Below are 124878 nucleotides of genomic sequence, written 5' to 3' on the forward strand. Positions count from 1 at the left end.
GACGTGGATTTTTCAAGTTGAGCTTTCACTTTCGGAACCATTTCTGACATTGTTGCGGTTTTTTTGGTCCACCTCCACAGCGTTTTGCAATGCTACCAGTATCTTTGTAACGTTTTATAGTGCGATACACAAACATTTTATTCACTTTGAGCTGACTGAGCTTACGAACAATGGCTGTGATTTTCCAGTCAAATATAATGCAATCATACTATTACTTTTGAATTCCATCACAGAAAAAAAAAATTCAACAAAACTGAGACGCAAATGCTTTTGATGGCTTATAAACAATATATTGAACTGTCATTAGAACAATTTTGACGTTTATGTCATGAGCTGTTTTACAGATACAAGCAATGTAAAGTTGGTAACACTTCATATCGTTCCCCCTGTATATTAGGCGCAGAGCATCGTTAACGTAAAATTGCAGTTCTTTTACGGTTTTAGCGCTGACCTTACCTTACCTTACCTTACCTTACCTTACCTTACCTTACCTTACCTTACCTTACCTTACCTTACCTTACCTTACCTTACCTTACCTTACCTTACCTTACCTTACCTTACCTTACCTTACCTTATCTTACCATACCTTACCTTACCTTACCTTACCTTACCTTACCTTACCTTACCTTACCTTACCTTACCTTACCTTACCTTACCTTACCTTACCTTACCTTACCTTACCTTACCTTACCTTACCTTACCTTACCTTACCTTACCTTACCTTACCTTACCTTACCTTACCTTACCTTACCTTACCTTACCTTACCTTACCTTACCTTACCTTACCTTACCTTACCTTACCTTACCTTACCTTACCTTACCTTACCTTACCTTACCTTACCTTACCTTACCTTACCTTACCTTACCTTACCTTACCTTACCTTACCTTACCTTACCTTACCTTACCTTACCTTACCTTACCTTACCTTACCTTACCTTACCTTACCTTACCTTACCTTACCTTACCTTACCTTACCTTACCTTACCTTACCTTACCTTACCTTACCTTACCTTACCTTACCTTACCTTACCTTACCTTACCTTACCTTACCTTACCTTACCTTACCTTACCTTACCTTACCTTACCTTACCTTACCTTACCTTACCTTACCTTGCCTTACCTTACCATACCTTACCTTACCTTACCTTACCTTACCTTACCTTACCTTACCTTACCTTACCTTACCTTACCTTACCTTACCTTACCTTACCTTACCTTACCTTACCTTACCTTACCTTACCTTACCTTGCCTTACCTTTTTCCTTTGGTGTCCTTTGATTGAAAAGTAATGAGCCTTCCCGCGTGGAGCGTCTGCCAAGCGATCAACCGAATCGGCTGGTGGGGGAAAATGATCGTTGGATCTTCCCCTTCCACTAGAAACCAGTCCCAGTTCGCTGGCAACAGCGCTGCAGTGTGTTAGGATTTTGCAATGGCGAAAATGCAGCGATCGTTGGAGCAACGTTACTCGATCAAATATTGCGTAAAGCTAAACAAAAGTGACGAACAGAGTAATACTTTAGACAATTGTATCACAGGAGATGAAACCTGGTGCTTTGAGTACGATTCTGAGGGCAAGAGAGAGAGTGCGGAGTGGCACACAGCCAGTCGCCACGACCCAAGAAGGCGCGCATGACGAAATCCAAGGTCAAAACCATGCTGATCATCTTCTTCGATTCTCGAGGCATCGCCCCCAAGGAGTTTGTACCTCCAGGAGGCACTGTAAACGCGGCATTTCACAAAGAAGTGCTCCTTCGGCTGAAAAACCGTCAACAATTGGACCCTTCATCACGACAATGTGCCGGCGCACACCGCCTTTCTCTGCACCTCTGCATTGGCCAAGATGGGGGTTCCGGTGCTTCCCCACCCTCCCTACAACCCAGACCTGTCCCCTCCGGACTTCTTCTTGCTCCCGCGTCTGAAAAGAAAGCTGAAGGGGAGGCGTTTCGACTCCATCGAGGCGATCCAAAAAACTGTGACAGCCGAATTGAACGCGATTCCGGTGGTTGAGTTTAAAAAATGTTTCATGCAGTGGAAGGACCTCTACCAGCAGAGTATTGACGCTCAAGGGTCCTATTTTGAAGAATAGAAGTTGTATAAGTTAAAAGGTTTAATAAAACTGCTTAAACAAAATAAGGCTCATTACTTTTCAATCAAACCCTGTTCTTTGATTTTCCTTTCCCTACTTTGCTTCTATGGCAAATCATTTCCCCTACTCCAGCCACTCGAAAATTCTGAAATTGGTTTTTCTTTCCTCTCTATTAAAAATGAAATGAGATGAAAGTAAGCCGTAATTTTCGCACTACTGGGTGCTTTTTAAGTTTTCTGGCCACAATTACTTTGCACACACACCTGCATGCATGTATCTGTACACATTCACTTAACGGATTCTGTTGGTTTTTACGCGCATTATCCTTCATACAATGCAAAAGTTCGTATTTGTATGTGTGTATGTGTCTGTAGGCGTAAGTGGTGCAATACGTGTTTTCTTTTTTACCGTTGATGACATATACAATGGTGTTGATGTCAGTTTTTTTTTTTTTGTTCTTTATTCCCTTTCTTCAGCTACTTTTTTTTAAGCAAACCCTTCTTTAGTCTCTCACGAAAGCCAACTTCCAAAACGGATTCCTTGCTGTGGCTGTGCAGTGAGCGCAGCTGTGCTCACATCTTTCAAGCGTTAATATAACTTTATGCATAAATTCTTTTACATAGATACCATGACGCCAACGCGGCTCTTTTAGCTTTCTATGCGTGCATATGTTGGCTTTTCTTTGATTTTAGTGTCCTTTTCTCTTCTTTGTTTACTTTATTATTATATTTTCTGGCTGTTCTTTTTTCGCAGCTTTTGAAAGTGTCCGTGATGCTTTCCTTTCATTTATTCTTTTTTTTCTTATTTTATTTGTTTACCACAAAAGTTGTTTTTCCATCAACAGAAACTCCCACACAAATGCACACACACACACGCGTATATGTGTATTGTTAGTTTGTTTGTGTTGAGTTTTATTCCAAAGGGTTTGTGTCTGTGCTTTTAATTTTTTGCAATTTTCGTTTATGAAAAACATCTTTTGACTTTACTAAACGATAGTGCGGCAGTTTTGGCAAATTTGATGCTTTATGTTTTGTGTAATTTTTCTTCCTTTTTAGCAAATATCAACAATTTTTTTATGCTTTTGAAAGTTGTCTGCTGCTCCAAAAAGTAAAATAGTTACACGTGGAGGCTGACTTGTAGTTGCAATCCCCTTCCCACCACTCTATGGCCTCCGCACTCGCTCGCTGACCACCCGGCAATCTAACTACTATTTGACTTTAGCCAGCTGGCGGTTGGCTGTTGCCATGTAGCTGAGTATTCGTATATTAATAGCATGGCCTAGTCACTCACTTATCCCACTTGTTAGCTTTTTGAATGCCGCAACTGAGCTTTATGTAGTTGGAATCTGTGCGCCTTGGCTCGCCTCGCTTGGGTTTGACTTTTTCGCGCTGTTTGTCTTGCTACTTTTTAATTCTGCAGCCGCTTTCCACCAAAAAGGCAAATCACAAGGGAGTAATTTGTGTTGAGCTGGTCCGTCGGGCTAAACTTTTTTAATATTTGCACTTTTACTTGGAGTTGTATGAAAAATGCGTTGAATTGCTTCCTCTTCCTTTGCCACAGCTCCGCTGCCATTACTGCCTATTCTATGCTGAACTCTGGCAACGTTGCAAATCTGACTTTTGATTTTCCCCCAATTGCTTTCTACCCATATTTCAATTGCTCAACCTCGGCATATGTATGCCTCTTTGTTGTTGTTGCCGTTACCATTAGATCACTTGTTCCCGTTTGGCAGGCTACGAGGCGTTTTACTTGCACTTTATACCATCTCGGGGTGTTTGAAATGAAAGTCGAGAGTTAACGAAATGATTGTATTAAGCAAAATTGAGTTCAGCAAAAATTTCCTGAAAGCTCGTCTGTCATTTTATGTAGCATCTTCACGAAATACTATTTGGAAAATTTTGACTGTGGTGCTTGATTACAGTATGGAAAAACAAGTTGAAGTTAAAGTAATGTGAGATATAGCAAAGGAGTAGTTTTCGAGCATATCCTTTTATATCACAGAAGTGACTGGCATACATAAAAAAAAAATAAAGACAAATTTTGATATCACAGTTTGGCCAGCTATTCCTGCTTATTGCACTGCACAGTGTTAGATTTCATGAGCTACTTTAAGTCTCCACCCGCCATCTGATTTAGGTCAGCTGGAAAAAGTTATCGCAGACAGCGCAATCTGCGTTAGCAGTGTGCAAAATGTTATATTGAAGGAAATATATGTGTTTTTCTCTTCAAATCCCTTACAGCATCTCTACCTATTAGGTAATACCCCACCCTAGTTCCAAGCTACAAGCCCCAAGCTATTAAATACCCTCCCTCTTCAAAGAGTGCACACCTCGTGTTCGCATCCGATGCCATTTCAGCCACCTCCGCGGAGGTTCATGAAGTCGTTCTTTAATCCTTTCTTTCGCCAGGTAGTGTATAGGTATATTTAAGTTCTCTGAGCAGTACTTTGCTAGTTGCAGAAGAATTACCGAAAAACCCTGTTTTTTTTTTTGGTACCTTACCTTTTAGGCTTATCGGACTAACAGCTTACATCCATGTGACTATGACTTGTGTGCCAAGTGAGGTGGATTCTGTTATATAAAGAACAACCCAAGCCAACGTAATTTTCAGCCAAGCTTTGATTAAAGATAATAGATAATAACTCCTCTAGAACAGGGTACCCTGTAATTCAAGGGTCCAAAAGGACCTTAAGGGCATTAGTAAGACTGTTATAGCAGCAAAAAAAACATATATTTTTTTCTGAGTTGCTTTACAGCAAATAATATGAGATGGGTTTCATGAGAAAATGTAACTTCTTGTCCTCCCATTAAGTTGAAATATGGTAATATCTTTCAACCACTCTCACTTTGGAAGCTTTGCATTGTAGTTATTTTCACAAACCGAGATAAGAACATCGGTCTTTGCTGCTTTGAAAAAAGCTATAATTATTATGTTACCAGGCAACATCCTCACTGGAGCTGTCTCTATGAAATGGAGTGCAGCAAAAGTTAACATCTGGCGTCCTACAAAGTCTAGAGGTATAAGATTGAAAATTGGTTTTCAGTAAAAGTGCAACTTGCTGATGTAACGCTGATACTTTTGAAGTAACTTACAAAATTGATTTCTTCTTCTTCTTTGCCTTAACAAAGCGCACCAGTCGTTTCTTTCTCATACCTACCGGCGCCAGTTGGAACACCAAATGAAGCCAAGTCATTCTCCATCTGATCTGTCCAACGCAATGAAAACCTTCCTTTTCCTTTGCTACCACCAGCTGATACCACTTCGAATACTTTTCGCAGAATCTTTCTCTCAAACACTCCAAGAGACGCCTCATCGGATGTTGTCAAAATTTGTACAAGATTAAATTGCTTTTTAATTATTTCAGTTAGACTACGAAAGTTGAAAATAAAGTTCACAAAGTATTTAAAGACTGCCAATCTCGTGTGTAATAATTGGTAATCACCTAACGATCGTAATGAGCGTAACGATCGCTAGCTGACTTCTTCTTCTTCTTAATGGGCGCGATAACCGCTTACGCGATTTTGGCCGATTTAACAAAGCGCGCCAGTCGTTTCTTTCTCGTGCTAACCGGCGCCAATCCACCTGATCTTTCCAACGCAGAGGAGGCCTTCCTCTTCCTCTTCTACCACCAGCTGGTACCGCATCGAATACTTTCAAAGCCGGAGCGTTTGTATCCATTCGGACGACATGACCCAGCCAACGTAGCCGCTGGATCTTTATTCGCTGCGCTATGTCTATGTCGTCGTAAAGCTCATACAACTCATCGTTCCATCGTCTGCGATATTCGCTGTTGCCAACGTGCAAAGGTCCAAAAATCTTACGCAGAATCTTTCTCTCGAACACTCCAAGCGTCGCTTCATCGGATGTTGTCATCGTCCAAGCTTCTGCGCCATACGTTAGGACGGGCATGATGAGAGTCTTGTAGAGTGTTAGTTTTGTTCGTCGAGAGACGATTTGCTAGTCCAAAGTAGCACTTGTTGGCAAGAGAGATTCTGCGTTGGATTTCAAGGCTGACATTGTTATCGGTGTTAATGCTGGTTCCAAAATAATGCTGGTTCCTTGCTGACTAAACCATTGAAAACGGTGAGGGATAAATTTTAACAAATCGTGGGCAAAAGAAATTGTTTATCAAGTACACTCCGCCCTCCAGCATGGCTTATTATGCTTAGCCCTTCAGTTTATATGTGAATGCTTGCAAACAATTAAAGCACTTCTCTTTATTCGACCTACTTATACTTACATAGATGAAGAATTCAGTATTGAGAGTTCGTGGATATTTTATAGAGTATTTGTGAAAAGGCGGCCGGCGCAGCCAAATGGGTTGGTGCGTGACTACCATTCGGAATCCGAAGAATGTATGTTCGAATTTCCGTGAAACGCCAAGATGAAGAAAGAGTTTTTCCTAAAAGCGGTCGCCTCTCGGCAGGCAATGGCAAACCTCCGAGTGTATTTCTGCAATGAAAAATTCGTCTTCATAAAATATTTGCCGTTCGGAGTCGGCTTAAAACTGTATGTCACTCCATTTGTAAAACAACATCAAGACGCACGCTATGAGTTGGAGGAGGAGCTCGGCCAAAAACCCAAAAAGAGTGTAAGCGCCAATTATATAAATAGGAAGCTGAAGCATCTTATAGAATAACAACGAAATCGAACTACTAATAACGGGCCAAAACATTCTTCGGATTTTGATTACGCGCAGAGGTTACGATGATTTGGGCATCTACTCAGAATGGACGACAGCAGAATAACGAAAAAGACCTCCAACTTTTATATGGTAAGATGGGCGGTAGAAAACGCGAAAGACCTGAATGAATTGATGATATCCAAGAAGACTTACGGTGCATAAATGCTAGAACCAAGACATATGGAGATATATGGTAATGGAAGCGCTGGCTCACCTCGAGTAATTGTCATGATGATGATGATGATGATTATTTGTTAGCACAGTTAAGCAAAAGTTACATCCAGATTTCTTAAGGGCTTGAGATTTAGGTTTATTGCATCCTACATTTTGAATAACTGTGGTTGTGTCACAATTTTTTTATTAAGATCTGTATACAACCCCAAATATTTCCGAGATTTTTCCAGTTAGGATTTTTCCAAAGAAAATGCAGTCTTACTTTAAAGAAAAGCTCCGCGTTTTAAGCAAGTGAGGAAATTTTATATTTATACATAACCCGCGCATAGCTTCATTCTGTGTTGAATTTGAATGTTTATTACTACGAGTATACTTTACTTTTATATGCAGAATACCGCTAAGTTAAGACTAGCATGTGAATGGTATTACTTGCTCAAAGGAAGCAGTGCTTAAGCAAAGTTTTTGCTAGTTTTAATTTATTTTCCTTTTCCTCCAACTGTTGCTGCTGATTATTGATGTTGTTGCCGTAGGCGCATAGTTGCTTGCCTGCTACTGGCATTCGAAATTGGAAAAAAATCTGCAACTTTAGTATTTTTTCCGCGTTAGCAGCTTTTCAACATAATTTTCCATCCATCCTTCCTCCTTTTCGTATGCATCCTTATACCACAGTTTACTATACCATAGTTTTCCACTATTTAAACACATACAAACGCAAACACAAACACTCCTCCGCACGCTTAAACACACAAACGTTTTTAATTTAAGTTCATTAAGTTGGCTACGGTCAGCTAAAAATTGCTTACCATTCAATGCTACCGCACACGGGAGAATTGCATTTTCACAGGCACACAGGCACACATACACATATATACAGCAATGCACGCTCTCAATGAAGGCATGAGAGTATGAAATAGGAAAAACAAAAACAAGAACAAATTTGAGCACCTCTTGACTCGATACTGCGAATACACATAGCTTTGCACAATTTATTCAACGCTTCTTTCTTCGCTGTTCACTCGTTACAGACTCTTTGCGGGTTTTCCATGCGCTTCAATAAACTACTTGAATAATAATAAAAATGTTGCCGCTGTAATAAGTTGCGAAAGTGTCAAACAAAAGGAGCATAAATCAAACAAGCTGAAGGAGGGGTAGTAGAATTATAATAAAAAGAAGAAGAAGAGCAGGCCACACAAAAGTAGACGAAAATGCTAAAGAGAAAATAAGCAGAAGCACCACAAAAGCAGTGCCACCGAATGAAAGACGTTACAATAATACCATTGTAAGAGCACGTAGTTAAAAATCAAAGGACACAAAATTAATTTTTGAAAGATCTATTCAAAATATCATAGATATACATATATGTATTGTACATACATACTTACGTATATATATATATATTATAAGATACAAAAGCGAAAAAGAAACTCTATCAAAGCACCAACCGATTTGTTTTGCACGACTTTCAAAAGCACTTTTTGGTATAGAAAACCGCAATTAGCGCACTTTTGAGGCAAGGCAATAAAATCCCAAAAGGCTTTGGGACACAAACAAAAAGGAAAAACAGAAATTAAAAAGAAAACACGAAACAAGAATTAGAAAGAAAAAAATAACTGTGATCAAAGTTTCCAAATTGAAAAACAAACGAAAAATTCTGCATTCGACCCACACATTAAGCAACAAATAATAACGGCATTAACAACTGCAAATACATAAAGCTTAAGAAAAGCCGAATTAGTCACAAATCGAAAAGCACCAACAATAAAAAAATGCAACAAATCAAGCCATTGCTCGTCGTATTCCTATTCATGGCGACCAAGTGTCCCAATTCATCATCGCAGAATCTTCATGGTAAGTGCATAATTGGTCTCTCAATGTTGAAAATGATATTATAAAAACAGAGCTTAGCAATGTGAGCTACTGATAAATTTTAGTTTACTCTTATATTACAGAGCCCAACTCACAGCTCGACCCGGATCCAGAGTTTTTGGGCACCATCAACAATGTCACATATCCAGCGGGACGGGAGGCAATATTGGCGTGTTCAGTGCGGAATTTGGGTAAAAATAAGGTAAATTGAGGCATTTGACTTTTTCAATTTTGCGTGAGATCGCTTTAAGCTGTACTTACTTTTGAATAGAAATGCCAACTACAATCAAAAATTTTAATTATATAGATTAAATATTATAATAGGGTCTGGGCAAAACGCCAGTTATTTAGCATAAATTTAATTTAGAGACATTTTTTTTTTTTTAAGACATTTTTATTATACTATTTAACTTAACTGTTAAAAAAAAAAGTTGTCTTCAAACGCAATTGCAAATATTGCGATAGTTTGTCACTTTTTTCTAATAAAATATAAAAAACGTTTAAACACTCCTAAGTACTTTGGTCTGGTAACTTTTTTGATGTCAGGTCATTCCTTGTATTCCTATAATTCCAAAAGTCGGACTGTTGCAATTGCAGTAAATTCAACTCCACATTCCAATTTTCCACGGAAAAATAAATATAAATAATATAAGCAAAATAAATATATTCAGATTTGAAAGAAATTCGTTATGTCTGTCGTTGCACACATGAAGTAGACATCTGCCTTTAAGCTGATGTTCAAGCCCATGAAAGAAGACACGGCGACACTGGTTATTACCTCACCCAACTAATCACCGATCACAGCTGTTTTCTGGAATCTCTACATCGCATAAAGCTTACAGACAGCCCCTACTAACACAGCTGTCCCAATTCAAAAGAGAACGCAGAGCATGTGGCCTTTCGTTGTATTCACTTTAACGGAGAACGAACTTTGCTCGCGAGGGTCTTAGAACATACGCCGACAGAGATCGGACTTGTGCAGGACATGTGTTCGTCCAGCGTCAAACGGCACGCAGTAAGAGCATTTGCAGCCTCATTCATGACGAAACTTAAACTCATTGATTGCGAAAGGAAAGCTCAACGGCGACAACAGTAGCAGCGTACCACCGGGGACGAACTGCTGTAAACAAACAGAAAATCGAACAGACGCTTAAGAAAAGCACTCCCTATAGTATCACATAGATGAGAAAAATTCCGATTTACTCCATCACTGAGTAAGAAATGGCGTAAAGTCTCGGCCGCCGAAGCCGAATGAGTTGGTGCGTGACTACCATTCGGAGTTCAGAGCTCTCTCTAGTTCTAGGTTCGAATCTCGGTGAAAAACCAAAATTAAGAAAAAGTTTTTTCTAATAGCGACCGCCCCCCGGTAGGCAATGGCAAACGTTCGAGTGCATTTCTACCATGAAAAAGCTCCCTCCATTTGTGGAGCAACATCAAGACGCACGCCACAAATAGGAGGAGGAACTCGGCCAAACACCTAAAAAGAGTGTACGCGCCAATTATACATATATAGAGTTTCCATACGTCCACAGAAGAGGAACCTTGATGATTATATCATCTCATCTGTGCTAGTCCACATGCCTTGCAGCTATTATCATTATGAGGGGGCTCAGCACTGCGACCTTACAGGTGTCTTGTATCCTCTTCATGGATTTAGAGTATTTCTCAGAGCCCTATTACTCAATAAATTTTAGTATTTTTCTTCTTTTGTTGAGTTTTATTTCCTCCTGTGGTAAAATATGTTTACCCAGGTATTCGGCGGTTTCATCTTCTTTCCTACAGAGCAAATAAGTTGCATTGGAGTATATTCCCAAGTTAGGAAGGTGATAATTCAATGACCTATTAGAATTCCTTTAGCAAGAGCTTTAATCCACCTACCCGACTAGAATTACAGTGAGGCATGCCGAAGAATCAGTTAGGCCCGAATTAGGCAGGCCTTACTAAGGCACGCCTCACTATTACCTTACGAGGCCCACGTTAGGCAAGGCAAAGATTGGCATGACAGTACAATACCAAATTTGATTGTGGTCACGAACATCTGTGACAGTGTCTCACTTAGGCATAAAATGGAATCCCTAACTGATTTGTATAAGGGCATCCGGAGTATTACCGAAGTTCGGGTTTTCGAACCTGCGCCTAATGAGGCAGATGTGTGGCGATACCTTTCGGGACTTGGGCCTAGTTTGGCTACCTTATGAGGCGCAAATTTGGAATGCGGTCTGCCTTAGTTCGCCTAATCACCGCCTTACCAAAATTGCTAGTCGGGTACCTATAATAAACTATCTTCTCTCCACCAGCAAGGTTCCATCCATACTAACATCAGGTTCAAATAAATACGATTTAGAGCCACATCTGATAACAAATAAACTGTAGCAAACGGTGGTATTTTACTTCCCTCCTCTCATATTAACTCACCATTCTCTTTTCTGCAACCAACCGTCACTTTCCATAAGATAGACAAAATGATAGACAGATTTCCCTCCATACTGAAGAAGTGTTGCCAATTGAGTATTGAAACTAAAACACCAACAGATGTAAGAATAACGCCTTCATTTTTAAGTTGTTTGCCACTATTAACGAGATTTTGAACACTGAACTTTTAGTAAGGATGTAAAGTGCTACGGAAGGGGCTTAGACTCCTCTACTCGACTCTCGGTGTTAACTATATTAAATTTGACCAGATGGTATTAAGGGAAATTTAATTATTAGAAAGTGATAGCAGGGAGACTTAATATTGAGCTCTTGTTATAATTGGTTTACCGCGACCTCGGTAAAAACGCTCAAGACTCTACCTTCAAAGCATAATATTAAAAGGTTTAAGTTGGACACCTAATCCAACTCGTGATGTAGGCCCACATTTTGTTTCAACGCACAGAGTCCCACAGAAAGTCAAATCATCTGAATGGCAAATTTTCAATAATAAATAAAATTTTAATTTTTATTAAAAATATCTCTAAGGCAAAACTGCCTTCGAAGATTTTTCATATCTTTTGCCCAAAAGGTTAGCGCCGAATCTGCGACCTATGGTCCAACAGTGGACACGTCATTCACACAGCACAAGTCTGGCGGTCGGTTAGCTCCGACTTCGAATCATTAGAAACTCATATGAACCATCTATAATTTACTAGTTTTAATTTTTTTTAATTTCGCTCATTTCTCTGTGTACCATTTTCTCATCTTTATCTTCTGTCATTCATTCATTTTCTCACTCCATCCCGGCAGGTCGGCTGGTTACGTGCTTCTGATCAAACTGTGCTAGCACTCCAGGGCCGCGTTGTTACACACAATGCTCGGATCAGCGTAATACACGAAGATGCGCATACCTGGAAACTGAAGATCAGCAAATTGCGCGAAAGTGATCGGGGCTGTTATATGTGCCAAATTAATACGAGTCCCATGAAGAAGCAAATCGGTTGCATCGATGTTCAAGGTAAGATAAAGAACCTTCAAGTTTAAATTCTACTCATGCATACATATACAGGGTTACCGGGAAAGGCTACGTGCATTATTATTTAGGTTATTTCTAGTAAATTTGGTTACAAGTGCGGATGTCTAAAACTTAACCGTTTTTGAGATATTCGATTTTAAAGATCATAAAAAAATTATTTTCTTCTTAGTGCAAGCGTTCTAGTTGTTTTCTGTCAAATAAAAAATCATAAATAAAATTTGAACTAACCCGTGACAGTTAAAAATGGATGCTTGATAATGTTTTGAATTTACGATTAAGTGTTTCATACCCCACATCATTGAAAAAAATTATATGGAAAGTATAATGCAAATTGCAATATTTTAAAAATTTGCATTTTTAGTTATTCGCGGGCTCAACTAGTGAAGGGTAAAACTTCATAAGAAGGGGAAAATTCTAATACGTGACTAACACAAAAAACTTAACAATTTAAAATTTTTTATGAATTTTGATTCGTTATCGACATTGTCGCCCTTCTTCTCATTATTTTCCTTACATTTCTATAGATTATTTTCAGTTTTTTTTCCATTTTTAAGTTGTGCAGGTACTCAACAAGTAGTTCCTGGAATCGATGTTTCGTTGTGTTAGACTACTTGTAGAGTCTATTCAATTACATTATTCTCGGAATATTATATTAAGGACGACTTTCCCGGTAACCGGTACATTCACAAATACTTACAAGTACAGTCAGAAAAAAATACTAGTTTACAAAAGTAAAACTTTCGAAGATTTAAAGATATTATATAAAGACGTTTCATACACAATTATTGGTATAATACTGATATATAAAGGAGCTGTATTTATAATTACTACATATATGCTTGTATGGTGAAGAGACCTTATGTCAAACATTTGGAGTAGGAAGGACCAGGGGAAAATACTGGTGGCGTAACTAAGTTGCTTAGTACAACTGGCCTCCAGAAATTAATTGTGCGTTTCGCGTGGACATGGCATGACAGAAAAACTATTGGTCATAAAAATACCCAAAAATTTCGAACTATGATTTTCTCCACCGTTTGTGGCACACAAAACCAAATTTTTTTGTCGTAGTCGTTAATCGAAGTAAACCAGACACAAGCCGATAGTTTCTTGGTTAGAGCAATTAAGTTTATGACATTTAGAGATAGGAACCAATTGCACCCTACCCTAAAAAATGTGAAATGTGTGGCCAGAATACTCTTCCGGGACCTATCGCTCAAGCTAAGAGCGCTATTTAGCGGGATATAATGAGATGGTGCGCCCATATAAAAAGTAACCATTAAAGTGATCAAGGAAAACTTTTTTATTGAGACGAATAAAGGAGCTTTGCTACCAAACTGTCAGAGCCAACAAACAGTTTGAAGTTAATAATCTAAAGGAATGGAGCAAAGCTCTTCTCAAATGCCCTAGGAGAAGGGGAGATGTTTGGCAGTTGCAGCTGGTAGGTGACTACCTTTCGGCAGTGTATGATTTTTTCTAATGGCAGTCTTGTTCAACCAGTTTAATATTAATATTTGTCTCCTTATCTTCATCTTTATCCCATTCTCTATGTCTATCTTGCTCTTATCCCCCATATCTTTATCACTTATATTTTTCTTTATCTTTTTTCTCATCTTTATCTATGTGTTAATCTTCAATTTTTTCTTATCTACATATTCGCCTTTATCTTCATCCCTTAATCTAATTCTCATTTTTAAACCGCTGGCTTGCACGTTTCTTTAACTCAGTGTCAATATCATAGCATACATTTAGGAGGCACACACATATGGTTTAGCATTTATGTGCGTGCAAATTTTGAATTTGTTTAGATTAAATTTATTTGAAATTTGTTTAATTCATACCCCTCAGCATCAAAATGCCTTTCGAATGTTATATAAATCTTAAAAACCTTACAATTGGCCGTAAAAGGGATGTAAAAGAAAAATGCTTGCCTATTTATATACAATTATATATATTTACCATATGTGATTTTCTCTCTATTCCCCGAGAATACACACAACAACGTACATTCATCTAACATTAAGTAACGCTAACTGCTTCCTAACAATTAGACCCGTGTCCAAATTCACTTCAGCATTCATCTTTAAACCCAATTTTTTAAATATGTGGATTTTACTCTGTCGAATGTCCTACTGATTATTTACCAAATTAATGCTCAAGTGCATCAAAAATAAATAATTTTTTAAATTACCTGAAATATTAATTTCATGGTGTCATAAATAAAATAAATTAAAATGCTCATTCACCAATTCGAACCTCATTACGAAGCTGTCCGTTTCATCAAGTCGCCAGCAACCATTTAACTCGAGTCAAAGTACGACAGCTTTATTTAATTATCTGCGAAAAATCGAGTGCCATAATAATTCGTGCACCATGAAAAGTCAGCAACATCACAGCCACTTCACTTTTGCAACGCACTTAAGTCACGTATAATCTTCGACATTTTTTCCAACCAACTTAACCTTCAACGTCACTTTGTACATGCACATACATACATATGTACATATATTTATACATACATACACACATACATATTTTTATATAGCTTTGCTGAATATCATGTACATGTGTGTATGAATTTGTTTGTGCATTTACAGTTCCCCCTGACATCATCAACGAGGAATCGTCTGCCGATTTGGCAGTGCAAGAGGGTGAGGATGCCACATTGACCTGCAAAGCGACTGGTAATCCAATGCCGCGCGTCATCTGGCGTCGAGAAGATGGTGAAATGATTTTAATACGCAAGTCGGGAAGTCGTGAACTGATGAAAGGTATGTCAGTGTAAGAGTAGCGAATACCGAGCACCGTGTACCGCACGCCGAACGCCGAACGCTAAGTTTAAGTGAATACGAGACGTGTGTATATAAACGATTATTTATAGACACTTTGAAGTCAATAAATCATTCAGGTCACACGATGCGAAACTTCTTCAATCACTTTTATTTCAATTTGCATTTATTGTTTTTGTTATTGCATTTTGTTTTTCTTCTCATCGTTTTTCTTTCTTAGTGGAATCCTATAGTGGCTCCTCATTGAAGTTGATTCGTTTGGAGCGTCGACAGATGGGCGCTTATCTGTGCATTGCATCGAATGATGTGCCACCGGCAGTTAGCAAAAGAGTTTCGCTCAGTGTACAATGTGAGTTGGAAAAACTACGAATTTAATATAATAATATATACTTTTTTTATTGTAATGTGTAAGCTATAAACATTGTTACTTACATTTTTTTTAACGACAATTAATTATTTTATGTAATTTTAATTTCCCTCTCTTCCTCAGTTGCTCCTATGGTTCGAGCTCCTAGTCAATTGCTGGGCACTCCACTCGGTTCGGATGTACAACTGGAATGTCACGTCGAAGCATCGCCCTCGCCGGTGTCCTATTGGTTGAAGGGGGCACGCACCTCCAGCGGCTTTGCTAGCATCTCCAGCTCGAATTTGGAATCAGGACAGCCGGGACCAGAAATGCTTTTAGATGGGTAAGTGTATCTATTTATTGTTTGTAAGAAGAAAATATCTGAAAAATTTTAGAACTAAATTGTGAAACTTAAGATTACAAAAAAAGCTTCACACTAAAAATTAAGAGCTAACAATGAAAACTTAAAGATTAAAATTCAAGACTTAAAAATTAGACTACAAAACTTAAAAACGATCTTCGGAAAGCAAAATTTAGAAATTTAGAAAGAAAGAACTAACTACTCTAAATGTTTAAGAAAAAAAACTAAAAACTGAAAGCCAAACTATAAAATAAGAATTATTATTATTAAAAAATGAAAAATTTAAAATTAATAATTAAAAATTAAAAGTCAAAAACTAAAAATTAATAACTTAAAAATTGGTTAAGAATTAAAAATTAAGAACTAAAAATTAAGCATACAAAATTAAAAATGAAAAAATAATAATTAAAAATTAAAAATTAAAAAGAAAAACTGAAAATTAATATTTAAAATATAAAAATTTAAAACTAAAACGTGAAACCATAAAATTTAAAGTTAAAAATTAAAAATAAATAATTAAAAACTAAAAATTTTAAAAATGTTAAATTAAAATCTAAAAAATTAAAAATTAGAAGTTAGAAAATTAAAAACTAAAAATTAAAAACTAAGAGGTGAATACGTAAATTAAAAAGTTATAAATTAAAAATGGAAAATTAAAACTTAAAACTTGGAAATCAGAACTAAAATCTAAAAGCTGAAAATTAAAACTTAAAAAACGCAAGCCCAAAAACCAAAAACTAGAAAATAAAAATTTTAAGAACTAAAAACAAACCCTAAAAAAAATAATATTTGCATAGAGTTCTTTAACCATCACAATTTTTTAACATAAATGCTAAAACTTAAAATTAAAAATTAAGATTTAAAGCTTAACTTTTGAAAATTAAAAAATAAATGTTGAAAATTAAAAAATAAATTAAATAAAAAACTGAAATCTGATGCCCGAAGAACTTAAAACTAAAAAATAAAAACTTAAATACAAAAACTTAAAATTAAAAACTGAAGTCCAAAAACTAGAAAACACCTAAAAACTTGAAGCTATAAAGTCAAAAATTAAAACCTAAAAATAAAATTTAAGATATTAAAATCAAAAGCTTAACTGAAAAAACTGAAAACTGAAAATTAAAAATTAAAAGCCAAAAATCAGAAATTTAAAACTAAAAACTAGAATTAAACAATCTAAGTTTAAAATAAAAACTCTAAATTTCGAAAAACTCGGAAAATTTAAATTAAAAAGGTTAAAATTAAAACCTACTGTGTGGCGTAACTCGAGATCCATTAGCAATTCTTTAGAAGCCTTCAATTATAGGCTCGCAGTAAAGCACAATAGACCACATCAGAAATCGAAATGCCCAATAAAACAAAATAAAATAAATTAATAAAAACCGCAAACTCTACATCAAGTCAAGTTTTCAAGTTGATCAGAAGATACGATGTCACATCATGTGATAGCATAATAAAAACCGCAAACTCTACATCAAGTGAAGTTTTCTGAGTTGATCAGAAGATACGATGTCACATCATGTGATGGCATATCACCTGATGGCATATCATGTGATGGCATATCACGTGATACCATATCACGTGAATCGCATATGCTGCTATTTCAACTATTGTGTGATTTTTTGACGTTGGTGTGATAATTTTATATGGCATCACATGTATCACACTAACTTAACTTGATGTCATATGACGCCACGAGTGAATATGCATTTACATAGTGAATATGCATTTCTTCAAATAAAAATTATATTTATTTATAATAATTATGTTTTTGATTAAGTTGACGAGATTCATTTTTATTAATTTCACCCATTCAATGGGATGTCATATTGTGCAATTTTGATTACACGGTGAAGAAATGTGAAATATGCGATACAAGTGGAAGGAACTACGTGAAATATGTTGACATTAAGGGAGGAATCCGGTTTAGCAAGCCAAAATTTTGGTGTTATTCGTGAATTTTTTAAACAAGGAAGGAATAATCAGAAATTGTTTAAACTTGGAGGGTATTTTAGTCATATTTTTAAGTACACTTTAAAATTCTATCAAGCCATTTTCACTGGAAATAGGGGCGGTAGAGAGTGTTGTCCATGGACGATCGCCATCCTAGTATCTTGCTGGTGGGCATTCCTGAAGTTGCAATTATTCTCCGTAATCAACAACATGTTTCCTAAGAATATGAACCTAATTTTGATAAAATAATATTGGAAATTGCATACCTTTGAGGCGCTTGAACACAATGTAATTTTTTCATACCATATTTTTTCATCTATTTTAAAAAAAAAAATTTTTTTAATAATAATATAATGCCAGAATTAGGTTCATGTGAATTAAGATTGAATAAAGAATTCTCCGAAAAAAAATGTATAACGATTGGTCGATAACTTTTTGAGCTAGAGTGCCCACCAAAAAAAGTACTTTCGAGAAAAACGTCGTTCTAACTAACGCGCGCTACGGTGCGGAACCGACGGGCAGTCACTGAAGTGCTCATAGAATCGGGAATAATGCGTAATTATATTAACAATTTATGTAATAAAAAAAGTCGATTTTTTGATAAGTCTAAACTGGTTTCCCACCTTAAGGATTTGAATGAAATAAAAAAATAGTAGTGAGATGTTTTATCACACGAAAGAAAGAAAGTGTCATAGAATTTAAATTAAAAATCGAACTACGAATGAAAACTTTTCTAATAAAAATCACAATTGCCTTTTATCATTTTTAGTCCCAAATATGGCATAACGGAAAAACGTGACGGCTATCGCGGCGTCATGCTGCTAATCGTGCGCTCATTCTCTCCCTCTGATGTTGGCACATACCACTGTGTGAGCACGAATTCGCTGGGCCGTGCTGAGGGCACCCTAAGACTATACGGTAAGTAATGGCACACCTACATATACAAGTAGAAATAGAGTATTTGACAGTGCAGAAGTCGCTTTGAATATAATTTGATGGTCTCCACGTAGCGGACTAAACCCACCACATTTCATGTGTAAAGTTTCTACCTTAATTTGTTAATTTTTTCTAAAGATTTAGATTTAACATTTATGTTAGGCTCAGTTTATCAATATTGCGAATGTGAACTGAAACAAAAGTTTATGTGCGTGCATTATGGCGGATTCATTTTTTTTTTTTATGAATCATTTCTAGCAGATTTTTAATTGCTTCAGTCTTGAACAAAAACCTTATGTGGAACCATCCAACACTATTTTGAATATTTATAAATTTTATTTTGAAATCTTTAATTTTTGTAATTTGATCGGCTATAAAAAAATTGCGCTGTTTCTATGAGATTCAACTTTTTTCAAGTTATTGCGCTGTGTTATCCGCTACAAACTATTGACATAATTCAACGCTATTTTGATATTTTCCCCGTCTTATGCTCTTAACAACTTTTTCTTCAGATTGGGTTAAACGTTTTTTTTTTTTTTTTGCCTGCTTCATTTATTGTTCCTTAGTCGGAAATTGTTTGCTTACAAGAATTTTCCCAACGGGTTTTTCAGTTATGCAATAACTTCTTCCTTAACCGTTGCACATAAGTCCTTTGCCATACCTAGAAATTGCAAAATAATTACAACAAAAACAGGCAATGCCCCCCTCTTCTAGTTGGGTACTCCATTTAATTTGAAAAGTTTAGTTTTTGATTTCAATTTCCCATAAAAAGTCGTCAGTGCTCGCACGAGTTGGGTATTCCATTTAATTTGAAAAGTTTAGTTTTTGATTTCAATTTCCCATAAAAAGTCGTCAGTGCTCGCACGAGGGTAACAAAATTTATCACTCTGGATTGTGCGAAAATGTTTTCTGAAGCTGAATTAACAAAAGGTATCTGTACTTGGAACACTTCCCACCATGAACCGGTGATCAACTTTATTCTTCACTGCTTTTAGGGACGCAGAATTTAGTAGCGTTACTGTATAAGTACCTTCACAAAATCTTCCACAAGAGCTTTCTCAAATATAGGGTGGGCCATGTAAAATTTGCTTTTTGAATCGGCTATAAAAAAAAATTAAGCAATATTTTTTCAAACTTTTTTTTTTATTTTGAAGATTGAACATTGTCATTTATGAATAAAAAATAATATCGTTCAAATGACTGCCACGACTGGCTTTACAGTAGGCCATTCGATCAACCCAATTTTTAAGCACATTTTCGATTGTTTGGGCTCCAATTTCATGAATGACAACTTCGATTTCGTGTGTTAAAGCATCAACCGTCTCTGAATAGTTCGCATAGCATTTGTCCTTAACGGCTCCCCACAAAAAATTGTCCAACGGGCTTAAACCATAGCTCCGAGGCGGCCAATTGATATCGGAATTCAAAAAGTGGTAGCCAAAAGTTCGAGTGTAACTTTGGTAGTGTGACAAGTTGCACCGTCCTGTTGAAACCAAATGTCGTCAATTTTTGGAAACAAAAACTCGTTGAGCATGTCACGGTAACGCTCGCCATTTATTGTAACCGCGGAAGAAGAATAAAACTCACCACTTTGGAAATAGGTTTTCAATATTTCCCAATTTTGTTCAAGCGTATAGCGTCCCATTTCGTAAATGTCAAACCTTTAAGTAAATTATGAACACATTTGACATGTCATTTGTGTTACCATTCTCAAAAAAATAGGTGGTTCAAAAAGCAAACGGTATATGGCCCACCCTTTAGCTATTAAACTCAGCTTATTTCCTTTTAAAAATTTCATTTTTTATTTATTTTTTTCGCAACATTGTCATCTTTTCTTTGTAAAATGTATAGGGTTATTCAATAGGTGCGCTTCAACTTTTTTCCGATAGGGAGGGCAAACGACGCAATATTTTTTATTTTTCGCTTGTCATTTGTAAACTTCATTAGCAGACATTTCATCATGGAACGCTACACACTTGAGCAACGATTGCAAATCGTGCAAATTTTTTATGAAAATAATCGTTCTGCTGCTACTTTAAGAGCATTACGGCCATTTTACGGTCCATTTAACAAGCCGTCCCGTTTTGGGGTTATGTGAAGTCATTGGTCTACAGTAACAAGCCGGCGACGATTTGTGAGCTCAGAGCCAATATTGAACGCGAAATTGCTGGAATTTCGGTCGATTTATGCAAAAGAGTGGTCGAAAATTGGGTTCAACGATTGGACTCTACTGGGATATTCGAAAGATATTTTCATTTTCAACAGCTATTGGCGCACTGAACCTCATAGATTCACACAAATTTTTCTCTTTTTTGTCTTTTCAGAAATCAAACTACATCCAGGTGCTGCTTCCATAAATGACGATCACCTGAATTTTATAAGTGGTAGGTATTTTATATTTTTATTTTTTACACATACATAAATATGTAGTTGTATTCTATAAAATTCATCGTTCGAATCATTTTCATTCCATCTGCACTCTTTCAGGTATTGAGGAAGCGGCGCGTGGTTGCGTGCATTTCCATTCGCTGACCATATTTCTGAAGATCCATTTGGCGTTCTACATTGTCAAGTTACTATTGTCAACCGTAACCACCGTGGAAGCAGAGTGCCGGCGGGCGTAGTTTATGTTTAAGTTCAAAAACTAATGCATTTATTTACTATTGACATATTTACATAGTGTGTTTGTTTGTTAGTTTGAAAAATATAAAAGCAAACTTTTCCTAAGAAAAATCAGATGACGAAGAAAGAGGTGACAAAGGGCTACTGATCAAAAGTTGACCGAATATTTTATTCACTTTTTATTTAAGTGCTTGCAATCATTTCTAATTTTGTTGAAATACTATATATAATTAAAAAGAATCAGGCAAAGAAATATTTTTCGTAATAGGTATACATATAAAGAATAATCGTACGTGGCTTCAGTGCGAACATAATTACGCACCAACAACCGTTATGTGGCGCAATGACCAAATTCAAGCTGAAAGTAAAAACTCCACAGCTTTTTTAATCATGAAATTTTCGAAAAAGCAGAAAATGCGGTTACACTGCATATCTGAGCGAAGTATCCAACTTGGACACAAATATAAGGCGAGGTCCAAAATAAGCAAGACTGGCGTCATAAAAATTTATTTGATGCCGCCATCTTTTTAATGAGTTAGTGCGTTGGATGTTACAACCCCAACTGACTTTCAGTGAAAGCTTGGTGACATTCGGTTCAGTGGAAGCAAAGTTATTGCGGCTAAAGTGTCAGTAAGTTTATGTCATCGGTACAAAAGTGAGTTTCGAATAAAGAGCAATTTTTTTTAAATCGGTAAAACGTCTATAGTCCGGGAGCCAAGGGTCATTTTAACCTCATCATTTCATGCCGACTGATTTTAATACTGAAGGCAGACGCCATCCAATGAATGACGAAACCAACCGTCAGCTGGTCCAGTAGCGGTGGGTACGTGCGTGAGATGCTGCGAAACGTGCCGAAAAAAAATGTTTAACAACTCATTTAATACCGGCTGAAATTTTGATTTCGCAATGATACATTCTTGCTTCGGCTGACGGTCTTCCCACCGCTATAAACGCAGCTGACCATCATTATTATATTTTCATATGTGTCCAAAATTATGTAAAAAAATTTCAAATGGGCATAAAGTAGTTTTACTTTTCAATTTATTTTACAAGTTCGCCTGTTCAGCTGACGTATTTTCCCCCCTCTACGGCTGACTATTTTTTTTTATTCTACTAAATGTCAACAGTATGTACACAAAAAAAATTTCAGGCGGTATTAAATGAGCTGGTAGAAATTTTTTTCGACACGATTCGTATCCTCCCACAATCACACCCACCGCGGGATCGCCAGCTGACGTTCACTTTCGTTATTCATGAAAGCTAAATCACAAGTATAGTCAAGAATTTAACGGTATAAAAACGCAGTCCAAAATCGAGCCCTGGGTCCCGGGCTATTACCGGAACATTAGAATTGATGAAAAAAGTGTATGACGATGTTTGTCTATCTCGTGGCAGAGTTCATGAGTGGCTGACACGTTTCAGAGATGATTGTGAGGACATAAGGGCTTAGGGGTAGTCAGAGGCCTGAAAAATTATGATTTTCAATATTTTTTTTTTCCAGTCAATTGCTTTATTTTACAAAAATAAAAACATAGCATTAAAACATCATGCTTCGACTTGACTTTAGCCAAATTTAAAAAAAAAAAATTTTTAAAGTTATCGCTGTTTGTGTGGAGCCCGTTTTTCCAGAAGTCCCTTGCGGTGATCATCACAAGTCCTTTCAGATTCATCTAAAATCAAAGGGACAAGCGAAATGAGTTTTATTAATAGATAATCTTGTGCCTGATTAAAGCATTTTTTCAAAATTAACAATATGGCGGCCTCAGGAAATATTTATTAGATTTTCGAGGAAAAACCCGACGATTAATTGTTTAAAACAAAATTTAATTTTTGAAAAAAAAACATCCTTCGATCAGGCAAGAGTTTTTTTATGTTTTTCAAAAGCAGTATAAATTTTATTGAAATCTACCAAGTTACAGTGGTCACCTGTTCAAAAAACATAGTTCTGAGAAAAAGGCATTTAAAGTTTTGCCATCGATTTATGTAGAGTTATACGAATTATTTGACTGTGTCATCTATTCTTGGTTCTTCAGCCGTCATAGCAGCTTCCAAAATATCAACGGGCCAAACCGTCATTGCAATTTTCTATCTTGGCGTTTTGAAGCATTTCTTGTATCGCATTCGTCGAAGTCGCCCTGAATACCGCGAAGGAGGAAGCTGGCGCTTATTGCATGATAATACTCCATCTCATCGATCCACTCTTGTGACTGATTTTTTGACTAGAAATCGCATTTGATATGACTCCCTGTGACTTCCACCTACTCGGAAAATTGCATTTGCCCATGAAAGGAAAAAGGTTTTGCGTCAATAGAGGCCATCCAAAAGGCTTGTGCCAACATCCTGAAGGACATTCCGGTCAATGACCTGAAACACTCTTTCGAAAAGCTTTTAGATCGCGCAAAACAGTGTATCGAGACCAGAGGGGACTATTTTGAATAAATAAACTCGAAGTTATGAGAACAAAGCTCCTGTCGTTTCTATTTTAGCTCAGTCTTGTTTATTTTGGTATTCACCTTGTAGTATAATTACACGAGAAATATTTTCGTAGAGCACTAACGTCTTAACTCCCACACAAAAGGGCGGCTTTGAATCTTTTTTTGAGTGCTCTAAAGTAAAAAGAAATTTGGGAGCTCGCTAAAGGATTTATTAGTACTAAAAATTTCTTTTCTGGAAAATTTTACTAGGAGTATTCTTAGACACAGTCTGTAAAAGTATAAAAGTGTCAATTGTAATGAACCGCATGTACGACAAAATCAAACTTTTCCCACAACAACAAGGTTACAGCAATGGATTCCGGTACAAAAAAAAAATAATTGGCGCTGACACCCTTTTTGGGTGTTTGGCCGAGCTCCTCCTCCTATTAGTGGTGTGCGTCTTGATGTTATTCCACAAATAGAGGGACCTACAGTTTTACAGTGACTCCGAAGGCAAATGTTTTTAAAGAGGACAACAACAACAACAAATGTTTTCCAAACATTTTTATTTTTAATCAAAGACTCAGTTCATTAAACGATTTTCCAGATTCGTTGCAAATAGTCCTCTGTCAAGTCATCAGTGGTCTGCCTCTTATTCTCGTTCGTTGAGGGTTCCAAGTTAAGACGGCCTGCGGTTTATCATCATAAAGCTTTCTTCTTTATTTCGTTGTTGATGCTTTTTTCGCGTGCATTTCTCTAGAGCTCCTCATATGCTATTACCCTTGGCCACCATATCTTAAGTATATGACGAAGGCACCTGTTTATAAACGCGGGGAGCTTTACGTTCATGGTCGATGTCAGGAGCCAAGTTTCAGATCCATACAGCAGCTCGGACTTAACGCATGCGTAAAAAATTGTAAGCTTTGTGCAATCTTTGATGTTGTTGGGGATGATACTTCCCAACTAGCAAAAACTGTCAACGTTATCAATGGTTTCTTCTACAATTGTAAGCAACACGGCATTGTTAGCTTTGATACGCAGATTCCGTATTTTAATATTAATTTCGAGTCCTGCTTTTGCGGACTCTTGCTGAAGCACGTTTAATTTCATCTCGTATGTTGATGTGAGTGCGAGAGTAAAACAGCGTCGTCTTCGAGACTGGTGTTCTCTCTCCTGGCAATTCCACGATTTACAGAATCAAATATTTGGAAAATCCAGTCCATTACAACAACAAATAACAGAGGGGTTAAGACTCATCTTTTCGGACTCTAGTAGTGGAGACAAAAGCTTCACTGAGCTTTTCATTATGAAAAGCTCTACAATTCGCCCCATTGTAAACATTTCTAATTAAATTTATGAATAACCCTTTAATATTTTTGAAGGGTGGTTAAGTTTTAAGGGCCGTGTTGGTTTTGAATAAAATACAATTTTTTTTTTAAATTATTGTCATTTCTCTTTATTATGATAATATTGGTATGGCTCAATTACTTATGGAACAAAATATCGGCCAAATGGCCACCGCAGCCTCGACGGCACACCTCCATTCGATGGTCCAAATTTTCGATGACGCGGAGGCATAATTGAGGTTATATACCGTTAATGTGCTGAGTTATCTCATCCTTTAGCTCTTGAATTGTTGCTGGCTTATCGACGTACACCTTTTCTTTCAAATAATCCCAAAGAAAGGAGTCCAACGGTGTTAAATCACATCAAGTTAAAAAGCTATCGGATACTATCGATCATTTTCAAAACCATAAATTTAAAAATTTGTTTTAGGAACTTTTTCCGATTTTTTGTATGTCTCATCATGTCACATTTATTGAATGTTATTGAGCACGCCGCAATTCAACTGTGCAAAGCAATGGAAATCATCGCAATCAGCTATCAGTTACTGCTACAACAAAAACAACATCACAATCAGCTGTTTGAAAACAAACTAGTCCTGGAAATATTACTGTGGTCGATGTTTTTTTTTAATCAAAAATCAAACAAAATGAAAAGACACTAAAACTACATTGGGAAAGAGATGCTAGGCACTGCTTAAAAAAGGCCGCTGAGTATTTGTTTTTACATAAATTGCAAAATATTTATTTATAAATTATGGAAATTTTTTAAAATTTTGAGAACTACACGAAACCACGCTCTCCTTTTTTGCTTTTTTGGGAGACCAAATTGCGAGTCCTACTTATGTTTTAAGCTCATAAAAAAGTGGTATTGACCAAGAACGTTAAAATGTTCACAACTGCTAAGTCATGAGATCGAAAGGGGCACAACTTCGTTACTCAATAGGGTTTATTTTTCAAATATCGGGATTTTCGGGAGCGCGATCGGTATCGGGATTGCGTGTGTAGTGTTCCCACATCATATCTACGGTTCATTTAAGGGGTGCCTCTTATCAGTGGCTTCAAAAAAAGGTGTTTTTTCTCAATTTTTTTTCTGAGTCGAAACAAGCGACACACAAGAATAATCTTTTGTTTTTTCTTTGAAGGCATGATTGAAGAGTAATAAACAATTTTTTAACATAAATAAAAAAACAAAATGGCGGACATATGAGGGATCTCGCACAGCTTCTCGTGGCGCGCTAGTAAAATGGCGTGTAAGATTGCGGTTGTAGTTTTCACCTGAAACACAAAACAAAAATATTCTCTTATTCAAAAGGCTGCTCCGCATATAATAGACTACTCTTGTATAAAAATATAAAAAAGTGAACACACAATTAATTATTGAAAAAAGTGCTTCTTTTCGCTATTTTTTTCAAAAAAGGTGTTAAATAACATTAAAAAATGATTTTTTCTTGTATTTTGTTAGTTAATTAGTTGCGCATTTTAATTATCTTTATATAGATTATCGGTTTGAAACGATAACTTTCGACGTTTTTTTTAATCTTACACGCCATTTTCAAAAACATGGTTTTGAGAAAACGTGCTTCAAAGTTTTCAGAAGGTAGACAGTATATCACTGGTGCCTGTAGAACATGTCCCACCTGTGGATCTGCAGGTTAAATCCATTGCTGCTCAGAGCGCTATTAGACTGAAGGAGTTTAGCCTTTGGAGACAACTTCCTGTAGGACATAGCAGCATCTTGAAGCAGATCTCCCCTTCCTTCTCTGATATTCGCACTGACCTCTCCATCCGCAAACTCCGGAGCAGGCAAGATTGGAAAGAGGGGAGAGTTGGTGCAGATATAGATGCCTCTGTTTTCACTGACGGATCCAAAATGGAGTCTGGAGTGGCAGCGGGGGTCTACTCTAAATTAGCCAGCATTTCGGTCTCCTATAAACTGCCGGAGACAAGCAGCGTCTTTCAAGCAGAGGTCTTCGCGATCCTGCAGGCATGCAAAATGCTTCGGGATCGCTGTTGGGAGGGAGACATTAATATTTTTTCCGATAGCTGGCACTGTCGTCGCCGTATTGCAGCTCTCTTCTCGTGAACTCCTGTAAGGAGGATCTTAAACACCTCGAACGTGCAGGAAACATTTCCCTCATCTGGGTTCCTGGGCACAGGAATATAGAGGGAAATTAAATTGCCGATGAGCTTGCCAGGAAGGGGTCGGCAGAACCGGATCCAGCTGCCCTCTTCTCAGACATCGGTATCCCCTTGGCCGTCGTTAAAGGGGAACTACACAACTTCTTTCTAAGAAAAGCGCAAGACAGATGGAGGTCTCACTCATAGTGTGCCATTTCAAAAACACTATGGCCTCAATACGATATAAACAGAACGCTTAAGGTGATGGGAACCCGCCGCCATTCAATTTCCAAACTCATTGCGGTGCTCACTGGCCACTGGGTGATCGGCACTCATGCGGAGAAGCTTGGAATTCCGTACAACCCCCATTGCAGAAGCTGTGGGGATCCTGCAGAGAAAGAGACTGTGGAACACTTTCTCTGCAAATTTCGGCTTTGGCGGCTAGGCGCTTGAGATTCCTCAGCGTCCCCTTTGGGGATGACTTGATGAAATTCTCTAGCCTAGGTCCCTTTTCTCTCCTTCGCTACATCAACAGCACTGGATGGCTGTAGACGGTTTTATCTCCTCCCTTAATCCTTTCACAGTAGTGGTAGTGGTCCACTTTATGGTATCAAAACGGCACGTAAGTGCTACTTGTAGTGTACCTGGGGTACTCTTGCCATCTTACCTACCTACCTACCTACCAGTATACTCACACGAGGTACGCTACACAGGCCTGTAACTCCGAAATCTCTTTGTATACCGCTATACAATTTTGAGGGCATATTCTCCTATAATATATCTATCGATTGCAGTAAAAAAAATCGATTTTTTGAAGCCAACTGATAAGAGGCCCCCCTTAATTTGCTGCATAATGCTTTTAACTTTTCAACCTTCAAGGCTTTTGATACGAGATTGAAAACGGGACTACGAAAACACATTCCCACGACTTGCCTCTGTTATAAGGCGTTGCCACAGTATGGTGTTTATTTTTACACCCAACTACCTACGATAATTTTTTTTTTTTATTGAAATACGTATGTATGTAAATATGTACTAAGCGCATACTAATATTAAATAAAACTTCAAATCAAAAATATTAAGTTGATTGAAATTTGCTCACCTTCGACAATAAGATTCTCTTAAAAGTATTTGTGTAATATCTATTTCGAACTCGGTCGCAAAACAAACTTATGTACATATATATATTCCATCATAATTTGCAAATGCCATGAAGCCGGATCATTTGCATTGTATTGTGAACTGCCCTAAGCTTTTTTTAAGCCAGCGCTTGAAACCTGAGCACTTCTTTACCGGCACAAATACGCAAAAAAATTTGTAAAAATATAGCAAAGCAAATTATTAGCTATACAATAATGAAAAAAATTGCAATAACCTCAATTAAGAAAAATGTAAGCAAAAAATATTTAAGAAAGTTTATTCAGTTTTAGTTAAGCAAATATAAATACAAATAATTGTACTGAAACCAATATTTATTTGCAATAAACTTTGCAAATAACGACGAAAGCGTATGAGTAAGTAATGCAAGAAACCCAAAACGTATCAAAACTCTTATCGAATTCTAATCAGCCAAATAAAAGTAAAAAACAAAACATAGATATGTATGTATGTATATCAAAACGAACGAATTGGACTTAAGTTAATGTGCAACAAGCATCTAATTATGTACTATATTTAATAAGCCAATTTAAAAAACAAAAAAAAACATTGTAGTCAAATTCACGAGAACTCCACACAAGCATACCTATACGCCATGCCAAATATCAAAGCCAAAAGCTAGAACAGAAACTGTCAAATATCAATTGAAACGTTGAATATCATTGTCGAATGCTCAATACTTATACAGAACACGCATTACATCTATGTAAGTACATATTTATGTACAGTATGAATATATATAAATACATACACGTATGTATGTAAATGGAAAATATATATTGGCCCTGATGGACGAACGAATTGGACTTAAGTTAATGTGCAACAAGCATCTAATTATGTACTATATTTAATAAGCCAATTTAAAAAACAAAAAAAAACATTGTAGTCAAATTCACGAGAACTCCACACAAGCATACCTATACGCCATGCCAAATATCAAAGCCAAAAGCTAGAACAGAAACTGTCAAATATCAATTGAAACGTTGAATATCATTGTCGAATGCTCAATACTTATACAGAACACGCATTACATCTATGTAAGTACATATTTATGTACAGTATGAATATATATAAATACATACACGTATGTATGTAAATGGAAAATATATAAATCTTAATGTATTTAAGTTAAATAAAATCACACACACAAGCATAATGTTGCATTGATGAGGTAATAGTATTATGATACATACATACAGTACAGTAAGTTGGAAAAATGTGCATATACGAGTACATAATTATTGCTATAATACATACATAAAATTACAACAAATAAAATAACAAAAGCACGATACTATAAAATAGTAGCTAAATATGAAAGATATTGCGAGTGAATATGGCAAGAAAAAATTAAAAATAAAAATTAAAATAAAAATAAAAATAAAAATAACGTACACTTAAACTAATCAGTGTTGTTGTAATTACTTTTCTTCCTTCCCGGCAGCAGAATTTCTCCATAAGGTAGGTATCTGTCATCATGGATAGGTTAGGTTAGCCACATTGCTTGTCTAAGACAAGACACTTGGTGGCCCTAAGGCCCATACTTGCATTTGATTTGCTTCCCCTAACTAACATAAGTTGCTTAAACCACTTAGATCTTTTTAAGAAGGCAACGAGTCCCTCCAGTGTGACATTTTGTATATTTCCCTGCTCTTAAAAAAAATAATCGCCAAGACATTTGGCACGGCTTCTTTGCAGCGCTGGACATTTACAAAAGAGGTTTTGTTCCGATTCAATTTCTTCTTCATAACTCTTGCAGAAGTCATTGTGAGGTACATCCATCCTACTGGCTAGAGTGCCAATAGTGCAGTCACCCGTTATAACACCTGTGAGGACTCTGTTAGCGCAGATCTGATAAATAGCATGACCTGGCGACCTATGCTATCGCTTGCATCAGACCACTTGCCCATTATCATCTCGATCGAGAATCCTGCCGACTTTGTTTCCGCGGTTCACCGGTCATATATCAACCTTAACAAAGCTGATTGGACCAGATTCACGGAATTTACCGAAGATATCTTCGCCGCTCTCCCCATTCCCACCGTAGTGCGCGCAGGCGAACGCGCATTCCGCAAGGTGATCACAGCCGCTGCGTTTCGCTTCATACCCGCTGGAAGGGTCCGGGACATACGTCCCAATTTCCTAGCTGAAGCAGCTGTTCTGGCGAACGAGCGTGATCTCCTACGCCAGGCCGATCCCGGGGATCCTCGGATAAAGGATCTCAATTCGGAGATCCGGCAACTGGTAACCCGATATAAGCGAACCAAATGGGAAGAGCATCTGAAGTCATGCAACTTCACCTCTGGTGTGAGCAAGCTCTGGTCCACCGTAAGGTCCCTGTCGAGCCCGACGAAGCACAACGACAAGGTGGATATCACTTTCAACGGATCCGAAGAGGTGCGCGAGCTACTTTAGCCGGCAATTTATTCTGCATCCTCCTGCCGACAGATCCAAACGTAGTGCTACCAGACGGCTGCACAAACTGACATACAACAGTGCGCCACTTGCTTTCTCCAGCGATGAAGTTCAGGGGGCCATCAGACACATGTAACCATCATAAGCAATTGGCCCTGATGGACTAAACATGCTGATGCTGAAAAAGCTGGATCCATAGCTGAGAGTAGAATACCTCACCAAGGTCTTCAATTTGTCTATGGACACTCTCATTATCACTCTCATTCCTGATAAGTGAAAATTAGGAAGAGTGGTCCCACTACTGAAACCCATTAAACTCGCCAACCAAGTGGAGTCCTATCGTCCGATAACTCTCTTCACACCCGCATGGTTTCCGAAGAGTGTATAGCACCGCCACGGCACCAACCGTCATTAACACCCAAGTAAACCGCGGACTTAACCAAAACCGCCCCTGCGAGAGGAATGTCCTAGTAGCGTTGGATCTAAAAAAGGCTTTTGATACAGTCAGCCACGCCACGCTACTAGGTGACATTTTACTGTCGACACTACCGCCAGGGCTGAAGAGGTGGTCTGCGAACTCCTGAGTGGTCGTCATTCGTCGGTGTTATTTCGAGACCAAACATCCAAACAGAGGAAAATAAAAACAAGGAGTTCCACAGGGTGGTGTCCTTTTACCCTTGCTTTTCAATTTCTATATCTCGAAACTCCCCCAGCCCCCAGAGGGAGTCTCCCTGGTCTCCTACGCCGACGACTGCATGATAATGGCGTCGGGCAATGACATTGATGGCCTATGCTCCAAGGTAAACGACTACCTCGCCTGCCTTTCTCGCTTCTTTACTGCGAGGAACTTACAACTTTCCCCCACTAAATCCACGGCGACCCTCTTCACCACCTGGACAAAGGAGTTGAAGCTGCAACTTAAGGTAAAACACGACGACACACCAATTCCGATGGTTAACAACCCCAAAATATTGGGAGTTACCTTGGACAGCTTGATCTCCTTCTCAACGCATACAACCGCTATTGCAACTAAAGTACAGAATCACAACAAGGTTCTCAAGTCGCTTGCCGACGGCACTTGGGGTAAAGATAAGGAAATGCTGCTGTCGACTTTCAAAGCAATAGGCCGACCGGTTCTAAACTATGCTGTGCCTGTCTGGTCGCCTGGAACCAGTGATTCGCAGTGGACGAAGCTTCAGACCGGCCAAAACACTGCAATAAGGACCGCGACAGGATGTCTCTTGATGTCTCCAATACAACGCCTACACGACGAGGGCCGCATGCTGCCTGTGAAGGAGCATAACAAACTGCTCAGCAAGCAGTTTCTGCTAGGGTGTTACCATAGGCCTCGCCCATGCAGACACCTGCTTGAGCCTGAGCCACCTCCTAGGCACGTCAGGAGGCATTTCCTCAATTACGCGGACGAGATCCAAGACAAAACAGATAGACAGCTACTGGATCGGACAGTGTACAGACAAACCATAAACGACATTCATCGGGAGTCCATTACCACCTTCTTAAGCTCCCGATCCCCGAATGCCGTTATCGGAGTCCAACCACCACTAATCGCAGACGAAGAGTTCCAACTTCCCCGAGAGTCCCGCGTAACCTTTGCACAATTACGTTCTGGATACTGTAGCAGGTTAAACTCTTATTGTACTTGTCCAGAATCGACTCCGAGATACTAAACATATGTCCGGCATGTGAAGGCACCCCGCACGTCACTAACCACCTTTTCACATGCCCCATCAAACCCACTCATCTAACACCCCTCTCCCTCTGAACCCAACCTGTCGAAACAGCTAGTTTCCTGAGCCTACCGTTAGATGAGCTAGATGAAGACGACCGGTGAATACACTACACTGGCAGGGCAAAGTTACTGCTACAACAACAACAACACCTGTGAGGACTCAGGTAGTTGATCTGCTGAATCCAAGCAGACGTTTTGTCCTTTAAGTTTCAGTTTTGGCCAGAGCACTTTGGATACCCGCAGTTAGTAGTCAGATTTGGCTGGATAAATCAGACTTTGGGCAAAGATGCCGGCGAAGTATGCAGTGCTGCTCTGTGGTAAAATCTGTAAGATGCTCGAAATCGTGAACGGCCAAAAACCACCTGGCAACGTATGGTAGATGTGGACTTATTAACCGAAAACAATCGAAATTATTTCAATACATTTGTTGTGGTCCTACACTCCGGTTCGAGTGTAAGGTAGTGTGTTAAAGTACTTTTTTCTGTCTTGATACGAATTAGTGCCCTTATTTAATTGGTTCATGGTTTAATTGTGGTGAATTTCCAAACGAACAACTTGATGTCCACGAGAAAAAGATACTCGAAATATTTGTAATGAACATAAATATGTATAAAGGCTACTTTTGTTTGGGTACCTTAGCAAAAGGGCCAAACATCCACACCTCGCCTTGCAAATATAAATTTACAAAAAACGGAAAAGAGTCGACCGGTGTAGGTAAACGCCGGACACAAACCATGGCAACAACGCGCACTACTCCGAGCGTTTATCACCCGCACAAATGCAGCGATTCCAGGACCGCAGCAACGGCACAAATTACTGCAAGGCAATACCAATAAATCCGACATCGGAATGGATAGCACCTTATAATACGCACAAGCACTAGCCAGGAAACGGAAATAAGCGCCAAAAAGTACGCACCAAAAAACGCAGAAAAAATTGGGACCAAAAAACGCCCCAAACAGTAGGCACCAAGGAAATATTACGCCAAAAAGTAGGTACCAAAAATATATTTCCTACAAGTCCGCACCAATAAACAAGCGCCAAAAAGTAGGCAGTGTTATTTCTCACTAGAAATTAGCATCCACAAGGAAAAACTCAGAAAAAATAGCCTAAAGTGTATCTATTTAAGATATATTATATATACGGTGCATAAGCTTAAATCCGCTGTTTTTTAGTAAAAAAAAAACCCATTTTTTTATAATATAGAAAGCAAAAAAATAATTTATTCAAAGTATTTGCCCTCGCCAGCTATACATTTTTCCCATCTCTCGGGCAATTTGTGTATACCACGCCAAAAGAATTCTTCATCTTTCGAGGCGAACCACTCGTCAAGCCATTTCCGGACGTCTTCGTACGAATCGAAGTGCTGTTCGGCGAGCGCGTGACCCATCGATGAAAACAGATGATAGTCCGAAGGGGCCAGGTCTGGTGAATAAGCGGGATGAGGTAGCACCTCCCAATTGATTGTCTCCAAGTAGTTTTGGACCATTCTTGACGTGTGCGATGGGGCGTTGTCGTGGAGGAAAATCAGCTTCTCATGTCTTTGTTCATAACGAGGCCTTTTTTCACGCAAAGCACGGCGCAATTTGATGAGTTGTTGGTGGTAGCGATGAGAATTAACAGTTTCACCAGGTTTCAACAGCTCATAGTAAACGACACCCTGCTGATCCCACCAAACGCACAGCATCGTCTTGCGTCCAAAGCGATTAGGTCTTGATGAAGAAGTTGATGGTTGGCCGGGATCGACCCATGATTTTTTTCGTTTAGGATTCTCAAAGTATATCCACTTTTCATCGCTAGTCACCACAAGATGCAGGAACGACTTTCTTTTATGCCTAGCCAGCAAGATTTCGCATGTGTTTTGGCGTCCACAAGCATTCGATGCGATTCGGCAGCCGATTTCTTCAAATTAAAGCAAAAAAGTAGAGCTTCCCGCATATGCTCTTTTTTTGGCACAAAATTAGACATGATTACGCAAGGAAAAAAGAGGTTGTCTGTAAAGTCGGTTTACTGACGATAGCTTAACGTGATAACGTCATAAGAAAATACTGATTGAATGGTTGCATTTTCAAAAGAAAATTTTAATTTTATTTGTTTGATAGATATTTTGTATGGATATAGAGAATGAGTTAACTTTAACATAACATAATATACTTTAACATAACATAACATAACATAACATAACATAACATAACATAACATAACATAACATAACATAACATAACATAACATAACATAACATAACATAACATAACATAACATAACATAACATAACATAACATAACATAACATAACATAACATAACATAACATAACATAACATAACATAACATAACATAACATAACATAACATAACATAACATAACATAACATAACATAACATAACATAACATAACATAACATAACATAACATAACATAACATAACATAACATAACATAACATAACATAACATAACATAACATAACATAACATAACATAACATAACATAACATAACATAACATAACATAACATAACATAACATAACATAACATAACATAACATAACATAACATAACATAACATAACATAACATAACATAACATAACATAACATAACATAACATACCATAACATAACATTACATTACATTACATAACATAACAAATTACCCCGTATTAAAGCACTTATCAACAGCTTTCATTTGATACCCATATTGTACATACACAACCAAAGGTTACCCGGGTCCACGTTTTGACCTATATCTCGAGACCCCAGTCACGGAGCGGCATGAAAAATACTCTGTACTAAAGCATTCACCAACAGCTTTCATTTGATACCCATATTGTACATACACGTCCGAAGGTTACCCGGGTCCACGTTTTCACCTATATCTTGAGACCCTATCTACCAATAGGTATTCAAACTATACGGAAATCATCTTCAATACCTACTTAACAATGTGTGTAAGTTTGGTTTAATTCGGTTCAAAGACACGGCGGGTCCACGTTTTGGCATATATTTCGAGACCCTAGTCATCAATAGGTATGAAAACTACCCCGTATTAAAGCACTTATCAACAGCTTTCATTTGATACCCATATTGTACATACACAACCAAAGGTTACCCGGGTCCACGTTTTGACCTATATCTCGAGACCCCAGTCACGGAGCGGCATGAAAAATACTCTGTACTAAAGCATTCACCAACAGCTTCAATTTGATATCCATATTGTACAAACACATTCTAGGGTCCACGTTTTGGTCTCTATCTCGAGACCCTAGTCACGGAGCAGCATGAAACATACTCTGGACTAAAGCATTCACCAACAGCTTCCATTTGATACCCATATTGTACATACACATCCGAAGGTTACCCGGGTCCACGTTTTGACCTATATCTCGAGCCCTATTTCCAAAATAAAGTATAATCCATGTTACTCGTGGATGATGTAGCTTTCGAATGGTGAAAGAATTTTTAAAATCGGTCCAGTAGTTTTGAGCCTATTCATTACAAACAAACAAAGTTTTCCTCTTTATAATATTAGTATAGACAACATATCTTATAAGGTATATGGTAAATATTACCATACATTTTTTCCTTCATATATAATAAAAAAATTAATAATTATAACATTAAAACAACAGGTATTATTAACAAACTTGGTTTTATTTTAAATTCTTCAAGTGAATCAAATTAATAATAATCAATAAGAAGGCATATGCAAATACAAATACGTGAATTTATATATGTACATTTGCGCATATACATACATACATATATACGCTCACTTAAGTAGGAGAGAGCAAGATATCGAACGTTGCCGTTCGTTTGCTTTGTTTGCTTTGTCGTTCGTTCCGCCCTTTCGCTTGCAGTTCATTCAATGCAATGAGCAAGGTAACGGCAATGAGCAAGGTAACACTAATATGAGCAAGGTAACTACATATGAACAGTAATGAGCAAGGTAACACTAATATGAGCAAGGTAACTACATATGAACAGTAATGAGCAAGGTAACGACACATTTTTTCGTGCGTGCAGCCTGTTAAATCGAATTATAAGACGTTATCACGTCAAAAGTGTGTTGCTGTATGAAATCACTGATGATGTGCAGTGATTGATGTAAACAGGCAACAAAAAATATGGCATTTCTATGGTAACTTGATATGCTCACTAACACCATCTACGAGCAATCAGCGGATTTAAGCTTATACACCTGTATATTATATATTACTACATTGGTCTTATTTTAAAGATTAGGATCTCATATTGGTACAACATAGATCGATGTCAGATTTCTAATCACTGTTATCAGTTAAGAAGGCATTTAATTTGTGGCCAAAATCTATCGCCATGTTCTTTAAACCGCAGTTTCTGCTTACGTCATTCCCTCTCTGCTAAACGCCGAAGGTCTAATGCATGTCTCCAGGTCAGAGACTGCTCAGGCTTAGTAGACTGTGCCCATCACATATAGAAATTCGGAAGGCTGCACCTTTTGCCAATTAAGTAAGGGTCTTACATCAGTTGCATACATTTCTGGTATTATTTCGTGCGGTCATAGACTCCAGTATTGCAGTATTTTAACCAAATGTTAATTATGAAATATCTTTCAACAGGATCGCGGAACAAAAAATAAAATATTTCACACAAGAGTCAAAAGCTCGAGAGAACATATGCATGTATTAAGGTACAGTACCCGCCCCGTTCCGCTTAAAAAATTCGGATTGGAAATTCACAAGCCAAAACCAATTCGAACCAATTAGAATCTGTTTTATATGTTCCATAGCTCACATTTGCAATTATTTTAAAAATATTAGTTACTTTTATAGATTTCATCCTCCAATCCATGAACATCGCAATAAGATTCAGCCCAAGACCAACTAGATATTTTAACCAAACAACATATAAAGGCAAAAAGGTGCAGTTCCCGACCCATTCCACTAATCAAAGTTAGCTAGGAAATTCACCACCCAAAAACAAATTCAATCTAAATGGAATCCGTCCTAAATGTTATTTGTTCAAACTTAGCATATATTTCAAAAATACCAGTTAATTTCATTGTTTTCCTCCACCAATTAGTAATTGTTCGTGCAATGAACATCGCCAATAAGAATCAGCTAAAGACCAGCTGATGGAACGCACTCGATACGGAATTCTGCCAGCAAAGAGAAACGCGCTAATCACAGCCAACTTCACAATTTTGCATTCTACTAATTCGCTTTTCTGGAAAATATAGTGTCGTGTCGTGAGTGCGTTAAATTTCGAAAATTTACACAAAAAATGCCATAATTAATAATTAAAACTGTTAAAAAAGTGAAAAACAATTACCATAGTACTTGGTTGAAGTAAAATTTGTTAGTTTATCGCATGGAAAGTTGGTAAAATCTAGAAATGAAAATCGGAAAACCTGCTTTCAGTGAAGGTAGTGAGAAAAATTTTTTCATCTTTCGTATAGACGATTGTTCGAGTGTGTTCGTGCGTTGCGAGAGTGCTTGTGTATGTGTGTAATTTTGTCGGTGAGTTTAGTTTGCGCGAATGGAAACAACGAGAGCGCGCAACCAAAAAGAAAAACGAAAACAACATACTAAAGCAAACAGTGATAATGTGAAACGGGAGTGAAGTGTACAAATTGGGGTAAAAATAAAGTTAATTTCCAAGGTAGTTGTGCTTTGGTTAATATCAATGAAATTTAATACAAAAAATAATAACAAAGGAGTGAAGGATGCATAAATATTGCAGCTCGGCAACAAAAACTCATTTTCGAAAGAGTAAAAGGTAAGCCAAACTGAATGATGTACACAAAAAAGTGGAGACAACGAAAAGATATGAAAATATTTGTCAAAATGAAAAACAGAAGAATTGGCAAAACACGAGAAAACAACACGAAACATCAAGTATAAATGCAGAAACATAATCAGAAGCAAAGAGAAAAATGTATTTGCAAACAAATGCGCGCGCACAGCGTTGCAATTGGCGGTGAATTTGTGGTTTGTTTTGATGGCTGCTGTATGCTGCTAGTGCTTTTGGTCCAATGCAGCACTGCTGCAACTACCGATGCTGGAATTCCTTTCATGAATTCGTAAAATGTGTGTTTTGCGTACAGGCGGGAAACCGCTTTGTAAATAATTGATTTACTCAGGCCAAAGTGGTTGCTCGCATTTGAATGGATGCGTGCAGCAGAGAGCATTTCGCAGATTGGTGTGAAAAATTCGTTGTATATGCGAACGTGGGAAATATTCTTTAAAAATCATTCATACAATATACTGATAGCATCTCCAGTGTTTACCAAATTTGAAAAAATAAAACTCAACTCAATATTATTTCCATTTTACCGCTGTTCATACAATTTGTACAATACAAGGGTATGATAATGTGAAAGGCGCTATATCGAAATATCTTTTACCCCTATTTTTAGTTTACCCTTGAAACGAAAACAACAACTATGCCAACCACAATGCACTCGCATCAGCAGCAATTACCATTACCTGAATATGTAATTATCCTTAAAAGTAGTGAACCTTTTTGTTTTTTGCCTTTGTTTCGTTTGCATGCAGCGAACAGCTATTGGTCGACATAACGAGTTTTCGTTGTATACATATGTAGTTGTTACTGTTACTTATTTTTTCTTGTTGCTTTTGACGAACGCCATATGCGATGTTGCAACTTTGTAGGTGCATTTATTTAATTCGGCTTAATCCCACATTCGTCCACTGTACGTGAATCCAGCTTTTCGATAATCAAGAAGGAATGACAAAACTCGTATTATGTCAGTTTAAACTTTAAAAATAGACACGGGTATGTGAGTTAAAATTTGCAATACAAATTATGTAAACTAACTAATTGCCGAAACTCATGGCAACAAAATAAATTCGGTTTATAATAAAGATATCTAAAATGTGGGCAAACCAGATCAAATTTAAAACAAAACTCACTAAAATATAATAGTCGAATATTAAGTAAAGAATAAATACACATCGAAAAGAAACAACCGTAAAAATACGAAAAAAAATGTTCTAAAACTATAACCACGGTAAAAAAGGTCATTTAGTCCATAGTCAATGAAAAATATCGAAAATAAACCAATGAAAAAATTATTGACCGCAAATTTTGTTAGCATTTAAAGCGATTTCTATGTATAAAACATGCTGCAAAGTGGCTCTAAAATATATGTGCGTGTTTATGTGTATGTATATGTGTTTCATTAGTAGTGTGTATACAGCATCAATAAATAATAAATTCAGTAGAGAGAATGGTAACAACAACAAAATTGAGAAAAGCACAAAAGCAAATAAATTAATGACAACAACAATAGTAATTATAATTAAGCGGATATTAAGGCTGCGCCAGCTGCTAGTGATTGTTATTGTTTTTTTACGGCTGCGGCTGCCACTGTCGAAACTGGCAGATACTCTTTTAAAACCGTTTTAGGTGTCTCTTCCACTACTTAATGTATGCCTATACATATTGTGTGCTTTTTTATCTGCCTTTGTTTTTATATATTTTCCCTTATTCCTCGCTTTTTGGCCGTTCGCACATTTTTTTTTTTTTTTCTTCATCATAACGATTTCATGTGTGTATAACAGAATCCTAACTATTCGCGCATTTAATTTATAAATCGTAAAAAAACAATATTTAGTGTGGCAAAAAAAATAAAAGAAATAAGAAAAGCAAATACAAAAAATATGGCAAATGTGGGAGAAGAACACAAATGAGTAAAGCGCCATCGACATAACTATGTACATACATATGAAATTATGCACAGTAGTGTGTTAATTCTTTGTAACCTGTTAATATTTTCTTAATAACTCAGACGCTAAGTGGATCAATTACTTTCTATTGCCGATTCTATTAGTGGGATGAAGTAGCGAAAATGTAGGGGTAACATTTTATTAATTTGAAATAATTATTGTTCCTAATTTCAACACGCGCTGTTGGAATAAAAATTTCTACTAGAAAGCCATTTCAGAAAAAAAAACATTCTTGGAGGATTCGTACCATTTGTAAAATATCAAATAGCACATTATAACTTGTATTTTAGTTTATATTATCATTAATTATCGTAATAAATTTTTGGAAAATGTTGCCGTAATGATAGTCGTTGCCAGGGCTTAAACCCCGAGTTGTTCCGGTAACGTAGAACCGACTGTCGATGGAACGTAAAATGATATTACATACATATATATGTAGCTATATTAGTTAATAAAAATTGATTTCACCTAAACTAGAACTGGTCTGGTAAACTTTATATTCTGCTCGTTATGGGCCGTCTCGTAAATTTTACTAAATTCCTAATCCTCTGGTGCATAATATCTCTCAGTATCAAGGGCGGCCGCCGTAACCGAATAGGTTGGTACGTGACTACCATTCGGAATTCAGAGAGAAGGTATGTAGGTTCGAATCTCGGGGAAAGACTAAAATGAAGTAAAAGTTATTTCTAATAGCGGTCGCCCCTCGGTAGGTAATGGCAAACCTCCGAGTGTATTCTGCCATAAAAAAGTTTCTCATAAAAAAATATCTGCCGCCATCAAGACGCACGCCACAAATAGGACGGCCAAACCCCCAAAAAGGGGATACGCGCCAATTATATATGTATATCAAAACAGCTACGTCGCGACCTGAAAAATTGTGGTCAATAACACAGAAAGTGATCCAGGGTGCCTTTAGCGTGCCATCCTAGTGTTGCCGACTGTTGTTATGTAAGACAGTTCCCCTTTGGTACCTCAACTATTTCTATTTAATCGGCCCTTTGAGAGCGCTAAAGGTGTTTGTCTTGCAAAATGTTAATATATCCCATATCGATGTTCGCTCAATTAGTGGCTTAATTTTTTTTCCACCACTGTTCATATACTCGTATATATGCATAAGCGAACAAAACAAGTATTTTGTAGGTTGTATAATTTGTGTATTCTTTCCTTTCTCTTTGTTGTTGTTCCGTATTGTCTTTTATGAAGATTTATTTTGCGAAGATACATCGTGCTGGCCGCGATAGAGATGCGAAAACGATGGCAGCACCGAATATGCGGGAGTACGATGATTACTAGCCCATCAACACTATTTGTTGGTTTGCATATTTGTTTTTTCTTATTAGCGACTCGTGTACGTGTATGTCATGTGAAATAAATGTATACACATGTATCTGGTCTTCGGCCAGGCGACAAATATGAATTTCGTTAAATTCACTTGTTTTTGTTGCTGCTTTAATATTTTGCTCTTTTCGTAACGAGTTTTTTCGTCGCTGACACTTCTGTTGTTGTCGCCATTCTGTCGATTATGACGAATAGATTTTTCCGCTACGCGATTTTTCATTCGTAAAATATAATTTACATAGGCACGCACGTGTATGGGAGTATGTGTGTGGATGTGCATATGCATGTCTACGCCAGCGGAATTACATTAGTGTAATTATTTGTGCGCACCACTTGCCGGCATCGGCACCGACACTGACTCACCCACCACCTTAACGTATCAACGAAACAGTTCCATTCACTCAACCCCAACGCATGTCACTCGCTGAGCTACCCCCTTGCCTTCAGTTGCCAAAGCGCCCCCGCCTTCCTCATATTCTCAATTATTTTCGCATTTCGCCTTATTTTTTATCTTCTTTCAATAGCTGCAACCTTACTTGATTATTATTTGTCTAATTTTTGCCCATTTTTATTTTTCACAATCTCATATTTGCTTTCGTTGCTATTCGCACGTTTTGTTGGATTTGTGAAATTTCCAAATGCGCATATTAAAAATAAATACCTAACTAAACAGCAATAGCAACCTCCTGTTTACTCCACTCAAATATGTACTATTCGTATATACATATGTATGCTGTTGCTTAGATATGTACGTGTGCTACCAAGGAATTCGAATATAGTTACAACAACAACAATACGAACAACAAGGGCAATTACTACATCGATGACAGTCACAGTCATCACTACGAAGTTGGACAACAGGCACCTTAATGTGTCTATTGTTTGTTTGTTTGTAATGCTGTAAAAATACGAAATGTAAAACTATAAAAAAACTAAGGTAAATAGAAATGTTGAAAGAAAGAAAAAAGGAATATCTTGTAAAAGCGGAAAATCGAATTTCAATCTCAATTGCAATTTTTCAAAGCGCTATTATTATTATTAATATTTTCAATCGCGTGGCCGGTTACCCGCCTACACAGAACACGTATCTGTGTGAGTATGTATGCATGTGTATACCTGTATGCAAATAAATGTGATATTTACAGTTGTGGCACTCCCCTGTCTACGACGCTAAAAAATAGAGTGCCACAGTTGCAGTGCATTGAGCAGGGAAAAACAATGTTCAAAATAAATTTTTTTAAAGAGGAATAGTTTACAAACAATACAATTTTCTTTTTTTACTCTTTCATGCTTCGTTATTTATTAAATTTAAATGGAACGCGTTTTGGTCCCAGTATTAATATTCTTTTAAACCGTTCAAAAGTTAACAACAGACGTAATTTGTCAAAGCTCCTCATAAAAATATCTGCCGTTCGGAGTCGGCTCAAAACTGTAGGTCCCTCCATTTGTGGAACAACATCAAGACGCACACCACAAATAGGAGGAGGAGCTCGGCCAAACACCCAAAAAGGGTGTACGCGCCAGTTATATATATATATACAGTGGCACAGTAAAGTCTACATACCCCATTGAAAAGCGAGGTTTGGAGATTTCTGTGAACATTGTAGCATTAGAATATATTCCAAACAAATCCAATCTAACAACAAACAATAAATTTTAACAAAAAAATTTTAATCTAAAAATATTTATTAACAAAAACAAACAAAATTCATTTTCCAAACACAGAAAAGTCTGCATACGGCTTTGTAGTGGAGTACACAAAATGCAGTTCTGTACTCAAACAGTGCTACCAATCACTTCAGGCGCCTTTACTAGATACCGTTCGTTAGAAAGAAGTTTAGTTCTTCGATATTTATATTGTAGCTGTGTTAATTTAACCAAAATGGGTAAAGAAATCTGTGTTAAAGTACGTGAGCTAATTGTGAAATATTATAAGGAAAAAAATCTTTAAGAGAGATTGGAGAACTGGTCGGACATCCAAAATCAAGCACTCAAACAATTATTCGGAAATATAATCACACTAATAGTGTAGAAAACAAACCAAGAAGTGGTCGCCCACCTAAACTGACTCCTCGTGCTAAGCGAAAAATATTGTTAGACGTGCAAGAAAATCCAAGAATAACAGCAATAGAAATTGCAAAAACCATGAAAAATCAGGATATTGCTTCAGAACATCCAGAAACGGTGAGACATTTATTGAGAAGCAATGGAATCCACAACCGTGTGCCTCGAAAGAAGCCATTCATCAGCAAAATAAATATGGAGAAACGAGTCGAATTTGCTAAGAAATATATTGATGCATACGAAAATTTTTGGGCTAATGTTTTATTTAGTGACGAAAGCAAGTTCAACGTGTTTGGCTATGATGGCAAACAAAAAGTATGGCGTCGAAATAATGAAGCATTATTGCCCAAAAACTAGCTTCCTACGGTGAAGCACGGTGGTGGCTCCATAATGGTTTGGAGCTGCATGTCAGCGGCTGGGGTGGGTAATTTAACATTTATTGATATTAATATAGATCACATGGTATATTTGGACATTCTCAAAGATAATTTGAAGCAATCCGCGAGTAAACTGGGTCTTACGGCGGGTTGGTACTTTCAGCAAGATAACGACCCAAAACATACCGCTGGTGTTGTCAAAGAATGGCTACTATATAATGTGCCCCGTCAACTTCATTCCCCACCCCAGTCACCGGATTTGAACCCCATAGAGAATTTATGGGATGAATTGGATCGTCGCATTAGGGAAAGGACAATTAAAAATAAACAGGACCTCAAAAATGCTTTACTTGAAGAGTGGAATTTAATTTCGAATAATTACACAAAAGTATTGGTAAATTCCATGCAAAATAGATTAAATGCTGTTCTAGAAAGTCGTGGCGGACCCACCAAGTATTAATTCTGTTGTCTTTTTATTTCCTTTTAAGTGAAACACATTCTTTTTACAAAGTATGCAGACTTTTCTGTGTTTGGAAAATGAATTTTGTTTGTTTTTGTTAATAAATATTTTTGGATTAAAATTTTTTTGTTAAAATTTATTGTTTGTTGTTAGATTGGATTTGTTTGGAATATATTCTAATGCTACAATGTTCACAGAAATGTCCAAACCTCGCTTTTCAATGGGGTATGTAGACTTTACTGTGCCACTGTATATATATATATATAATGAAATAATAGACAATATTCAGCAAAATATTTTGCTGAAAATATCAAGAATACAGTGTTGTGTGTTACGAGAAATGGGTGCGTGATTGAATGTGTAATTAGTGATACAAATACACTTCAAGGGAACTGTTTTTTGCTAATAAAGTTTGAACAGTTTTCAAGAATTACGCTCCGCTTTTGGAACACGCATATTCGGACAAAAAGCCGTCGATTGATACCCATAGCAAATATTTTAAACCAGTTTTGTCACCTCTGCTGCAAACTAGCTAATTAGCAAAATTATTATAAAAAGAGTGCCGTAAAATATTTTCAATATTAACCCAATTTTTCAAAACCATATTCATTTATTCTTATGCACATGGATAAATTCAAGGATAATACGTAAAACCTTGTTCAGATCGAGTTAACATAAAGTATATTTAGAGTACTTTGTTAGAAAATCAGTTTGAAATTTGTGCATAAAAAGTCAGCTATTAAAAGTATAAATGGTTTTATTAATCAATTAGCAAGTGCGCAATTTCCAATCTCTGTACAAAATTTTCCAAAATAATAGAAATAACGCTATTAAATTTTCAACTCAAGTTGAAAATTAACCGTTTATGTTATAATATTAATACGTCCAGTATACATATTTTAAGGGAGCATACCAGTTAAAATGCATTCTAGATATTATTATAGTCTATTAAAGAAAAAACAAAAAAAAAATACAAATATGCGAGGCAAAACATGCACTCACTTTGAAAGTAACCATTCTGTATTTGAAAACAAAACAACCCATTTTGTAACATTTAAAATTCGATATTGAGTTTCTGCCACTCTTATGAGCGCTAAATATTGGTCAGTGTCAAACTAACTTGTTAAGTATGTATATAAGGAAACCAACCAACGTCCCACCCTATTTTGAGGGAGGTTTTCCCAATATGCCGGTATACCTTTAAACTAAATAAATACAACGAGTTAGGATAAAGTATTGATTTTTTTTTTCTAGTGACATTAGTTATGGTATATGAAACGGACGCCCTTCGAAACTGCAAACCAATTTTCAGTCCCATTGTGACCTTATTTCCATAACATCATGGGAAAAGATTGTCAATTGATAGCTCAATGTGATCAACAAGCCGCACTTTGAGTATTGCTCTACAATATTGCTCCTGGGTTCAGCAGGAATGAGAAATAGGCTACAAAAATTACAAACTAAGGGTTGTATTTTATTGTGCAATTTATTAACCCCCGTATGTTACATACTCGATACTTTAAAATGGCTTAATGTCAACCAAAGAACTTCAATGGACGTTTTATTATTCGTATTTAAAATCAGTAAAATATTTATCAGGGCAACTAGTATATGTAGGAAAAGTGCAACCATATATGTAACTTAATGAATAAGTAGGATTTTAGAACTAATTTGTACAGAACTAAACTCACAAAACTTTCTGTATATAAGGGTTTCTTACGTCTAATAATAATACAATCTCAAATAAGAGTTGAACGCTATTAGAAAAAACTTTTTCTTCATTTTGGTGTTTCACCGAGGTTCGAACCTACATTCTCTCTGAGTTCCAAATGGTAGTCATGCACCAACCCATTCGGCTACGGCGGCACATAAATTCCCTTGAAAAAAGAGGGGCAAATCGAATTAAGGGGTTACATACTTACGTCCAGCAGCGCCAAAAATGCGCTAAAAGAAAAACTGTTTTTAGAAAGGATAACAATATAAATAAATATGAAAAACTTGTATACATTGTTTATTAGTACTTCAACTTTATAAAAAACAGTATTTTAATTTTTTTTACAAAAATTAATATATAAAAAATCACGTGACCCAAAGTACTGCCGAGCCGGATTTTTTAATTTCGAAAAATTTAAAACGAGTTTAAACTGTCAAGTGCATTTCGCTTGAGCTGCCAGTTACATTTTCTACCTTAAATTTGCCTCTATGGGGAATTTTTACAATCGACACCCACAGAAATATGCCTAAAACTATAAAAAATAATAATCTGTAAGAAACAAAAATCTATTTTTTGAAAATTCTGCACTATGTCACCACTTAAAGCAATATTTTATTTAGTTTCTTAATCGCCCAAATTTTAAGCGTAATATTTTGTATTTTAGCTCCTTTTTTTTTATGATAGCAATTCATGAGTTTTTGATACTTGAATTTAGATATAGCATACCAAGCTGCCTTCCTGAACGGTAAAAAAAAACTTCGTCTAAATCTTATAATTTTTCTTTGTGATTTCAATTTTTATTTCTTTGCAAAAGTTTTGAATAGGATTTACGTCGAGACTACTGGTCAGCCTAAAACAACGATTCTCTCCCTGCTAAACTAATTCTTAATTCTTAACACACGAACTTGCTTCGTGTCTCACATACTTGTTGTCGGCTTTTGCATGATGAAAATAAAAAATTTTAGCTATTAGCGTCATTCACCCGACACGCATACATATAAGCTACAGGACATGCATGCTTGAGCGTCACCAGGAGCTATTAGATCAGCCGCTTTGAATTTTTTTTTTGTCACTAGTACTCGTTTTGTATACCAATTAGTTTTATTATTGTATATAAAATAAATAAATAATAACTACATATAATATATAAATGGACATTTTAGAAATAGCGCTTCGTTATTAAAATCCCTTGTTGGTTATCCCCCACCACACTGAATGTAAAAAGTCCAGCATTTTCTCCTTGCTTAACTCTTTCCGTCACGCTCTTTACAGCGACATAAAAAATTTATTTTTTGTTGTTAATTGGTGAATATGGAATACAAGTAACACACGAATGCAAAAAAAAAATATTTATCGTTAGGTTTTTGAGAAACAAGGTGGTCACCACCAGTAACCACCATGACTGAAGGGTACAAAAATTTATTAAAACTAATGCACTCAATTACTTGACTTTTTTATTTATTTTTAGAAAAAAGACAATAAAAAATTTGGTAATAAATTTACAAACAATTATTCCTTGTGAAAATCTGAAAAATATGTCTTTCCTTTTCGGAGGCAAAGAGGAACGTGGCATGTTCTGCATTGCCATACTGTGCGGACAGGGACGCTTTTGGTACTGCAAAAGGCGCTTCTTCTAGGTGTGCTTCTAAGCGGTTTGTGTCGATTACTCTCATGGCGGATTTCAGCAGGCACGCTAGGCTTATACCGTTTTATAGCAACTGGTACAGGAGATCTTGGGCTTGATCCATTGCTGATCGCGGAACTTCCTGGAGCTCGCTTGTTTACGTAGCAAGGTGATAACAGCCCCTGATAAATCGAGCGGCGAAAGTCCTTCAATGTCAACTCATCTAAATGAGGTCTGTTAATCAGAAGCTCTTTGTAAGCTATATAGCTATTGATAACGCAGCAATACAAGAAATGAAAAAAAAATCGGTGCTACCACTTTTGGGATTTTCGGTCGATGGAGTAACAGGCTTTTAATTGATCGAATTTATCAACGAAGTTCATATTGCTATTGTATTTCTTTACAGCGGATGGTTTATAATTATTTCTGAAGTTGCGGCGAAGAATTTCAAGCATAGGACGGACTTTATATGATTTATCATAGTCTGGATGCTTTCTAGCAGGCATGAGATTATTGTCATTCAGTCACGTAAATCAGGAGCAGAAGACCAGTAATCTTTGTCGGTAGCTTTTTATACCCATCACCATATTTATGGCCAAGAAAGTTTGTATTTCAGAAGGACTGGTAGGAGAAAAAGGTTTACCTTCTTGTGTTGCGAATAGGTTAGTTTGAAAGCTTATGACCTCAACCAAGCCCTCTGTTCAAAACATGCGAAACAATCGGAATGGTGTTACATCTTCCAAGCTGATTATATGATCAGCTAAGCCCACACTCCCAACAAACTCGCCAGGTATATCCATAGAGAAGGTCCTTTCCATATAGGTGGCTGCAAGATCGTAAAGCTAACAATATTATTCTGACTTACAAAGTTTGATAATGGTATGATATGAATAGCTCTTCATGGATATTCTGTACATCTGCCCCACACATATCCAATATCGATTTTGACACTGGCCACTCAGGCGTGTCTAGATTTTCATCCTCATCGGAACTGGCTTCACAATCAAGTCCTGAAGGTAAATCTTCACACAAACATTCTTCGATTTCCCTTTGCGTCAATGATAGTTGCATTATTGAAATAATTGTCTAAAATATTGTGAATACCAAAGAAAGTCCCACTCATAGTGACCGTATAAAAAAGGAAATTCTAGGTGCACTTACGTCACGGTGGTTACTGTTGCTAACCACCACTGATTATAAGAAATATTCGTAAAATAATCGAAATTTAAGCGAGAAAGCAACCATTGTGTATCAAGCACACCACAAGAACTAAATTTGCACAAAAATCAAACCATAAATTGCGTTATTGAATTTATTATGAATTTTTACTTCTAGCTTTCACAAAAACGCGCGGCCACGGATTTTTACTTAAAATTTTCTCAACACGTGGTGGGTGTATTTCTAGCTATTAGCGTCCGCTTCACTTAAAAGGAAGCAATAATCAATATTCGTGCAAAATTAAAAACATAAATGCCCCCAACCGTCGTAAAAAAAATAAAAAATAGGTGGTTAGCAACGCTAACCACCGAGACGGAAAGAGTTAAGGGGGGAAGCTGGTCTAGAATTTTGAAAAAATCGAAAAATTTTTTTTTGTCTTAAAAGGTGCTTTTAGGGTCTTAGAAATAATATACCAAATGAGGGATGCCAGCAAAAATGTCTAAATGCCCAAATTTTTCATTCGACGGCAGTGCCTCGCAGGTATGCCCCGAACGCTACTTACAACTTTAAACGCGTTTTTCTCGAAATCACTTTTTTTAAACTGGCCGAAGACATAACTCGAACAAATCTTTACCGATTCTTACGAAATTTTGACAATACATTCGAAATACCTTTCTCCAGAGACGTACGTAGGATTTTTTATTTATATTACATAGTTTTTTTTTTAATCAACAATTTTATGTCGTTCTTTATAGTGAAAATTGTAACTTTTTGTTCAAACGTGCACCATTTCGCGAAAAAACAAAATATCGAAAAAATCCTACGTACGTCTCTTTCTGTTGTTATATAGAAACTAAAAAAATTTTATTTTTTGATCCAGGACAAAAATTAAGGAGTTTACGTCTTCGGCAATGGACCCACTAGAAAAAAAAGGCGCCTTAGGAGAACTGCTGGACAGCGGCCATTTTGAAATTAATTCAGACGAAAAATTTTGTATTTGTACCATGAAAGCTATATTATTAAACCTATTTCACAGATTTTCGATTGATTCCTTTGTTGAGTCAAAATAAATTCATAAAATATGCCCATTTTTTGCGCTCTAGACCAGCTTCCCCCCTTAATTGTAAAACGTTTGCTAATTGGAGTAGCATATAAGAACCTGCTTCTCGAAGTATTTAAATTCATAATGCGCATCAGATTTTCCATTAAGCTCACCATTCATGTTATGCCACAAATGTGGCAATAACAGCACTACACGGAAATGAAGCTCATAGACATCCAGTCTACAGTCTTATCTATGTACACTAGCGTGGCAGTTATTTGACCTGTTTTTTTATATACAATATTTTTTCGCGGGCTACCCTCCAGTTTGGTTCCATTCTATATAAAAATGACCTCTGTGAAATTTGGTGCCAATCGGAAAGGCGAAAGGTGTGCCCCCGAGCCTTTCAATATGCAAAATTTACCCCAAAATGACAAAAAATTTAATTTCATTAAAAGTGTGTTTTTTATTTTACATGAGTATATATACAGCGTAAATAAGGAGTAAAAGAATTTAATTGGTAAAGTATATTAAATTATACATATATAAATTGAAGAAGGAAATTATTATCCATACAGTATTAAGCATATATAGTTCCATATGACCCTTACTTCATTGCAATTTAGTTTAATAAAGACATATAAAAAAAAACTAAAAAAATGAAATAACTCATTGAAGAAAATAATATAAAAATGAATTTAAAATTTTTATTTTTAGATATAGTTTGTTTATTGCTGTCTGGGAACTTCTGTCGATAGTCACTTACAACTTGGAGCACGTACTGCATTTGTCGCTCGTTTCTTGTATATAACTTTTTAAAATCCTCTACTAGTTTAACACCTCTCTCCCCGTATCATTTGTTACTTGAAGTTTATTAACTACTTTTAAAGCTTGGACGAAATCTTCATGTTTGTGCCACCGGGCAGGATCTGTGCATAGGAATTCGTCATTTATGTTAAATCTTGCAAAGAATCGTTTTGGTTTGTTGGAGACAAATTGTTCAAGTCCTTGGTTTAATAATTCAGGAACTTGGCTTGTTTCCACGGTTATCCTTTTAATACTTTTTTCACATTCTGCACCAGTTTCAGGATTCAACGCCTTTACCATTTTAAATTTTGATTCTGCCGTCACATTTGGGTCAAAGAAGGCCAAGGCGATGGATTCAGGTGATAAATACCACAAATGATTTTTGATTTTTTGTAAAGCCACACGAGAGATGTCTTCGTCAACTGTCCGGTATTTATAAATTTTGGAAAGAACACTGAAATCCAAAAATGGTGCTTTGGCTGCAGAAGGTGCACAAAACCACGCTTCGATATATATACTGATAAGGAAAATGCAAATATCACAAATTGCATCAAGAGCTCGGGAAACATCGACCGGATCCAAATGTTTTCTGATCTTCTTATTCACGATTCCGGTTTTAAAACTACAATATTTACATTTATTTTAGGCCAAGCAGTTTGGAGCTTTTTTAAGATTGGTATGGTTGGGCCGGTAGTCTTACCCATATTCTCCTCGAAAACGGCTTTTAAAATGATTTCGTATATGTGATGGCGGCAAGGCAAATATAAGAGATCTTTTTCTAGAAAGCTTTCAATAAAAACACACGCACCATTAAAAGCGCCCGTATTAGAGGCAGTAGTGTCAAAAACCAATGCTTTTACGTAGTCCTGAAGGCCCCATTCCGCAAGGGTTTCGTAAACAGCTGTTGCCTGTTCTTTTCCACTCCCTGATTGCAATGCAGGTACACCAAGAAGTTGATCAGCACCGCAATTTGAAAGAATAACAGGAAGTCGGTCTACTGTCTCTTTATCTGTTAGTGATGACAGTAATTTACTATCCTGATGTATCGTAGCGGCAGACGATTCCTTATCCTTAAAGATATTTTTGATTTCGGTAGCTTTCCTTTCGCGGAGTTTCTCACGAGAATTGTTAATAGACCACCTGTTGATCGCAAAAATCTCCACATCTTGACCAAGGGCTTCAAGTGTAGCTATAAGAATATGAACTGCATTCCTGCCATTGATCTTGCACTTATCCAAGGCAGCAGCAAGCTTAGGAGTTATTATTATTTGTCGTCCTCTTTTTTGTTTTGCTGGTACAGACAAATGTTTTGAGCATTGCGGAGTTTCCTCTGAAGCACGCGCTTCTAAATCTTCTCCGCTGCTTGAACTCGACGTCATCAGTATATCAGATTGAGCTAGAAATAATATTAACAATATAAGTACGATTTAGTTCGATATACATAAATATTCATGTTAAATAGGTAGCTAGAGAAGATGAAGATAAATACTTACTCAATTGAAGAACTTCAATAATGCTTCGTTCTTTTCTCTCAGAAACTCGAGCCTCTTTCGCACTTAGCTGGTAATCAATTCCATACATAAACCCCGGGCGTCCTTTCATCCGCTGATTGTTTAAGAACTGCTTATCTTCTTCATTGGGTATGATATTTAATGCATTGGCGTGTGCAATATCGAAGAGATCCTCGAGTTTTTCTAACTTTGGTATACAGTTCTTTAGTTCTTGCGTCGGAATTCGGGCTGTTTCCCAATATATCATCACTTCCCGCACAGCTAGTGAAGCACTGCCTCGTATTGTTAACTTACACACCCGTAAATTGAAAAAAAACTTGTAACGTTTTTTTCCAAAAATTTCATTTGAATAATACTCGAGCAGATAAACTTTTTCTCGTTATAGAGGTCGAGACATTGTACTACCAAATGTCTTCACTTCAAATGTTGTACGCAACTAATGACTTTTTTAAAAAACTTTAATACAAAACTTTTTTAGCCATAAAAATTTGAATTACCGTTGTTATTTCAGAAACGAAATGCTCACCTACTTTATTTGATACTAGTACTAGTTTTTGATATTGATATTATCCAAGACACGATGTGTACGTTAGTCAAAACGCGAGCCCAATTTTTTATGCGCGGAAATCTGTTTGAAGAAATTTATTTTCATTTCGAATTTCACAATGTGATCAGTTGATAAGTTATCTCACATATTTTAACTTCCGTTTTGTTTTTGTAATTCAGAAATTGAAGAAAAATGGAACATTTTTGACAGAGTTGTCAAAAAGCAAGGGTCGAACGACTTGGTAGAATCTGCATTGAATATATTTTTTTAAGCATAATAATTTGAATTATCATTGTAATGTGATAAACTAAGTGCTCTTCTACTTTACTTACTACTAGTACTTATACTACGAATTTTCGGGTTTTTTGAAACATTGAAGGCCCGGGGGCACACTTTCCACTTACCAGATTTACTTCAAACTTTTTTCCCACCATTTTTATATATAAAGGAACCAATCTGGGGGGTAGCACCAATAAAAAAATAATCTTGCAAAATAACTGCCACCCTAATGTACACTAATCACTCCTTGCTCTCTACTTAACTGACTTGTTACAGCTTTTGCAATGAGAAAATAAAACAAACAAAAACTGTAAAACAAAGAAAAACAACCAGTTGCTGCATCACTGCAGTATTTACGCCTTACTTTTGTGTTGACTAGTTAAGTTTGGTTACTTGCTTTTAGGTCTTCAAGCCAGCAAACTACACATTAACACTCATTAGTTAGTTTGCTACTTGTTTACTCATTCTATCTATCCACATATACCACGTATTTCGTTCCATTTAAAGTTATCTCAACATGTCCAGCACATGACAAGTTTGTCAAGGGATTCATGTACTCTAACTCAAGCAACAAAACCTCATATATTCCTTTGGTATCAATTTGGACGGGTATGGCGCACTCTGTGTAATTTTCGACTATTAACTACTTTGAAAATGAATCTCTAAATACACAGAGGTATATTGTGATTTTTGGAGCGGTGCATTGCTATCACACCAACATGGGCGGATTAACAATGATTGGCATTGCAGATAAGACTTTTTGACAATCTGCCCATCAAGTCCAATTCTCGTTGAATGTAGCCTGAGTTATTTTAGTATTTTGTATAATACTTTAACATTTTTTTCTGTGCCGCAAAGAAGGATTATAACTGTCAATTGTACAACATGACGTCCAAATCTCAAATCAAATAACCATCTACGTGAATTTTCAAAGTTCGAATTGTTGAAAGGTTACCAAAATAGAGCAAACACAACAACAATAAAAACCATGATGGTAGATAAAATAAACGAAATCCCTCATAAACCTATCATAAGAGTTTTTTTAACAAATAAATGTTTTTGATTTACTGTGGACACGAGTTCTATACGTGTGCATAAAAATGCATGAAATTGTTAATCTGCAACATCGATCTTTTCCTCCACCATAAATCAAAGCACACTTCTATTGTTGTGTCCTTTCTTTTTTGTTATTTAAAATGATTTCAGTAAGCGTTTAGCTTGGCTCTTATTTCCGTGTTAATTTATTCTGATATCTTTCGCGCTTATAATTAAGCCACTGCATTTGAAGGAAAGTAGGCAGCTAAGCAAATATTTTCGAAGCGTTTAGCTTGGCTCTTATTTCCGTGTTCATTTATTCTGATATCTTTTGCGCTTATAATTAAGCCACTGCATTTGAAGGAGAGTAGGCAGCTAAGCAAATATTTTCGAATATGAAAAATTTATGTGTACGAGGTGAGGTTAGAAATTTTGCTAAATTTATTTCCAATATTTCTTTGTTCTTCAAAAATGCCCTTATTTGGGTAGGATTTTGTTTTCGCATAGATTCATATCATCGTCATTTATCCCTGTTTCCCTGTGGGTATATGGTATATGTAGCTTCAAAGCGACCTGGATTTGTTTTTTTTTTTCTTTTTTCAAACGGGCGTCTTCCAGAACCAGTTTTTCGGTATTTTTCAAAAATTTCTAAGGAAACAGTGGATATGGGTCAAGGAACTGGATGCACAAAATGCACCAAAAATTAAAGTCGCTAATATTCTAGTTCTGCACGCAATTACTCAAAATTGTTAATCTAGAAAGTCCGATCGCTGTATGCTTGTTTTACGCACCTGCGAAGCTGGTTGTCAGCGCCTACCTGAATTTTCGTTAGAAAAGGGAATTTGTTCCGAATGTGAATAGAACGACTAGAACGCTTTTTGGGGTATAAGGGACAATTTTTCATTACCATTAACCTCGATATTTGAATGCCTAGCGGGAGATATTATTTCACTGGCGGTATAAAAATAAGTAAAAAATTTATTAAATTGGTAACACAACCGTTATCAGTTATCAGGGTTTTGATTATTTGAAATGTAAGAGATTAATTTGGTCCATCTGAAATATCGCTCTATTTCACTGTGCGACGGTCAATTGCTCGCCTTGATCGCTCATCGCCCTCCCTTAATTTTCTAACTTGATTTTACTAAATTATGTGTAGTGCTAATTAAGAGCAATAACTTCCCTCTCCTCACTAACTCTAACTTCTCCATACTCCAAACTTTTTGATCTCCCCTTGTATATCGTTTTTTAATGAAAACGTCAATAAACCCATTCAGTTAGCAATGATTACCACCACTTAACGAATTAAAATTCACAATCTCCGATGTTTACATATACCTTTAGAAATTTTCATTTATTTATTGCAAATAATCGGTTAATAATTTTGACTTCTATTGTCATTACTGCAAATTCTTTAATTATTGTATTTTAGTTTATTATTTATATACCTATCGTGCCGCGTATATTCGGTCGGCAACTTTATCTACCTATCATTTGTTTACCCCATAAAAATTGCTCACTTTTTTGTGACATACAACTTGCTGTTAATTGCTCATTAACTTAAAAGTTGTTAGCATTGCTATTTCTATTGCCACAGTACTGGCAGCAGCAAAGCTCATATAAATTAATAAATGGGATTTCTCACAGGCTGTGAGGTATTTATGATGGTAAGATATTTTTGAATAGAATAATCAATTATCAATGCCATAAAGCAATAAATTAATGAACTCTTGGGAAAGTTTTTTAAGTTGAGCCTAACAAATACCAATGTATTACTTCGTGTAATTTTACAATACAGTAGGTTCTGTTTTTATGCGGCTTTTTTTATGCGGTTTTGAAATAGTGCGGTTTTTTTTAATTACAAAATGCATGTCGACCTATCGGGAATTTTACATATAAACAAGATTCTAAACCAGCTAAGTAAAAACTCATAACAGATTACATCAGAAATGCTAACCCTACAAGTATGGAACCGCCTGCATAACTATCTAGATCAGACGTGTACATTTCCTCAAGTGACGAAAGTGATTTTACGCCAAATCCTAAACGAACGCGCAACATGTGGGTATTGTCTGATTCTATTTCTGAATTAAATTTATTTTTCGATTCTGACGTTTCTTAAATAAAGATATAATTTTCAAAAATACAATATTTTGTTTAAGCGATTTTATTTAATTATTTCAGATTCATGCGGTCTATGGAACGTATCTATAGTTATAATATGGGACTAGTGCCCTTTTTTATGCGATTTTATTACATTATTTCAGATTTATGCGGTTTTAGCACTTTTGAAACGTATCTATAGTTTTACTATAGAACTAGTAGCTTTTTTTATGCTGTTTCTTGCGGAACGTATCTACCGCATAAAAACAGAACCTACTGTATATTATATGTTTTTTTTGTGGGCAGCTTCACAAACAAAAAAACATCAATGGTGATTCAGTTTTGGCATAACACTTCTGATATGAACGGTATAAATAGGAGTATAAGCGAATTTTATTTTATTCTAAACAAGTGGACAAACGCTAGCCGCTGTACGAGGGTGCGTCAATAACAAAACTATTTTGCCGGAGCGTCGGGAGTTTTTTTTTTTTCGCAAACAAAACGGCGTCATGGAAAACTGTGCAGCTGCCACGCGAAAACTGCCCCTTTTCATCCGAAAAACACATGTCATGCATTAAAGTATATGTAACAAAAGGCGTTGTTTGAAATATAACAGTAACAGTTATAATGGTACTCTTATAATAATACAATGTAACTCAACTACTTGTTTGTAATTCGCTTACCCGAAATCGAATGATCCGTGTATTTGATTTTTCAATAGTGTTGGGCAAGGATGTTAAATTACCACACAATGTACAGGGGGGTGGCAAACACCAGATCTTTAACCAACTTTCAGCGATTTCGAAGGAATCAACTGATTTGCTTACGTCATGGTGGTTGCGACGACGGTTTGTTTACTGTGATTGTGTTGGTGATATACGAAAAAAATTAGAACATACTCCGCTCAAGTTACTTCGTTGATGTCTGAACAACCAAGGATAATAGCAAAATTCGGTCCGCTCATATTACACGATTCCCACAAACTAACACAATCTAAGTTTTTCGCAAGCAAACCGCTGATCCCTTTCAAATTTGCTGAGTGTCGGTTAACGGTCTTATATTGGTCATACCTTTGAATTCCGTACATTGTAAATAGTGTTTGGCGTAACTTAAATACTAAGCACAAGAGTACAGAGCCAATCTTAACGTGGACCTTAACGAAAATATATGTATATTACTACAGCTAACTATGAATAAGCAGTCCTACTATGGTAATATTAGAAAGTATTCATGTATTTTCGCATTTCATTTAATTAGAAAAATCACAAAGATTCCTAAATGAATGCCACGCCTTTTGTGTCTCGTTATTTAGAAAGATTTTAAAATAAATAAAAAAATATTTAAATCGTTCTCTCGATACTAGAGTTTCATATCATAATATACATATGTATATACTTATAACTCCCTAAAAATTTAATTAAAAAACACCCTATTCGATAAAATAGTTTGGTGAGATTACAAAGGGATTGTCTACTTTGAACTCTTACCACCCAATTGAACGATCAATTCTCTTGTCTACACTGAACAACTAATGAAATTAAACAATGCAGTTGAAGAAAAGCGTCCCGAATTAATAAATCGAAAAAGTATTACCCACACACATCTTTGGCCACTCGGCAAAAATTATTAGCGCTTGGTTGGGATGTTTTGCCACGCCCACCATATAGTCCTGACCTTGCACCATCTGATTACTTTTTGTTTCGATCTTTACAAAACTCCTTGAATAGTAAAAATTTTAATAATGATGATGATGTCAAATCGTACCCGATTAAGTTTTTTGCTAATAAAAACCAGAAGTTTTATAAACATGTGATTATGATGCTGCCTGAAGGATGGTAAAAGGTTGTTAAAGTTATTTAGTGCCATGAAAAAATTGTCTTTGATTTTCTAAAAAAATCCGCAATTACTTAGTTGCTAACACAAAAGTTTACCATTGGAAATCGTTATAAATTTTTTATGAATATCATTTTATGTCTAGACTTTCCGGAGCCTTAGTCTTGTACTCTAATATGGATGTGCTAGCTGCTACGAATTTTTCCAATTTTAGCAAACTCATCCGAGCACCATTCGTTCCACTGTGAGTCCTGTGAGTTCGTTCATCATGTGCCTACATACAATGTACATAAATCGGTGCACATGCTTCACCACTCAAGACCAGAACTAAACCACCCCAAAAGCATGAAGGCGTCGTGCTTGTGACGAGTGTACCGCAGCCACAGCCGTCAACGTCGCCAACTCGCATCACATTTGTCCTAATCATTATCGTCGTCGCCGCCGCTGACGCCGTCTCACCCACCCCAATTTCCGTGATATTATTTGCTTTTTCCGTTGTTGTTGCCGTATTATCCCATTTCCTTGCGCCCCACACAGCCGCCACTCAACTTACCTACCGACAATAACTAACTGCCAACGTACGTTCTTATGAATATGTATGTATATACCTGCCTACCTACTCCGGTTAGCTGAGTACGAGTATATATGTAGTTCATGTTGCCGCTGACCCCGTCATTACTACTACCTCCGGTGCCACTCAACTCAAATCGCTTCAACGCGCTTTAGCCAAAAGCTGAGTAGTACTTAGGAAAACTGTAGCCACACGTTCATTGGATTGCTGAATTGTTGGCCAATTGTTAATGGCAGTGGTTGGTGGCAATCTTTTGGTTGTGTATGCATACATATAGTATGTGTATGTGTGTATATATGAAGTACTGCCACAGCTGGCGATGGCAGCAGTGAATGTTGGGGTGGGCTATTTGATTTGCTGCGCACATTCATTTCATTTCATTCGCTTGTGCCGGTAGCGGTGGCGGCGGCATTGCTGCAATTGTCAATTGGCGTGCAAATTAAGTGGAAATGTTGCGCAGTAGAGTATAGTGCGAAATATTATTTTCATTCTATGGGCATACATGCATACTTCTGCACCTATACATACATAAATTAGTTATATTTTCTTTCTATTATTCTTGCTTTCCTTTCATTAATTTTGCCTAACTTTTGTAGTTGTTGTTTTTATTGTTCCCTTCCGTGCTAAATCAATAGCAGCTGCTACTCATCGCACTTTATTTGTTTCCTTTTGAAATTTCCATCTTATTTGCCATAACGTTTACGTTTGCGTATTGCGGTTGCCTTTGTTAGTGTTTTTGTTTTTATCTTGCTATTCTGTTGTTATACTTACTATACATATATTTGCTTTTATGTTGTTTTTGCTACAATTTGTTTCGTTTGTATAGCCAATGGGCCATTAATGCTAGCGACAAGCATTCCAACAACTAAAGTGAATAGTGAAAAAAAATTCTCGGCGATATTGTCATTAAATGTAGTGACAACCAAAGCAATAACAACAAAGATGTCAGAGAAAAAAAGGTATCTTCGATTGTTAGTTGTATGAGGCCTAGTTATACCCAACGGGCATTGTGACAAAGAAACATTTAGTAGGCTCGTATAAAATAAAATTAATGGAGCGCGAAATAATTATATAAATATGCTGAAAAGCAATTAAAACTATCTTTGAAATACGATGGCTGTTCTATTTTATTAATACAGTGCCCGCTCGATAATGTGAACGAATTTAGTGAAAGCGAAGCAGGAAGCGAATTTGTTCATTTTTCATGCAAAATATCTGCATCTTATTCCAAGTACGAATGTTAAAAGGGAAAGTAAATTTTGTAACAAAATATGAAAAATGTATGCAAATTTTAAAAGCGTCAAATACTTATTTAAACCAAAATTCTTTCAATAAAAATCATGTTGTATTCACAAGAATCAGTCGCATTTCGAATTATTCCTTTCCAAAGACTGTAACACCGTTATCACTCAAAATCACCAAAAGTGTTTGACGCTTTTAGCAAAAATCAAACCGTACTGTCCCCAAACTAAATGCGTACGAATGAATTCGTATGACTTGAATATGCGTGAACTCGTAATCTGTAGACCAAACGCGCACATTTCGCAAATTTCATATATTATGTATTTTCAATATGTAAGTTTTCATCTTTTAGAGCTTTAAAGTTACTTTTTAAATTAGTCAATGCAAAATAAAAAATGCTCATATTCATCATGAAGCTCTACATATTTTTGCAGGCGTTCAAACCGAGTGTTATGTGTGGTCGACTCTCCTACAGGGTGTAAATCATGGACTCTATTGTTGAATTTGTATTCAGTAGTATGAATCAATCCATAGTGTAAACCGATTGGAAGCTTTTGAAATGTGGTGTTACAGATAAATCTTAAACATTTAATGGACGGGACGAGATAACTCCTAAACTAAGCACAGAAGAGAAAAACCGGTAATCCGCCCAAAGTTGTGGTACTTAATCCGAATTTGTTTCTAGTAGTAAAATCTTGAAAAGTATCAAACGATCGGCTGATTTCACTTCGAGTGGTGACTTTTGGTAGGTTCGATGGTAAGAATACCATGGGTACACTACAAATAGCACCAGAGAGCCGTTTTGTCACTATAATGTAGACCACTACCGGCGAAAAATTACAAAACTTAAAGGAAGATAAACCATCTACACTGTTAATGCAGGGCTGGAAGAAAAGGGATCTAGGCTAGAGACCTGCCTCAGGCTATCACCGAAAGGGGGAACCTCAAGAGTCTGACCGCTAGACCCGGACATTTGCAAAGAAAGTGTTCAACAGTATCTTTCTTTGCAGGATCCCCACAGCTTCTGCGATGGGAGTTGTAAGGAAGTCCAAGCTTCCCCGCATGAGTTTCGATCATCCAGTGACGGGGGGACACCGCTATGGTGACTTTACTTGCTATAAATTTCCCGCGAAGGCACTCTCGACTGTGGGTGAATCCCCATATTTTGAACGAAAAATATTTTTTACTTTACGACGCCTGAAATATTATGTCGCAGAATTTTTTTAATTGCATTTGTAAACATTTTAAATATTATTTTTTAAATTTACAGTGTTAGGTAGGTTCCTATAATGTACAACGCACAAAATATCCAACTTCGTTTTTTGCGTTTTTAAGACGGAATATTCCGAAAACATTGCTGAGATATTTCTGATTCTAAGGGGAAGAATTGGATTCTGCGCGTCAAGAAGCTTCAAAAAATTATAATCTAGCTCTTGATTCAGAAAGTCTCCTCATGACTCACATGGGACAAAACCCTACCTTATAAATCAAAGTTTCAAGCTTTGTGCAATTGAAAAATACTATTCAAACACATTTTTTTAACTTCAAACCTTTTTATCAAAATCTTGGGAAAAATCTCGAGCATGCATTTTTATAGCCCATTGAATTTTTGGTGCAAGGTGGCGCAAAATTAATCATCTAGTTTTGTTTTTGAATATCTTTTTTACTAATGTGCAAGCTTGAAGTGGTCTGACGGTTTTGAGTGTTTTCGTCCATATAAAAATAAATCAAGGATTCGTGCGTCCTTCCAGAAAGCTTTAAACTTTTATCATTACCCAACTTTCCCATTTTCCGTTAGATAATTGCGTCTTAATTAAAACAGAAAATAATGAAATCTTATTTACTCCACTCCTAAGGATTTCTTCTTCCAAAAAAATACGTGTAAAAGTGGCATTCAAAATTAGCCCAATTTGAAGCAGTGACCATTTAGTTTCAACCTCTGTTCACCCTTCGTAGTGAAATATGTAAATTTTGTCATAAACTTTAGATACTTTTTATAATTTGTGTGCGTGTGGCATGCACAAATGACCGCAGTTCAATTACCATCACCGACAAGTACCAGCACTAGCACCCCACCCGCTTCCAAAGCAACAGACAACCATCGTCACCTCGCCTGCAGCTAACGACTTTTCTGGTTTGTGTTCTTTGTCTTCTCAATTTATAGCGCCTGCCTGCCTGGCTGCTTGACTGCCTATTCGCCTTCCTGTTTAGCTGTTACTTACCTGACGGTTTATTTCCAATTTACGCATACACAAACACATTTATGCATAGTTGGGTATTACTTTCTTCCCCTAAATCCCTCTACATACATACTTTATATGTTATATTTACAGGCATCTGCCCCTTCAGCTAGTATTGTTTACGTAGGTACATATGTCCTCTAATAATAATAATAACTGACACGCTTTAGACAATTATTTTGTGCTGTGCACTCATTGGATTCATGCCCCCAACCCTCAGCCGCTTGCTCCAACAGCATTACAAATCCAGTAGTCTATGATATCGTTGGCGTAAGCTTGTGGGCCGTCTGTTTGCCTGGTCGCTTGGTAGTTTGTTGTTCAACGGCTTGACTTGTTGGTTGTACCTAGTTGGTGTGTACGCTGGCCACTTTGGTGGTTTTGTTCATTCTGCTCATTGAATGGTGGTCGTTATACTTTTTGTTGTCGACAATAAATAATATTTATTTTATTTCTCTATTTTTTTTTCTTATTCACTTATCGCATTTCCATTCTACACGCTAATCTGCTCAATTACTTGCAATTTTCGCATGTATACTCGCACTCATTTAGATATATGCTGACGCACCCAATCCTCCTGAGCGCCACTGTCACCTTCGCGTTTAGTTAATAATATGCTTTTTCGCTTGTTTTGATTTGATTTCTTAATCTTTGCCTTTTTCATAAATTGTGTGTACCCAACCACAAGTGCACTACATATCTACATATTTACAGACATATACCTATGTATGTATGTATGAGGGTTTGTGTGCATGTGAGTATGTACATACATATATGTTTTCGCTCGCGCCTGTCTTTTGTGCTCTTATTTGCTCTTGTCGTCGTCTCCTCGTCATCGTCTGGCATTTAGCATTTGATGTTTGACGATTTCGAATTGATTTCAGTTCGAGTGGTGGCAATAATGGCCATAAATTGCCCTCAAAAGCCCCCCTCCCTGATCGCCTGCGCTTGAATGACTTAACTTCACTGCATCGACGAGTGAGCGCGAATCAACGCGCGCGCTCTCTTTGTCACTCAAATTTATAAAAAGGCAGCGCAGCGCAAAGCGGTGCACCCGGTCGGTTCAGGTTCGCAAATTTTTACATACTACGAGTATTATGTGACGCGGGGAGCGCTCATGCAAAAACTTATTAAATTTTGCCTTTGTTGCAGACTGCAGTGCGACGCTGCGGTAGTTTAGTGAATTGATTTTTTAAAAGTATTTCCTTTTTTTTTGTGTGTTTCAAATTCAAATATGTAGTTTTTTGTTTTGTTTGCGCATTCAATGAGTCACAGCCAGCGGTACGTTGTTTCCAGTTGAGTTGTTTAAGTTATTGAAAAAGGACTTTGGGATTGCAATTTTGGGTGAATTTGGTTTTTCCTTTTTGTTTTTGGGTTCGCTGCTAGGTAATGTAGCGTTTTAAATGGGGTAAGCGTATTAAATCGACCAACGAGCGGAATTGATTCAATTTGTTAAATGTTGTGTGGGAAAGCAGAATTTTTAGTCATAAAAATTATGGCATTCGTTACAACCGAATTTTTACCCTTAAACCAATAAAATAAGTCCGTTAGGGGAAAAATTTGGAAATGTGTTCGGCACTCGCCAGAGGAACCGTAACTGTTTTTTTCTCTTCAAATGAGTCAATAAATAGTGTTCGGCACAGGGACAGTAAATGCCGTTTTTTTTTTAATTCCATAAATAATTTTTATAATTTTTGTACGTTCTCAGTAAAAAACAAAGTGTTATAATTTTTAAGCTTAGTAACATGCAGGATATTTCATTAAGACTGTACGTTTTTAAATTTGCGGTATGATAATGTTTTGAACTTTTTGACTGAAACGGTAATTTTCAAAACAGAAAAAACATGATATCTGTGTTACAAATTACTAAATTAAAAACAAAAACTCTCAAATTTGGTACGAGCGATGAACCAAAAAAAAAAAAGAAATATGACGCAGGTGTAAAATCAAAAATATGTGTGTTACCACGTCCATGTTTGCGTATATGTTTATATCTCTTTTGATTCCAAAAATTAACAGCCAGCCCAAATAAAACTTTACTACAATGTGCGCGAGTACATAAAGGTCGGTTCGGACCGACTTGGAAGTTATATATAGAAACACAGTGGTCACAACCCTCAGTCGGCTAAATCAGGCGTAAAAATCGTAGAAGAAGTCGGGCTCTGCTTGTTGCAGCAGATACATTCGAGCCAATGTATTAAATATTTCGAATATTTCTGTGGTAGTAAAATAACGCAACGATTGAAGTACCGAAAATATCTCATTGCTGCAGTTGTTATTCTTGTTACAGTACAAAATATTCTCATACATTTTTGTGGAATGCTGCTGAAATGCCAGTCCTTGGTCGGATTTAAATTTGGGTCGTTCCGATAGCGTAGAACTGAGTGTCGGGGGAATGAAACGAGTACAAGAATAGGTAAATAAGTCTGTTTTGCAGCATTGACAGAAATTAGGAATCTCTGAGTGGCGAATTCCGCATACAGATCTCTCCCTAGACAGTCGGTACTACGTTACCAAAACGGCCCGGATTTATATCCGCCCAAAGATAGAAGTATTCGTCAAACATTTCTAAGAAATGTTTATGCTGCTACAGCAGCAAACAACAACGAATTTGCTTTGCTTTAATAATAAATTGGTTTCAAATGTATATCTCAGGACATCAAGGCTATTCATTTAATAAATCTGATAAGAATTGTAAGTACAAGACATGCTAAAGAAACGATAGCGCCTTATGCGTCCCCACGACAGTCGGTTCTACGTAACCGGAACGACCCAGATTTATATCCGGACTTTCTCTTCAGCAGCATTCTCAGTATATATATGGGAATTGTTTATGCTGCTACAACAACAACATAGCGCATTATGCGACTAACTGTAATTTATTTAAAAGCAAGTTGAGTCATGCGGCTTAGGCGCTTTGAGTCAATTTATTCATAAAAAGTTTCAGAATTACAGAAATACGCACTAGTCGAATGAAATATTAAGCAAAAAATGCAACGCGCTTAAGTACCAAAAGGTCAAAAGAAGAACTTTGGCTTTTTGTTGTTACTTATATTGGTATTATCAAAACAACATCCGATTTTCCCCAGCCTAAACTCTTTTTATGGATTACACTGTACAAAGATTGCATTTTAATTTGTTACCACATTTATTAAATTTTGTTGTTAAATTGAGTATTCGAAACTTGATAAACAAGGAGTTAAATCCAATTTCAATTGATCATTTTGACGAAACCCAATTACAGCCGTCCCCAGATGAAATACTCGGTTATATAACCTGCAGAATATGTATTAACTCAGCCTCCAAGTCTTAAACATTATTCCCATTTAGAGATCATTCGCACCAACATATTGGAGCTCAATTAAAATCTTTAATCAAAACTACTGTAATACTTTTGAATGTTGTTTAATTCTAAGGTAATTTTAAGGTCAGAGCACCTAATGCCAGGTTTTGCCTTTATTAAATGTGTCCAAAAGCACATATACATAATTGGCGCGTACACCCTTTTTGGGTGTTTGGCCGAGCTCCTTCTCCTATTGGAGGGACCTACAGTTTCAAGCCGATTCCGAACGGCAGATATTTTTATGAGGAGCTTTTTCATGGCAGAAATACCCGTACACTCGGAGGTTTGCCATTGCCCCCGGGGGGGCGACCGCTATTAGAAACATGTTTTTCTTAATTTTGGTGTTTCACCGAGATTCGAACCTACGTTATCTTTGTGAATTCCGAATGGTAGTGACGCACCAACCCATTCGGCTACGGCGGCCGCCATGTGTCCCATTACATTTGATTATTTAAATTTCAGCTATCACAGCCACAAAGTCATAAGTCATTCATTCACTCATTTAAACGCATTGTTCGTCAGTAGTTGACCCTTTGTAAGCCCTTTCTGATGCCCAATCTAAAGCCGATCCGGAGACGAAAAAGAAATATTGCTAAGTCATGTTGAAAGAAAAAGTATAGAAGAAAAATAAATAAAATGAAAACAAAAACGTTGAAAAACGTGAAGGGACTGTTGTGATTGTGTGAAAGAATAATTTAAAAAGAAAACAATTAAGGAAAGTCAACTCAGCTCTGCTGTGATTTTAGCTCCCGGCTAAACTTTATACGAATATTTCACGCCTGCGCGCTTTTCAACGAATTATGATCAATTGCAATTATGAAGATATGATTTTATTTACCTACATTCATTGCCCAACGCATTTCTTTTTTATATTATTTTTTTCGCCTTAATTGCGTACTTGGGTGCCACAGCATGAAAGGCAAAATAGAGTATTAACTAAAAAAAGTTTGTATGAAAATACAACATTTGTGGTAGAGGAATAGAAGGGATGCCTACGTCCCTATTTCCGTTGGCTTAAAAATCCAAAAAGTTTATTGAAAAACTTGTTGATACAGTTTTATTTAAAACATTTGAACTGGTATTGATTTTTTGTTTTGCTTTTTCAAATAAAGCTGTCCGAAGTTTATTTAAATTTAGTTTAATTTTGTTCGGTAGTAAAAAATCTGCAAATAAGTTCCAGTTTTTGAAATCGGAGTGACGGATTCGTACATTTGAGTCAACTGTGATATGCACAGAATCAACTGATATCATTGTTTGACTCAAAAATAAATAGATGTTTTTAATTTTTTTTAAATAAAAAATTTAGTAAATTCAGCTATGATGCATGAACAATTTTTTTTTTTTTTTTTTCATGACACATACATAATTTCGCCTACAAGGAAATATACATTGTACAGAAAATTTTTGCCGTAATTACAGGATTTTTAGCTACAATGTGGCGAAATATTCTATAGCTAAACATATTTAATTTTTTATTCGTCACCGTTAAAGATTTTGTGCTCGTTTTTGACACACCCTTATTTTTATTTCTTGTATATTGTTTGCACTAATGGAAAAAGGGGTGCGGCTTGCGCGCTGTGAAGTGCGGATGAGTAGGGTTTTCAAGCCAAGGGATCTCAATCAGACGTTTTACCTACAAGAAAGGCAGCAAAGTTAATGCTACAAAACAACTCGTGTAGTAAGGGTGTAAAATTGTATATTGACAGTTATCCGTCACAAAAGATTTGATTTTGCATAGTACTTGTGCAAGATTGGGAACGTGCATGCATACTGAATCCGTGTAACTAACGCATTCATGGTGAAAGTGACGAAACAAGGTTTGGAGGCGAGCGCACGTCGACAAGATTTCTAACTCCATATCAGATCTCATCATAATAAGTTCGCTATCTGCGAGGGTTGCTTTTATATTTCTGGCCTAACAATGGAACATAGAAATGAACATCGGTGGTTGAAAACGTTTTTCTATTTTCCAAGATAATCTCCATGACGATCAATACACTTCTACATTCGTTTAAACCAATTTTCATAGCTCAGTGTCCAATCTGATTGAGATAATGCTGAAACATGCCTTTTGGATGCATCAACCGCTTATTCTGGCGTCAATAATAGTTGACCACGTAGTTTTTTCATGAGCCAATAGACCATTAATACCGAAGAAACAAGCGACCAGCTTCGAAGATAAAAAATTAAATAGCAAGCCTCGTTTTTACTAACGCTTAAAAATACTCGTTGTTATATTTGGAACCCATAACTTTTCTGTTGATCAATTCTTTCAACTGTTGCCAGTAGAGCTTAGAATCCATCGCTTGGTGCGAAGTCATCATTTGTAGTCGAGAGTATTTAAACCAGCTATTCTGCGCCGTCAATCTTCAGCAGAAATAAAAGATGAAATATTCTGCCGTAACCACTATTTGGTTGTTTCAGCTTTATGTGCCAATACAGTCTTGCAGAAAAACCCTATTAAATTCTTCAACAGACTTTCCAAAACATATTCTTGGTACATTTTTGCTCCAGTTTTTATTCCCTCTTTGCAAAAATGTAAAGAAGTAATGTATTTTTGAGATACTCCCATTAAACCACATCGTATGCTGGATGATGACCGTTCTGAACCCTTTGTAAAGTATTTTTCCTTTCTTGCGATGCTCTATCCTAGCCTTTGTCATTTTATTTACTAAAACTTCCTTCCATCAAAAAGTTGTATCGTCCTTGAAAAGAAATTTTTTACGACCGTTGTTGGGGCGCCACTGCAAAAGCTTTTTTATCTTTCCAATATTATTTATTTTAATCGTAACATGGACCTGAAAGACCTGGTCTCGGCCATGATTTTCTGCTTTCGCAAAATATTTTGACAAATTCACTCCGCACAGCTTTCATGGCTTCTCCACTTGAGTGGATTCTAATAGTCGATTGATGGTACATTACACAAACATCTGGATATTCCGATCTATTTTGGGAACTTGAGCATCTTACTCAAGCTATCTCCTCACTTTTGCAGTGATTGTGATTACGATTTTCTTTTTCTTTATGTTAATCACTTAATCTTTTATATCAAACACAATCGTATTTAATTTGGAATGACACAATTCTCGAAAAAATCATTTAAAATTATAATCTCCAATCTAAATGGCCTAAAAAATGTTCTCTTACCTTTTACAGCTGTATACAATTTAACGCTGCGAAGCAAAGCCATGCTCATAATAATAACACCTAACATCTTATTTGTTAACGATACCTGGCATGTTGCAGTTTTTTTAACGACATCGACACAGCTACCCACTAGTTGGAGGGTTAAAAGTGGAAAACTTAATTCCAACTCCACTTTTTTTAAATACCCACTAAAAGTCGCTTTCATATCCCCCAAAAATAACCACTACTCCTCCGAACGCCCACAGTAATTTAAAAGCAATTTGCACAAACTTTCATTTCCGATAATTTCCCATACACACAAAACCACACACGCATCAATAACTTTCCCTGCAGCTAACTGTTTTAACAAATATTCACTCAATGCCACTCAACGGGCGAATTGCCAAGAAAAGAAAAACAACCTTGGCAATTTAGTAACTGCTCCCTTGGCTATCAGCACAGCTGCGCATCCAATCCTTGTCCTCGCATTTTACCCACCTACTTTCATATATGTAGATAGATCATATTATTGTCTTAATTTGTATCATACTACCTTACCCATAAATGGCTATACGAAAGGAAATGTGCTGCGCAATGTATCTTGCGGTTGCGTAAAAGCAAGCGAATTACCCAAAAATCCTAACTAATCGCATCATTGGGGACCACCAACTAAATCCAATAATCACACTGTCGCATTAGCGAAGTCTTCAATCATCGAAATTAAATTCCCTACCAATGACGCAAAATATTACACTCGACATAGCGCAGCTCAACGTAATGCTGGGTCGAAGGACGGGCAGGACCCGGCATAGCGTAGTGGAGCGTAGCTTAGCGCACTTGTGGCTGTCATGTTGTGACCAGCAAATAACATTTCCGTTGGGAACACCAATGCCGTTGAGTCAAACATACACAGTCCGAATAGGATGTTGCTGTTATTGATAGTACGATTGTTGTTGTTACTGTTTGCGACCCATATCTGCTGCTACAGAGTACCACAAATGCGTCCAGGGACGTAGTTATGTAGAAAGAGAAAATTGTGTGGTATGAGGCGGCTTTTTGTGAGTATTGCAACCATCTTCGGTGTTTGTTTTCGGCTTTTTGTCATTTTGCGAAATTTTATTGATTAATTCGACAGCAATAAATCGTCTATAGCGCGCGGCTCATTGCCGACGAAGCATAGAAAAGAGAGGGCGAGAAGCGGAATGTGTGTGTGCTATCATGCGAAGGGTAGCGGTGGAGCGCGATGCGGTGCGGCGTACGCAAATGCGAACGAACGACAGTGCGAGAGTCGGCGAGTTAGTCTCAGTTTCCAATTGGGCCCTGCTGTGCTCAACACCCGCCTCCACCATTTCCTAGCCTATTCGTTAACTGTAGCCTTGCTATTCTCGTGTGCATGTGGGCCTGTATGTATATATGTAGTATGTGTATGTGCTTGCGTGTTTGCTATCTGCCTGGTTGTCTGCGGTTCGTTGGGATTTGCGTGCTTTTGCGACGTTCAGTCGCCATTCAACATTCTGTTGTCTGCTCCCCCGTCTCCGTTTTCGTCTCTGTTGTTTGTTGCGAGTGATTAATAACAAATTTGATTCAATTTGATTTGTGTGCTAATTTGTCGTTTTATGCGATTAAATTAAGCTGATTAAACACAAATATTTTGAGGTACTAAAGTATAAGTGTATTTTTATTTAATTTTTCCTTTACGCTTAAGGAGTGTGCTAACAGCTCTCTTGAGTGGATTTAACGCTGTTAGTTAAGTATTTATTGCTTTGCTTTGTCTTGGCTTAGCGTTATCTTTATGGGCAGAATATTTAGACTCTTTTAATGCTCCAAAATTTGATCTTCATAAAATTATGCCGCATGCAAAAAATTTTCTGGCTGAATTATTTTTATTCTCTTTTTTTTCTATTCATCTTTGGTAATGACCTCATAGTTTAGGTATCTTAAAATAACACCCTTGAAGCTCTATACTCGTCAGTTTATTTAAACCAAGCTCAACTATTGGCTGCAGCAATATCCGCATGTACAATAACGCAATAAGGCAATTGTCATGAGAACGTCTTAATAGGGCCTCTTGATGTACAGTTGTAGTACCAACTCTACTCAGCTAACAGCTCTACTTCTTCTATTTCTTGATTGGCGCGATAACCGCTTACGCGATTTTGGGCGAGGGCCGAGTTTAACAAAGAACACCCGCTGAACACACCAAGTTAAGCCAAGTCCTTTTCCACCTGATCTTTCCAACGCAGAGAAGGCCTTCCTCTTCCTCTGCTACCACCAGCTGGTACCGCATCAAATACTTTCAGAGCCGGAGCGTTTGTATCCATTGTGACGGCATGACCCAGCCAGCGTAGCCGCTGGATCTTTATTCACTGCACTATGTCTATGTCGTCGTAAAGCTCATATAGCTAATCGTTCCATCGCCTGCAATATTCGTCGTCGCCAACGTGCAAAGGTCCAAAAATCTTTCTCTCAAACACTCCAAGCGACACTTCATCGGATATTGTCATCGACCACGCTTCTACGCCATACAATGGAACGGGCATGATGAGAGCCTTTTAGAGTGTTAGTTTTGTTCGTCGAGAGAGGACTTTACTACTCAGCTGCCTACTTAGTCCAAAGTAGCACTTGTTGGCAAGAGAGATTCTTCGTTGGATTTCCAGGATAACAATCGGTGTTAATGCTGGTTCCTAAATAGACAAAGTATTTTACAACCTCGAAATCATAACTGTCAACAGTGATGTGGGTGCTGATACGCCAGTGCGCCTACTGATTGTTTGATGACAGGAGGTTCTTCGTTTTGTCTTCGTTCACCACCCAGGCTTATATCTGGAGTCTAATATTTTCATATACGTTACGTAGAGAACATTTCTTACAAGAGAATATATGACAGTGGAATAAAATTGATGTGTAGTCTTCTTCATTTGCCGTGATATTAGAATTAGTTTCAGCTAAAACAATTTGCATTTACTTGTTCCGCCCGTCATTAAAAGTTCCATGAATTGTAGTTTGTGAATTGCATTTGATTGTAGTTTATCCCTATAAATTGATTGCACTCTATTATTTTGATTTTACTATTAGCATTCATTACTAAACCTAGAAAACAGAACTGACGTTCATACTGCATGTGACACTTAGCTAAGCTAAGCTATGCAAAAAGCTTCCGACGAGAAATTCCTTACTACTTCCTATAGATTATATTATTTTAAATTACTAAACCGTGGGTTAAATTATGTTAAGCGGACGAATCCAATATTTCGTTGTTAAAAATGTTAAACAAATTCTTCGAATTTCCCGGAAAATCGCACGAGAAGGTTTTGAATAGACTCTTCCTAATATAATATTTGCATGTACACCCCAATTCCGTATTATAGCCATTAATACAGTGCACCTATAAAACTTATTTCTACAGCGAATCGTAAGCGTGATACTGTGTAGCTGTCCAGTTTGTGTATTTTTTTCTTTTTTTTTGCTTTGTGAGAAACGGCCTTTTCTTTGCGTACTAACGAATATCCTTCTTATCTTGGGGTGGTTACAAATTTCGTTAGAATTAACTTTCTATCATCTGTTTTTTACTGTCTGTTATTATCCTTTCACTTGCACGCTCCCCCCAATTGACAATTATGTCAAGAGTGTACTTAATACAATTTGAGGTGTTAACTTTTTATTGGTATTGCACTTTCATTTGTTTATGGCACTTGAGTGGGACTAAATTGTTTTGGCATAATTGTCATAGCGGTAGTGATGGAAGCGATAATGCTAGTGATGGTGGCGGTGGTGATAGTGTAGTTGTGGTGGTTATACAAGGGTGTGCGCAATTAGCTATTTATTTATTTTGCGGTTGAATCTGTTAAGCTCACCACTTAACACGCTCACTGGGCACAATTCAATCAAGATTTATGTAGCAGCTGGCAACAGTGTATTGTAAATGCATCGCATATCTGCCTATCTATCTGCGTATACATATGTATGTAGGTATATATATATGTATATGCACAGGGTGTTCCAAAAGAAAATAAATTTAAATAAGAAATAATTTATGCGGCAGCCTTAAACGACGTTCACCTTCAGGGATAGGGTATTGTAGTCATTTTAAAAAATGGAGGGTAAAATGCCATACAAATGTCAATGCATGACGCGTCAAACTTCAGAAGTCAGGGATCTTTCAAGCTTATGGCTTCAGTTTAAGTTTGGAATTTAGAATCTGCTGTGGTCATTTTACTGTTAACCGACAATTAACAATTATGACAATTTCAATAGCTTTTCGGCAAAAAAAACTCAACAAACTTTCGATCAACGCGAATACTTCGTATCTTGTATCGAAGTAACGCAAAAATGTGTCAAGGAATAAAGTATCAAAACAAACCCGCAATTATCGAATGACACTGCTCAAACGTTCAGATGAGCTAAATCCGAAATAAAACAATCAAAGTTTCAGAGACCTCTTCTTGACGGGATGTGATCCGCTCCAAATGCCTTCCATATGATGGGAGCGTACTGAAGTATTTGAAGGATAATTTCCATTGCTCGCAAAAGATCAGAATTATGAAGGAGCAATTCGTGTCATATTCGTTTCTTCACAGCGCCAATACACCGGTTCTCAACTTGTACGCCACTATTTGATCAAGAGCAACGTTAGTATAAGCTCTTTATACACCTGACATGCTCCCATATGCTTTTTACTATTCTTACGACTTAAGTTTCCACTTGGTCTCCAAATAATACAGCTTATTCTAAATTCGATCGAACGAAATTGGTATATAAAAATTTAAACTTATAGGAATCAGCATAATGTGCTAGATTTTTTTTTTTTTTTTTTTTTTAAGTAATAATAAGCGGCCGCCGTAGCCGAATGGGTTGGTGCGCAACTAACATTCGGAATTCACAGAGAGAACGTCGGTTCGAATCTCGGTGAAAACACCAAAATTAAGAAAAAGGTTTTTCTAATAGCGGTCGCCCCTCGGCAGGCAATGGCAAGCCTCTGGGTGTATTTCTGCCATGAAAAAGCTCCTCAGAAAAATATCTGCCGTTCGGAGTCGGCTTGAAACTGTAGGTCCCTCCATTTGTGGAACAACATCAAGGCGCACACCACAAATACGAGGAGGAGCTCGGCCAAACACCCAAAAAGGGTGTACGCGCCAATTATATATGTATATATAATAAGCAAAAGGCAAACAAAGGAAAAATAATCGAAAAGTCGGATCCTTCATCAACATCATGCACAGCACTACAGCTCGGTGTGAACCTTAGCTTCCTCCACAATTGTTGTCCATGCATCTCGGTCCGACTACGGTAGTTGGACGCTCCTATGCTTCTTAGATCGTCCTCAAGGTCTCCCATACATTTACGGGGAATCTTGCTGAAGTAAAAGTCCTTGGCCGAATATAAGTCCGGACCGTTCCGGTTACGTAGAACCGACTGTCGTGGGAACGATGTTTTCCACGGTCACCCTCTATGCTGTTCACTAAACGCGCGTGCATCCAAAACTTTGTGACTTAACAAACCGCACGACGTTTTCGCCTATGCAAGAAATGTGCAATTAATTATTAAAAGGAAAGCTGTATTTGGATTAGCCTGTACTTGTCTATGCATGTAGATCTTGTCTGTAAATATCATGCTTTGACTTGAAAGCTGTTCTTATGTGCACTTCGCTAGTTTTGCCTTTTACAAAGTCACTATTTGAAAAAGCATCGGTTTTCCCTACTCAATCTTATTAAATGATTTCTTCTTTCATTTTTGCGCGCTACGTGCTGAATTAATTGTTCCTATTTATAAACTCATATACATATACGAGTATGTATATGACAGTGTGCATATACATATATGTGTATTTAGTAACTATGTATAGTATGTCGGTAGAATAGTGTTATTTTAGTGGCCTGCCCTCTTATTTGTATTGTAAATCAGCAATTAAAATGCTGTATAATTGCCGCTTTGAATTTACATTAAATAACTGACTAATTACACAGATATATGTATGTATGTGCACACTAGTACTTACATATATTCGTATATGTAGTAGGCTGCCGGACTGGAAGATGTTAATGTCAGTGTGCTCCTACTATGTCGGACTACCAACCAATCATTTGTTGTATTTAATTATATTTCTTTTTGCACTTTTTGCTTTTGTCTCTACCTTCCTGCTTGCTTTGTTTTTTTTTTTTTTTTTGCTGGTCGTGGCTACGCCTGTTCTTTGGTTGCCACTGCCACTTGTGTGGACTGGTTGTCTGATTTGTCTGAGTGAGAGCTCCTTTGTTTAGTTACCCACCTACCGCCTTTGGCTGCCTTCAAAATTTACCTTACACACGCCAACTACCTTACTAACTACTGTTTGACATTCCACAGTGGCAGGAGCAGCAACTACAAAAATAACAAAATCTACAACACAGCTTCGATAAGTTGCTTTGGCTTTGGTAGTTGCCATAATAACGCTTTATGTGGTCAAGCTGTGCTCCAGACCAAGTGACTGGTGGCTGCTTGAGTGGATGAGTTGAGTGAGTGAGTGAGTAAACGAGCGCACATACACATACAAAGGCAAGGCAAATAACCAGCTCGGTTGAAGCAGTCAGTCATTTGGTTAGTTACTTACTTAGTTTGGTTGGTTAGACGAAGGAAAAATCGCGTACAGTTTGTCAAAATGCAAAAAAGGCCACAACCAGTAGCTAACTGGCGCGCAAAAAACGTAATTCCTTCATATTGCTGCTGTTGCTTATCGGCTGTCGGCTGCCGACTTTGGCTAGGGCAGTTGCTTGGTTATTGCTGCCTGCTGACGTTGATTGCCCAAGTAGCAACACGTTTCCAGTTCAGCGAGCACCGCCACCCGTCCACTGCTTGCATGTGCTACTAAGGTGCTCCTTAGTCATAAGCACTTTCATTTCCTTCTCTAGCTTTTTTCCATTTTTTGGTTGCTATAGCTCCTTTTCAAGTATTCTGGCGGGAGGGGTAGATTACTGCAGTACATTGACTCATGCATGTACGCACATACATCTGTACATGTGTAGTATATTTTTGAAAATGGATATGAGCAGCCATAAGCTTAACACTTGTAACGCGCAGTTTTAGCCTCTCACCATCCTTACAAAGTCAACTGGTAGCCAGTTTCCTTTTTTTGTTACTTACGATGCGAGAAGCCTGCACTCCGTGGTGTATGCACTTTTAATTTCTTCCGTAACATTCGTTACTGGATTCTACCATGTAGATTGCATACTTGATTTTCACTAGAATTCACTTTGAATTTCCACCGAACTCTCCCCCGAAGTTGCATAATAGCTGCTAGAAAGTTCCACTAGCTTGCCCACCCTCTTGTTCCCAAGCACTGCTGACTCCGCACTTGCATACTCCCTACAACAACTTCGCAGCTACCGCACTCGCAACTTCGTACGCTTCACTCCATCGTTTCGTGCTACTGTTGAGCTCTTCAGCACGCATTTGCTCATGCTATTTCATCTCATCCCAATCAGTATAATATGCCATTCTCCCCCTCTTATTCATCTCATCGTCCTGTTGGCCTGATTCCATCGTATTTGCAATTACACCAACACCAACAACGGCAATTATATCGTCGAAATGTCGACAGCACCAATAACAACATACCAAAGAACAAACGAACTAATAAATATCAAGCATTTTTTCTACAATATTTTCTCTTACCACTTTGTTTTACGCTCTTTTCTTAATAAATGCATCTCCACCCTCTACTTTTTTGCAGATAAATAAAAATGGCTTAAATCAAAATCACATAAAAAAATTGCAACAAACAAGAGCTCAAGCAATATCAATCCAGTTAAAAAACCAGAAAAAAACCGAAAGCGCAATAAACGCTTAAACAAAAGATACCAAGTGAATAAATTGTGTACAAAATGTAAGGCAAAGAAAACCAAACCACGAAAAACAAAAAACTAAATAAAAGAAAACACTAAAAAGATGCATAAGCGCAAGAGAGCGAAGTGAAAAAATTGTAGAGCAAAAAAGTATACAAATATAAGAAATTTAACGACGTATACGCAGGCGAAAAACGGCGAAGAAAAAAGCATCTGAAAAGGGAGAAAAAGAAGTTATAAAATTGTCAAAACGCAAAAACAACGCACACACTCAGTCGCTGTCCATTCAGCTGCGCAGGAATAGTCTCTGTGTGCCCAGTCCCAGTCCCGTGAGGGACCGCAGGCGACGCATCACGGGGCGAACAAGACACGTAACTCGCTGCTACATAAGTAACAACAGAAACAGAAAAACAGGGGAACGTTGTAACAAAAGAAAAGAAAATAAGCAAACGTTCGTCCCAATCGCAGCTTCAGTGTAAATTTCAACTGTCATAACGCCAAGACGGCAAAGACGCAAAGGAAAACAACATCGACGGTGTGAAGAGGACGAGCAATCACCACTTTAGAGCAAGGAAAATTCAAACTGAAACAATCAACAACAAGCACGCGGTCAATGCGCCAACCAACAAAGTAATTCACGAGCAGCAACACCACCAACAAGAAAAATCCTCCGCCAAGCAAGCAAACAAGCAATCAATCTTGGTGTGTGAGCGAGCAGCGTAGTTGAGATACCACTTCAGTACAAAAGCAATTGTGCTACTCACACCTTGGCTGCAGCTGCAACGACATCGGCTGTCAGGAAAACCAAAAAATTTTTCATAAGCGTTGCGGAGCGTAAAAAACAGGTATTGTGTGCAACAAACTTGGGCAGAGAGAGAACGACTAAGAAACACACCAGAATTATCAACGTGTCAAAGCCGAGAGACGTTTGTGAAGAGTGTGTGTGTGTTTGTTTTCAGTGTGAGAGAGGCAAGCCAGAAAAGAAGAGAGAGAAAAAAGGGAGAGTGCGAGTGCGAGTCAACGACGACGTCGATACTTTCAACGAGAACAAAGTGCCACAACTGGAACTGTTTTTTGTTGCACTGCATTCGTATTTGTAACGAGGACGGGTGGTATGGGTACCCAGCAACTGCTTCAACTGCAACAAAAATAGCTAGTCTGGCTGGCAGGCAAAAGGTGGTCACGCAAGACGTAACTAGCCAACGAAAAAGCGATCAACCAAATAACAAACCGCCAGTCAACAAGGAAGCAGCGGCAACACTACTCTAAAAGGTGTACTGAAAAAACAAAAAAAAAAAGAATTCAAACAAAAAGGCAGCTGGCGACTAATACCTTGCACTGAAACACGCACGGTAACGCTTTACACCTTTTATCCTCATTGAATTGGAAAAATTGCCAGACCGATAGACCGAAAGTCAGCCTGTCTGTAGTTTGAAGCGCCTGTAAGGGAGAGAACACAAATCACAGGAATACGCAGAAAATTAGCACCCAATTGGGGTGGACAGAAGTGAGTGGAGCACAGGACCCCTATATAGCCTGACACGAGCACGTCACGTCACGCCACGATAAGAACCAACAACGTCCACTAGTGTGTTTAGTTTTCAGTGAGTGCCGTCTGTGCTTGGCGCATTCGCAAATGCAAATTTCATACGAGTATTATTATGGGCCGCTCCAAGTTTCCCGGAAAACCGTCCAAGTCGATTAATCGTAAACGTATAAGTGTATTGCAATTGGATGAAGATGCGGCGACGACGGCGTCGGCGGCGACGACGCCAGAGACAGAGGATGGTGTAACTGCTTCAACAACAGCACATGTTAGTAGCGTAAAGCGCGGTGGCGGCAACTGTGATGATGATGATGATGAAAAGGATCGGAAGGGTGGTGGAGGGACCGTAGGTGGGGGTGGAGGAGGAGGTTCCAGTGATGCCAGTAATGCTGGAGGCGCACGTAATGGCCGTAATGTAAACGGCAGTGGAACAAGTGGCGGCACGGGCACTAATTCCAGTGGTAGTGGTACCAGAAACGGCGCAAGCGGTGGGGGCGGTGATAGTATTGCTACCAGCAAACTATCCAGTGGCGGGAAAAGTGCTGAAACTGCACAAAGAGCAACTAGCGCAGTAAATGCCGCCAATAGCAGCAACAACAAAGGAAAAAATAGAAGTAGCAACAGGAGCAAAAGTAAGCACAAGGATGTTGTCGGTCATGCTGATAATGATAAAAAAGCTGAAGATGCACTTGATGACAACACCAAGCACAACGATGAAAATGTAGACAAAGCGGACGACAAAGCGCAAGCAACGAGGCATTTGACAGCAGCTGCTGCTGCTGTCGAGGATGAAAAAGATGATGATTGCGATACCACATCGCACAAGCAAAGAAATCAGCATGATGATATGGCGATGGGGGATGAAGGGGGCGACGGCAACAGAGACGCTGACGAAGATGAGTGTCAAAACGAAAACGAGAACGAGGAAGATCTGGGCGATAATGGCAACTGTGGTGATGATGTTGGTGATGACGAAGACGACGACAAGGAGGACGAGGACGAGGACGAAGATGACAATGCATCGTCCACTAGTCGTAAATCGCTACAATCTGCCTGCTCAGCATACTCCTCGGCAGCGTCGTCTATTACCTCTACCACAACAACAGCGGTGACGTTTAGTCGCAGTAAGCGTGATGGTAAATTTAAAAACTTGAATCTTGCCAAGCCTGAGGTGATGTTGCCATCATCGGCGAAATTAAGGCAGCTGCAACAACAAAATCAACTTAATTGCCCTTCTCCGCCACCAACAGCAAATGACAATAGCAGCAGTAGAATTAACGGTGCAACAAATCCGGCGACATCTTCGTCTTCTTCGTCAACAATAATTTCGCGCATCACAAATCCCTTCGCTGTCGATAGCAAACTTTGTGCGACTGATACTGACGATGAAGCGTCGTGTATCATGGCCGCTGATGAGGTAATAAATGGCAGTGATGGCGTTGCGGACGGTGTCAGTGGCAGTGGCGGTAGCGGTTGTACTGACAACAATGGCGTTGCAGTGGTGAGTGCTTTTGATTGCATTTCGCTTCTTTACATTTCCATTATTATTTTACTTCACTTTTTTTGTTTATTATTTGTTCTGCAATAATGTACTTGTGCGCGCCCTAAAGTTGTTTACTATGCTTTGTTATTTCATTTAAAGGAGCTCCTTTTTCGTTTGTTTGCTTTGCTTTGAATTCCTGTGTAGCCTTCCCCCCCTTGCATACACATTCATGTTACTTCTATTCCTTTTTTATTTATTTTTTACATTTAAATTTTTATGTGTTTGTTGTTTACACTTTTGTTTGCTATGTTGATGGGTATTGTCTTGTGCGGCAGTCGTCCGTTTGTTTCCTTTATACTGTTGATTGTGTTGATCTTTTCTGGCATTTAAAAGGATTGATTCATCGGTACAAATAGCCGTTTAAAATTGGTTCCTTTTTTGCGGTTCACATTGCTTTCATATAAATTTACCCGGTCTCGCTCGAAGTATAGCCTCATTAAACAAGAGATTGTGTTCCCTTAACCACAAAAAATTGTTGGTTTAATGAGCACAATTATAGCACTCTAAAGAAAAACGCGTTAGTTGTAAAAATGTAAGCACGGAAAAACGCGTAAGTTATAAAAATGTTTGCGGTTGTTGGGCAGTTAGCTTAGCACTAATTTAAACGTCAATGGCATAAGTGAGCTTCATCTCTTCATTAGGGACTGTACTAAATCGGACTTTTCGTTCTTAATTCAAAATACTAGATACAAAGATTCTCCGTGTTACACAATAAATTAAATAAATCGGCTTTTTTGTTTTTCTTCATTTCAAATGGAAGATGCGGGGGTTCTAACTTATGTCAGCGCCCAAGTTATAATCCATAGATATGGTATGCAATTCTTGATCGAACTAATTAATGATAATACATATCTCCCGACCTAGTTTAGGTTTTTTGCCTTCAACTAAACTGCTAAGAATCTAAAACGCCTTTACCATTCAAAGGGATGCCTGATTTGTATGTCAAATAAAAAAGTCTAAGCATTTTATGCTTATTATAACGATATGAACTCATTAAACTGTAAACAAAATATTCACTTGTGCCATTTACTAGAGTTCGACACTCCTCGCAAAGAACTTTAACTGCAGCGGCCTCTCCAGCAAGTTTACCGAGACAGCCGATTTCGTGAACCGTCACGGAATACTTATGCTTGAAAAAACTGCCAGGTTAAACTGTGCCCCACAGAGACCACGAGCTGACAGTGCTTTAGTTCACCATACTGTGAAATATCGTTGAATGGATGAAGGTATCGACTGCAGGGACAGCACCTTAAAATGTCAAGGTCTAGCTGTCCGATCAAGCTATGTCGAGCTCATAATATTTTATGTCTGTATACACCCTGTCACCTGCTGCCAAACAGTATATCACGCTAAAATTGGTGTTTATCAAGTATGAAAACCGATTGGGTGATAGTGGGTGGCTTCAATGCGTATCAATTTCTTTGTCATTCAAAGCCGCCAAAATATCGTAGCTTATAATTAAAAGAATGGCATAGCAACCTATGCTACCCTTGCATCAGATCATTTGCCCATTATCGAAGCAGGTAGCAGACCGATCCCGGGGATACTCAGATAAAAGATATGAATTTGGAGATTCGGTTACTAGTAAATCAGCGCAAGTGGGCTGAATGAGTAGAGCACCTGAAAAAGACCTGTAACTTTAACTCTGTTGTGAGTAACCTTTAGGCTCAAATGCCTATCCAATAGCATCTGATCACCTGACACTAGGGAACCTGCCATGTCCTGATATCCCCATTGCAATATCTTCACAACGAGGCTGCTATACTCCCTGCGGCGGCGGCACAAAAACAAGATTAGTATTGTCACTCGGTACTTACGCACACGATTCCTGGTGAACCCTTTGCACTCGAGAGGTGAGTCCCGCTCATTAGTTTTGTTTGACGCGTAAATTCGATGCATTGTGGAAACTCCTTACGTTCATACAACTATCAAACAAAGAAAAATTACATTAATGCTTAAGAAATTATCTTCGTAGAGATGTAAAGATACATTAAGTGCAAAATATAAAAGTTGAATGTATTACTTTATGTGTGTTAGAGGTAAGACATTCATCAAAAGCGCTACGAATCGCTTCGGGTTGCTGATTAGTCCGCGCGGAAACGGCCTCCGAGTGCAAATTGTTAAAATTGTCTGCTCAAGTCAATGAATCAAGTTATTCAGTGTTTACATTCCGATATAAAATATGGCGCACTCGTTACACATATACGGTCCACAACCTTGCTTCAAAGACTTTGCCCTAAGTTTTCGTAAAGATAATTTTACACAAAATTTTAATTTTTTATGAGCTGAAGTTTTTTATTTCCTGTTAAGAAATTTAACATTTTAAACTTTTTAATTTTTTTTTTATATTTTGTTTTGTGAAGTAAATGGACTTAAACGCCACGAATTAATTCCAATACCGTACTCTGTTCTACATAATATACCTAAAATAAATGCAAGAGTCATCATAAGCTGTACGTACGTCAATACTTCGTAGAGTGAACACTTTTTTGACGACTGCATTGAAAACTTTACAACAACATTTTTTCGGGGTTGTACAATGTATTTGGTCATTATACCGCTCTATTGTATCACCCCTCACTGTAAATTTGTATGATTTGTAATTTTTATTGACTTATATAACGAAGGTACCATAATAATCTGTCAAACTTCAAATGTAGAGCCTCTCTCCTTTTGAAAAACCAGTTATGGCAAGGCAAAAATTAATCCTTATACCTAAGCATAATAAGGCTTATTGCAACCATGAACTCAATATTGGAATTTTTTTGTTCATTACTTTGTTTTTATAAACCCTTAAGTCCACATAGTAATCCCTATCATATTGTTATTGCAATTCATAAGTACCATATTCCCAGTGAAAGAAAGAGATTAAAAACACATCTCGTCATAGGTTCACAGGATGTAGGGGAATATTATTAGATCTTTTGTTATACAATTAAATAAGCGGCAATTGATATGAAAGGCTTGAAAAATGTTAATGTACACATTTCAAATTTTTTCAAGAGAGATTATAAAGATATTCTGTCCTTGTGGCCTTTATAAAAACACCCATTCCAATTTTGTCACGTTCCTACTCGTACGCATCTTTTCAAAATATAATAAACCATACTTTGTTTACATTCATAAGTGCTCGTATATATTTCACCCTTTTTCCCTTACACAACAGCAATTCCAACTTAAATACTTCTTTCTAAATCCTTCCCCCATTCATGGCTCGGCTTACTTGGCGCATATTTCGTGCTTCTTTGTTTTTCTTTTCACTGGTTTCTTTTCATGCTTGCTAATCAAATAATCTACTCTTTCAGAAAACCCACATGAAACCCAATGAAATGCCTTTAACCAACAGCAGCAACCATAAGCCCAGTGATAGCACGGTAACAGCCGGCAACAGTATTGGTGGAGATTCAGCAACTTCAGCAACGACAAACAGCAAAGAAAGCAAAACAGCCTCAGAAACCTCAAGTAGTGCGGTAACAGCGGCCGTTGCTAGTAGTGCATCTTCCACATCTTCATCATCATCATCTTCGTCTTCGTCATCGTCATCTTCGTCGGGTGGTGGCAAGCAGAAAAAGACCGTCACATTTAAGAATATACTCGAGACGAGCGACGATAAGAGCGCCGTGAAAAAGTTCTACAATCCCGACAATCGCATACCGCTCGTCTCCATCATGAAGAAGGAGTGCATGAATCGGCCACTACTTTATTCGCGCAGCAGCGAATGCATTGTACGACCTTCGAGGCTAACTGAGATACTCAAGAACAATTCGAATATCGACAAACTGAATTCCTTAAAATTCCGCTCCAGCCACACAACTAGCACTGATGTGACAACAGCTGTTGGCGGTACTGCTGTTGCTTCCAACAGCGGAGCGTCAATAACCGCAACCGGGTCGGTTTTCGGCGGTTCGGGGCTCGCTTGTGCATTTGGCGCGTCAGCTGCTTATGCTGATGACCGCAAACATGGCACAGTGGTATTTAGGCTAAGCGATATCAACACAACACCACTCACTGCAAATGGCTATACAAACGAAATAAATCCCAAACAAGAGCATGGTGCAGAAGGCACTGAATGTAGTGGTGCTGTAGGTGACGATGACCACGAATTGGAAGAGGAACATGATGATATCGCTAAGGGCATAGACGACAATGACGCGGAGGAGGAGGAAGAGGAACAGCAAATTGTGGTTGACAAGCATTTTGTGCTACCGAAACGTAGCACACGCTCCTCGCGTGTCATCAAACCGAACAAATGGTTGTTGGAGGATGGCATCATATGCAAGAAGGTGGCGCATATAAAGAAACAACCCAGTGCAGCCACAGCTACCGCCGCAGCAGCGACAGCTGCGGGAACGGGAGCGGGAACAAGTGGTAGTGGCAGTGCACCGAAAAAAGAACAACAAAACTATTTCGGTTTGGGCGACTATGCAGAGGCATGCAATGCAGCTGGTGATGCTTTGCGTTAGTATATCAATTGGCAAATCTTAAGTTAAATTTCTAATTTTTTATATTTGTATTTATTCTGACTTCTTTATAGCCATTAAAAATGGAAAGGACAGCAAAGCTGGCTTTGGCGCCTCTACATTTGGTACGAATTTTGGCACGTTGAAGGCGAATAATTTTGTGTTGCGCCAGCCGCGCTTACAATTCGACTCGCTCGCCGAGCGAAGCGCTATAACGGCAACAACAACAGCAACAACGTCTTTAAATAGCTCAACAGGCCCTCTTTCAATAACGGTGCCCAAGTCGCTTACGCAAACGCTGAGTTTAAAATCCACCTTAACCAGTGGTACAACTGCCAGCGCAGTCACGTTTGGCATGAACAGTGCCAATAGTTTGCTAGGCAAAAGCGTTTTAGGTACGTAAATTTAATATATAAAATTGTAGGTTGACTCGTTTGTAGAGGTTACGGAAGTAAAAGTTTCCTGGAACTTTCTTTTATTTCATCATCAATTGATTTCAAATTGGCAACTGATTTGCCGAATTCAATTTTTTTCATATTTAATTTATCTTCCATAGTTTCATTAACAAAAAAGGCAATTTTATTTATTTCCTTAAGAATAATCCACTAATTTTACTAAACTCTTCCTACCCACAGGCACTTCCTCTTCCGTATGCAGCGTCTGCAACACACCCATGCATTGCAGCAATTCGCAGGAACCACGAAAGTATGGCGTACCTGCCTGCAGTGCTTGTCGAAAATTCATCTCGAAAATCTCAAAAACCAGCTCAAACACATCACTGAAAAGTTTGCAATTGCAGTGTAGAGGGGATGGTATGTACTGAAGTTAAATAAAACCTTGCTTCCTATGCCATTTAAATCTCTTATTTTCTCTACATTTAAGGTAACTGCATCCTCCAGCTGCACCCAAAAATCCATATCAAAAATTTCAAAAAAGTCTACAAAGAACGCTGTGCATCATGTTGGCTGAAAAAATGTCTACAAACTCTTCAGTTAGCACCTGGTGATAAACGACGTTTGAGTGCCGCGCTCCCGCCGTCTTTAATTAAGCAAGTTGAGGCGAAAAAAGAGCGAGACCCAGAAGAAGAGAGTGAGCTCGTGGCACGCAAAGATCTGGACTTGGCTGGTCTATCGCCCACCGGGCTCTTTGGTACCGCACGTTTCAAGTGGAAATCTTCGTTGGATACGGCAAATGAAAGTTTAAAATTGAATCTGAAGAGTAATCCACTAGCTGAGAATAATGCAACATTTGGTAGCTCAGCTATACTGAGGGCGCCAATTCTAGAGAAGCCCTTATTCTTAAAAAGTCCAATTGAGTCACCAGTAACGCTGCAGCAGCAGGAGAAACTTGAAAAGCCACACAACACATACAATAAAACAGCAGACAAGGCACCTGAAGAGCTGCCTCAAGAGAGTACCACACCGCGGGTCTCAAAGAATAAGCGCAGGGAGAAACACGATAAAGAAAGGGAGCGTGACAAGGAGAAGGAACGTGTAACCAGGGAACGCGAAAAGGAACGTGAAGCAAGCACAATCAAGGTTACAGCAAACAACAAAGCCACAAGTGTAATAACAACTGAAGCAGCAACTACAGCACTAGCGATTAACACTAAAGTTGATGCAACTGAAATGCAGACAAGATCCTCTAAAGCGTCGTCACTATCTCCAGCAGCGTCAACTACAATTGGTGGCGTCGACGCCAACGACAATCTAGGAAACACAACATTAAGTGCTAGCGCGTCCAACGCGTCGCCCAAACAATATCAAGCTCTAACTGTTATGACCTCAGCTGCCGGCACCGTTAACTCTTCATCTTCTCCTTCAGCCAGCTCAACCGACTCGATAAAGCGTCAGCGCATCGACCTTAAAGGACCGCGTGTAAAACATGTTTGTCGAAGCGCATCAATTGTACTTGGCCAACCACTGGCCACATTCGGTGAAGACGAGGCGGAGAACGACGAAGCACTTGCCATAGCCGAGAACACTGATATTGAGACTAGCGAAACGCCAAATAAGCCTGAGGAAATTGTGATTGAAAGCAGCAACGAGGCTGCTCTAGCTACAGAGCAGCCGCAAAAAATAAAGCAAATAAAGGAAAAAATGGGACCGCATAATAAACAAGAATTAGTTTGCGATCAAATGGAAGTCGTACAAAAAATTTCGCAGCCGGCACCTGGTAAGTCAACTGCTTCCGCTAATCCACCTACGACCGTTAACCCTGTAACAGTTGAGAGTAGCACACCAGCCGCTACCGAAAGCTTAGAACCGCCAGCGCACAAAGCAGCTAAACTTGGCAGCAGTGTGTCCGCTGACAAGAAAGAAGGCAGCACTGTGGTTTCCACAACTGTCGAGTCTGCAGAGAAAGTATCATTGCCTTTGCAGCCCTCTAAAGCAGTCACACGCAATTCCAACGCAAGCAACATTAATTTGCAAATTCACCGTTCCGCCTCAAATTCCTCCTACGCCACATCGTTTGGCAAGAAGCCTATCCGCCAAATCAGCAGTGATGCAAATACAGCATATCAGCAGCAACAACAGCAACTGTTGCGTCGCAAGGAGCCACAGAAGACAAAAGCAATGATCTCAATCGACTTTTGGGAGAACTACGATCCGGCAGAGGTGTGTCAAAGTGGCTTTGGTCTGATTGTTACGGAGACAGTGGCACAGCGAGCACTTTGCTTCCTCTGTGGGTCAGCAGGTCTAGAACCATTGATTTTCTGCGCCTGTTGCTGTGAACCATATCACCAGTATTGCGTAATGGATGAGTACAATCTGAAGCATTCCTCACTGGACGACACAATGCTCAGCTTCATGGATATTTCCACAATGGGTCATAGCACAGCAGCGCCCACACCCGAACAATTTAATCAAATCACAAATCGCTTAAATTGGCTATGTCCGCGCTGTACTGTTTGCTATACTTGCAACATGTCCTCGGGCTCGAAGGTGAAATGCCAGAAATGTCAGAAGAACTATCACTCTACGTGTCTGGGCACCAGCAAACGATTACTTGGCGCCGATCGCCCACTCATCTGCGTTAATTGCCTCAAATGCAAATCTTGCTCCACAACAAAAGTCTCGAAATTTGTTGGCAACTTGCCCATGTGCACTCCTTGCTTCAAACTGCGCAAGAGAGGCAATTACTGTCCGATATGTCAAAAGTGTTACGACGACAACGACTTTGATCTAAAGATGATGGAATGTGGCAACTGCAACCACTGGGTGCATTCGAAATGCGAGGGACTTTCTGACGAACAATACAACCTGCTGAGTACATTGCCGGAGTCGATAGAGTTCATTTGCAAGAAGTGTGCGCGGCGTAATGAAGACTGCAAAATGAAGGCGTCCGAATGGCGCACCGCCGTAATGGAGGAATTTAAGAGTAGTCTAATGAGCGTACTCAAACTGCTAAGCAAATCACGGCAAGCGTGCGCACTACTCAAGCTCAGTCCACGTAAGAAAATTCGTTGCATTTGTGGTAATAGCAACGCGCAGACGAGCAGCCGCGCCCAGCCGAAGAGTCTACAATTCAACAGCGAACCTGAACGAGATCCACTGGCGCTGGGCAGCGATGAATGCAGCACCGGTGATATCTATGAATTCAGGGACAAGCCCAGTGAAGAGAAGTTGTCCGAGAAGTGCACTTGCATGCTGAAGACGACAATTTTCAGCACGTATAACAATGGTGGTGGTCAAGAAAGCAATCTCAGTCTGATGGATATTAAAAAGAAAATCAATAACAACGACTATGTTTCGCTAGCGGAATTCAACTATGATATGATCAATGTCATACAGAGTGTAAACTGTGATGAATTAGTAATTGCATACAATGAAATATTGAGTGAACAATTTCCATGGTTCCAAAACGAGACTAAAGCCTGTACTGATGCGCTCGAAGAGGATATGTTCGAGTCATGTTCCTATTCAATGGGCAATTCAATGGATGCACAAGACGACTTCGTCGAGGAGGAGCATAATCGTACTGTCATCGATCTGCCTGAAGATATTGAAGAGGTGCTATACTCGCTGAAGCCGCGCGACGATCTGCGCACCTGCTTGTTCTGTCGCAAATCCGGGGAAGGTCTGTTTAACGAAGAATCACGTTTGTTATACTGTGGTCACGATTGCTGGGTGCACACGAATTGTGCTATGTGGTCGGCCGAGGTGTTCGAAGAAATCGACGGCTCACTGCAGAATGTGCACAGTGCCATTTCGCGCGGTCGTATGATAAAGTGCACGGTGTGTGGCGGCCGCGGCGCTACAGTCGGTTGCAACGTGAAATCTTGTGGTGAACACTATCACTACTCGTGCGCACGCAACATTGCCTGTGCGTTTCTCACCGACAAGTCGGTTTACTGTCCAGAACATGCGCGCACCGCACTCAGAACCAACACGTCGCTGACGCTTGAAACAAATTTCGAGGTTGCGCGTCCGGTTTACGTGGAGCTGGATCGTAAACGCAAAAAACTGCTTGAACCCAGCAAGGTGCAGTTCCACATTGGTTCGCTTGAAGTGAAACAATTGGGCACCGTGTTTCCACGTTTTTCCGACACCTATGAGGCTATTGTACCGATAAACTTTCTCTGCTCCCGACTGTACTGGTCCTTCAAGGAACCCTGGAAGGTCGTCGAATATACGGTACGCACAACTGTACAAAATAGCTACTCAACATTGACGGCGTTCGATGCTGGTCGCAACTTCACTGTAGACCACAGCAATCCGAATGTTTCGTTAGTACAGCTTGGCCTGGCACAAATTGCTTGTTGGCATAGTAGCCTAGCGCGCGGCGAACTGATGGACTACGACGCCGTCGAATTGCGCAATTCTACGTTGACTAAGCTGCTGCCAGAGTACTTAATACACAGCCAGAATTCTTGCTCTGCGCCAGATGAAAATACCGAGGAAGAGCCACAAACGAATGCCGACTTGCTTCCACCAGAAATAAAGGAAGCCATTTTTGAGGATTTACCACATGAGCTTCTAGACGGCATTTCTATGCTGGACATATTTCCCAAATTCATGATCTACGAAGAGATGGGCGGAAACAGTGAGGGCAAAACGACTGAAATGTATTTGAATGAACAATCAAAAGATGGCGTGGCCACCTCCTCTGCTCTAACTGCTGCGCTGGCAACGTCCAACGCGGCCAACAGCGGCAATTGCAGCGCCTCTAGCGTGCAAATATCTGACGATGATACAGCAAATTCGTCGCTTAGCAAACAATTGGAACTAAGCAATTCTTGCTCATCAACCAACACTAACTTGGCTATAAGTCATGTGGAAGACGCGCTGCTGTCCTGCTCACGTGCCACCAATTGTCAACTTAAACGCGCCATCGGCACTACCGAATTGCAACGTAACAAAGCCGAGATGCTGAAGAAAACTTGGACGAAGTTCGAAAGTGTGAGCACAGCGGCTGCTGCGGCGGCAATTAAAAAACGGAAACTTTCCAAAGGCCCGTCCGAACTGCGTATGGCGGAGAGTGTGTTACAAAGCTTGAACCAGCATCGCACAAAGAAAGAAAACGTCACGATCGCCATGAGCGCCTCACGACGTCAATCGATCTCGAGCGAATCAGAAAGTGTTGCAGGACTGCGCACAAAAACATTCACATGGAGCGCTGCTAAACGCTATATTGAGCCGCACACGGTCGATGAAAAAGATGAATTGAAAGTCAAGCTTATGCAAGTGGATGGCGTGGACGACTCCATAACTGAATACCGCATTATCACCAGCGACGCACAGTTCACTGGCACGGTAAAATGCGAGCGTTGCCACTGCACCTACCGCAACTACGATTCTTTCCAGCGTCACCTTTCTACCTGCGAACCACTATCGACCAGCGAGTCCGAGTCTGACGCAACCTCACGCTCGCCGGGCTCAGCAACAAACGGTAGTCCGCCACTGGGTGGCATTGATGCCAACATCGATCTAAGCAAGTTGGGACAGGCGCAACGCACAGCCACACTCACCAGTACCGCCAACAATTTACCCTTCTTGCAAGCTTTCTCGCAAGCCATTCCACTCGGCAGCATACAAGCAAATATCAATGGAATACCTATTACGAGTATGTCCAACGGTTTTCAGAGTGTGCAAGGGCTGCAGAACATACAAGGCTTACAAAATATACCTGGTCTGCAAAATATACAACTGCAAGGCTTGCAAACACCGCAGGCGCTTGGCGGTAGTTTCTTCATTTCGCAGACGAATCCAACCACTTCAACTACCGATGAAGTGCAGCTGTTAAGCTCGCTTCAAGGCTTAACAGCCAACTTGAATGGCACTTACACGTTAGCTCCAACCGCTGGCTTTGGCACCACAACTGTACAAGCAGCACAGCAGCAGCCGCAACTGATCGCTGTCTCCTCATCGGCCGATGGCACCCAACAAATCATACAACTACCGTCGGGCGTTACAACGCAACCAGTGGCCAGTCAACAGCTGTTGCACGGTCTGAACGCCTTCCAAACGATGCAGGCTACAAATAGTGATAAGAAAATTGTGTTGCCAATGGCCACAAGTAAACCATTAAAAACTGTTGCAACTAAGGCCGCGCAGCAAGCAAACACGGCAGCCAAGAACAAGTTGAAAGCCAGCAACGCCAGCGTAAAACCAATACAATCGAAAATGAACACGACCACAGTATCGGTGTCGCAGCCCTCAATACAAACTGCACCAACACCCACGCCAATAACAGTTATAAATACCGGCACCAATGCCACCCAATTGCTCAACCAGAATTTGTTGCAACAAATGCAAGCGGCTGGCTTGGCTGCTACAACCACGCACCAACCACAGTTGCTGTTCCAAACTGCAAACGGTCAGCAGCAACCTATCGTCATGCAACAGCTGAGCGCGCCCAACGCTACAGTGCCACAAAATATAATCTCGTTTGTGACCACTGATGGCACACAAACTCCACAGGTGCAATATATGACCATACCCACGGCCAATGACTTTAAGCCACAAGCACAGGCCACGCCCTTTATTACCGCAACTGCAACGCCAGCGCCTGCCAACCAATATTTACAGGGTGCTTTTCTACAAACCGACGCCAGCGGCAATCTGATGCTCACGACTACTCAAACACCGACTGGCTTACAAATGCTCTCGGCCACACCGTTGAATATAGCAACCGCAACGGCGGCGCCACCACAACCGCAGGTGATAGGTACACTCATTAACCCACAAACCTTGCAATTGGGTGGTAATGTTATAGCTACCACAACGGACCCACAACAGCAACAGCAGGTTATAATCGGCGGCGGTGCAACAGGTTTGGAAATGATTGCCGCAGCGAATGCGGCAACCCCGCAAGTTATACTTTCCACACAACCGATGTACTATGGCCTGGAGACAATTGTGCAGAATACAGTGATGTCATCGCAGCAATTCGTGTCCACCGCCATGCCGGGTGTACTGAGTCAGAACGCCAGCTTTTCGGCGACTACCACGCAGGTCTTCCAGGTAGGTTAAAGAGGAAATAACTTAATTTTATTGAAAATACTATAGTTAAAGGAAAAACAACTGATGACCGTAGAATCATTTGCAAGTATCTTTCCATTATCTACAAAATATAATATAGCAAATTGATAAGGCCAGATAAAGGCTCTAAATATTTGCGGCACGCGTAGTTAATCTTTAAAACGCCGTATAATCGCATGTTCAGTTTTTGCTACCGGTATATTATTCCCATGACCGAATTCCTAACTCGTCGTTTTTGAGGTCAGCTTTCGTGGTGCGGCTGCCGTAGCCGAATGGTTTGGTGCGTGGCTACCATTCGGAAGTGCGTAGGTTCGAATCTCTACATGAAATACCAAAATGATAGAACAAGTTTTTTCTAATAGCGATCGTCCCTCAGCAGGCAATGACAAGCCTCCGAGTGTATTTCTGTCATAAAAAAGCTGCTCATAAAAAACCATTTGCCGTTCAGAGTCGGCTTAAAACTGTAGGTTCATCCGTTTGTGGAATAACATAAAAATGCACACCACAAATAGGAGGAGAAGCACGGCTAAATACCTGACAGAAGTTCCGACGAGATCCAGGACAAAACGAATCGACAACTACTGGACGGGACAGTGTTTAGGCAGACAATAAAGGACATTCATCGGGAGACTCTTACCACTTTCTTAAGCTCCCGACCCTCGAGTGCCGTAATCGGAGTCCAACCACAGCCCACAGAAGATGAAGAGCTCCAGCTACCTCGAGAGACCTGCGTAGCCTCGGCACAATTACGTTCTGGATATTGTAGCAGGTTAACCTCCTACCTATCCAGAATTACCCTCGACATACCAAACATATGTTCAGCATGTGAAAGCAACTTTTCACATGCCTCACCAAACCCACTCATCTAACACTCCTCTCCCTCTGGACCCAACCTATCGAAACAGCAAGTTTCCTGGGCCTACTGTTTCATGAGCTAGACGAATACGACCGGCGATTAACATTGCACTGACAGGGTTTATTATGCTGCTACAACAACAACCTAATAAAAGTGTACGCGCCAATTATTTATTTTTGTTTTTCTTGAACACCAATCACTTTTTTTCGTTTCATCGTGTTCTTCTGTCCTTCTTTCATATTTTACAATCCCAATTTTCGTTGGTATCCGTCGAATACCAATTTAAAGAAACCCAGAACAGAGGTACAAGTTCGGCCATTTGTATGCTACACTCCGCTAGAAACTTCTTGACTGACCGATTCGGTTTTCGGAGTTCAGCAAAAAAGTGAACGTAGTTTTGTTGACTAATAGTTTGACATTCCGATTCAGTAGCGGATATTTCAAGTTTCATACAAAAATTCACAAATGTTTGTTGCTCTACTATTACAGTTAACATTTTGCCGACAATACAAAAGCAACTCAAATGCGAACGAAGGTTGAGGCTTTAAGTATTTGCTTTCAGAAACGCACGCTAAATAGCTGGCGGTCGTTGAAATAAGACGCATACGTAGTTCGTTTATAATACCGTCAGTATATTTGTTTAACAACCTTACCTCGAATATACATATTGAACTATTGTTTAAACTTTAACAGACTCGCCTCTGGTAGAATCCAAAAATTACTATCGTTCAATTTTCATCGGCATCATAACGTTTCTGTCAATTATTTGAGAAAATTTGTGTCGCATTAAATTCATATGAAATATCATACATCTTAATCTACTTTCAGGCCAGCAAAATCGAACCGATCGTAGATATACCAACCGGTTATGTAGTATTAAACAATGTCGACACAACTCCATCACTGGTGCAACAACAGCCAACTACTTCGCAACAGCCGAATTTCCTAAATACGGCTACAGTATTACAACAGCAACAACAGCCCCCACATACCAGCGAACTCCAGAGTACTGAGCAACAGCCAATCTACCGTCTCCATACGGCCGACAACAACAGCAATGTCGTTTCAGCTACGGTGACTGCAGCAACAGTTACACCAACTGTGACGGCATCAAGTTTCCAATTCCAGCCACAACCACAATCACAACCTGCACCACAACAAGCGCAAACGGCTGAGCAACAGCAACAACAAAACAACAATGTGCAAGTTGTAACGGCGAAAGTGCCGCCTGTGGCGCAGGTGAAGCGCAGCAATGCAGTGAAGGCAACACCAGTGGCGGCCGTAACGAAGGTGCAGCCGCAGCAAGTGGTGAATAAGGTGATGCCCACCACAGTTATGCAGCAGACACAGCAGGCGACTAAGTTGGGCAATAGCAAAGTGCAACAACAACAACAGGCGAACGCGCGAAATGTGGTTGCCGGAGCCGGCACGTCAGTATCAGCTCCAGCAGTTACGGTCGCAGAGTCGCAAATAACCTTGACGCCCGTCACAAAGACAGCATCGCCGCAACTTGCCACAAATAATACCTATACAAAAGTGTCGAACAACAATGACACAGCAGCTGTGTCGTTATTTGCAACAACAGTTACTACAACAACAACCACTACACAAGCAACTACAGCGAAAGCGTTGCCAACTGTGACAGCCACAATGGCGACGGCGGCGCGAAAAACAAACCTGATACGACCAATCAATAAAGCTGAAGTAAAGCCGAAAGTGATGAAGACTGCGGCGACAATATCCAAACAACAGCCTGCGCAGCCACAATTGCAGCAGCAGGAGCAACAACAACAGCAGCAGCCGTCGCAAGTGGCACAGCCACAAGCGGCGAAAATGGCAATGTTGAAGCCGCAACCACAGCCGGCGCAGGTGTGCCTGCCGCAGCAGCAGCAGCAACAGCAGGTGCAACCACAACAGTTTGTCAACGAGCAGGTGCTGACTTTAACGTCGACGCAAGCTCCAAACATGCCAGCGCCAATCAACAACAACAACGTCAACTCTAACAAATTGTTGGAATTCCAGCAGTCAGCCGCAGTTATGCAACCCCAACATTTTGTTGAGGCGCCAACTGTGACGCAACAAACGTACAACAATGCGCCCGCGGCTATATACAGTAACGGTGTAGTACAGGATGAGCAACTTCCACAAACATCGCCTCATTTGACCAACGGCAACATGACCCACAGCTATGACTGCAGTCATCAGCAGCAACAGCCGCAACTGCCACACCCACAGCAAATCGAATTTAACAGCCTGAGCTTGGAGCAAGTGGAGAGTTTCGCCCCTCCAACGCCGCAACAGCAGCATGAGCAGGCGAACAATATTTTGGCAGCAGCACACAACTCCAACAGCAATGGCGCTCTTGCCAGTATTGCCAACAACAACAACACTAACAATCGATGTCTGCAGTATTCCAATTCAGCTTTCAATGTCAACGTGCCTACGAATATTGTAAACCCTTTGCAGCAAACGCTACAGTACAATAACAACAATAGCAACAGTAGTGGCAGCAACGGCACCACCTCTACAACCACAATGGGTTCGCGTCCGACGAATCGTGTGCTACCGATGCAGCAACGTCAAGAGCATATAGTCACCACGACGCCATCACTACAGGTAAAGCCACCCACCAGCTCCATGCCCAAGTTGTCAGCCTTAAATACCGTAGGCGCGAAATGTTTTGATACCACCAGCGCTGTAAATGGCGCTAAAATCTACTATGAAGCTGAGGTAAAAAAGGATGAGCAAATGCTACATATGCTTCACTCACCACAGCATCAGCAGCAACAGCAAGTACTACAAATGCAGCTGCACGAGCCTCACCAAGAAACAACAAGCATCGTGAAATCACTTTCTCCCGAGGCGCACTACGTCGAAGATACACTCAAATGTGACCTGGACCTCATGGAGACGGAGACAACGCTGTCGACGACATGCCAACAACTGCAAGAAATGGTGCACAACAACTTACCGCGTTACACTGGCACCTGTCTGGTGGCAAACGAGAAACCCAAGGAGCTCACCCCGACACCGGAGGATGCCTATGGGCTCAACGGTCACGTGGATGCTTTGAGTGGCAGTGATATGTGTGAACACGATGGCGAATGCATGGACGAAATGGATGATGATGAAGATGAGGAGGATGATGAAGATGAAGACGGCTTTAGCTTGAAAATGCCAACAGAAGACGGCGACCACGATATGTCCGACAGTGATGAGCCCGCTGTAAAAGAGAAAATTAGTAAAATTCTCGACAATCTAACAAATGAGGATTGCGCTGACTCGCTTGCCACGGCCACCACTGCTGAAGCAAACAACGTTGAGCTGAATAATGTGGGCTACCTAAGTAGCATAGCTGGCGCCAGCGGTAAAATGGCTGTCGACGCAGTTAAATATCAAAATGGCTTAGCCAATAACTATGCAGTGGTAACGGCGGAGGAGACTGCTGCTGTTGCAGCAGCCGCCTCAGAGTATATCACACAAATGGCTGCCAAGATGAGCGCGCAAATGCCTGGTGGCTCTCTGGAGGTGATTGGCACAAATTTTGAGCTGCAGAAACTTGCGCCAAAACTTACGCCACAAGTAGCTTTAGATGCGGTTGCGCCCAATGGAGCTGCGCATCACTGCGATGAAGCGGTGCGCGCCGGCATACATAGCGCTCGCATACAAGACACTTTATTGGCGACACGCAAACCAACGCCACCACCTCCGCCGCCACCGCAGCGTGACAACAAAAAGATCAGCGGCCCGCATCTGCTGTACGAAATCCAAAGCGAGGATGGTTTCACCTATAAATCGACCTCTATTGCGGATATTTGGGAGAAAGTATTCGAGGCAGTGCAGGTTGCGCGACGCGCACATGGTTTATCACCGTTGCCAGAAGGTCCACTTGCCGATATGGCGGGTGTGCAAATGATGGGTCTAAAGACGAATGCACTAAAGTACTTAATCGAGCAGTTGCCTGGTGTGGAACGTTGCACCAAATACACACCAAAATATCATAAGCGCGCTGCCACAAGCACGCACCAAACGGCAACAAGTGGCCCTTCTGTGGCACCAAGCAACAGCGCGACTATAACAAACGCAGCGCTTGCTGGCAGTAGTATAGATCTGAATGGCATTCTTGATTACGTTTCTGATCAGGATGAGCTGCATGAGAATCTGTACGAATGTGCGCGCTGTGAACCATATGCAACGCGCTCTGAATACGATATGTTTAGCTGGTTAGCATCCAAGCATCGCAAGCAACCAATACAAGTGTTTGTGCAGCCTTCCGATACGGAGTTAATACCGAGGTGAGTTCCAAAAAAAATTAAAAAAAAATTAAATTAAATTGGTTTATGTTACAGACGCGGCACTGGCAGTAATCTACCGATGGCCATGAAATATCGTACACTGAAGGAAACTTACAAAGATTATGTCGGCGTTTTTCGCTCTCACATACACGGACGCGGGCTCTACTGCACCAAGGACATTGAAGCGGGTTAGTTGTACTGGCATTTTATGCAGTTCTATTTGGCTTTACAAATAATGTTGTTTTTTTTTTTTAATTTCTTTGTTCCCTACAAAACAGGCGAAATGGTTATTGAATATGCAGGCGAACTGATACGTTCCACTTTGACCGATAAACGTGAACGCAACTACAATAGTCGCGGTATTGGCTGTTATATGTTTAAGATTGACGATAATTTGGTGGTGGATGCAACAATGCGTGGCAATGCAGCGCGTTTTATAAACCACTCGTGTGAGGTGAGTAGAATACGGGTCTTAAATAAACTCCAAATCGTCGAGTGTAGGGAAAATGCTTCACGGCTTCTGCTAGGTTGCAGACAAATCACAGGCAATGTCAAGACGAAGCCTCGATTAGATTTGCACTTGAAAAAATTAATTCAACGTTTATTAAAAACATAGAAAGTTATGCAAGATTGGAAGGCTAGATGGCATATACAGTATTAGGTCCTAAATTCCTAGTGAACAGATATTTATTGGATTGTCACACAGTCAGTCGTAAGTGTACGTCCTAGAATTAAATTAAGTTAAATACTTAATTAGTTCAATAAACTTTAATGCAGCGAAGTGGAATTGACTCATATATTTCTATCCGTAGCAATAAGAGTATGTTTCAAATTTGAGAGTAATAAAGAGGCAATCTGAGTAAATATTACGAGTAACCTATTACGGAAAGTCTGTGGGCGATTTACGATGTATGATGACTATATAGTCAGCTATCAGATATGGTCGATAAATCTGTTTGTAGTGTCGAATGCTTAACATCGAATAAGTGTTAAAATGGAGTGATATTCTTATTTTAGGAAAATGGGGGAAAAGCTAGGCCCGTCGTAAAGTGCATTTTCCGACAGGCTCAATGTACTCGTATGTGGTTGACACCACTGCTTGGCAGCTCTTGTGACGAAGTACGCAAACGAACAGAATGAGGGAATGGCGTCACTTTGATTCGACGCAACTTACTTGACTTACTTAACAATTGGACAGGCGAACGTGTCATAAAAATTTGTACATTACATTGTACACTTTTATAGTTAATATTGAAAAGATTCGATTCGATCGTACCGGGAATTAAAAAAATTCTACACAAAAAGGGGAGTGTATCATGGGGCGATTCATATGGAATGAAAGTGCAGAAAAAGTGAGTTAATCTGTGTTACTTCTCAATGCGCGGTTACTATACCGAAAGCTAATGTTCTGATGGCTTTAAAAAAATCTTTTGAATTTTTGTCATTAAAATGTTTGACTGAGCTCCTCCTCCTATTTGTGGCGTGCGTCTTGAAGTTGTTGCACAAATGGAGGGCCTACAGTTTCAAGCCGACTCCGAACGGCAGATATTTTTATGAGGAGCTTTTTCATGGCAGAAATACACTCGGAGGTTTGCCATTGCCTGCCGAGGGACGACCGCTATTAGAAAAATGTTTTTCTTAATTTTTGTATTTCACCGAGATTCGACCAACGACCTCTCTATGAATTCCGAATAGTAGTCACGCACCAACTCATTCGGCTAAGGCCGCCGTATGCCATATAGCCAATATTTATAAAATGTGGTTTGTAAGTCGAGCCGACAAATTGTTCCCGAGGCAGTCGGTTATACACTACACGGATTATATCCGGCCAGAAATTTATGGGTCCTGTTTTATGATGCTACAAAAATGTATGATTATACCTAACTTTAGAGTGCTCTTTAACTATTCTCGTTTTCTCGACTGACTGAAAATTTATAATTTGCATTGCAAGACTGAAGAAAAATGCTTTATTTTGCACAATTATTTTCAAAGCTGGCTGGCAAATTTCATACCATCAGGTGTTTTTTAGCTGCTTAGAACTATCGATACTATGGTTTGACAGCTGAGAATGGCTAACTATGTTCACATTTCTGCTCAGTAAGCTTTGGAATCGTTGAATCGTTTAGCACCAGAACAACGCTTACAATTCTCGAACTTACTTTGAAAAAAAAAATTGTTCGCGAAGTTCATAGAACACTGACGGCAGCATCGGTCCTTCGGCTATGACGGCCAACAATATTTCCGTATTGTGTATGTAAACTCTTAAAAAACCCCCAATACAGATGAGGGAGATTCTGTACAAAATTTAAAAAAAATCGGCAAATTTTCATTAAAAATTCACACTTTATTTTGAAATTTTAGAAAGATTCTTACTGATATACATAGATCTATAGGCCATTTAATTTTATTGTAAGAAAGTGGAAGATTTAGGGGACTGAAAATTTGCGCTGATTTCTTAACAATTTTTTCTCCACACAAGAAATACCTCAAATTCGTTTTAGACATTAGAGTAAATAAGTTTGTACTAAAATCTAAAGTTATCTGCTACTGACTTTGATATTAAATCTTGCTTTCGCTTTCTTTGACAGCCCAATTGCTACTCCAAAGTGGTGGACATACTCGGGCATAAGCACATCATCATATTCGCTTTGCGTCGCATCGTGCAAGGCGAGGAGCTAACCTACGATTACAAATTTCCATTCGAGGAAGAAAAAATACCCTGTTCGTGTGGTTCCAAGCGTTGCCGAAAGTACTTAAATTAAAGCAACAAAAATTAACTAAACAAAAAAGGAAAAAACAAAGAAGAATTGCCAAGAAGACTGGTGCAGAGAAGAACCCTATCGAGCTTAGCGGTACTTTCCTGCTGCTAAGTGTAACAAAAATCTTCTTTAGGCTAATCCTACTGAGAATTAAGAACTTTTCAACTACACACACTTCAAAGCGACGTTGCAATAATACATAATTATACAAAATTGTACTACACTAGTGATAAGCGCATGGACATTGGCATTTGGGATTCGCAGCTATGAGTTTTGCGGGCAGTTTAATCGAATATGTTGATATTATTGATAAATTGAAGACATGTCAGTATTCACCAATAATGATTTTTGTTAAATTATAACTTTAAACTTACACACACACAGCAGCACACACATAAAAACATACACCTACACGCATACACAATAAACGAAAAGTGATTATAATGGAAACTTAACTTACTTAGTTTTACTGACTAACTTGGACTAAGCTACACACACATACATACATATATACGTATATAAGAAAAGCGTAAGGAATTTAAGTATAAAGTAAAACAAAAGTGATCGGATTATAGTGTTGAGTGAGGAAGGAAATGAACCAGAATTTTATTATGTCTACAAAACGTATTTATTACTAAAAACAAAAAATTTTACATAATAAGCATGCATACATCCATGCATACACATGCAATATGTATTTGAATAATATTAATAAATTTATTATTTAAACTATAAACAAATGTATGGCTTAATGTTATGATTGATTCATTAAACGATAATACGCCTAAAGCTGTTTAACAAAAATGGAAATAAAAAATTAAATCAATAATGAAAACCCACAAAAATTTAAACACTCAATTTATATGTAACTGTAACAATAAATTACCATTATTAAATACATATTCTAATTATGATTTCAAATTATGCTTTCACATTGGCGATTGTCCAACATATTGTATTGATAATGATCTTTGAAAATATAAAAGAAAAATTTAAAAAATAGTTAAAAAATCAACGTATAGACGAATAGCGTAGTATAGAATAAAGAATGTGTGTGTGTGAGGGAGAGCAGAGAGAAATTAAAAACCTTAAAATTAAAAATTTAAAAATCTATCGTTAAATGAATTTTTTTGAAAACAAAAACAAACGTAATTATGGTAAAATAACTCTTTACAGGGGACCTTTTTTTAACGAGATGTGAATTGTAAATATTTGAAAAATTTAATATATTATAAATATATGTATTTTATTGTAATTTTAATGATTTTCTGTAATGCGAAGATATCGAACGAGATTTTTATGTTGTAGTGGAAGTTGGTGAAATGTTTTATAAATATAAATAAAGAAAAGTGAAAAAGTTAATGCAAAACAAAAGAAGAACAAAAATGTATGTTATCACACACAGATAGAAAAAATAAATAGACAACGGTTGAAACGTGCGTAAATTGTAAACGGTACACATTTTTGCTGTTAAAGAATACAATATTATAAATAAAAATTAAAAAAAAAGTGCATAATCATCACAATCACAATCGAAATGGTAATCTATATTTACATTTGAACATTTACAAGTATTTAACTGCTTGTCATATGCGAGCATACTAAGTTTTAATATTTAATAGTATATAATTTTTATAAATTAGTTAACATGAAGGGCAAACACATAATGCATACACACATATATTTTAAAACACACTGTAAGTACCGTTAATTAACCAGTTGAACGCTGTCAGATTGTGGCTAATTGTCTAATTTGTTACATTTTTTTTTATTTGTCAAAAAACTAAAAATTACTTAGCGCGTAACATTCGGTGAGTCTGTAGAGAAAAGCTGTCTGGCAATATTCGAATCTAATTTTTCCTATAACTCCAAAACATTAAATGACTTTCAAAGCAAACTAAATTTTCAACACAAAATCCACACAGTAGACAGTTGTTGGCATCACTTGCACTTTTGTGCAATCATTTTTTACAACAAAAAATTTTTTCTTTGGTTTTGCATTTTGATCTGTCTGTCCCACGCCTACCCCAGCCATCTATATACATACATATATGCCCGCATTTAAATTTTACTTCATCTATTTCCCGCATTTCATTGTAATTTGTATGTAAGTTCTGTACCTCCTACACCTATACCATACCTCCTCCCCACCACCCCTTAGTTATTTAAGCCACAATTGTAAGCAAAAGTAAAAATTCAATTTTGACGGGCAATGCACAGTAACTACACACCACATTCAATACGTATGTATGTAAATTTGTATTTTGTATTGTATTATTTAATTTTTTAGCTTTGCATTGTTTAAATTTTAGTAATTTGAAAACAAATATATATAGTATATTGCGAAAAGCATGTAAAAGCCTCAAAAACGCTAAATTATTATTGTATTGTATTGTACTATGTAGTAAGTACACACTTTGGCAGCCATTCATACAAAAAGCAAAATTATGCAAAGGAATTTTAAATTTTTATTCCCTAAAGAAAAAAATTTTACACAACAAAACGTAAACGAAAAAAGTACTACTACTACAAAGAAACATAAAAATTAACAAATGAAAAACGATTAAAACATGGATTTATTAAGTTATAAGTTCTAAGTTATAGTATATACATATATATCATTTGTACGAAACAAAAAAACAACAACAACAATTAAATATCATATTAAAGCAAAAAAGCAAAACGATTGTGAATAAAGAAAATAACTTTTTTCTTTGCAAACAATATAAATTGGACTTTTCTTTAGCAGGATATTGGCAGGCAATTATTTTTGGTATGAAAACTCTCCTCATAAAAAGCATCCGCAGTTCGGAGGCTACGTAAAACTGTCGGTCCCTCCTCTCGCCGAGCAACATCACGGCGCTCTCCACAAGTGGGATAAGGAGCTTGGGCAAACACCCAACAGAGGGTGAGGTTTCACTGGCATGAAAAGAAATGCATTAAAGCGCAACAACGTTTACGAATCGTACAATTGTATTACGAAAATCGACGCTCTGTGAAAAGTGATCATCGCGCGCTCAAGCCAAGGCTGTGTTCGTAAATGCGACATGATTTGCAGCATAAGCATCAGTGGCAACACTGCAAGTTTGACATTTGATACTTCTTATACAATTTTTGACAATTTGCAAATACGTTTGTTTCCATTTTTGAACGCGTATAATACTAAAATGGAAATTTTGCTGAATCTAAAACTAGACGAAATTTATGAGCAAAGAAAAGATAGATTTTCTTTAAATTTAAGAAAAAGAAGGCTATTGAAGTCAAAGAGAAAAATGTTTAGGTACAAATGTTTGTCTTTAAAAAGAAAAATACCTAAAAACAAATCGTTTATTAAAACAATAAAGTCGTTTCCCGAGGACATTTTCTATTCTCATTTCCGAATGAATTCTCTGCGCTGGGGTGCTGTTCAGTCTTATATTGGGATTTACATTTTTAACTTCGGTCACAACTTTCTTCCACAATACATTTTTTTCCCTTGTAGCCGATTTAAACTCGTCCTCCATATTCAACCGTACTCTCAGCAATAACTGTGTCTCCGCATTACTGAGATTTTCACTAAAAATTTAAAAATAATAATTTATACAATTATTATTAACATAATATAATTTAACTAAATTTTAATACAAAAATTAAAATAAAACAGTTTTGCACTTACTTTTCATCAGACATCGTAGTTAAATGCAGTAAACAATTTTTTGATAGAAATTATGAGTGACAACTAACTGATAGAATTGTTGTCTTTTTTAACGCTTGATTATTGCAGTGCTGCCATATTGGCATTTCTGAACGTTCTGTTTGTTATGCAATTGTAGTTTGCGCGTCATGTTGCATTTACGAACACAGCCCAACTTATGGTGTTTAGCGATGAAATAGCCATTAATAGCCACTTACATAAGCAAAATTGCCTTATTTGGGCAGAAGAGCAACCCGAAGCCATTCAAAATAACCGTTTGGTGCGGCCTATAGGCTGGAGGAATCATCGGCAAACATTCCTTCAAAGACGAGGCTGGCGCCAAAGTAACAGTGAATGACGAACGTTATCGTGCTATGATAAACGACTTTTTGATGGCGAAAATTGAAGCCCTTGATCTCCACAACATTTGGTTCCAACAAAACGGCGCTACTTGCCATATAGCCCGGGAAACAATGGATTTACTGCGTCGTCGTTTCGGTGAGTATTTTATATCTCGTCTCGGACCAGTGGATTGGCCATCAAGATCGTGTAGTATCATACCTTTGGATTTTTATTTGTGGGGGTATGTAAAGTCTAATACTTTGTGGCTAAACCAGTTTCGACTGGGGCATTGGAGGCCAACATTTCTAAAGTTATTCACCGAAGTCCGAAGTCCTGCAGTGAGACATTCAAAATTGCTGTCTACCGATGGCCGAATTACTGCACAGTTGCGGCCAACATTTGAAAGGAATTATCTTTAAACAAATAAATGCCATGAATAGTTCTACGTAAAAATAATAAAGATTGCCCAATCAATTTGAATTTTTGTTGTTTAATTTAAAATCTGATAACTCCAAATTGGTCACCCTTTATTTAACACTTGTGAACTATTCAGCTGCAGTATATAGACAGACAAGCAAGGGAGCACATAAAAGCACAGTGTACTCTCTCTCAAGCGGACACCTAAGTGACTGAAAATTTTGTCCGCTCATGAGAAAAGTGTAAAAAAAGTTAATAATAATTCATGACAGATCTTTAATTTTCAATCAGTTCAACTTCCAAAACCAGAACATACAGGGTTTGATTGAAAAGTAATGAGCCTTATTTTTTTTAAGCAGTTTTATTAAACCTTTTGGCTTATACAACTAATATTCTTCAAAATAGGACCCTTGAGCGTCAATACACCGCTGGTAGCGGTCCTTCCACTGCAGGAAACATTTTTTAAACTCATCCGCCGGAATCGCGTTCAATTCAGCTGTCACAGTTTTTTGGATCGCCTCGATGGAGTCGAAACGCCTCCCCTTCAGCTTTATTTTCAGGCGCGGGAAAAAGAAGAAGTCCGGAGGGGACAGGTCTGGGCACTGGAAACCCATCTTGGCCAATGCAGAGGTGCAGAGGAAGGCGGTGTGGGCCGGCGCATTGTCGTGATGAAGGGTCCAATTGTTGACGAGGTCTGGCCGAACCCGGGCGACGCGGTTTTTCAGCCGAAGGAGCACTTCTTTGTAAAAAGCCGCGTTTACAGTGCTTCCTGGAGGTACAAACTGTTTAGCTTTACGCAAAATTTGATCAAGTAACGTTGCTCCAACGATTGCTGCATTTTCGCCACTGCAAAGTCCTAACACACTTTTAAAACAGCTTTCACGCGCGGGGCGATGTTGACTGCACCGCTGTTGCCAGCGAACTGGGACCGGTTTCTAGTGGAAGGAGAAGGTCCAACGATAATTTTCCCCCACCAGCCGATTCGGTTGATCGCTTGGCAGACGCTCCGCGCGGGAAGGCTCATTACTTTTCAATCAAACCCTGTATGCAAGGCGCATTCATTAAGGGTGGAGACACTAAGCCGACAACAACCTTTTGTATAATAGAATGTCACGTTAAAGTAGAAAGCAAAAAAGTGATTTATTTATTTAAAACAAATTGCGCATTTTTCATTATTTTTATTAGTTATTCATAAAAAGCCATTTGCATTTAAACTCACTACAAATTTTCAATTTTCAAATTACAAATTTAAATGTAAATAGATAATATGTTTCGTAATTTAATTTTGATTTAGATTTAATAGGCTTTTAATAGATTAGCCTTGAAAATGTGTACAGTCTGGTACACTTGATTAGAGGCAATAATTTTTATGATTTTTGATCTAGTAACACACGGGATTCTGATAATTCAAGTGAAGACTGTACTTTGCTCGAAAATAAACATGCATCAAAATATTATTCCATCTTACGGTATTTCGTTCCAGTAAAACCTCAGCAGTTGTAATATTGCGCTTGATTTATTGGTTTACTTGAATAGAGGCACTCAGTTTGCCTACATTATTTGCGCATTAAAGCCGTGATAATGAGTCGTTTTTTTGAAAACTTCTTAATTCTAATAAACCATCAAACCATCAAATTGCCAAAAAGCTTGGTCGAAGTCCAAATGTTCTGGACCCTTGAACCTGGACCGTGAAACAAGGTGCCTCGCAAAAATTAACGAAGTGGCAAATGTTGCAGCCAGCAAATCCACAGTTCGAAGGGCTATTCCAAAAGCGCCACAAGCAAAAAAATTACAAAAAAAAAAACACCTTTGAATAAGTTTCGCAAAGAACATCGCTTCGATTTTGCAAGGGGCCACATGGCTTTGAGTTCTGTTACAAATAACGGCAGGGAGCAAACTGGGGAATCCTCTGAAGTTAACTCTATCAGCATTTCGAGTTCTGCTTCCTGGACCTTCCAAATGTAACCAATAATAAGTTCTCTTGAGGTGCGACTTCATCTTGGAGAGTGAGATAAACATGCATGGGGTGGTATTAGTGCTCTTATTTAGCTAAAAACTCACGATCAATGGAACAATTTTTTTTATTGAAGAGTTCTTTAATTTTAGAAATAAATATTTTCGGCGGAGGGCGACATAAGTGGGCATAGCGAATTGAAAGTATTGGAGATTTGTGTCCAATGAGCTGCTATCGATCGGCAGTTGATGAAAATATGCTTTATACTCAGTTGTTGGTTTAGATAAAAAAAGACACCTAGGCTTTGATATTCGTGTATAATTTTAGAATGATCGATTTGAAGTCTCAAGGAGTTACTCGAGCTGGAATAGTTTACTATTTCTCCTTTTGGATTAATTTCCGTATAAAGAGTGTATATATTTTTCTAACTTTCGTGCCAATTGTTCTTTAGAAGAGTTTTGATGTTGGCTAATATCTCGTTTTTACTGGCATACGGGTCATAAATAAAGCTGAATTTATAGCTAATTTTGCCGTTTTATATAAGAATCCATTACCTACTATCCCCGCATGTCCGGGAATCCACATTATTGTTATATTATTATTGCTATTGCAGATGGTTTGCGGTATATGGATATATGGATAGACTGCCTGACTTTCCTTTGGTTTTAGTGGCGTTGTGGGCCGTTGTGCCACTAGTAACTCATGGGATCAACATGTTCCTTTTTGGGTCATGCCGCAATTGAGTTTGTGTGGCAGTCAGATCTATTACATAGGCGCGGCTTGTTCTTCAAATAGGTGGTAAGACCTGTACGGTAAGGAGGTAAAATGTACAATTGGCTAAGATAGATCGGGCGGAGGGAGTGAACCCTGTTAAAAAATCACCCCTAACCCAAGGTGTTATAACCATAACCTTGCCACCGCGGGGTATAACCATAACCTTGCCGTGCTATGGGGTGCTGCCTTTGTCGGTCATTATGTTTCCCCTTCCTTTTTATGAGATCACAATGTCTGCCACGGTGGACAGATGGAGTCTTTTAAAAAACAAATAACCTCTATGGACAAGCAGTCTTTAAATGCAAAATAAGCTATAGCTTCTCCCCCAAATCTGGATCAAGCCTGATTTCTATCAGTACGACGGAAGCTGGGATAACCAAGCCTAGTGGAAGTGTCAGTACATCCAAGCCCTTTACGGCTAACCTATTTTGGTTGAGGTAATTTCAAAGAATGACATTCCGAGTTTACCAAGAGCTAGGGCCTGGTTACCAGCGGAGCCATCAGACCCTCAAATATTCCTTGAAAGGCTTTGGGTATGTATACGGGAGTTTCCTACATCGTCTTGGAAGGTCACAAAGCTGTACGATCCCAAGGGTGAGTACCGAAGCGCTAGTTTCGTAGTCTGCAGCGCTACGAAAGGCATCTGCTAATGGCCGTATCTCTTCCTTGTTAGATATAGTACTTGATACTACTTTCACTAATGAGAAAGAGTTACTGACATCAGACTCGGATGATGCTAATAAAACGGTGGTGGAGATGAAGTCCAGTAACCATGATGCTACGGGTTTTTCAAATTAATCTTCACGACTCAAAGGTTGCGTCCGCCAACCTCATAATTCACATATCAAAAGGTGAACATCATATTGTCCTGATTCAAGAACTATGGGTATCACATGGACTTGTGTGCGAAGTAAGGACTCAAAAATATTAACTGAATTATGCTCACAACAAAGGTAGTCCTAGAGCGTGCGTGCTAATAAGAAAAGGAGTGAATGCTTTCATGCTCTCTCATTACAGCCTTTAACAATGTTGAAGGGGAGGCAATCACTGCAGCACTCACTGATCTTGGGGTAGAACCGGGCTTGCTAGGCTTCAACGACTCAATGATAAATAGCAGAATCATTGAAGCGAATCTAGGAGAGTCGGTACTCAGGAGATTGGTGAGTAGAGGTACACCGCAAGGTGGAGTCCTCTCACCGTTTTTATGGAACGCAGTTGTAAATAAACTTCTGTTAACATTGAAATCGGGGGGTTGTAAGGTGATAGCTTACGCCGATGATATTGTTATTGCTGTCTCTGGTAAATTTGTATCTACATTAAGAGCATCATAGCAAAGACTTTTGCCGGCCAACAATTTAAAGGAAACAGATAAATTGGCTGATTTAAAGAAAACTCCTGATCTAGGGAGTCGGTAGTGAAGACAGAGGTACCAGCCTCGGTACAGATTCCCTCGTTCGGTGAGTCTAAGTCTTGGCTAACCGAGCTCGTAATAGTTTCTGTGAAAATTTTAAAGCTCTTTGATTTTTCCCCCTTTCTTACATTCCATGGGATTCATTACACGAGAGGGATCGTGATTGCTTATAATTTTTCCACAAATCTGTTGTGTTTTTCCTAGTGACGCAAGGTTAAAGTTCCACAAACTCAAATATACGGGATGACTATCTGTTCATCTGATCTCTAAAGTTGCTCTGAATGCCAGGCAGCAAATTCTCGTATATCGATTTGTATCTGGTGCTTTATTAGCTGTATGAGAACTATAGATATCGATAATTATAGTTTGTCAGCAGAGAATGGAAAACTGTGTTGACATTTCTGTTCAGTAAGGTTTGGCAAGTGGTCATGAATCGTTAACACTTTCAAAGTGTGGAAATTTAGTTGGGAAAAAATAAATCTGCTCGCTTCATAAAGCACTGACGGCATCATTGGCCCTTATTTCTTTCGAAATGGTGAGTGAGCTGCTTTTATTTTGAATGGCGAGCGTTATCGAGCTATGCTGACTAAACTTTTATTTTCAAAAAATAATCCCTTACACATCGACAAAATTTGATTCCAACAGACGGCTCAACTTGCCATAAAGCGCGCCTAACAATCCATTTATTACAATATTCAAGCCATCTCTGACAAAATACGACCAGATTTATTGGGAAAGGTAATCAAAAATTGGATTGATCGAATAGGCCATGAATAGTTTTTAGTGAATATATTGCGTGTCATAAATATTATAACCCCATACAATGCAATTTGTCAGAAGATCATGTTATGGCGATCACCCTTCGGTTAGATAGACTGTATAGTAACTCGTAGCCGCGGTGACCATATACCATATTCAAAAAAATAAATACAAATAAATCGAGGCCTTAAAAAACACCCTATATGATATTGTGAGTTACTAACTTTCACGACGCTACTAAAAACTTACTTTCGAAAAACAAGCCAAACATGCATTCAACTCTTGACTGAAACTAAAGGAAGACCCACCTTTTTCTCTGACATATGACGAACGAGGCAGTGTTGCTGTTCTTCTGGAACTTAGTATTAGCCCGCAAATGAAGTGGTAATTTCATGCACCCAAATAGACAAGACCTATTTTTTCATTGACCAATAAGTTCGCCTTTAGCAGCAATTACGTACTGTGCCTCTATTGAAAATATTTCAATTACATATGTATGTGTATGTGCGGGTACTTACAGAAATGAAAGTTTCTGACATCAGTCAATTTTCACAAGACTGCAAAACAATTTAGAATTGTTTACACATACATACAAACTATACATATTTTGTTATCTTTTTACGAGGACTATATGCAACAGCATAGTAAATGCAAATGAAAATATATTTCTTCCTCTTGGTATTTGTGTCGCTGGGCTTATCGTCGACGCACGCCTACAATCGCCAGGTGGGTTCCTTGTGAAAATATTTTTCTTTCATACCTACAATAGACGTTTCAAATTTACATTTTTCCAATATAGCCCAACCGAAAAAATACCAAGCGAATGATTCAAAGCCTTTATTCGGACTTTTCGATGGCTAACGAGGCGGGCGATGGGGCTGGAGGCGGTGGTAGTGGTAGTAGTAGCAGTGGGAGCTGCGGCGTCAATATGAGCGCAGGTAACGCTAAGCAGAAGGCTACCAACATTGCGCAGAAAGCAGCCAAGGAAGCTAAAGCCGCCTCGGACGCCCAACAGGCGGCTGGTGAAGCAGCCTCTCAACAAGTGAAGGCACAGCTGGCCGAAAAGGCGGTTGCCGCCGCAAAGGCCGCTGAGGCAGCGCTTGCTGGCAAGCAACAAATCGTACAACAATTGCAGCAGGAGGTGCGCGAAGCTGAGGCTGTGGTGCAGGAGCAAAGCAGCTCATTGCAGAATGCCCAACAGAATGTGAATGCCGCTATGCAAGCCGCACAAAATGCTGCTCAACAATTGAAGACCCTAACAAAGGCGGTAAATATGGCTCAAATTAATGTGGGCAATGCAGAGCAGGCAGCAGTAGGAGCGCAACAGGAACAGGCCGAAAAGACACAATTGTTTGAGGCTGCGAAGAGTCGTGTGGAACAATTGTTGGGTCAATTGAGTGCGGCACGCGGTGATTACGCAAAGACGAAAGATGCCGCCATGAAAGCAGCAGCCGCAGCACACGAAGCCAAACAAAATGCAAATCCTTCGAGTCGTTGCTATCGCTCTTTAGCTGCGGCCCGTTTAATGGCCAAGCGTCATCGGCTAATGGGGCATAGGCCAAGGCACTAAATAAATGTTGGTGGCGCAACGCGTGATATTGTCCACGATGGAGGATGCATGTTGGACAACGAACTTGTTTGAAATAATTTTGAATATTCGTTACTTCTTTTATACATTTTTAGCCAAATAATTTACCAAAGAAAACGAAAAATACGGTATATTATTGAAGGAAGTCTTAGACATTAAGAGGGAGGGTTAAGGTTAAATCGATTTTTATTCATATTTTTACGACTTTGTTGGGGCAATACAGTCAACTTCTATAAAATAACTCAAAATTTGAACAATAATTTCCTAAATTTTCATTGGTATTTTCAAGGTATTGAAAATTGAGTAAGTGACAGTAGATCTCCAGAGGCGCTTAAAAAATGTTTTGCGGTATCTATCATAGCATGCAACAAAATCATGTGAAAGAAAAAATTCAAAAAATTTATGTAATCCAAAAATCTCAACTTATTCATAAAAAACCAATTGGCACGACTTCACTTACAAAACAAGCTTTAGCTCCTTTAATTTTTTAGCAATTTTAAATATTAATGCGTATATCTATGGAAAGAAGAATGCTGACATTCGGAATCTGGAGTACGTTGGTTCGAATATCCGTGAAACACCAAAATGAAGGAAAACATTTTTCTAATAGCGGTCGCCCCTCGGCAGGCAATGGCAAAAAGCTCCTCATAAAAACCATTTGCCGTTCAGAGCCGTTAAGACTGTAGGCCCCTCCGCTTGTGGAACAAATAAAACCACAAATAAGAAAAGGAGCTCGGCCAAATACCCAAAAAAGGTGTAAGCGCCAATACATTATTGCAAATAACAGTTACATTTAAGTCATTTTTTGTAAATAACGTTGCATATTGCATAAAGTGACCCATACACGATATCAGCATGTTGGCGCCATTACGTCATTCGGCCATCAAGCTCAATCCATATATTGCAAATCCATATCAAATCCAGCATGCTAGACATTACTCATTTTTTACACAAAGTGCGCTGAGAAGTGAGTAAAAACAGAATTTGCGACGGATGTAGCGCGATGTTTACCACTTGAAACCTCTTCTTCAAAATGCTGAACTCGAAATACACGATACTAGCATGCTAGTAAAATCACACCACAAGCTTATGGCGCCTGCGTCCTGGCGTAGTGTATGGACCCATTTAGTCTCACAGGAGGTTCATCCAAATCGCCGCCCTCTTCGTTAGGCGGCCTCAGAAGGTGCAAGTGATTTGTAGTTCGGAGAGATCTTATTATTATGATTATTAAATTTGCATAACAAGTAAATACAAATATAAGGAAGCAGCGGTACTAGCAGATGCGTCATCGGCTGTCCAATAACAAAATAAATGTAGTTTAAATAAGATCCAGCGTTAAGTAATTATTTGAATAATTAATGCTTCTAGATAAACAAAGCAGTGGTAAATATAAGCGAAAAATTTAGATCAGTCTTACAAGTCGTTGGCTTTTAGAAATTTGTGAACAGCAAGGATATTACTTGCGGAGGGATCTTTAAGAAAATGAAATGCGTGAGAGGATCCGAAAAATTGTTACCTAGATACGTCTAGATTTCAAGACTGTAGAATGTGATCTAACCTTGTGATTTCGTCACAATCGTCACGGGGAGAATTGTGTGGCCGTATACATTAACTTTTAATGGAAGATCGAAAGGAAGTGGTGTTTTTTGATCTAGACGAATTTATGACAATCTAGTGATGGTGACAGTTTTTCCAGTTTTCTAATAGATAACACTAGTTTGCACCAAAAATGCCCTCGACCAAAAAGCGTTTTTAGACTAATTTGAGGTCGCTGAAACCAAAAATGAATTTTATTTTTTTTCCAAAGAACGGTTTCCGAGATATTCCCAAAAAACCTGCTTGGGTAATAGTGCAGTTATTACCTGCAATCTCGAAAACAGTGTGCGCCATTTCTTTGAAGTGCATAAATTTCGAAAGGCACACAGATAACCTACATGGCAATATATAATTTGTGTCAATGGAAGTCGTAGTTTTCGCAAAACAGCTGTTGAAAGTTATAAAAAAGGCATTTTTAACGTTTTTTACTGAATTATCAAAGTTTATTAACTTTTTTCTGGAACCAAAAATTTTTTATATCGACATAAGGTAGGTTTTCTGAAAGAAAATTTTGTCACCTACATTTTAAACCTAAGTTTGTCTGAATCGACGACAAATTGTAGAAGTTATAACGTATTATGTGAATGAAGACAATTTCATCGTCTGACGTATATCCTTTTGATGTATACAATACGGTTTCGAACAAAAGTAAATCATGCCAGCCTGCGTATTGAGTCACGCAAAATAACTGTTCTTAGGCTCACCATAATTAAAAACAATATTTATTTCATACAAATAAATAAATATATATATATATGTCGCAGAATAAGCTTATTTGCCGATTCTACCAATTCCAGCTAAATAAGAGCTAGGTATGAACATTGTACGTTTGTGTATATTTTTCGGTGGCGCCATATTTGTGCAAGTATAAATTTGTGCACGACGACAGAGGGCTAATGAAGAATTTTGTTAAAGCTTTGGCAAAAAAAACGGAAAACACAACCCTTAAATACTTGAAAACCAAGTTCCCAAGATTGTCAACAGAGAAAATCAAAGCGGGTATATTCGTCGGTCCACAGATAAAGAAATTGTTTACGGACACAGAATTTCAACAATGCCTTGACAGTTCCGAAGCTAAAGCTTGGAAAGCTTTCCAAAAAGTTGTTCATGGATTCTTGGGAAACAACAGGAGCAACAACGACCGTCAATTGATTCATACAATGATGAAATACTTTAAAACTATTGGTTAGTATTGTAAAATGTACATACTCCAAAATATATTTATCATATATGTATGTAAATTGATTGGAAAATTATTGGAAAATTTACAATTAACTTTGTTTATGTTAACAGGTGCTCGCATGTCGTTAAAAATGCACCTACTTTACAGTCATTTGGATTTTTTTCCTCCGAATTTGGGAGCTGAAAGTGATGAACAAGGCGAGCGATTTCATCAAGATATTGCTTCGATTGGCTTTTGGGATCAAGGAATGATGAGCGACTACTGATGGATGCAACTTCGTGAAGATTCCGTGCAACATAAAAGAAGAAATTCGAGATTAAAAGCGTATTTTCGACCTCAAACATAGCCAAGTCAAAAGTTGCAAAATCACACGTGTTGACTTTATGGATCATAACTTCTACAATTTGTCGTCGATTCAGACAAACTTAGGCTTCATAATTTAGTAAAAAACGTCAAAATGCCTTTTTTGTAACTTTCAACAGCTGTTTTGTGAAAACTACGACTTCCATTGACACGAATTATATATTGCCATGTAGGTTATATGTGTGCCTTTCGAAATTTATGCACTTCAAAGAAATGGCGCACACTGTTTTCGAGATTGCAGGTAATAACTGCACTATTGCCCAAACAGGTTTTTTGGGAATATCTCGGAAACCGTTCTTTAAAAAAAAAAAATAAAATTCATTTTTGGTTTCAGCGATCTCAAATTAGTCTAAAAACGCTTTTTGGTCGAGGACCATTTTTGAAAGTGAAAATTCGTAACTAGTGTAATGAGCCGAATGTCCCTCGGACTCACATAAGTTTAATTTTGTATGGATGGCTTATGAGTATATTTCTCATAATGATTGTTTCGGTTTGATGGTGTGTTGGACTCCCAATGGTATTGGTGCATGATTGGCTGTCGATAAATATAATTAATTTGCCCTTAATTTGCTTGGAATAAACGGAGGCTTCTAACAATGCCACTGTTTCTGCTGTAGAAGCAGATTATATTGGGTGCAAAATACCATGTGCTGTCTCCGTTGTCATTTGTGACGGCAACAGATTTTGAAGTTTGGATTTTTGATCCATCTGTAAATATGAACCCTGTTTGGAGCATTTTGCTTTTTCGGATATAAGATAAACAGTGCTTCGTAAAACTCCTTCGCTGTAATTTCTTTTGGTCGCTGCAGCGATTTTTCAGCAAATGGAATATTACATATCATTCGTGGAGATTGCATACCAGCTATGCGATGGCAAATGGTACGCGTCAGTTGAAGTCTTCTTTGCAAATTCAAACATTTAATTTGCATTGCGGGTGAAAAGTATTTTTGTTAAAAGTTGATGAGAGATGTTTTCGACCCTATCCGGATCCACACAAATGGGCAATTAAATAATACATGATATTGTGTGAAGTATGTGCCATTGGAAGCTACTACTTTACTCCATCTTTCAGTCAGCATACGGATTCCTTTGGGAAAAAATTTCGAGTTCTTTTGACTTGATCCTTTCTTTGAGCCAGTTTGCGATGCTCTCGTAAGAAGTGAACCGCTCTCCAATAAGGGCTGACTGCATTGATCGGAACAAATGGTAATCCGAAGGTGCTCTCTAAATATTTCTGGACCGATTTAGCAATGTGTGGCCACGCGTTGTCATGCAGTAAAATCAGGTTGTCATGTCTACCGTCCCATTTCGGCCGCTTTTCTTTGAGAGCTCGATTCAAAGTAATTAGCTGCATGATGATTTCAGGAGTTCATAATAGATGACACTCTTCAGTTCCCACCAAATGCACAACCTAACCTTTGAAGCATGAATAATTTTTTCCCCTGCCGATGGACCCGGTTCACCTGGCAGGCTCCAACATTTTCGACGCATAAGGTTATCATAATAGATCCATTTTTTATCGCCAGTCACGATGCGATGCAAAAAACTTTCTCTTTTATGCCGTTAAAGAAGCATCTCATACGTCACCAAAAGTCTATCGATATCCCTCTCCTTCAATTGATGTGGCACCCTGTTACCTGCTATCTGGACCATTCCCGTCGCGTGCAAACCTTTACCGGCGGTCGATCTGTCAACATCCAACTCTTTAGACACATCATCAAGTGTTCGACATGCGTCTTCATCCAATGATTGTTGTAGTGGAGTTTCGTCGAATTTCTTCAGTACTCTTTCGCGATCTTCATCACTCACGTCGAAATTGCCACTTTGGAGGCGTCGAAAACACTATTTGCATGTTGTATTTGATGGAACGTGATTACGGTAAATATTGATCAATATACGACACGTTTCAGCTGCACTTTTCTTTAAAAGGTAATAATGACGCATGACTTCCCGCAAATGCTATTTTTTCGCGATGAATGTAGACATTTTTGACGTCATATAAAAAAGGATATTTACGCTTCAAACGAATGTCAACAACAGCGATAGAGACCTCACATATACACCTTCAAATCCCCAGTATATTACTAAAGTGAACACAAAAATAGTATCATCAGCGACACCCCCTTTACGAGGGCGGAAACTTATTCCCATACCCAATATATCATTTGATGTTTGCTTTTGTGAGGGCATCGAACCAACCGAGCGATGGTCGGCAGCCGCCCAGGACTACTTTAACTATTTATCTATCTCTGTGTAGGTTTGGATTGCAGCTAAGATGATTTAAAGCTTAGTCGATATTTCGCAGTAATCTTTTCTTCTCTAATCTAATCTCTAATCTATTTTCTTGAGCTCGCAAAATAAAGATACGAAACATCTTTAGTATTTCTGATTATTTGTTTCATGGCTAACACCGAAAGATAATGGCAACCAATGTTTTGTATTTCTGCCATGAAAAGACTCTTCATACAAAACCATCTACCATTCGGAGGCGGCATAAAACTGTGGGTCACTCCATATGTGGAACAACATCAAAGATGCACATAACAAATTGGAGGAGGAGCTCGGCCAAGCAACCAAAAAATGGCATAGACGCCAATTATAATAAAAAAGCTACAGTTTAACTTAAACGCAGGTTATAATTCACGGCGTGAAGCAAAAAAAAGAACAAGGAAGAAATCAGACTGGCTGGTAAAGGAAGAGTTTACAGAGGCGCATCTCTCAATTTTCCACACAATGTTATCAACAAAATTGTGGGTCTGAAAGTTCAATCCCACTCGTACCAAGACTTTCTACTTCCGCCTTGTTTTGATTGATTCCCGCGCTTTGTAAAGGCCGTCAAAGCCTTCAAAAAAATATTAAGAATTTGTTTCTCACTAAAAGAAAAATATGAATTGGTACTGTATATTTTTACTGATTTATTTGTCAACGCAGATGGTGGCGGGACAACATTGCTATAAGCCAAGGAGGGTATGTTGTGTTCCAGATATTTTAAGCATTCCACGACACATTGCTTTCCCCTCTTTCAGTTGCGCCACCGCAATGCGCGTCATATGCTTCAAAACTTTTATGCAGAACTCCAACCCGGTGAAGGAGGCGGCAGTTCCGATTCTGGTAGTGAAGACTGCAAGAAGCCTGGAGTTTCCTCAGGCAATCCCAAACAGAAAGCCACCAACATTGCGCAGAAAGCAGCCAAGGAGGCTAAAGCCGCCTCGGACGCCCAACAGGCGGCTGGTGAAGCAGCCTCACAACAAGTGAAGGCACAGCTGGCCGAAAAGGCAGTTGCCGCCGCAAAGGCAGCTGAGGCAGCGCTTGCTGGCAAGCAACAAATCGTACAACAATTGCAGCAGGAAGTGCGCGAAGCTGAGGCTGTGGTGCAGGAGCAAAGTAGCTCATTGCAGAATGCCCAACAGAATGTGAATGCCGCTATGCAAGCCGCACAAAATGCTGCTCAACAATTGAAGACCCTAACAAAGGCGGTGAGTATGGCTCAAATTAATGTGGGCAATGCGGAACAGGCCGCACAAGGTGCACAACAGGATATGTCCGAGAAAACCCAACTCATGGAGGCTGCAAAGAGTCGTGTGGAACAATTGTTGCGTCAATTGACTGCGGCACGCGATGATTACGCGAAAACGAAAGATGCCGCTATGAAAGCAGCAGCCGCAGCACACGAAGCCAAACAAAATGCAAACCCTTCGAATCGTTGTGCACGCCAGTCATCAAAAGGACGCTTGATGGCAAAACGCCATCAGAGATTAGTACAGCGACAGCGTCTCTAGGGATCAGCAATCCTGATTTATTGATTGATTGATTTATATTTTACGAGATTTACATTTTAGTTTAATCAAGTTTTATATTTTTTTTAATATTAAATACATATATGTCTGTGCATATGTATGTACTCGTATGTACACATATTGATCGGCTGTTCTGAAAACGTATTTATTTTGTTGTAGAAAATATAGATGAAAGAAAATTGGTGTGGATTTTATGTGTTGGTCTTGCCTCTTTAGGCGCTGGAGTGCACAAATTTAGATTTTTTAATTATCTTAGTCACCTTTTTGCGACAAAAACGAAAGGCCGAGTACCAAATTCTGCTCTTACACGATATTTCCACGATTTAAAAGACCAAGTTTTATTTTCATAATAAACTAATAGTCCTGGCGAACTTCGTCTTGTCCAAAATTGATTTAATTTAAAGGAACATGAATTCTGACGTATTCAATGTATCTTATTTGCACGGAATGTAAAGAGGTTGAGGAAATCACGCGTCAGATAAAATCAATGCTTCGTGCCAAACTATGTTCTACATTCTTCGGTACGGTATTCCAACACGCGAATTGCAACATGTTTTTACAAATATCTCAACTTCGACGCTTTCTAGCGATCCAAACTATGCTCACTCGCTTTCAGAGTATGACCAGTTTACCGGAATTCCCTATTTTGCGGGAAATTTTCCAATGCTTCTAGCCATAACATTTTTCTTTTGGGCTGAGACAAGCACCACAAAAACAAGACCACTTAAAGCGACCGAGTTCATATTAATTAAATTTGAGCCAGATTTAATGTGCCCTCAAACAGATGTAGTGCGACCGGTGCGATACCCTGCACAATTGATCGCACAGCAAATTGGCCAAAAATAAATTCAGAGAATTGAAATTGTTAGTTCAACATGTAAACTGTTGCCCTGTATTATTTGGTTTTGATTAATAGCACTGCGCTCAATTTTGAAATCCCAGACAATGAAGGCAATCATTTAGAATTTTTTCGGAATTCATCGGTCCAAAAATAGGCGCGTACTAATTGACGACATTCTCACTACTTTCCACCGTTTAAATTTTTGAATGCCGTTAAGGGGGTCGGGCCATCTGGAGCGATAAAAAAACGATTTTTTTTATTATATTATTTAATCAGTTAACTATTGTAGAAGATGTGTACAAAATTTTAGCGACAAAGCTCCAAAATTGTAGAAGTTATAGCGTTTCGAATTTGCTCTAGTTGAGTGGTAGCGAGTTCTGCCGCAGGTGTAATGGATAGTCGTGTTACTTTTTCGAAAAAAAAAGAAAAGAACATTACCATGATCCAACTATTAAAGGTTTGCTCACTTGTGACATTAGAATTCTGACACTCCCTTGCAAAAGGTCGCATTTAAGAAGGGCGAAGAAAGTGAAAAAATCAAATACCTTTTTGGTAAAAATGGTAGCAACAAATGTTTGATTTTTACTTAAATTATAAATGGTACAAACACAAATTGTCAGGAATGATTTTAAAAATAAGGTTCTTAAGTTAAACCCAGATTAATATTTTGTGAATTAATTTTTAAATTGAAAACTGATCACGCGAATATGACGCTATTATATTACTTAAGTGTTATGGCCCTAATGAAAGTCTTTCAGAGGAGAAGCGAACTCGTCATAAATTTAGTTGACTAACAACAACCTGTGAACATACCCACGCCTTGCTTTACTATGCTATGCCCATGTAAGTTTGGAGTTTTGATCCCCAAGTCGCGATTGTTCTCCAGAACACTTGACGAACTACCCCGGATATGAAACACAAAATAATAGAAAATGTTGTTTGTAATAGCGGAGGCTTCTCAACAGGCAATGATACACCTCCGAGCGTATTTCTGCCATGCGTATTTCCTCATGAAAAACCGTCTGTCATATTGCTAAACGAGCTCTTGTTGGTAACTTATGTATCTTTAAAGTAACCTAGTAAGTACTCCCTCAACCTGTATTTGAAAGGCATCGGATTTAAATTGTCAAAACGTCCATCTTTCACATTCATTGCCCCAAAAATATGTTCTATGATATCCTGATTTAAGCTGTCAGGATGTTTTCCATATCGTTTTGGTTATGGACATACCGAGCAAGTGCTTATACACTCTTTGGAAAACGAAACGTTTTTCCCAGACATTTTACTTTTCTTCCACTTTTGCTAAAAATTTCTAGAGTTAGCAACCCAGTGTTTTGCTAAGGGAGCCGATTTGTCATGAGAGAATGAGAAAGCTGCTTACTGAGCAAACCTTTTATTATTGAATCATGGAACATTACGATACTTTTTCGAATGTTGTTGTTTCTCGATTCATTTGTCAAGCTTTTGAAGCATGCATATTCAGTCGGTTGATAAAAATTTGACATTTATTGCTGTAGTATATCTTGTACGGTAGGATGATTCAATTATAGAAGGTTCAGTAAGTAATGACAGGGGCCCTTTGGCACTCCCTTATTTTAGGGCTGCATTTACGAAGGATGGAGGAAGAGGAAAAATGTTTTCCCCTTCTTGCCTAAAGGTAGTAAAAAAGTACGTAAAGTAGGTAATTAGTCCTGTAATTAGAGAAAAACTAAGTATATTGGTTATTTAAACTACATTAAAACAAAACAACAAACAAATTATTCTTTTCTTTTAAAGCAAATATAATATTTATTTAGAATATTTTCGATGTTTATCTAACAACACAAGAGCACGCAGAACTATGTTTTGTTACTAAAGTATGTGTTTGAAGTTAGTTCGTAGTTGTAAAACAAATATTAGTTAGATGTGAAACGCGAAAAAGTAAAAATATGGAGTCTCTAACGAAGTATTTTCATTACATTAAAAAGGAAATGCTGCTAGTAAACAAAATAAGCTTTTATGTAGATTTCCGAGTATATATTTTTTATTACAAGTTTAGTAGTTTATAGTTTAAAGGTTGTTTACCTTAATATACTTGGCCCTAATATTAGTAAGTGTTGGGAAAATTTATTCATATGGTCCAAAACAAATATTTCATATATTGCTAATATAATTCATATATTTACGTTAATCGAATGCAATGAGAAAAATTGCGCAAAGTGGCTCGTATGGGTGTTGGAACGCTGCACTGATTCGAGCAAATGTAGGGACGTTGAACTTGCGCAAAAACCAAAAACCTGTAAACCAAAAGTCTTAAAAATTGTTAACTTCAAATATATAACTACGAATTACGTCCCTTGTAGATGGAAAGTGCGAGGACTTGAGCGTAGATCTACGTACAGCGTACTGTTCTAGACCAGGTATGGTATCGGCGGAGACAGCCAGTTCGGAAGCCAAGTCGATTTCAGTGGCACCAGCACCAAACACATAACGACCATCACCACAGCACGCTTAATGTCATCCATGAAATTGTCCGAAGAACCACATATGATAATGGTAGCACTAAAAAGCACTTCAGTTGTACCACTTAGCTCTTCAACACACCTCCAGCTGCCCTTACGCGCCTGTGAACTCCTGCAAATAAAAACTTTTAAATACAATTTATTTATAAATATTCTAACATACAGTAGGTTCTGTTTTTATGCGGCTTTTTTTATGCGGTTTTGAAATAGTGCGGTTTTTTTTTAAATTGCAAAATGTATGTCGACCTATCGGGAATTGTACATATAAACAAGATTCTAAACCAGCTAAGCAAAAACTCATCACAGATTACATCAGAAATGCTAACCCTACAAGTATGCAACCGCCTGCATAACCATCTAGATCAGACGTGTACATTTCCTCAAGTGACGAAAGTGATTTTACGCCAAATCCTAAACGAACGCGCAACATGTGGGTATTGTCTGATTCTATTTCTGAATTAAATTTATTTTTCGATTCTGACGTTTCTTAAATAAAGATATAATTTTCAAAAATACAATATTTTGTTTATGCGATTTTATTTAATTATTTCAGATTCATGCGGTCTATGGAACGTATCTATAGTTATAATATGGGACTAGTGCCCTTTTTTAGGCGATTCTATTACATTATTTCAGATTTATGCGGTTTTAGCACTTTTGAAACGTATCTATAGTTTTACTATAGAACTGGTAGCTTTTTTTATGCTGTTTTTTTTTATGCTGTTTCTTGGGGAACGTATCTACCGCATAAAAACAGAATCTACTGAAATTTACTAACTATGGTAACCTTACATGGTGACCGCGATTGTATTTGCAGTTCTAACAACCTATGAAGGAAAATATTTAATAAAAATTTGTACAAATGCCTAATCGAGATTTACATGCATGTAATCACAAACGAGTGCTGCGTGTAGCAGAAAGACAGCTTCATATGACCGACTATAACCAGAATCAGGACATGTTCGATCTAAATAATGAAAAACATTATCAGTTTGCAAAATAATTTGTTTTTATTACACTACTTACTGGAATGTTTCCAAAGTTTCCAACGAATATGAATAAATCAACGTGTCAAACTGGAAACAGGGTTGCCGACCATATATTTGCACCAAAAGTTTAGTTTTTACTACAATTCAAAAGTTTTTTTGTGAAACATGTACTTTTTTTTATAAAGAAGCAACATGTTTTTAAATAAGGGAGCCGATTTGTCAAGAGGGAGAGAGAAAGCTGCTTGCTTACCTAACCTTCTATAATTGAATCAGGGTACGGAAGCATGTATCCTAAACGCGGAAAATCGGAAAATGAGCGTTCTGCGAGGCCACGTAAACGGAAATTTAACGGTAATCAGCACAAAAATGAGGAAAAGGTATTACGTGACAGCTCAACCTCCAAAAAGTTGAATACTTCGAACTCGAAAGATGTGATCGTCGATGTAACTCATGTGTATCGAGTTATCGAATTTCTGTCGGTTTTTGGCGCCATCGCTAAGTTTCTCGTTTGCAAAAGTTGCAAGACCAACGTGAAATTTGCAGAAAGTGGACATCAAGGTTTGGGTTTCAAAATTGGCATCATCTGCTCGTGCGGAACAAATTAAATTAAATTAATTGAAATCAACAGAAGAATTGTGTTTGTCATGCGGCTTCTTGGGATAGATCATGAAGGTATAAATTTATTATGCGATCTCATGGATCTTTGTCAAGGACTTTCAGATCACGCATATAAAAAAATAGTGGATCATATACACTCAGCGGCAACAACATTGTTTGAGACATTCAGCAAAAAAGCGGTCCAAGAAGAAAAGAAAAAGAATGAAGAAAATGGAAGGCCTGATACAGATTTTAAAGTGTCTGCAAATGGATCTTGGAAAAAACGAGGATTTACGTCATTATACGGTGTTACAACGCTAATTGGTAAAATCATAGACCTGATAGTGAAAAACTATTTTTTTCAAGTTTGTTTGAATTGGAAATCCAAAGAAGGAACTGACGAGTATCAAGAATGGCATGAACAGCACAAAGAAAACTGCACTTCAAATCACCAAGGAGCAGCAGGCAAAATGGAAATAGATTCTATTAATGAAATGTTTACAAGTTCGATAGATAAATTCGGAGTGAAATACGTCAACTACATTGGTGACGGTGATTCTCATGATTCAATTATACAAGGTTAAGTAAAGTTTGACAACTGATTTCGGATGCTACTTAATCCATTGATGCAATTTGGAAGCAAGGGAAAAAATGGCATAAGTTTATCCCCTTTCTGAAAATGTAGTAAGAAATTGAAAAAGGTCGTTGTAAGCCATAGAATAATTTTATGTTATTTTATAAGTGGTACTTAATTATTTATATTTTTAACTTAACTATTCCCATGGATTTGTGTCATATAGGTATATATGTAAATGATCTAAACCAAAATTCGTGTAAATAAAACTACACTTTTCAAATAAAAAAGAATTTACTCTGTTTGCATAGAAGCGTCAACTAAATGAGGGGCTGTCTCAGGCTCATTCCAACAATGCAAAATTTCGATAAGCATCGGAAAAGCATCACTATACAATTTAGCCCTTCTCCGATCTGGTCCGATCTCGAAATCCTTTGCCGAAAATGATACATGCAAACTTTTTCGCCTGCTGCATGATTTTACCCCATTTTTTCTTTTCACTTCGTCTTTGGGAACATGAACAAACTTAACTTTCTCTTTTGTCCACGTTTTGTGGCACAAAACACAGCTTGGTTTTGGCATATTTCGTCTGTTAAAAGATTCAATCCAAAAATTAATAGTAAAAAAACACAGGCATTTTTGATAAAATCTTCCCCGAAAATTGTTAAGAAAAATGTAGTGTTTTCACAGAACTTTCAATAGAATTGAAAGATGGTGATGAATCACCCGTTGTTAAAAGTGAATGTGTGGGTCACGTTAAAAAAATAATGGGCACTCGTCTTCGCAACATTAAGAAGAAAGAAAAACTCGGCGGGAAGGGAAGAGTCACAGATGTGCTCATCATAAAACTGACAATATATTACGGATTAGCCATTAGGAGGAATGTCAACTCTGTCTGAGATGTGAAAAAGGCAATTATGGCAACTCTGTACCATTTCACTTCGACAGACAAGAATCCAAAACATGGAAGTTGTCCTGCGGGCGCTGAAAGCTGTTGTGAATGGCAAAGAGCTAAAGCTATGCGAAAGCTAGCAACTTTCACCCACCCGCCGTGCGTTTCTAAGACCAGATGTGGAAAAGCACATTTTACCGATCTATGAAGATCTTTCGAAAGACGATCTCCTGGTACGGTGTATAGGCGGACATACTCAAAATGCCAATGAATCTTTTAACGGCACAGTATGGCGTATAGCTCCAAAACATTTGATTTTCGTTTATTGCTGCAGGCATTTTTAACGAAGCCATGTAGGCTGTTTTGGCGTTGATGAGACTACTTGACTTGAAAATCGGACAACAGTGCAAAATTTTTGCCGACAAAACGGACGAAAGCCGAATCGAACGCGCAGTAACGCGAAGAGTAACGTCACAGCGATTGCACTAAAGAAGCTCGAATTGCTCGAAGGGCAGAAAAAACTCAACAGAATGAGCTTCTCGAAAAGGCGGAAGGACGTCTTTATGGTCCAGGAGTAGCTGATTAGCCATTCATTGTTGTAAGTGTTCTGTACATAACTTATCGTCTTCCGAAAACTTCAAAGTGCTTTATCTCAAAATCTTGTTTTCGAAACTGGCGGGCAGAATTAAAAAAGCAATATTCAACCTATCGACGGGATTCATGGCTTTTTTTGTCGCTTTTTAGGTACCATTCTATGTGAACCTCCAAAAATAGTAGAAACTAACTGTTTGGACTGATATTATTGACAGGATATTGCGAAAATTACCTCCAAAAATCGATTTTCAGCTTTTACAAGCAAAAAAAAAATTTTTTCAAATTTTTTGTTGCTGTTTTCGAGGTTCATTGACGACAAAAAAAGCTAACAAGTGAGAGACGAGAGGCTAGACGAGACTCGTGGACGCTATCATGCCCGCCAACTGGATACTCCTGTCAGAGCGCGCTACGTGGCACCCGGGATAACTTCGTATTTAGCTGGTTTTTGAAGTGAAAAAAAAACGAAATACAGCTTATATGTTTGTCCAAATATACGCAAAATATTAATGAGCTTAGTTTTTTTTTTTCTTAAAAAAAAAATACCACAAAAAACACCTATTTTCGGCGCTCCAGATGGCCCGACCCCCTTAAAAATGATTTTTTTTTGTAGCCATGTAGGGAGAATTCATTGAACAATTACCAACCGGGTCTGATCAACATATCAAACGTTTTCATTGA

General features: G+C 38.3%; 4 protein-coding genes across 4 annotated transcripts; all 4 read left to right on the plus strand.

The window, feature by feature from the left end:
• Window positions 1–8679: 8679 nt before the first annotated feature.
• LOC129247172 (lachesin) lies at window positions 8680–21265 on the plus strand. Its single transcript, XM_054886203.1, has 9 exons — window positions 8680–8793; window positions 8895–9013; window positions 12034–12241; window positions 14854–15027; window positions 15266–15394; window positions 15536–15734; window positions 18475–18623; window positions 20966–21025; window positions 21129–21265. The coding sequence occupies exons 1-9, from the start codon at window positions 8712–8714 to the stop codon at window positions 21263–21265; spliced, it is 1257 nt and encodes a 418-aa protein (XP_054742178.1). The 5' UTR covers window positions 8680–8711.
• A 16361-nt stretch (window positions 21266–37626) lies between these two features.
• Window positions 37627–102036, plus strand: LOC129253119 (histone-lysine N-methyltransferase trithorax). The gene is made up of 10 exons (XM_054891373.1): window positions 37627–38214; window positions 76301–79459; window positions 82807–83959; window positions 84036–84356; window positions 84597–84773; window positions 84844–91427; window positions 93130–96596; window positions 96651–96784; window positions 96875–97050; window positions 99185–102036. Exons 2-10 carry the CDS (start codon window positions 78074–78076, stop codon window positions 99356–99358), a joined length of 13572 nt encoding a protein of 4523 aa, XP_054747348.1. The 5' UTR covers window positions 37627–38214; window positions 76301–78073; the 3' UTR covers window positions 99359–102036.
• A 7183-nt stretch (window positions 102037–109219) lies between these two features.
• Window positions 109220–110401, plus strand: LOC129251719 (mediator of RNA polymerase II transcription subunit 15-like). Its single transcript, XM_054890854.1, has 2 exons — window positions 109220–109411; window positions 109485–110401. The coding sequence occupies exons 1-2, from the start codon at window positions 109334–109336 to the stop codon at window positions 110253–110255; spliced, it is 849 nt and encodes a 282-aa protein (XP_054746829.1). The 5' UTR covers window positions 109220–109333; the 3' UTR covers window positions 110256–110401.
• Window positions 110402–116226: 5825 nt separating this feature from the next.
• On the plus strand, window positions 116227–117336 carry LOC129250846 (mediator of RNA polymerase II transcription subunit 15-like). The gene is made up of 2 exons (XM_054890448.1): window positions 116227–116382; window positions 116442–117336. The coding sequence occupies exons 1-2, from the start codon at window positions 116302–116304 to the stop codon at window positions 117192–117194; spliced, it is 834 nt and encodes a 277-aa protein (XP_054746423.1). The 5' UTR covers window positions 116227–116301; the 3' UTR covers window positions 117195–117336.
• The last annotated feature ends 7542 nt before the right edge of the window (window positions 117337–124878 follow it).

Source organism: Anastrepha obliqua, chromosome 1 (genome assembly GCF_027943255.1).
Source record: "Anastrepha obliqua isolate idAnaObli1 chromosome 1, idAnaObli1_1.0, whole genome shotgun sequence".
NCBI classification, from domain to species: domain Eukaryota; kingdom Metazoa; phylum Arthropoda; class Insecta; order Diptera; family Tephritidae; genus Anastrepha; species Anastrepha obliqua.

Bases quoted from the DNA above. Each gene is read 5' to 3' on its own strand.
- LOC129250846 (XM_054890448.1), top strand. From the start codon at position 116,302: ATGAATTGGTACTGTATATTTTTACTGATTTATTTGTCAACGCAGATG. The intron at 116,383-116,441 runs GTATGTTGTGTT...CCCCTCTTTCAG, and splicing joins ATTGCTATAAGCCAAGGAGG to TTGCGCCACCGCAATGCGCG.
- LOC129253119 (XM_054891373.1), top strand. From the start codon at position 78,074: ATGGGCCGCTCCAAGTTTCCCGGAAAACCGTCCAAGTCGATTAATCGT. The intron at 84,357-84,596 runs GTACGTAAATTT...TCCTACCCACAG, and splicing joins GCTAGGCAAAAGCGTTTTAG to GCACTTCCTCTTCCGTATGC. The intron at 97,051-99,184 runs GTGAGTAGAATA...TTTCTTTGACAG, and splicing joins TTATAAACCACTCGTGTGAG to CCCAATTGCTACTCCAAAGT.
- LOC129251719 (XM_054890854.1), top strand. From the start codon at position 109,334: ATGCAAATGAAAATATATTTCTTCCTCTTGGTATTTGTGTCGCTGGGC. The intron at 109,412-109,484 runs GTGGGTTCCTTG...TTTCCAATATAG, and splicing joins CGCACGCCTACAATCGCCAG to CCCAACCGAAAAAATACCAA.
- LOC129247172 (XM_054886203.1), top strand. From the start codon at position 8,712: ATGCAACAAATCAAGCCATTGCTCGTCGTATTCCTATTCATGGCGACC. The intron at 9,014-12,033 runs GTAAATTGAGGC...CCATCCCGGCAG, and splicing joins GGAATTTGGGTAAAAATAAG to GTCGGCTGGTTACGTGCTTC. The intron at 21,026-21,128 runs GTAGGTATTTTA...GCACTCTTTCAG, and splicing joins TCACCTGAATTTTATAAGTG to GTATTGAGGAAGCGGCGCGT.